The following is a 144,179-nucleotide window of genomic DNA, read 5'->3' as shown; positions in this document are numbered from 1 at the left end:
CCAACCGCGACTAAAGGCTTTTTTCGCCGGTTTTTCGTTCCCGCGCGGTATTTTTCGAATTACTTTTTGTTTTTCAAAATGTTAAAAATACAGAAAAACTCAGAAAAATAAAACTAATTCAATTCAAAATTTTAAAAATGCAAATAATATATCAAAAAATTCAGAAAAATAAAACTAATTCAATTCAAAATTTTAAAAATACAAATAATATATCAAAAAATTCATAAAAATAAAACTAATTCAATTCAAAATTTTAAAAATACAAATAATATATCAAAAAATTCATAAAAATAAAACTAATTCAATTCAAAATTTTAAAAATACAAATAATATATCAAAAAATTCATAAAAATAAAACTAATTCAATTCAAAATTTTAAAAATACAAATAATATATCAAAAAATTCAGAAAAATAAAACTAATTGAATTCAAAATTTTAAAAATACAAATAATATATCAAAAAATTCATAAAAATAAAACTAATTCAATTCAAAATTTTAAAAATACAAATAATACATCAAAAAATTCAGAAAAATAAAACTAATTCAATTCAAAATTTCTTCCCTCTTCCCGCCTCTGTCTTCTCGTTGGCCCCCTCTTCCCGCCTCTGTCTTTCCGCCGACCCCCTCTTCCCGCCTCGTCTTCTCGCCATTTCTTCCCTGTCTTCCCGTCTCTTTCTTCCCGCCAATTTCTTCCCGCCAATTTCTTCCCGCCTCTTTCTTCCCGCCACTTTCTTCCCGCCTCATGTCTTCCCGCTCCCATTTTTCCCGCCATTTGTCACTCCATATATGTAGCCCGGCTTGGCCAGCATTACCACATCTCTACAATCTCTCATCACTCTCTCATGGCTTCCACCGCACCCACTCTAACCTACCAGCAGGTGGAGGAGCTTTGCGCCTCGAACTACCCTTGCCCACCGGGCTACCGCGTCCCCGCCGGCTGGAGCCTAAGCGCCGGCGGCGAGCCGGTCCCTCCCGTCCCTCGAGTCTTTGCGCGGCCAGCGGCGGCCATCACGAACCACTACTACCTCGACCTCACGCCGGAGCAGCGGATGAATCCCGGCTGGCATCCCGATAACCAGCATACTTGGGACGCCTTCTTCATCAATCGGCGTGAGAGGCGCTCGCCGAGTATGAGGAGGACGGTCTGCCTCTGGGAACTTCCACGAGGCCGGCCGTCGGCTATGGTGGTACGGCCGGACTCTGCGCGAGTGTCATGGACTACATCACGGCCGGCGATATCCCCGCTGCGCTACCCTCGATTCGAGCCACGAGCGCCACCCGACAGCAGTGACGACAAGCAGCGGCAGCAGCGACGGCGGCAACTTAGAAGGCGACGACTACCGGTACAACGGCGGCTTCTATGAAGACTACGTGTATGCATATTATACGCCTAGGCAGTAGTATTACTTAATCACTCCAAATTTCATGTATCATCAGTGCTATCTCGAGTCAATTGAATCATTCGAAAATGGACACCAAACACATCACGGGTAATATAATTCACATGATCCATTCAACAAAGTTTGGTACAATAAATTATTACACATCATTTCTTTCCTTGTGTCCCTGCTTGCTTACGATTGTGCCGTATCCATGGAGCATCCTCATCATTTAACTTAATGCTTGGGTCGGTGTTCACTTTGAAGGGCGGAATTTCAGCAAACATATTATAATCTTCTGACATGTCTGTCTTGTCCTCCACTCCCACGATGTTTCTTTTCCCTGAAAGAACAATGTGGCGCGTTGGATCATCACATGATGTCCTGATCGTTTTCTTATCTTTCCGTTTCCTCGGTTTGCTACTCATGTCCTTCACATAGAAAACCTGAGCGACATCTTTCGCTAGGACGAATGGTTCGTCAAGGTAACCAAGATTGTTGAAATCCACCATTGTCATTCCGTATTGCTGGTCCACCTTTACCCCACCTCCTGTTAGCTTGAACCATTTGCACCGGAACAAAGGGACCCTAAAGGAGGGTCCATAGTCAAGTTCCCATATCTCCTCTATGTAACCATAATATGTGACCTTTTGCCCATTCTCGGTTCTTTGCATCAAAGCGGACACCACTGTTTTGGTTGGTGCTCTTTTTATCTTGGGCGATCGTGTAAAATGTATTCCCATTTATCTCGTACCCTTGGAAAGTCGTTATAGTCGAAGATGGTGTCTTGGCCAACATGTACAACTGATCTACAACATGATCGTCATTCATTAAATGTTTTCTCAACCAACTGCCGAAAGTCTCCATGTGGGCCTTCCTAATCCAGGATTCAGGCTTCCCAGGGTTGTCCGAGCGTAAAATATTCTTGTGTTTCTCAAAGTACGGAGCCACCAAGCTGGAATTGGTCAGAACTGTGTGGTGTGCTTCAATCAGAGAATGGCCGTCCATACATATCGTTGATTTCCTTCCGATCGTGCCTTTTCCACTTAGTCTCCCCTCGTGCCGCGATCGAGGAAGACCAATCGGCTTAAGGTCAGGAACAAAGTCAACACAAAACTCAATTACCTCCTCATTTCCATAGCCCTTGGCGATGCTTCCTTCTGGCCTAGCACGGTTACGAACATATTTCTTTAATATTCCCATGAACCTCTCGAAGGGGAACATATTGTGTAGAAATACAGGACCGAGAATGGAAATCTCATCGACTAGGTGAACCAGGAGGTGCGTCATAATATTGAAGAAGGATGGCGGGAACACCAACTCGAAACTGACAAGACATTGGATCACATCGTTCTGTAACCGTGGTAGAACTTACGGATTGATTACCTTCGAGAGATTGCATTGAGGAATGCACATAGCTTCACAATGGCTACTCGAACATTTTCCGGCAGAGCCCCTCAAAGCAATCGGAAGCAATTGCGTCATAATCACGTGACAGTCGTGAGACTTCAGGTTTTGGAACTTTTTCTCCACCATGTTTATTATTCCCTTTATATTGGACGAGAATCCAGACGGGACCTTCATACTGCTCAGGCATTCAAAAAAGATGACCTTCTCTTCTTTGGTCAGAGCGTAGCTGGCACGACCTTGAAACCGTTCCGGATGCCGGTCATCAGGGTCTTTCAAACGTTGCTGGTCCTGCCGTGCTTCCTTTGTATCATTTGTCTTCCCATACACGCCCAAGAAGCTTTGGAGGTTCACGCAAATATTCTTCGTAACGTGCATCACGTCGATTGCAGAGCGGACTTCTAGGACTTTCCAATATTCTAGCTACCAGAATATAGATTTCTTCTTCCACATGGCTGCGTGCCCGTCAGCTCCCTTCGGAACTGATTGTCCGCCAGGACCCTTTCCAAAGATGACTTTCAAATCCTTGACCATATCAAATACCTCAGCACCAGTGTGTTCCGTAGGCTTCGGCCGGTGATCTGCCTTGCCGTTGTAATGCTTGCCTTTCTTTCTTACTGGATGAATTTTCGGAAGAAATCGACGATGCCCAAGGTACACGTTCTTCTTACAATTTGGCAAATGTACACTTTCAGTCTCATGTAAGCAGTGCGTGCATGCATTGTATCCCTTATTTGACAGTCCCGAAAGGTTACTAAGAGCAGGCCAATCGTTGATGGTTACGAAAAGCAACGCTCGTAGGTCAAATTCCTCTTCTTTGTGCTCATCCCACACACGGACACCAGGTCTGCCCCACAGCTGTAAAAGTTCATCAACTAATGGCCTTAGGTACACATCGATGTCGTTGCCAGGTTGCTTCGGACCTTGGATGAGCATTGGCATCATAATGAACTTCCGCTTCATGCACAACCAAGGAGGAAGGTTGTAGATGCATAGAGTCACGGGCCAGGTGCTATGGCTGGAGCTCTGCTCGCCAAAAGGATTCATGCCATCCGTACTTAGACCAAATCTTATGTTCCTTGCGTCAGCTGCAAAATCTTTCAACTCTCTGTCGATCTTTCTCCATTGCGTTCCATCTGCGGGGTGTCTCAACTCCCCGTCCGACTTACGGTCCTCTTTGTGCCATCGCAACAACTTGGCATGCTCTTTGTTCCTGAACAGACGTTTCAACCGTGGTATTATAGGAGCATACCACATCACCTTGGCGGGAACCCTCTTCCTGGGTTTCTGGCCCTCAACATCGTCACCAGGGTCATCGCCTCTGATCTTATAACGCAATGCAGTGCATACCGGGCATTCATTCAAATTCTCGTATTCACCGCGGTAGAGGATGCAGTCGTTGATGCATGCATGTATCTTCAGAACCTCTAAACCTAGAGGGCAGACAACCTTCTTTGCTTCGTACGTCCTGGCGGGCAACTCGTTATTCTTTGGAAACATATTCTTCAACATTTTCAGCAAGTTTTCAAATGCCGAGTCAGCTACACCTGCCTGTGCCTTCCATTTCAGCAAATCCATTGTGCAGCCCAGCTTTTTCAGACCATCATCGCATCCGGGGTACAGCGCCTTTCTGTGATCCTCTAACATGCGATCCAAATTCTCCCTCTCCTTTTCAGTTTCGCAGCGTCTCCGTGCATCAGCAATGGTCCGACCAAGATCATCAACGGGATCATCACGTGCCTCTTCTTCACCTTCCCCTTCACCTTCCCCTTCACCTTCAGCATCCTCCATGAAAGTATCACCGAAATGAGCAAGATAGCTTTCATCGATGAAATCATCCCCTTCTTCGTCTTCTTCCATTATAACCCCTCTTTCTCCATGCTTGGTCCAACAATTATAGCTTGGCATGAAACCGTGCCGAAGCAGGTGCATGTGAACATCTCTTGAGGAAGAGTAACCCTTCTGATTCTTACAGTTAACACATGGACAGATAACAAAACCCCCCTGCTTGTTCGCATTAGCCACTACGAGGAAATCTTTCAAACCCGTAGTGAACTCGCCGGAGAGTCGGTTACCGTACATCCATTGCCGATTCATCTGCATTATTATAATATAAAATATATAATTAACCATCATGCATTTGTTAAACTAACTAGCTACAAACAATATAAATTAAACAATGAACTACACACATGCATATTTTATCAATGACACATCAAAGGTTCAAGTTGCTAACCGCGATCGAGGAGGAAAAAATAAATGAGAAAGCTCAAGTGTGGCTCCAACACTTCATATCATGTTTGTTTCATGCTCTTGGGGCATTTCATCAAACACCTTATGTGCATAAGAGGAACCAAAAGCAAACCTAACACCCACTTGTGAAGTTTGTGAAGAGAATGGCTCCAAATGGCTAAGTGTTGGCTGCTGGATGGGTATATATAGGGGAGGGGCTTTAGTCGCGGTTGGCCTGGCAAACCGTGACTAAAGGTGCCCGAAAGCCTTTAGTCGCGGTTGGCCGTTGGCCTGGCCAACCGCGACTAAAGCCCCCCACGTGCACCAGCTGGCCACCGAGCGCCCTGGGCTCAGGCCTTTGGTCGCGGTTCGCCTCCCGAACCGCGACTAAAGGTCCCATTAGTCGCGGTTCCTATAGCTTCGCGACTTATGGGGCTGGACGGAAGCCTGTTTTTCTACCAGTGACCCAACAGAAATAAAAGGAAGCCAAAAACAAGAACGAGATGAAAAAAGAGAGTAAACAAGACGATTAAATTTGATTAAACATTTACGAAAAATATCAACATCTACAATATAAAATCTATTTTATACAGTTTTTTAAAGAAAAAAGTGTTGATGTTTTTCGTAAAATGTTGATATTTTCCGTAAATATTAAATCAAAGTTTATACAGTTTGATTTTGACCGAACTCAAAACGTGAAGTAATTGTAAAGTGAGGGAGAATCTCGTACATGTTTGATATTTTTCATAAATATTTAATCAAATTTTATACAGTTTGATTTTGACCAAACTCAAAACGTGAAGTAATTGTAAAGTGAGGGAGAAGCTGGTACATGTTTCGACCTTCTCACCCACGCGTAAACTTATTTCATATGCTACCAGCCACCTAAGTTCATTAAATTGGTACAGAATTCTTAGACAAGTATACGCAGTATACCAATATTTAGTCCATTTCTAACAATAGTCAGATAAGTGCATTTATCGCTCGGGGATTCACCTACGCCACACAAATGGCTGTGTGATTACGAGAGCAACCCAGCTCGGGCGGACATAGTCCGCGTTCAAGGATCTGGTCGACTCTTCCATCTAAGAAAGAAGGAATCTGACGTATCCAAAATGGGCAGAGTAGAGATTGTTACAGTGAGCAAACCGAACGCGGACTATGTCCGCCCGAGCTGGATTGCTCTCGTAATCACACAGCCATTTGTGTGGCGTAGGTGAATCCCCGAGCGATAAATGCACTTATCTGACTATTGTTAGAAATGGACTAAATATTGGTATACTGCGTATACTTGTCTAAGAATTCTGTACCAATTTAATGAACTTAGGTGGCTGGTAGCATATGAAATAAGTTTACGCGTGGGTGAGAAGGTCGAAACATGTACCAGCTTCTCCCTCACTTTACAATTACTTCACGTTTTGAGTTTGGTCAAAATCAAACTGTATAAAATTTGATTAAATATTTATGAAAAATATCAAACATGTACGAGATTCTCCCTCACTTTACAATTACTTCACGTTTTGAGTTCGGTCAAAATCAAACTGTATAAACTTTGATTTAATATTTACGGAAAATATCAACATTTTACGAAAAACATCAACACTTTTTTCTTTAAAAAACTGTATAAAATAGATTTTATATTGTAGATGTTGATATTTTTCGTAAATGTTTAATCAAATTTAATCGTCTTGTTTACTCTCTTTTTTCATCTCGTTCTTGTTTTTGGCTTCCTTTTATTTCTGTTGGGTCACAGGTAGAAAAACAGGCTTCCGTCCAGCCCCATAAGTCGAAGCTATAGGAACGCGATTAATGGGATTTTAGTCGCGGTTCGGGAGGCGAACCGCGACTCAAAGGCCTGAGCCCAGGGCGCTCGGTAGCCAGCTGGTGCACGCAGTGAGTCGCGGTTGGCCAGGCCAACCGCGACTAAAGGCTGGCACCTTTAGTCACGGTTTGCTGTGCCAACCGCGACTAAAGCCCCTCCCCCTATATATACCCATCCAGCAGCCAACACTTAGCCATTTGGAGCCATTCTCTTCACAAACTTCACAAGTGGGTGTTAGGTTTGCTTTTGGTTCCTCTTATGCACATAAGGTGTTTGATGAAATGCCCCAAGAGCATGAAACAAACATGATATGAAGTGTTGGAGCCACACTTGAGCTTTCTCATTTATTTTTTCCTCCTCGATCGCGGTTAGCAACTTGAACCTTTGATGTGTCATTGATAAAATATGCATGTGCGTAGTTCATTGTTTAATTTATATTGTTTGTAGCTAGTTAGTTTAACAAATGCATGATGGTTAATTATATATTTTATATTATAATAATGCAGATGAATCGGCAATGGATGTACGGTAACCGACTCTCCGGCGAGTTCACTACGGGTTTGAAAGATTTCCTCGTAGTGGCTAATGCGAACAAGCAGGGGGTTTTGTTATCTCATTCCATGTGTTAACCGTAAGAATCGAAGGGTTACTCTTCCTCAAGACATGTTCACATGCACCTGCTTCGGCACGGTTTCATGCCAAGCTATAATTGTTGGACCAAGCATGGAGAAAGAGGGGTTATAATGGAAGAAGACGAAGAAGGGGATGATTTCATCGATGAAAGCTATCTTGCTCATTTCGGTGATACTTTCATGGAGGATGCTGAAGGTGAAGGGGAAGGTGAAGGAAGGTGAAGAAGAGGCACGTGATGATCCCGTTGATGATCTTGGTCGGACCATTGCTGATGCACGGAGACGCTATTACTGAAAAGGAGAGGGAGAATTTGGATCGCATGTTAGAGGATCACGTAAAGGCGCTGTACCGGATGCGATGATGGTCTGAAAAAGCTGGGCTGCACACTGGATTTGCTGAAATGGAAGGCACAGGCAGGTGTAGCTGACTCGGCATTTGAAAACTTGCTGAACATGTTGAAGAATATGTTTCCAAAGAATAACGAGTTGCCCGCCAATACGTACGAAGCAAAGAAGGTTGTCTGCCCTCTAGGTTTAGAGGTTCTGAAGATACATGCATGCATCAACGATCGCATCCTCTACCGCGGTGAATACGAGAATTTGAATGAATGCCCGGTATGCACCGCATTGCGTTATAAGATCGAGGCGATGACCCCCGGTGACGATGTTGAGGGCCGAAACCCAGGAAGAGGGTTCCCGCCAAGGTGATGTGGTATGCTCCTATAATACCACGGTTGAAACGTCTGCTCAGAACAAAGAGCATGCCAAGTTGTTGCGATGGCACAAAGAGGACCGTAAGTCGGACGGGAGTTGAGACACCCCGCAGATGGAACGCAATGGAGAAAGATCGACAGAGAGTTGAAAGATTTTGCAGCCGACGCAAGGAACATAAGATTTGGTCTAAGTACGGATGGCATGAATCCTTTGGCGAGCAGAGCTCCAGCCATAGCACCTGGCCCGTGACTCTATGCATCTACAACCTTCCTCCTTGGTTGTGCATGAAGCGGAAGTTCATTATGATGCCAATGCTCATCCAAGGTCCGAAGCAACCTGGCAACGACATCGATGTGTACCTAAGGCCATTAGTTGATGAAATTTTACAGCTGTGGGGCAGACCTGGTGTCCGTGTGTGGGATGAGCACAAAGAAGAGGAATTTGACCTACGAGCGTTGCTTTTCGTAACCATCAACGATTGGCCTGCTCTTAGTAACCTTTCGGGACTGTCAAATAAGGGATACAATGCATGCACGCACTGCTTACATGAGACTGAAAGTGTACATTTGCCAAATTGTAAGAAGAACGTGTACCTTGGGCATCGTCGATTTCTTCCGAAAATTCATCCAGTAAGAAAGAAAGGCAAGCATTACAACGGCAAGGCAGATCACCGGCCGAAGCCTGCGGAACACACTGGTGCTGAGGTATTTGATATGGTCAAGGATTTGAAAGTCATCTTTGGAAAGGGTCCTGGCGGACAATCAGTTCCGAAGGGAGCTGACGGGCACGCAGCCATGTGGAAGAAGAAATCTATATTCTGGTAGCTAGAATATTGGAAAGTCCTAGAAGTCCGCTCTGCAATCGACGTGATGCACGTTACGAAGAATATTTGCGTGAACCTCCAAAGCTTCTTGGGCGTGTATGGGAAGACAAATGATACAAAGGAAGCACGGCAGGACCAGCAACGTTTGAAAGACCCTGATGACCGGCATCCTGAACGGCTTTCAAGGTCGTGCCGCCTACGCTGACCAAAGAAGAGAAGGTCATCTTTTGAATGCCTGAGCAGTATGAAGGTCCCGTCTGGATTCTCGTCCAATATAAAGGGAATAATAAACATGGTGGAGAAAAAGTTCCAAAACCTGAAGTCTCACGACTGTCACGTGATTATGACGCAATTGCTTCCGATTGCTTTGAGGGGGCTCCTGCCGGAAAATGTTCGAGTAGCCATTGTGAAGCTATGTGCATTCCTCAATGCAATCTCTCAGAAGGTAATCAATCCAGAAGTTCTACCACGGTTGCGTAACGATGTGATCCAATGTCTTGTCAGCTTTAGTTGGTGTTCCCGCCATCCTTCTTCAATATTATGACGCACCTCCTGGTTCACCTAGTCGATGAGATTTCCATTCTCGGTCCTGTATTTCTACACAATATGTTCCCCTTCGAGAGGTTCATGGGAATATTAAAGAAATATGTTCGTAACCGTGCTAGGCCAGAAGGAAGCATCGCCAAGGGCTATGGAAATCAGGAGGTAATTGAGTTTTGTGTTGACTTTGTTCCTGACCTTAAGCCGATTGGTCTTCCTCGATCGCGGCACGAGGGGAGACTAAGTGGAAAAGGCACGATCGGAAGGAAATCAACGATATGTATGGACGGCCATTCTCTCGATCGAAGCACACCACACGCTTCCGACCAATTCCAGCTTGGTGGCTCCGTACTTTGAGAAACACAAGAATATTTTACGCTCGGACAACCCTGGGAAGCCTGAATCCTGGATTAGGAAGGCCCACATGGAGACTTTCGGCAGTTGGTTGAGAAAACATTTAATGAATGACGATCATGTTGTAGATCAGTTGTACATGTTGGCCAAGACACCATCTTCGACTATAACGACTTTCCAAGGGTACGAGATAAATGGGAATACATTTTACACGATCGCCCAAGATAAAAAGAGCACCAACCAAAACAGTGGTGTCCGCTTTGATGCAGGAAGCGAGAATGGGCAAAAGGTCACATATTTTGGTTACATAGAGGAGATATGGGAACTTGACTATGGACCCTCCTTTAGGGTCCCTTTGTTCCGGTGCACATGGTTCAAGCTAACAGGAGGTGGGGTTAAGGTGGACCAGCAATACGGAATGACAATGGTGGATTTCAACAATCTTGGTTACCTTGACGAACCATTCGTCCTAGCGAAAGATGTCGCTCAGGTTTTCTATGTGAAGGACATGAGTAGCAAACCGAGGAAACGGAAAGATAAGAAAACGATCAGTACATCATGTGATGATCCAAAGCGCCACATTGTTCTTTCAGGGAAAAGAAACATCGTGGGAGTGGAGGACAAGACAGACATGTCAGAAGATTATAATATGTTTGCTGAAATTCCGCCCTTCAAAGTGAACACTGACCCAAGCATTAAGTTAAATGATGAGGATGCTCCATGGATACGGCACAATCGTAAGCAAGCAGGGACACAAGGAAAGAAATGATTTGTAATAATTTATTGTACCAAACTTTGTTGAATGGATCATGTGAATTATATAAACCGAGATGAGTTTTTTGTAAATTTTCGAATGATTCAATAGACTCGAGATAGCACTGATGATACATGAAAATTGGAGAGATTCACCATACTCCTGCCTAGGCGTATAATATGCATACACGTAGTCTTCATAGCCGCCGCCGTTGTACTGGTAGTCGTCGCTTCTAAGTTGCCGCCGTCGTCGCCGTCGCTGCTGCCATCATCCGTCGTCGGGTGGCACTCGTGGCTCGAACTGAGGGTAGCGCAGGCGGGGATATCGCCGGCCGTGATGTAGTCCATGACACTCTGCAGAGTCCGGCCGTACCACCATAGCCGACGGCCGGCCTCGTGGAAGTTCCCAGGAGGCAGACCGTCCTCCTCATACCTGGCGAGCGCCCTCTCACGCCGATTGATGAAGAAGGCGTCCCAAGTATGCTGGTTATCGGGATGCCAGCGGGGATTCATCCGCTGCTCCGGCGTGAGGTCGAGGTAGTAGTGGTTCGTGATGGCCGCCCGGCCGCAGCACTCGAGGGACGGAGGGACTGCTCGCCGCCGGCGCTTAGGCTCCGGCCGGCGGGACGCGGTAGTCCCGATGGGCAAGGGTAGTTCGAGGCGCAAAGCTCCTCCACCTGCTGGTAGGTTAGAGTGGGTGCGGTGGAAGCCATGAGAGAGTGATGAGAGATTGTAGAGATGTGATAATGCTGGCCAAGCCGGGCTACATATATGGAGTGACAAATGGCGTGGAAAATGGGAGCGGAAGACATGAGGCGGGAAGAAAGTGGCGGGAAGAAAGAGGCGGGAAGAAATTGGCGGGAAGAAATTGGCGGGAAGAAAGAGACGGGAAGACAGGGAAGAAATGGCGAGAAGACAAGGCGGGAAGAGGGGGTCGGCGGAAAGACAGAGGCGGGAAGAGGGGGCCAACGAGAAGACAGAGGCGGGAAGAGGGAAGAAATTTTGAATTGAATTAGTTTTATTTTTCTGAATTTTTTGATGTATTATTTGTATTTTTAAAATTTTGAATTGAATTAGTTTTATTTTTATGAATTTTTTGATATATTATTTGTATTTTTAAAATTTTGAATTCAATTAGTTTTATTTTTCTGAATTTTTTGATATATTATTTGTATTTTTAAAATTTTGAATTGAATTAGTTTTATTTTTATGAATTTTTTGATATATTATTTGTATTTTTAAAATTTTGAATTGAATTAGTTTTATTTTTATGAATTTTTTGATATATTATTTGTATTTTTAAAATTTTGAATTGAATTAGTTTTATTTTTATGAATTTTTTGATATATTATTTGTATTTTTAAAATTTTGAATTGAATTAGTTTTATTTTTCTGAATTTTTTGATATATTATTTGCATTTTTAAAATTTTGAATTGAATTAGTTTTATTTTTCTGAGTTTTTCTGTATTTTTAACATTTTGAAAAACAAAAAGTAATTCGAAAAATACCGCGCGGGAACGAAAAACCGGCGAAAAAAGCCTTTAGTCGCGGTTGGGCTGGCCAACCGCGACTAAAGGTACCCTTTAGTCGCGCTCTCCTCCCCAACCGCGACTAAAGGGGGCTATAAATAGTTTTCCCGAACCGTCGCTCCCACACATCGTCTTCTTCGCCGCTCGCTCCGTCTCTCTGCCGATCGAGAGCTCGCCGCACCGCGCCTCGCCGTCGCCGAGCCTCGCCGTCGCCGCAGAAGCCATCGCCGCGCAGACGCCGTCGCCGCCGCCCTGTATGTCGCCGCCGCCCTCCGCCGCTCTACTGTAACGTCGCGTCGTCCCGCGCGCGCGCGTCGCCGGCCGCCCCTCGTCATCACCGGCGCAGAGAAAGAGAGAGGAGAGGCGCCTGCAGGGCCGCCGCCGCCGCCGCTCTGCTCGCCCCGGCGGCGCTCTGCTCGCCGGCGGCCGCCGCATGTGCGCGCATGAGAGAGAGAGGGAGCGCGCGCAGACGAGAGCCCCGGCCTGCCTTTTTTTTTTCTTTTTTTTTAGTTTTTTAGTTTTTTACTTTGTGTAACTATAAGTTTTTTTAATTAAAAACTAGTAAAAATGCAACTACAACTTTGACTTAATAAAAATTGAACTAAAATGGGTACTAAAAAAAGAACTAAAATTTTGACTTAATTAAAAACTTTGTCTTAATTAAAAACTTTGACTTAATTAAAAACTTTGTCTAAAAAAAGAACTAAAATTTTGACTTAATAAAAATGAACTAAAATTTTGACTTAATAAAAATTGACTTAATAAAAAATGAACTAAAATTTTGACTTAATAAAAAATGAACTAAAATTGTAACGCCGTACCGTCGCCAACGCCGTCAACGCGCCAACGCTACCTCTATTCATAAAAATGTAACGCCGTCAACGCTACCTCTATTCAACGCGCCAACGCCAACGCTACCTCTATTCAACGCGCCAACGCCAACGCCGTCAACGCGCCAATGCCAACGCGCTCGTCCTCGCCTCCCTCTTCCGCGACACCCTCTCCCACCCCTTCCTCGCCCCCTCCTTTTGCCACCGCTATTTCACCACCGCCACCGGTCTCTCGGTCACTTTTAAAATAACTTAACAAAAGTTTGTCACTTTTAAAATAACAAAAGTTTGTCTCTTTATATGTAGAAGAGATGTGATAATGCATATACACAATTAATTTGTTTTGACTACATGTTTTCAGGACTGACATATGGCGGACGATAGAGCTGACCCGATTATGGACAACTATGATCCGGACGTTGAAGACCATATTTTCGGCATCATAAAAGGAGATATTCTATATGTGCCGACTGGACAAGAAGAAGATGATATCTCTTCTTATCTGAACCTTGAGGGTGAAGATGAAGGGCGCCGTCAGCAAGATGATGCCGAAGAAACGTCGATAAACGACGATCTTCAATTGGAAGTAGCAACCACCTCCGGCGCCGAGGTATATATATACATTGAGCCTCTGGTGATACAAACTAACTGATTTGAATAAATATGTGTGTACTAACGCGCGCGACTCTCTTTCTTATTTTAGCCCTCGGCCGGATCGTCGAAACAATCGAGTACGTCGTCAAAGCGTGGCGCAACCAAGACGATGAAACCAGGAGAAACATGCACCATCGAGGTTGTCGAGGAAGCAACCGGCAGGCCGCTGGAGCCCCGCAAGAACGCCACCAAGTTTATCAGCCAATGCGGAGCCGTTGTTAGAGACAACATCTCGATCACCGTCTAGGAGTGGAATGAGCCAAAGAAGGCACGTCTTGGTTTCACTTTTGTCGATAAGAGAACAAAAAAAGATTGCTTCAACAAGCTTATGGAACATTTCGTTCTACCTCCGGAATACCACAAATACGATGAGGAGGGTAACAAGATTGAGGAAAACAAGGAGAGGTGCAAGCTAGTCAAACAGTTCGCTCTTTCTAAGATGTCCGACGCATTCCGGAAATACAAGCAAAATCTAGCCCATGACTTTGTCAAGCAGAACAAAACTCCGGATTTCAAAGGACAATATGAGAAACTGCAACATGATTGGCCAGAATTTGTGAAGCAAAAGAAATCAGAGCCGTTCCTTCAAATATCGAAAAAAAATAAGGAAAATGCGGCCAAGAAGGAGTACAATCATATTATGGGGCCAGGAGGGTATCGCCTTTGGATGCCTAGGTGGGAGAAGATGGAGAACGAGCTGAGGGCGCGAGGAATCCGTCCAGGTACGGAGGGATGGGACCCAAGGGCCAAAAGCTGGTGGTACGGGCATGGGGGATCGCTGAACCCGGAGACAGGGGAGTGTGTTTACCAGGGCAAAATAATTAAACCCACCCAAAAGCTTATTGAGGCAATGAGGGATGCTCAAGAGGGGAGGATCAAGTTCAACAGAAAGAACGACACCCTGACAAAAGCCCTCGGGAATCCTGAACACGGAGGACGTGTACGAGGCATGGGGCACATTCCGTGGAAAGTAGGGTTCCCCTAGAATGATGACCAGTACGGTTACAGAAGCCGTAAGATAAAGATGGATCGGGAAGCAGATGTTGTGGCGCGGTTGGCATCGGAAATGGATGTGATGAAGAAAACCGTGAGTGTACTAGTAGCCGAAAGAGATGCAGCTCGGGCGCAGCATGAAGATCATCCATTGGATCTCGGAAGCCAGCAGCGGAGAAGCAGCGTGGCTTCCACGGAGGCCCCACCGGCTGGTGCACCGACGATCGAAATTACTGCACCGGAGCCTCTGGTGGTCGAAATTACAGCACCGGAGCCTCCTCGCTACCCCGTGGACGATATAAAGGAGATGAAAACATGTCATCTGTATTATCCTATCGGGAACATGTCCATGAAGGTAGCCATCGGCAGTGCTTTACCACCTGGAGCACTCCACCACAACAACCCCATTCAAGATGGCTATGCTCGTGTCACGGTGGAGGACATAGTCCAAGGGTTTGAGGACCTGGACATTGACATTGCTACACCTGAAGGGGCGACAAGACTTGGAGATGTCAAGCGCCAGTTCATTCTATGGCAGAAGAAGTTTATCAAGTTTCCAGGCGAGGCGCCAACAAGTCCACCCCCCTACGGTGGTGGTGGTGGCGGCGGTGGCGGTGGTGGTGGTGGTGCTTCACCTACACCTCCTTCACGTCAGCCGACGGCCCCCCAATTCACCTCCGGCGGGTAAGCAGCCGCCGCCCCCTAGTCCGCCCCGGGCGGGTAAGCAGACGCCGCCCCCCAATCCACCTCCGGCGAAGAAGCAGAAGCAGCAGTCCTGGATTTTTAACCCGGACCCTTATGTACCTAAGAAAACAAAGGTACCGGATCCATCACTGAAGCCTCTCCCCACGAGGCCTTGGGAACGTAGTGCCGAGGAAGTCGAGGCGGCCGCGACTGCTGAATTAGAGAAATGGAAGGCGGGCTGCAAGAAGAAAAGAGAGCCCGAGCCCAAGCCAGTATTTTCTGATGAGCAAAAGAAGTGGGCTAAGTCATTTTTGAACACACCGTCCCAAGCCGCGAAGAATCTGCCTGACGACTATGCACGTGAACTAAAGAATCAGGCACGCATGTTCAAGAAGAAGAAAGAGGAGGCCGAGAAAGAGAAATTACAAAGTGCACAAAGCGGGAAACGAGTTGTTGCCCAGCTCGGGGAACAAAGTAAACAATCGATTGCCCCGCTTATAGTGACAGCCGCCGGTCCGGATGCCCCCGAAATCATAGAAGCTGCGGCAGCACAGGGATTGACTGTAACGAGTGCCAGAGAACAAGCGGCCAACTTAGGTATTACTCTTCGTGAACTGTTAGGCCTTGATGAGGCGCCAGTGAAGGAGGTAGTACTTTCATATGTGAAGAATGGGCCTCTCGTCGAGCCTGCGCAGGAAGAGGATCTACCTCCACAAATGAAAGGTCTGCTGAACTGGTACAAGGGTTACATAAAACATAAAAACGCCAAAGATTATATTTTTGCGGAAGTTGGATATGAGCATCACTTCAAACGTTACTCTGTACAAATTCATCTGAGTGAATTGTTCCAGCTTTTCAATCTGCGCGAGCTCGACAAATCTATCATCAGTTGCTACGTTCTGTAAGTGATTTATTTCTACACCATCTAGTTCATATTGCCTGCACTATATATATATGTCCTAACTATATTGTTGTGTCCGCTATTATACATGCAGATTGAAGATTAAGGAATGCAGAGTAAGGAACATCCATGATGTTGGGTTCATTGACCCACACATCGTTAATGGATATACGTTACAGCATCACCCCGCCGACGTGGAGGAAGACCTGTGGCGGTTTCTTGAAAAGCAGGAACTCAAAAGTGATATTCTATTTCCTTACCATTTTGGGTGAGTGTTTATGTCTTGAGCACATTCTCTTTTGTTTACTCCATGCATGGTATGTGGCCGGCTAATCGATGAGTTATGCATGACGTACTGTGCATGTATCGTGTCCGCAGGTTCCACTGGATTCTGCTAGTAATTAAAGTTGACAAATCAGAATGTCTCATCCACGACTCTCTGAATATGGATAAGGCGGAGTGGGCCGACATGAGACAAATGATTCAAAAGTAATTGTTTTCATTCATTTGCGCTCTATATCGATCGGCCTATTTCGTTCATTTTCCTAATTAAGCTTCAAGTAATTAACTAATAACTCTCTTGTTCATTTAATTTTCTTTGCCTCGTAGGGTTTGGAGACGGTTCTCAGATACAAAGGTCGGTCAATTAAAAAAAGAGCTAAATTTCATGCGGTCAAAGGCTAAGAATGGTAGCGATATTCAGCCACCGGGAACCAATCTGTGTGGATACTATGTCTGTGAGATGATCCGGAGATACACCTCTGAGCGCGTTCCGAGTGATCTCAATGCTCAGAGGAATAACCTCCGGATGATGCTTAATCCAGAAGCTCGCTTCCGACCACTTCAAGAGGAACTAGCTGGATGGTTCAGGAGGGAAGTCCTCGATCCTAAAGGAGAACACCATTACGAGGACGTAGAACTATACATGCATTAAATTATGTATGGAAACTTGTTCAAACTTGTATATGGTCATCCGATGATATTGAATATATATTGTATATTCCTCTTGAATTCTTTTTGGTTCTAATTTCAAATTTGTTTGAAATTGTACATTCATATGCATGTATGTAGTACCGTAGAATATGTGAAACTCCTTCAAAATTACAATAAAGCACAAAAGAAATAAAACAATACAAATTAAACAGAAAACAGGTTTAGGGGGGGCAGGTTTAGGGGGGGCCTAAAACCCTAAACCTGCGGCGGCCTTTAGTAGCGGTTGGCCGAAGAACCGCGACTAAAGGTCCTCCACCCGACGGTCGCTCGGCGCCCACGTGGACGGGCATTTAGTCGCGGTTGGTAAGCAACCGCGACTAAAGGGGGGGCCTTTAGTCGCGCTCATTTGGTCGCGGTTGCGCAACCGCGACTAATGGCAGTTGCGAACCGCGACCAAAGGCCCTTTTTCCACCGGTAGGTGTTCCATATCTAGTCTACCCAACTTGCTTGAAAAAAAAAGGCTTAGATGTTGTTATTGTTGTTGTTGTATTAGAGTTGTGGTAATGTGTACTTTGATATCATATGTATTTAATATTACGTATATCAACACTTTTTCTTGTAAATTTAGTCAAACTTTGCAAATTTTGATTTTAACTAAACCTGAAACGCCAAATAAATAAAATCAGAGTACCATAATACCATCGTTTGCACATCCTGTACCGGTTTGCACAGTACAATGTCGGATGAGCATAGGAATACTGTTTTACATTTTTTCAGTGGTATTCGTCGATTTAATTTACCACCCCTACTACATTCAGAAGTATTTGGATTTTAGCATCATTGATTTTTCTGCCCAGATATATCTATGTTCGTATTGCTGATGCCTCGTCCTCGGAAGAGCTAGTACTAAATGGTTTCCTAGGGTTCCAATCAGACATGGATGCCTGCTCCGTTGGAGCAATTATAACTCTAAGGTCACGTGAATGCTTCGGGTAGTTGGCTCGACTAGAGTCTGTATTTGGATCGCCGATTACACAGAATAATACAAGCTGAGATATGACGTGGGGGAAAGAAACGGATGGCTTGATGGGCTTGGGATAAGCGGAGCAACCCAGCTCGGGCATGCTTCGGAGTTTTCGCCAGATCCTTCCTTTAAATTAGTGAAACTACCACCGGCATATAGTACATGAGAGGAAACTAGCTCTCCTTTCTTTAGAGATATTTTTTGTACCGCTGATGATGATTGTTAATAGATCTGTGATTTTTCTTCGCAAAAAAAAAAAAAAAACACGCACACAGACAAATGAACTGCTGTAAATTTGGATCTGTATGTAAGTCCTACCTCCGTTTCAAAATAAGTGTTGCAACTTTCTCTAGATATGTATGTTTCTATGGAGTATATATATGTGCAAGAATTATCTCTAGTATGCCCCATTAATTTTAGGAATGGCCCAAGAGAAGTGGGTCTCATCAAGAAATCGAAGCTCCCTTGAGCCCCAACATAGCCCATTTCGATTTGCTTAATTCAACATAGCAACATGGTTTGCGGCAAGTAGGTCGCATGTAGAGATTTTGAAATGGGCCGCAGCTGGTGCAGCACATCAACGCATATACAACTGTGCAAAAAACAATCTAAAATTTCGATCATACTTACTCTTTGTGTTCCTGTTTAATTGACATTATATGGAACCATCACATGGCGTTGTAGCATGTATTCCCGCACCGATTAAAACCAAACAAAGGTAGTATGTTGCAAAAAGCAACAACATGTGCAACAAACCACCATTTGGTTGTCGATGCATGCGAAATGCATCTATGTTCTTTCTGTTTTATTATGCCATATTCATCATAATCAATTCATATAATTAGTAATAATCATATTTTAGAATATTGTTGGGATTTTCCTAAAAGATCCATTGTATTTGTATTATTACTCAGCGCGAAGGAAGACCCTTGTTTTGCGTATTTTTTTGCTTTCATGGACCTTTGAGAATTCAAACGGACATGTGTTTTTTTCTAGGGATGGAAAATTAAGACCTGGAGCACTTAGACCTCACCTTGGCTAGATACCTGTGCCGCACCATGGGGCTCTCCTCCTGATACCTTCGATCCGGTTTATAGATGTAGTTTAGACATGGGAAACATTTACTGTATAGAAATCTAAGGAACTTCTACAAGACTTGTTTACTCGTTTTGTTTTATGTTTACCAAACCTTTCTAGTTTATTTTAAATCGTTGTTTGTTGCAATGGATGGAAATAGGTCACGGTTGAAAATTCACCTGCAATTGCACGTACATATGTTATAAACATAATAATAAGTACATTCATGTGTGAAATGATCTAATATAGATAAGGTAGTGGGTGCACACTATCAGGGAAAACACTTTTATTGGTACTCCCTCCGTCCCAGTTTGCAAGGCAAAGTTTTTAAATATCTTGGCCCAAGGTGAATTCTCATTTGCTCTAAATTTCCACGTAAAAACATTAACATCGGCGCTGCAATTAATTGGGAAAATAAAAAGAACTTTATTTTCTACCCTTTAACTACACATGGTGCATGCAAAGTACTAATGAGCCTGGTTTTACACGGTGGGATACGGAAGGAGGAGTCTTTTGCATGCAATAATGAATCAGTTTTACTCCCACATTAAATGCAAATCTGCCTAGGAGGTGAGGCATTTTGGGACAAATATTTTTTGGAACTTTGCTTTGCAAACTGGGACGGAGGGAGTATTAAATTAGGGGCTCATCTTATTTAAAGCTCATGTTGTTTCAACTTGAACACTAGCGGCTAAATAAGATGCTACATACGGTATCTACATCAAATGCATTATGTGGCATGTTATGGGAGAATCATATAAGAATCTAGATCTTCATCGTGTGTTCTGGCATGGAGCCCACTTCGTGACGCCTCCGGTTGATTGACCATCATGGAGATAGGCTATCACTACAACTTACCAACAACTAGTAGAAAACTACTTTCCACCATGACCACAACATGTTACAAGCCCTCTTCTACTTTATTATTTGCAAATTTTATGTGGTTGTTAGGGCTTTCGCAAAAAGAACTGTTCTTACCTACGAACATGCAACCAGAACACCAATTAGATAATTGTCTCTACAACAACCATGCATGTTGGGGCCTTCCGTTGCAAATACCACACCTCTAAAGTAAGAGAGACGAACACCCCCTAGACGTGTACATGGTAGAAGCCATGTGTCAAGTGCAGAACCAGTTTCGCATAAGTGTATGCGTGAGGTCAGTGAGGGACGCTTCATCAAACAAAGACGCATGAATGAACAAGTACACATGAGAGGGTAACAATTATAGAATCAATGCCCGCATGCATCATCATACAAGCACACTACGCATAGATTAGCTATGATACCACTGTAGGGGTTCGTAATAGAAAACAAAAATTCTAACTATCGTACATCGATTTTCCAATATCTATCTAAGGATTAATGCAGTAAAGAAAATGATATCGGTGACGTACCCTCGTAGACAGATAGCAGTTAACGTTCCGCTAGAACATGGTTGATATAGACGTACTCGTTGCCGACCCTTGGGGTCGAGTAGAAGTCCTCTCGTACGACGTGGAGTGCCGCATGTGCAGGACCTCGTAGTTGTGCACACGCACGTGCTCAACGACCCTCCCAGCTCAGTTCCAGCGAAGTTGCGGAGTAGATATCCTGAACCCGGATCCCAACAGCGCTCCCGCGTACTTGCTGGAGTTGCCTCCCTCCCAATGCAGTTCTTCGGGGAACCGCACGGGGAAGAAAACTAGTGAGAGAGAGAGAGGTATTTCCCTAATTATTGTGTATTTAAATCCCTCCACCTGACCTCTTTGTATAGGGGTCAAGAGGGGACTTGGGCACCTAATCAGGCAAGGTGGGACAAAATAAGAGGAGGGACTTCGGCACCCCCACCCCGCGATTGATCGGCCGATGCCGGGGCCGACCTCTTCCCCCCATGGGCCCCTTTACCATATGGGGCCCAATTAAGGTAAGAATGCCTTTTTAATTTAAAAATATTTTTAAAATTAATGAAATATATTTTAGTATACTAATTCATAAATTAACATGTTAAACATATCTCTTAATTGCCAATGATCCGGGATACCTCCTGGACTTCTCGAAACACCTTTCGGATAACTCCGGAACTCTTTGCTGGATTACTCTCTCAGTTCCGATAAATACAAAACTATCTTTAGTTTTGTTGAACCCTTAAGTGTGTTACCCTACGATTTGGGAATAACGTAGACATAAACGAGACGACTCTCCAATCAATGATCACCAGGGGTCTAGAGAACCATAATGATCCCTATGTATTCCACGAAGATACAATCATCGTTAGAACCATTACGTTGAGTCCTATTCCATTTGTTCCTCGATACTGGCACTTGTCCGAGACATGATCATCGGCATCATTATACCTAGTTCAATCTCGTTACCAACAAGTTTCATTCAACTTGTTCCGTGTGATCTCACACTACAAGAAATTTGCTACCCTAAGACCACCTATATTGGTCACCGAATGGTCATGGGTTTTCATCCGTGACCTTTCTATGACCAAAACCAGTTGGTCGACAGCTGAGCGTCACTGACGGACTACGAAGACCTTTTTTCTAAATTGGTCATGGTTGTTATGACCAATAGATATGGTCGTGGATTCTACGACCAAAAATTTAGTCATGGGCAATCTGGTCTGTCCACGTAAGCCAATCCTACGTGGCAGAATTCCATGACAAAAACAATTGGTCGTAGACCGAATTCAGCCCAATCCAGTAAGTTACTCTACATGGGCCTAGCCCAAAACCTGGTCCATTTATGATTTGGGTCCTTTACTTTTATGCAGTCCATTTTTATTTTGGGCTTTAGCTTTTCATGGTTGTGCCTTGGCCTTTTTTTCGTTGGACCTTGGCCTTTTTACTCTTGGGCCTAGCTTTTTCACTGTCCATTTCTTTTTGGCCTTTGGAGCTTTTAAAACTCATTTTTTTCGAAATGTAAATGTTGTTTTTTTTGTGAATTTTTATTTGGGCCGTGGCTTTTTTACATCCCAGTTTCTTAATTAATCCAGTAACTTTTGGGCTTTGGCCTTTTGCAGTTCAGTAATGAAAATAACAGTAAATCAATAAATGACAATTTATCATCTCAAATGACAGTAAATTATCTCATTAGACAAATAAGAGAACAATTTATATCAAAAGTTCACATAATCTCAAATTGTTCACAGGTTAAACTGAAAGCCTCCACATGTACTGAGCCGACATCATCTCCACATGTTCCCAGCTTCACCGAAAACATTCACAAGTAACAACAAAGAGCAGAGCTCCACAATTATCAAAACGGAGCAAAATGACTCACAGCCATCCACGAGTTCCTAGATGCAAGAAAACATGGCCAAAAAAAGGATCTCACCCACTAGCACCCACCCCACTAGTTCCCAGGTGTAGTACTTCCTCCCATCATCATCGCCAAACGGGCGAACCTGAGCTCATACTCTCTGTCTCGCGCGGCCTGGGCAGCCTCAGCTTCTTCAGACTTTTTCTTGAGCGATGCCAACTCTTCACGAATTGCTTGGCCTTGCTGTTCTGACATCTCCAGCTTCTCCTTCAGGTCGGTCACTGACACGCGTACAGCACGCGACCGTTGGGAACCCCAAGTGAAAGGTGTGATGCGTACAGCAGTAAGTTTCCCTCAGTTAGAAACCAAGGTTTATCGAACCAGTAGGAGTCAAGAAGCACGTGAAGGTTGATGGCGGCGAGATGTAGTGCGGCGCAACACCAGGGATTCCGGCGCCAACGTGGAACCTGCACAACACAACCAAAGTACTTTTCCCCAACGTAACAGTGAGGTTGTCAATCTCACCGGCTTGCTGTAACAAAGGATTAGATGTATAGTGTGGATGATGATTGTTTGCAGAAAACCGTAGAACAAGTATTGCAGTAGATTGTATTCGATGTAAAAGAATGGACTGGGGTCCACAGTTCACTAGTGGTGTCTCTCCCATAAGATAAATAGCATGTTGGGTGAACAAATTACAGTTGGGCAATTGACAAATAGAGAGGGCATGACCATGCACATACATGATATGATGAGTATAGTGAAATTTAATTGGGCATTACGACAAAGTACATAGACCGCTATCCAGCATGCATCTATGCCTAAAAAGTCCACCTTCAGGTTATCATCCGAACCCCTTCCAGTATTAAGTTGCAAACAACAGACAATTGCATTAAGTATGGTGCGTAATGTAATCAATAACTACATCCTCGGACATAGCATTGATGTTTTATCCCTAGTGGCAACAGCACATCCACAACCTTAGAACTTTCTGTCACTGTCCCAGATTTAATGGAGGCATGAACCCACTATCGAGCATAAATACTCCCTCTTGGAGTTACTAGCAAAAACTTGGCCAGAGCCTCTACTAACAACAGAGAGCATGCAAGATCATAAACAACACATAGATATAAATTGATAATCAACATAACTTAGTATTCTCTATCCATCGGATCCCAACAAACACAACATATAGCATTACAGATAGATGATCTTGATCATGTTAGGCAGCTCACAAGACCCGACAATGAAGCATAATTAGGAGAAGACGACCATCTAGCTACTGCTATGGACCCATAGTCTAGGGGTGAACTACTCACTCATCACTCCGGAGGCGACCATGGCGGTGAAGAGTCCTCCGGGAGATTATTCCCCTCTCCGGCAGGGTGCCGGAGGCGATCTCCTGAATCCCCCGAGATGGGATTGGCGGCGGCGGCGTCTCTGGAAGGTTTTCCGTATCGTGGCTCTCGGTACTGGGGGTTTCGCGACGAAGGCTATAAGTAGGCGGAGGAGATAGGTCAGGGGGCCTGACAGGGGGCCCACACACTAGGCCGGCGTGGCCAGGGCTTGGGCCGCGCCGCCCTAGTGTCTGGCCACCTCATGGCCCCACTTCGTGACTCCTTCGGTCTTCTGGAAGCTTCGTGGCAAAATAGGACCCTGGCGTTGATTTCGTCCAATTCTGAGAATATTTCCTTACTAGGATTTCTGAAACCAAAAACAGCAGAAAACAGCAACTGGCTCTTCGGCATCTCGTTAATAGGTTAGTGCCGGAAAATGCATAAATATGACATAAAGTATGCATAAAACATGTAGGTATCATCAATAATGTGGCATGGAACATAAGAAATTATCGATACGTCGGAGACGTATCAGCATCCCCAAGCTTAGTTCCTGCTCGTCCCGAGTAGGTAAACGATAACAAAGATAATTTCTGGAGTGACATGCCATCATAACCTCGATCATACTATTGTAAGCATATGTAATGAATGCAGCGATCAAAGCAATGGTAAATGACATGAGTAAACAAATGAATCATATAGCAAAGACTTTTCATGAATAGTACTTTCAAGACAAGCATCAATAAGTCTTGCATAAGAGTTAACTCATAAAGCAATAAATCAAAGTAGAGGCATTGAAGCAACACAAAGGAAGATTAAGTTTCAGCAGTTGCTTTCAACTTATAACATGTGTATCTCATGGATAGTTGTCAATGCAAAGTAATATAACAAGTGCAATATGCAAGTATGTAGGAATCAATGCACAGTTCACACAAGTGTTTGCTTCTTGAGATGGAGAGAAATAGGTAAACTGACTCAACATAAAAGTAAAAGAAAGGCCCTTCGCAGAGGGAAGCATTGATTGCTATATTTGTGCTAGAGCTTTGGTTTTGAAAGCAAGAAACAATTTTGTCAACGGTAGTAATAAAGCATATGTATCATGTAAATTATATCTTACAAGTTGCAAGCCTCATGCATAGTATACTAATAGTGCCCGCACCTTGTCCTAATTAGCTCGGATTACCGGGATTATCATCGCAATACATATGTTTTAACCAAGTGTCACAAAGGGGTACCTCTATGCCGCATGTACAAAGGTCTAAGGAGAAAGCTCGCATTGGATTTCTCACTTTTGATTATTCTCAACTTAGACATCCATACCGGGACAACATAGACAACAGATAATGGACTCCTCTTTAATGCATAAGCATTTAGCAACAATTAATGTTCTCATATGAGATTGAGGATATTTGTCCAAAACTGAAACTTCCACCATGGTTCATGGCTTTAGTTAGCGGCCCAATGTTCTTCTCTAACATTATGCATGGTCTAACCATTAAATAAGTGGTAAATCTCCCTTACTTCAGACAAGACGGACATGCATAGCAACTCACATGATATTCAACAAAGAGTAGTTGATGGCGTCCCCAGGAACATGGTTATCGCACAACAAGCAACTTAATAAGAGATAAAATGCATAAGTACATATTCAATACCACAATAGTTTTAGGCTATTTGTCCCATGAGCTATATATTGTAAAGGTAGAGGATAGAAATTTAAAGGTAGCACTCAAGCAATTTACTTTGGAATGGTGGAGAAATACCATGTAGTAGGTAGGTATGGTGGACACAAATGGCATAGTGGTTGGCTCAAGGATTTTGGATGCATGAGAAGTATTCCCTCTCAATACAAGGTTTAGGCTAGCAAGGTTATTTGAAAAAAACACAAGGATGAACCGGTGCAGCAAAACTCACATAAAAGACATATTGTAAACATTATAAGACTCTACACCGTCTTCCTTGTTGTTCAATCCTTACTAGAAATTATCTAGACCTTAGAGAGACCAATTATGCAAACCAAATTTTAGCAAGCTCTATGTATTTCTTCATTAATGGGTGCAAAGTATATGATGCAAGAGCTTAAACATGAGCACAACAATTGCCAAGTATCAAATTATCCAAGACATTTTTAGAATTACTACATGTAGCATTTCCCGTTTCCAACCATATAACAATTTAACGAAGAAGATTCAACCTTCGCCATGAATACTATGAGTAAAGCCTACGGACATATTTGTCCATATGCAACAGCGGAGCGTGTCTCTCTCCCACACAATGAATGCTAGGATCCACTTTATTCAAACAAAACAAAAACAAAAACAAACCGACGCTCCAAGCAAAGTGCATAAGATGTGATGGAATAAAAATATAGTTTCACTAGAGGAACCTGATAATGTTGTCGATGAAGAAGGGGATGCCTTGGGCATCCCCAAGCTTAGACGCTTGAGTCTTCTTGAAATATGCAGGGGTGAACCACCGGGGCATCCCCAAGCTTAGAGCTTTCACTCTCCTTGATCATATTGTATCATCCTCCTCTCTTGATCCTTGAAAACTTCCTCCACACCAAACTTAAAACAACTCATTAGAGGGTTAGTGCACAATCAAAATTTACATGTTCAGAGCTGACATAATCATTCTTAACACTTCTGGACATTGCACAAAGCTACTGAAAGTTAATGGAATAGAAAAATCCATCAAGCATAGCAAAACAGGCAATGCGAAATAAAAGGCAGAATCTGTCAAAACAGAACAGTTCGTAAAGACGAATTTATAAGAGGCACCAGACTTGCTCTAATGAAAATGCTCAAATTGAATGAAAGTTGTGTAAATATCTGAGGATCACTCACGTAAATTGGCGTAATTTTCTGAGTTACCTACAGAGAATTAGGCCCAGATTCGTGACAGCAAAGAAATCTGTTTCTGCGCAGTAATCCAAATCTAGTATGAACCTTACTATCAACGACTTTACTTGGCACAACAATGCAACAAAATAAGATAAGGAGAGGTTGCTACAGTAGTAAAAACTTCCAAGACTCAAATATAAAATAAAAGTGCAGTAGAAAAATCATGGGTTGTCTCCCATAAGCACTTTTCTTTAACGCCTTTCAGCTAGGCGTAGAAAGTGTATATCAAGTATTGTCAAAAGATGGTGTATCAACATTACCTTGGGCTTTACCCTTACCTTTCTTGTTCTTTTTCTTACTCTTTGATTTAGGAAATACATGTCTTCCCCCCCGGTGTAGAGGTGAATTTTAGGGTGCCTTCTCCCACATCTATGACTGCTCTCAATAGTTTCAGCAGGGATCTTCCGAGTGTGATTTGTCATGTTCCTACACATTCAATAACAAGATAATCAATGGATATTGTTCTTCCAAGAATGGTTGTATGCACACCCGCAGCTATTCCCTTGGGAATTATAACAGAGTTATCAATAAGAGTTATTCCTTCTCCCCCTTCAACGAATCCCCAAAGTGTCAAAGATTCATGAATACTCTTAGGCATAAGGCAAAATTCAGACATAATATCACAATTGGCATGAAGAGTTTGATCACCGATAACAATTTTAATAGTAGGGTCCCATAATGAAGGTTCAGAGTTCACTAAAACTTGATCAAGACGGTTACGAACATAGCTATAATTTTCGTTCAAGCGAGGATGCACTTGTCTCAAGAGTGTTTAATCTATTATAAATGCTAATAAGGGCTGAATCAAAGTTATTAGCTGAATCATGTGATGCAACCAACTTCTTTATGGCATTAAAAGCTTGATCCCCATTGCAATGAAGGAAATCTCCTCCCACTACGGCATCCAAGGCATATCTATAGCGAATCATAAGACCAAAATAAAAGTTACTAAGGAGCAAACTTAGAGTCATTTGAGGTTCAGCTTTACGATAAGAAGTAAAAATTCTGGACCAAGCATCTTTAAAACTCTCCTCATCCCCTTGTTTAAAAGTGAAGACTAATTCCTCAGGTGAAGAAGTAACAGGTGCAGAACTAGACATGGTAACAAAAGTAAAATGCAAGTAACTAATTTTTTTGTGTTTTTGATATGGAGAATGCAAACAAGACAGTAAATAAAGTAAAGCTAGCAACTAATTTTTTTGTGTTTTGATATAATGCAGCAAACAAGAAAGTAAATAAAATAAAGCAAGATAAAAACAAAGTAAAGAGATTGGATGTGGAGACTCCCCTTGCAGCGTGTCTTGATCTCCCCGGCAACGGCACCAGAAATTTAGCTTGACACGCGTACAGCATGCGACCGTTGGGAACCCCAAGTGGAAGGTGTGATGCGTACAGCAGTAAGTTTCCCTCAGTTAGAAACCAAGGTTTATCGAACCAGTAGGAGTCAAGAAGCACGTGAAGGTTGATGGCAGCGAGATGTAGTGTGGCGCAACACCAGGGATTCCGGCGCCAACGTGGAACCTGCACAACACAACCAAAGTACTTTGCCCCAACGTAACAGTGAGGTTGTCAATCTCACCGGCTTGCTGTAACAAAGGATTAGATGTATAGTGTGGATGATGATTGTTTGCAGAAAACAGTAGAACAACTATTGCAGTAGATTGTATTCGATGTAAAAGAATGGACTGGGGTCCACAGTTCACTAGTGGTGTCTCTCCCATAAGATAAATAGCATGTTGGGTGAACAAATTACAGTTGGGCAATTGACAAATAGAGAGGGCATGACCATGCACATACATGATATGATGAGTATAGTGAGATTTAATTGGGCATTACAACAAAGTACATAGACCGGTATCCAACATGCATCTATGCCTAAAAAGTCCACCTTCAGGTTATCATCCGAACCCCTTCCAGTATTAAGTTGCAAACAACAGACAATTGCATTAAGTATGGTGCGTAATGTAATCAATAACTACATCCTCGGACATAGCATCGATGTTTTATCCCTAGTGGCAACAGCACATCCACAACCTTAGAACTTTCTGTCACTGTCCCAGATTTAATGGAGGCATGAACCCACTATCGAGCATAAATACTCCCTCTTGGAGTTACTAGCAAAAACTTGGCCAGAGCCTCTACTAACAACGGAGAGCATGCAAGATCATAAACAACACATAGATATAAATTGATAATCAACATAACATAGTATTCTCTATCCATCGGATCCCAACAAACACAACATATAGCATTACAGATAGATGATCTTGATCATGTTAGGCAGCTCACAAGACCCGACAATGAAGCATAATTAGGAGAAGACGACCATCTAGCTACTGCTATGGACCCATAGTCCAGGGGTGAACTACTCACTCATCACTCCGGAGGCGACCATGGCGGTGAAGAGTCCTCCGGGAGATGATTCCCCTCTCTGGCAGGGTGCCGGAGGCGATCTCCTGAATCCCCCGAGATGGGATTGGCGGCGGCGCCGTCTCTGGAAGGTTTTCCGTATCGTGTCTCTCGGTACTGGGGGTTTCGCGACAAAGGCTATAAGTAGGCGGAGGAGATAGGTCAGGGGGCCTGAAAGGGGGCCCACACACTAGGCCGGCGCGGCCAGGGCTTGGGCCACGCCGCCCTAGTGTCTGGCCACCTCGTGGCCCCACTTCGTGACTCCTTCGGTCTTCTGGAAGCTTCGTGGCAAAATAGGACCCTGGGCGTTGATTTCGTCCAATTCCGAGAATATTTCCTTACTAGGATTTCTGAAACCAAAAACAGCAGAAAACAGCAACTGGCTCTTCGGCATCTCGTTAATAGGTTAGTGCCGGAAAATGCATAAATATGACATAAAGTATGCATAAAACATGTAGGTATCATCAATAATGTGGCATAGAACATAAGAAATTATCGATACGTCGGAGACGTATCAGTCACTTGTGCGGATACAATAGAGTCTGATCTGAACTTGTTCCTAGCTGAGCTTGACTGCAGCCCAATATTCACGAGGAATGTGCTTGCAGGGTGTTGCTCTGTAAGTACCTCAGCAACAATTGCAGTAGCAGACTTTTGCTCCTGACCTTCTTGTAACGGTGCAACCATCCTCTTTTCCATTTCAGCCTAGCATAATAAACAACATAATAAATAGAAGCATGCATAATCACATAAAGTGAACTAAGAATTTGAGTAGTGCAACGACAACAATTAAGATTGTACAAAGTAAGTGAGCAACTGAAGTAGCATTTGACTAGTAGTACGTATTCAGATTTTAGGCTAACAATCAAGATCCTACAAGGGAGCATTTGGTCATCCTAGCAATAACAACAGCAGCCAAACAAATATATTGCCATTATGAGCTAGTCAACTTATTTAGACCAGACTTCATGAGGAATCCAGATAATAAACACACACATGCAAAAGGCCACACACACACATACACAAATGGTGGCTATAGCTACTACCCACATGCATTCTGCATACTTTGCAGCATGTAGCAGCTGAGAGCTCACCATATGCTCATGCCTACCTTGATTATGCATGCAAACCATGTTTTCTTGGGGCTTTTCCTGGCCCGAAACCTGATCATGCCACATGCACCTCACAGACCACTGATGTGTATGCGTGGTCCATGCAAAGATGATGCAAAAATACAACTGGCATGATACAAGGAACATTACATTCAGATTGTTCATGTGTATTTGTAGTGAAAATTATTTCATGGCTATCTTTACTAGCTATATAGCACAACAGTCACACAGGAAAGTTCTAGCCTTCACTATATATGTATAGCATAACACACGACAATATTATCCTCATAATTAAGTGATTGGTATTCTCCCTTAATTAATGGGAGTGTTCTTGCCAGTGGTATATGGATGCAACTACAGAATAGGCTATAAAGGTAACTTACTATGGCTTTTTGAACTTGCTCCACATATCCAGTCTTGCCATTGTGAGTGGCCTTGAAGTAGTCAATTGCGGAAAGTGGTTCACCCTTGTGTTCCTCATTCAGAAATGTTATTCAACGTGAATCAAAATGTTATCAACGAGAATCAAACCGTGAGCTTGGAATACAAAAGTTACTGCAACCTAAAGAAAAGCAAGATTGTTCTTACAAGAGCATAAATATGTGCAGTGTAGGACCTTGAACCAGTCTTCTGTTGAAACTGGACTTTTGCTCGATTAGCCTTGTTCGACTCGCAAGTTTTCTTGCAAATGGGCACATTTCAGTAGTGGTTAGTGTCATGCGCACAGAAATAAAAGAGCAGCTACATGTAAACAAGATAGACTAAACTAAACATGAAGATTGCTTTTGACACACATATATAGGCATACCTTGTGTCTTGGAGTGGTCCACAAAGTGGTCAGCCTCTGCCATTCATCATCTGGCATGCCTGGCACCGGAGACTTGAGGCTGGCCTGATTTTCTGGTACCTTGTCAAAATATTCCTTCTTGATCAAATGACGTCTGTTCTTTGATCTTTTCTGCAACATATCAGTGCAAGAGGCCTTCACAATCTCTGAATCAGTGTCCATCTCAAAGTTAGCCTACCAAGACAGCAAACAAGAAGGATGATATTAGTATCACATGGCAGGTTTAACAGAAATAAAAATACACATACAACTAGGAACAATGAGCTTACAACAACTTTTCCCATGTAGTTTTCCATTAGGGCTTTATTCTCTTTGTACTCCTTGAAATGAGGAAGAACCGGTGTATGGCTTCTTGCAATCACGCCACCCTCGGTTGCAAGCTTTGCAGCCTGCAAAGGATTCCTTGGGCACAGCGTCCCTTCATCAATCTCAATTCTCACCTTGGTACACAGAGACTTGGTCATCCTTTCGAGCCTTGTGCCCTTTCTGACTCTAGGCTTGACCACAGTAGGCATCCCTGAAAAAGAAACATACAAACATCAAGTGGGACAAGCTATGCCAGCCGCTTGTTGTTTCAGGACGTCTAAAATGGAAATTCAGAAGTGGCTCTACAAAGTTGCATAACTTGCATTTAACCAACATTATCCATTTAACCAACAATATCAGAAAATACAAAACAGAACGGTACTAGATGAACTTGCCTTCATCATCTCCATCAAGCTGCTGTTGATCATCTTGTTCAGGAAAACCATGAGACTCCAAAGCTTGATTGCTGGCTCGGGTAGGTGCAAAAGGGCTAGGGTCCATGCGCATGGTGCTTTTTTCATCCATGAGCAGACGACTTTCTTCATGGTTGGTTTCAAGCGTGGCCTTTGATCTCGTGACTCTAGTAGGAGCAGGTTGCTCTAGTTCTAGCAACCTCTTCGACCGCCCAGGAGATATGGCCATCACCCTTCCAGGAGCCATTGTTGAAGATGCTTCTGAGTATGAGCACTTCCTCTTCTTGGATGTCTTCTTGAATCCACTCTTCTTCCTCCTAGAAACCTTTTGGACCTCGTACAAACAGCAATGAAAACAACATTAGATCACAAGTAAGAAAAACTGTGTGGGAACAGAATGAAAGAAAACAAGTAATCACACAATATACAATTAATCCCACCACTCCAAACAAGATAAGAGTTTGCACCTTAACAGTCTTCTCCACTACACTCTCATTGACTTCCTCTTCATCAATAACATCATCTCTAGGATTGTAGTCCGAGCTTTCACCTCGTGGTATGGCACTTGTTGACCCATGTGAAGTAACTGCACTTTCTTCTTGAGCATCATTTGATTTCCTAATCATTGACACTAGTGTGCCGATGCCAAGTGACTGGAATATGCGGTGGTTCCTCATCATTGTATTAGCCCTAATCTTGTCGATTTCGGTGAGGGGCGCTTTGTTACATGAACAAGAAAATGTAACCATTAGATGAATGGGTTGAAATGCATGGACAAGCATGTCAACTCAAACAGCTAACATATGCTATCAGATTTTATTTTCATTTAATCCTAGTAGATTAACATCACAGGTAAATAAAACCCAATCTTTAGTGTTTTGCAGCACAACTCTCTAAAAAAGTTTCCCAATTCAGCAACCGCCTCATAGATTTCCGACTTCATCATTCCTCGGAGTCCCGCTGGTAAATCCTTTGGAGGAGGATATGACAATCATGTGTCTTCAATCCTTGCAGCTTGCATCCATCAGGCGAAATGCATTTTGCTAGATGAGCGGCGTATCCATCTGGAAATCTCACCATTCTTATGAATTCACAAAATACAATTTTTTCTTCTTTACTCATTGTGTACCATGCTTCTGGCATTTCAAACGACTCTCCATCTTCAATAGTGTAACATCCCAAAAATTCAAAACAAAACAAATGAATTTCCCTAGTTCCAAATTTTGGAACCAACAAAAACTTTTATTAAATAGAGTGGGATACATAGTGATCTTGCTTAATTATTGTGCTATTGCCATGATTGCTTGTTATAGTAGTTTGAAATAATCTTAAACCCTAGACCTCACCCCTCTTTTCACCATCCTAGTTAAAATAAAATAAAAGAAAATTAAATAAGAAAAAGGCATATGTGCCTATGGCTATATTTATAAAACCTTACCCTAATCTTTTCTACTTTGCTTAGAGGTTTGGAAAACCTTCATACACCTTACCTAGTACTTATCAAACCAAATCCAAAGTGAAACAAAAGAAAATAAAAAGAAACTAAAAATGCCATAGAGGCATATGAGAGTAAAATAGCAAATATGGAAAAATAAGAACTTGAACCTAAGACATGTTGTGAATGGTGGGATCACTCCTATATACCATTTCAACATTCAACAACACCATTTGGGTCAAGCCAAGTCAAAGTAAAACTCAAATGCAACATATGCATAGAGGCATATGTGACACATAGCCATAATACCCAATTCTTGCCCTATGACTCTAAACCTTGACCAAATGATGTGAAACCATCTCTAAACCTAATCTAACACTAAATTGACCCTAACCCATGCCCAAGTAAAGCAAGGGGAACAATTTACAAGATTAAGAAAAATTGACACATCACCTCTTATGTGTTATGGCCATTTTTGCAAATCTTTGAACAAGACCATTTGAAATGGTTTCAATGGTCTTAAAATGATTCTAAACTAATAAGAATCGCATTAGAGTCAAGAAAAGTCAAATCAAATGGAGAGAAATCAAATGGTGAGAAAATCCCATTTTCACTCACATACACACTTAGCCAAATTTGCAAATCTTCAACCAAGGGCACCATTGCTTGATCTATTGTTTGTAAAACTCTTATATATGGTAAACAAACACAATTGCATCAAAGAAACCAAAATCAAATCAAAGCAAAATTCAAAACTTACATACATGTGATAATGGTCATATGTCCCCTTTTTATTTTCTTCACCACTTTGCACCCATTTATCTTCTGATTCCTCAACCAACCTTGGTCAACCAAAGCCATGTCATCCAAGACCAAGTGATGGTGAACAACTTTCATGTTGACCATTAGTACTGATGTTGACCAGGTTGACCAGAATAGAGAAGACAAGTAGGGACTTTGAAACTATGTGAAGATGACCCACTTTTTGAATTGTTGCAAAACTTCACCAAAATGAACACCACCACCACCTTTCCATCACATTAAATATAAGAATGAGATTCACCAAAAAGATTTCCAAAATTCCACAAAAAGGTTCATGCGGCCATTACTACAAACACCTTGCAGGCACAATTCTAAAAATCCAATACCCTCTTTTATCCTCTGGATTCTTGCCTAAACCACTTTCTCCCTTTGATCATTGCTGCTCTAGTACCATCCCTGCATCATCCTATGCCCTGCATCCCTAAGAAAAGTGAAGCCATGATCAACTTTGGCCATACCAAGTCCCATGCCGGCCACCTTTGCACTTGATCGACCTGAGCCCCTCCTCTCCCCTACACCATGTCTACTGCTTTCCCTGCACCACCCTAAACACGCTCGTACCAGCCCTAAGCAAAGAGACGGCCGCTAGTGGCCAGAACGCACGCGCACAGTACCTCGCCACGGCGTGCTAGACACGCGGTGAGCGCGCCCAGACGACGCCCTGGACGCGCCAGTACGCCGCTCGCCTGGACGCCCTCGTCCTTCTCTCCCTCTCCCCCTTGGCACGCACGCTCATCACACCACCAGCTACACGCTAGACATGCTCGCTGGCACGCGGGAACACCCTAGCCATCGCCATGATCAAAAGCTTGCCGCCCCGTACTGTCCATGTCGCGGAAGCAAACCGAGCCATCCCGTCGTCCCCTGGACGCGCCAGCTATACCCAGAGATTCGCCTAGCCGTCGCCTACACGCCGCGCATCATAGCTTGCCCCTTCGCTCCCTGGAACGGCCTCGCCGTCGATTACCCCCACAGCACCCCGCGGTCACCCTGCGTTCCTATAAATAGAGCCATTTCCCCGCTCCCTTCTCCACAGCAAAGTCGCTCCCCTCCTTCTCCTTGAGCTCCTCGACCATCTCCCCTCCTCGATTAGCCACTAGCCCGCCGCAATTTGACGCTCAGAGCCGCCGGAGTCCGCAGATCATCGCCATCGATCCGCGCCTCCCCAAGCTCAGCCACTGTACCAGGGACTCCTTCACCCTCGCCAACGACGCCTCGCACCTCGCCCTCGATCGCCGGCGGCCCAGGCCGCTCCCCGACCCCCTACCTCCATCGCCAGCACGCCCTCCTCTCGCCGGAGAAGAAGAAGAACCACGGCCGTGCGATCCTCTCCTGATCCGACGGTCGACATCGCGTACCGATTCGGTAAGACAATTAGTCGCTGACATGTGGGACCCTGTGTCAGCAGGCCGAACCGTTACTGGGCCAGTTCCCTTGTTTAAAACATTTCGGCCCATCTGTTTCCCGCGCAGCCCAACAATTTAAAACCTAGTATTAATCCATTTCAGCTTTTATTTCAATCTGGTCTGTGCTATAAATTGAATAGTTCAAAATCCACAAACCCAAATCGAATAATTCAAATTGTTACAGAAAGCTTATGAGTTTACCTACAGTTTGCCACTGGTTTCAACCTCTTATGTTGTGTAGATTTTGAATAACAAAAATGACAAAACAGATACTTTTCAGTATTCAAATAAATCTTAAAAATCAACCATTGTGAATTTTGGAGTGAATCCAATTGCAATAATTCACAGTTAACAAACTCTAATTTACTATGTAAAAATATGATATATGTTCTGTATATGATCATGGGCTAGAAGCAAAATATTGGCTATGTAGTCAATACTAGCCCATTTAAACTATATCCAAATTTTAGATTTTTAAATCTATGAGGTGTAGCACCTCATTTAAATCATGTTCTCAAGTGTTATGAAGTAATGAGTTGACCTTTAATTGCTTAGACTCATACTTGCTCACTTGTAGGATTTAAATCTAAATAGTTTTTAATTTCCAAAGGTTAATTAAATCACATGAGATGATGAATCTCATTTAAATGACTTTTCTCAAATACTAAGTGTGAAGTGTTGACCTTGGTCAACATGGGATCATCCCTGGTTATTTGAGAATATTAAAGCACCTCAATAGTAGTTTTTAAATTAGTTACAACTATGCGTTAAATCATATGAGAGGTATTCCTCTCATTTAAATCTTGTTCTCAAGTAATTCAACATGAGGTAGTGACCATGGTCTATGTAATCTCATATTGAGTTATTTGGTGGCATTAAATCACTACCATGTTAGTATTAAATTGCATGAGGTATGGAACCTCATTTAAATCATTTTCTCAAATGATAAGTGTGAAGAGGTTGACTTTGGTCAACCTAGGTCATATATTATTCATAAGAGAAATTAAATCTTAAGAAGAATTCAATGAGAGGAAAATATTTCTCCAAACCAAAGATAAACCCTAATTCCAATTTTCAATGAGAGGAAATTATTTTCCTAAGATTAAATAAAGAAACCCTAGCATAATTTATGAATAAATATTAAGTAGTGATGCTAGATCAATTGTGTGAGCCATTAAGGCTAATTAAGAATACTTAAGTGTTGTTTGGTGATTGTATCCTCGTATTCGTTTATAGACGCTAGTACCGGAGACTATCAAGAAGAAGAGGTCTTCTACCAAGAGGAAGAGCAAGAAAACTTTGATCACATCACCAATCAAGGCAAGCTATTATCAATGCAAGCTAAACTAATGCAAACTATTTTGGTTGCAAGTTTATATTCTTGCCAAGTGCAAAGCTCTACAAGAGCAAGGCACCATTACATTTTACTTTATGAACCTATCCCAAGTTTTTACTTTACAAGCTTTACTTGATTTTATTTATCAAAGTTACTTTTGATTTATGATTCACTTGGTTTAGTTATAGAGTAGTACAAGATCATCACACTTAGCCTAGCAAGCTCCAAGATACTTAGCACCCCTCATAACTAGTGGCTAATGCTCAATATTAAAAGTGGCTACTCTAGTTGGGAACTTGTGAATTGAAATGACTTTGAAAACCTTGGAATGATGAGTCATTCTATTGAGAGATTTTGAAGGTGAATATGACTGGTGAATGACTTGGTGATTTTTACAAAAACTGATGGTTGGGTTCGGATGCGATACCATTCCAATTTTACAAGTACCCCCACAATACCTGAATCTGGGTAAGGCTTAGCTGGAAACTTATGTATTTTAGTATGGGTTCCCTCTGAACAAGCGTCATCGGGGTTATGCTGGAGGCTGCCTCTACAGAAGGAATGATGTGAAATGACGTGAAATGAGGTGAATGTCCGGCCCAAGCCCGTGCGGTTCCCAGCTGACCGCGTGTCTTCACCGGGAGGCCAAGCTCATGGGGAGAGGTGCCTATACTAGAGTATGTAAATGAAAGGTTAGGATTGGTAGTTCGCGTCGCGTACGATAAATCAGGGCCGATTACCTCGACGAACTATTGCAATTGTTGTGGCACAAGTGTACAACCTCTGCAGAGTTAAACCTATTCGAATAGCCGCGTCCTCGGTTATGGACAGTTGGAAAGGCCATACTGTTCCGTCATCAGAATTTTTCTAAAAATATGAATGGTGACTTGTGATTTGAATTGAAAGGTGACTTTGACTTTGAATCACAACCGAGTTGTGGGAATGACACTAATGTTCCCACTTGAGTTAGTTAAATGAAGAAGCTTTGATTATTAAAGTGCTTATGAAATAAAACTGGCTTTATGCAAATGAAACTAGAGCTTAGAACCCCCTTACTATAGTTGATAGTATTTACCTTAGTATTAGTTTGCGAGTACTTTAAAGTACTCATGGCTGTGTCCCTGGCTATTCAAATGGCCAGACTATGAAGACGAGTACCAGAACCCGGAAGAAGGACAGCAGGACGTCTACGACAACTAGGATCACTCCTGACGTCAACAGTTGCCTGTGGAATAGATGGACTACTACTACGCTACTTTCGCTTCCGTTATGTGTTATGTAATGAATAAATAGAACTTCTATTATTGTAATGAGACTGGATCGTGTGATCCTTTATTTGTAAGACGATTATGGTATGTAATGAATGATGTGTTGTGATATCAATCTATTATGTCTCGCAAAAACAATATTCCTGGGATTGCGATGAATGGCATAATAGGCATCTGGACTTAAAAATCCAGGTGTTGACAAATAGGTTGTAGGTGCAACTCTTCTCTTATTCCCATGTCTTCCAAATCGAGCCTAGAGTTAACCGTATCCTTTGATTTCCCATCGATGTTCATGAATGTGCCAGGAAGGTTATCACATATGTTTTTCTCGGTGTGCATCACATCGAGATTATGCCTCAACTTCAGATGAGCCCAATAAGGGAGGTCCCACAAAATAGACCTCCGGCTCCAGCATTGACCTTCCTCACGCTTTCTTTTCTTCTGAAGCTTCCCTGGCCTCACATCTTTCACCTTGTCAAGTTGCTCCTTCAGTTCAGTTTCAGTAAATTCCTTCGGCTTGCCACGGCTTTCAGCCTCACCATTAAAAAATTTGCTTTTTCGCCATTGATGGTTGTGAGGAAGCCAACGGCGGTGCCCAATGAAGCATATCTTGTTCCTTATTCTCTTCGAGCAAGGGTCTTTGTCACAGCGCACACATGCATTATAACCTGCCGTGACCCTCCCCGACAAAGTGTGCAACGCCGGGAAATCATGTATGCACCATATGATCGCAGCGCGCAGATCAAACTTGTCGGGAGTCAGTGCATCATATGTACGCACACCTTTCCACATCAGGAGGAGTTCTTCGACGAGGGGCTCCATAAAGACATCAAAATCTTTTCCTGTAGAATCTGGTCCCGGGATAAGCAAAGCCATCATAAGGTTGCATTGATCCATGCATGCCCATGGCGGTAGATTGTACGGCATGATGAACACTGGCCACATGCTATATGAGTTGCTCATGTTGCCAAATGGATTAAACCCATCCGTGGCAATGCCAAGCCTTATGTTCCTTGCATGAGCTACAAATTTTGGATATTTCTTGTCAAAATCTTTCCATGCTTCTCCGTCAGCTGGATGGCTAAGCTCATTCTCCACGGGTTGCCGCTTCAGCTTGTGCCACTGTACCTCCTCTGACTGTTCCTTCGAAATGAACATTCTCTGGAGCCTTGGTATCAAAGGGAAGTGCCTCAGTACCTTGATACGTCTCCGACGTATCGATAATTTCTTATGTTCCATGCCACATTATTGATGATATCTACATGTTTTATGCATACTTTATGTCATATTTATGCGTTTTCCGGAACTAACCTATTGACGAGATGCCGAAGGGCCGCTTGTCGTTTTCTGCTGTTTTTGGTTTCAGAAATCCTAGTAAGGAAATATTCTCGGAATCGGACGAAATCAACGCCCAGCATCTTAGGATTGCATGAAGCTTCCAGAACACCCGAGAGCCGCCAGAGAGGGGCCACAGGGGGCCCACACATGGGGCTGGCGCAGCCAGGGCCTGGGCCGCGCCCCCCTATTGTGTGGCGGCTCCGTACCCCCTCCGACGCCGCCTCTTCGCCTATTTAAGCCTCCTCGACCTAAATCTTCGAGACGGAAAAGCCACGGTACGAGAAACCTTCCAGAGCCGCCGCCATCGCGAAGCCAAGATCTGGGGGACAGGAGTCTTTGTTCCGGCACGCCGTCGGGACGGGGAAGTGCCCCCGGAAGGCTCCTCCATCGACACCACCGCCATCTTCATCAACGCTGATGTCTCCCATGAGGAGGGAGTAGTTCTCCATCGAGGCTCGGGGCTGTACCGGTAGCTATGTGGTTCATCTCTCTCCTATGTACTTCAATACAATAATCTCATGAGCTGCCTTACATGATTGAGATTCATATGATGATGCTTGTAATCTAGATGTCATTATGCTAGTCAAGTGGATTTTACTTATGTGATCTCCGGAGACTCCTTGTCCCACGTGTGTAAAGGTGACAGTGTGTGCACCGTGTGGGTCTCTTAGGCTATATTTCACAGAATACTTATTCACTGAATTATGATTTGAGTTGGATGTCTCTATGAAATTGTGGTGTGTTAGTACCTCCTGTGAATGCTCAAAGTGACAGCGTGGGGTGTTCATTAGTACTTGGGAATACATCTTTAAGGTTGTTGACTGCCAAAACCCACCGGCGGGCAGCGGCCTGTCAACACAGTGTAGAGCCGGGAAGAGCCTAGAGCTGCGGCTGGCTGAGACCCCTCCGAGCGACGGCCCGCAATGCTCTTCTGGTCACACGCGGCGATGCGAAGTGCAAGGGCGTGCCACCTGACCTATACCTGGTCAGGAAGGTGATGGGGATGCCTCGCTTAGTTCCTGCATGGCATACACGTAAACATTAAATAAGAGCCTCGATCGGCTCTCAGGTTATCCTGTGAATCGGCTCAAAGAGCCGATCCACCCATGATTCGTACGGGGTGCACGAATACTTGGTGATCCTGCTTGATCAAGATAAAGCTAATGAGATCTACGACGATTTAGGGTTTTCACCGCATAATCGGATCATCCTACTCCAGGTTGGGCCTCGCGGCCACGCACGGTGCTCGTAAGCCGATCCTAAACAAGGCCAAAAAACCAACATGGCGTTGATCCTCGGAACATCCTGTTTAGGACTTGCGAACGCCACCCTACGTGCCGCTGGATCCTCCCCCCCTTTGTAAGGCCTAACTATTGCAGATATTAAACTAACCCTTGCAGAGCAAGGAGCAATCGTAACGGATCAGATCTACTAAATAAAGAACAAGCAGGGTGCCGCCCCCACACCTGAGATAGGTGTGAGGGCGGCTAGACATGCAAGGGTTGCACTACGTAAGCATGTTATACGGAGAACTATGCTAACCCTAACACATCTATGATAACTACGTTGCCCGCCATCAAAGACGCTTCAGTACGGGCAACGCATGAACAACGTGGAGCTTGTGCTGCCTAGATCGCAAGATGCGATCTAGGCAGCATGTCGCTTACCTGATTGAAACCCTCGAGACGAAGGAGTTGGCGATGCGCCGAGATTGGTTTGTTTTGGGGTGAACGTTGTGTTGTTGTTTATTCCATAAACCCTAGATACATATTTATAGTCCAGCGGACTTTCTAATGTGGGCGTGCACCAAACCGTGCACGAGATAAACTCTAACTTCTACGTAGCCTACTATATTAAGATACACGGGCTAACTAGCCCAAACTCGCGCATAAAGGCCGATTCACCTATTTCTTCCAAATAGATTCTTCACGTCCATCTTGATCGCGGCCCACCTCTGGCTTGGTCAAATTCTGGTGATAACACATGCCCCCCTGGTTTTGGAAATGACATTTCCAAAATCATTACGCTTTCCTTTCGTCGGGTCATGTAGTGGCAGAGCAAAACCGTCGCAGCAGCTTTCATCATGATACCTTGCCTTCTCAACTTCTCTGCACGATTCGACAGTCCTGGCACCACCCCCTCGGAAATCACCACAGCATTAAATCTCCTTGCCCTTTTTATTTTTAACCGCGTCGAGCGGTTTGCTTCTTCATCCTCCAGCTCCGCAGTAGCCATCGGCAAACAAAAAATCCTCCTCAGCCGCCATGGATTCTTCCTCTTCCTCTTCTTCTTCATCGGATCTCTCCTACATGTCCTCTCCCATTCGAGAGTCGACTCCCTCGTGGGGCACGCAGGCGGCGTACGATATCCTCGCCCCAACGGCGTGGGACAAAGAAGACCATGACTCCTCCGTCCGGTCCGAGGATGACAAATCCTTGACCGACGGGGAGAGCGACCTCCGCTTCCTTGCTGACGGAGAATCGGAGGAGGAGAGCGATGAAGATCGTTTCTCCTGGGCAGACTTCACCACCTCCGAGGAGGCGGAGGAGGAGGAAGAGGAGGAGGACGACGACGATAGCCTCCCCGACGAGCCGCCGGCCAAGCGCCATTGCCCCTGGCCGGGGAATCTGAGTGACTCCGACAGCGACGACGACGACGAGGAGGATGAAGACCCGAAGGCCCCGCCGGCGGCCACTGGAGCGACGACGAGCCGGCAGGGAGCAGCGCCGACCGTGGTGATGACGATGACGATGAGGGCAGCAATGGCCCGTAGATAGGATCCTTAGACTAGGACCCGCAGTAGTAGATAGGGCACTGTATCTCCTAGCAACTCCTTTTGCGAGCAATTTTAGCTCTTCATGTAAGAATCTGGTTATCAATGAAGAATTCTCCTTAATTTGCCGATTCCTTGTATGTTAATTCAGCCGATTCCAACAAGACTGGCTCCTCAGAACGAAAGCCCTTTAGGTCGAGCTGCCCCCCGAGCCTCAGTCAAGGCGAGAACAGTAATGAACCAACCAGATGCGTTACCATTGGCTTCCACGTTAATACTGCAGACCCAGCCGATTGCCAGTCTGGTCAATGCTCAATAAGCCGATGGCATCACATCGGTCTCCCACGATAGATCTATCCGGACCCAAACTCCTGGTCAAACAAGACCAAGCCATGATCGCGCCAACTCTAGGCCTTTCAGACATTCTTCTGTCGCATCCTTCCCTTCCGGATCCTCTTTGCCTTTAGAAGAGTCCTAGGACTGTCGCTGGATCAATTCAAACGCCGAAGCTGCCCTTCTGCAGGACAGGCATCACTTCTGCAGTGACGTTTTATAATCCTGCTCTGTCCTCTTTCCGCAACCATTGCTCAAAATCAACTGAGATGCAGCGCCAACCGATTTTAACAAAATCGGCTTTCTTATAGCAAAGGACCTCTCGTGGCAAGTTGCCCCCCGAGCCTCAGCCGGGGTGGAATCAGTGATAGGACTCGTAATTCAGGCAAATTGTGACGTAGAGTTAGCCGATGCCAACGAAATCGGCTCCCCAGAGCAGAGAACCTTCAAGGTGAGCTGCCCCCCGAGCCTTAGTCGGGGCGCGAATAGCAGTGAGCCGACCATGTCGGTCACCCTGGGTTCCAACTCGTAATGCAGTATCAGCCGATTTAACAAAATCGGCTATTTAGAGTGCGGAGGTTTCAGGGCGAGCCCCAGTCCTTGCGCCTTAATGATCAGATCGGCTCATTATCTGCGACTCCCGGTGAAGATGTCCTTGCATTCCTGACGTCCTCTAAACCTGGGAGCGACAACCCCAGGAAGTGACAGTTTCTGAGTCAAAGCGTGACAGCCGATGGCCTCGCCATCGATGGTTCTCCTAGTCTTAGAAGAGATATGCTCCCTTTGTTAGGCTCATCCCTACCCTGACTTGTATGTTAGTCAGAGTTACGATACGTAATCCCGCAGTCCTGGTTCTAGAAGATGCCACGCTCCTCGCTGCTAACGCCCTTAAGTCGATGTCTGCACATCGACTATGCGTGAAAATTGCTGAATTTTCGGCCGATTTTTGTATCGGCCCCCATGCTCCAATACCCATCATCAAAGGATGAAACGCTTCCATTGCATATGCTCCTATCTCATCCACCCGAGTGCCCCCCCAGAGCCGATTCTGTCAAGAATTGATGGTATCGGCTCTGTGGGATAACATGTTGAACCCAAACAGAATGGATGGTGAGGATAATCTTGGCCGATTGCTGGGATCGGCCTCCATAATGTTTGGAGCGCTGACTGAAGGTTCTGTAATGTCCCTTCATAGACCTTTGGGGCCGATCACAAGGATCAGCCTCGCCAAGTTGCACATCGCTTCGCTTCAACTACATGGTCAGGCCAGTGGATAAAACCAGCTTAACCCTTCCCTTTGTCACATCGATGCGCTCACAGTCGTCCAAATTGATGCCTGAGAGGGGTTCTTGGCCTGCTGCTTCCCATGCGTTCATGCCAGCCGTTGAAATTTCGGCTGAGTCATCGGCCTGGACGACCTCTACCTCATCTCCATCCCACTGTATTATGCATTGGTGCATCGTGGAGGGAATACAACAGTTGGCGTGGATCCAATCTCTCCCTAGCAGAACAGCATAAGAGCTCGTGCTATCGACGATGAAGAACGTTGTAGGGATAGTTTTCCTTCCTACGGTCAGATCCACGTTCAGAACACCTTGTGCGTCAGATGCTTGGCCGTTGAAATCGCTCAATGTCACATTGGTCTTGATTAGATCTGAGCTAGAGCGTCCCAGCTGACGTAGCATAGAGTATGGCATGATGTTGACTGCCGCACCGGTGTCTACCAGCATCTTATTTACAGGCCTCCCATCGATGTAACCTCGCAAGTACAGGGCCTTCAGATGTCTGTAGCTTCTTTCTCGTGGCTTTTCAAAGATGACCGGCCGTGGGCCGCAGTCCAGTTGTGCCACAGGTGCTTCATATAACCTTGGAGCACTAAACTCCGTTGGAAGGATGAAGACCATGTTTGTGCCAGCCGATGTATCTTCATCGGCTTTCTTTTGCTTGGGGCGCCACTCTTTTCTTTGCGGCCGACCTTCTTCGTCCAGGGTTCGCTCAATCCTGGCGGCCAGATCAGGTCGTGCCTTCCTCAACGTGTGCAGGTACAATCTTTCAGCTTCTTCCAGCCCACGCAGACGCTGAACCCTTCGTTTTTGGGAACGGCTGAGCCCATCAGGGCACCACCTGGGCCGATGATACTTATCTTCTTCACCATCATCCTCTAGTTCCTCTAGATCTTCCATCCGAGTGGATTCGGCACGCTTGTCCCGAGGCGGGAGAGGCCCTAGACGCTTGAACACGGACACGTTAGCTGCATCCTTCTTCCTTTGTTTGCATTCTGGGCAGTTCTCGATTGTTGGCAATCGGCTCACTCCTGAGTCCCAGCAATGTTTGAAGAAAGGGCAGTCCCAGTGCCTATCCATGTCATCTTGCCCCTTTGACCTTCCTCCGGCGTGACGATTGTACCCGTCGTTGTTTCTATCATACTGACGGTACCTCCTGTCCTCTGCATCAGACCGACAATTTCTCTCATCATCTACGTCGTAGCGCCGACGTCGGTCGTACCGTTGCTCATATTTGTCGAGGAGATGCTCGGAAAGTGGATGTTGATACCGCACGCTTCTCACTTCCTCCTCTGTCAGGTACCGTCTGTCATCATCTCGGGGCCGGTCGCGCGGATCGGCCTCCTCTTTATCCTTGCCACGGGAGTGGCTGCTTTCTGCTTCATCTTCGCCATGGCGGCTTGCAAGCCCCGCCATGTTGACACCAAAGGGGGACTCTGGCTTGCATATGGAGTGGCTGAGATCCACCATGTTGTCGCCAGGCAACGGACGTGTGTTTTCATTGAGCTCGATACCGTGCGCACGGGTCTTCTCAAAGGAGCCGATGAGTTCGGCTTCGAGGGCTGCCTTGATCTCGTCATATCTCTTCTTGAGCTCATCAGGCAGCTCCTCGTAGGTGACTGGTGTGCCGTCCGCCGCCATCTTAGATGTAGATGGCGATGTGGTTGATGTAGACGATTGTCCCACCGGGCGTGCCAGAATGTGTTGACTGCCAAAACCCACCGGCGGGCAGCGGCCTGTCAACACAGTGTAGAGCCGGGAAGAGCCTAGAGCTGCGGCTGGCTGAGACCCCTCTGAGCGACGGCCCGCAATGCTCTTCTGGTCACACGCGGCGATGCGAAGTGCAAGGGCATGCCACCTGACCTATACCTGGTCAGGAAGGTGATGGGGATGCCTCGCTTAGTTCCTGCATGGCATACACGTAAACATTAAATAAGAGCCTCGATCGGCTCTCAGGTTATCCTGTGAATCGGCTCAAAGAGCCGATCCACCCATGATTCGTACGGGGTGCACGAATACTTGGTGATCCTGCTTGATCAAGATAAAGCTAATGAGATCTACGACGATTTAGGGTTTTCACCGCATAATCGGATCATCCTACTCCAGGTTGGGCCTCGCGGCCACGCACGGTGCTCGTAAGCCGATCCTAAACAAGGCCAAAAAACCAACATGGCGTTGATCCTCGGAACATCCTGTTTAGGACTTGCGAACGCCACCCTACGTGCCGCTGGATCCTCCCCCCCTTTGTAAGGCCTAACTATTGCAGATATTAAACTAACCCTTGCAGAGCAAGGAGCAATCGTAACGGATCAGATCTACTAAATAAAGAACAAGCAGGGTGCCGCCCCCACACCTGAGATAGATGTGAGGGCGGCTAGACATGCAAGGGTTGCACTACGTAAGCATGTTATACGGAGAACTATGCTAACCCTAACACATCTATGATAACTACGTTGCCCGCCATCAAAGACGCTTCAATACGGGCAACGCATGAACAACGTGGAGCTTGTGCTGCCTAGATCGCAAGATGCGATCTAGGCAGCATGTCGCTTACCTGATTGAAACCCTCGAGACGAAGGAGTTGGCGATGCGCCGAGATTGGTTTGTTTTGGGGTGAACGTTGTGTTGTTGTTTATTCCATAAACCCTAGATACATATTTATAGTCCAGCGGACTTTCTAATGTGGGCGTGCACCAAACCGTGCACGAGATAAACTCTAACTTCTACGTAGCCTACTATATTAAGATACACGGGCTAACTAGCCCAAACTCGCGCATAAAGGCCGATTCACCTATTTCTTCCAAATAGATTCTTCACGTCCATCTTGATCGCGGCCCACCTCTGGCTTGGTCAAATTCTGGTGATAACAAAGGTTTGCCTACATGATGAATTAGAGTTCGTTATCTTGCCAGAGAGTAATTCGGAATAGCATAGTGAGGTGCTTATTTATATTCCTTTATGATTACAATGTTGAGAGTGTCCACTAGTGAAAGTATGATCCCTAGGCCTTGTTCCTAAATACTGCTATCGCTGCTTGTTTACTGTTCTACTGCATTTGTACTGTCCGCAATATTACCACCATCAACCACACGCCAGTCCTGAGCAAAGCACTTTTCTGGTGCCGTTGCTACTGCTTATATTTATTCATACCACCTGTATTTCACTATCTCTTCGCCGAACTAGTGCACCTATTAGGTGTGTTGGGGACACAAGAGACTTCTTGCTTTGTGGTTGTAGGGTTGCATGAGAGGGATATCTTTGACCTCTTCCTCCCTGATTTCGATAAACCTTGGGTGATCCACTTAAGGGAAACTTGCTGCTGTTCTACAAACCTCTGCTCTTGGAGGCCCAACACTGTCTACAAGAATAGAAGCACCCGTAGACATCAAGCACTTTTCTAGCGCCGTTGCCGGGGAGGAAAGGTAAAAGGTACTCACACTCCGGATATCGGCTACTAAGCTATTTTCCGCCGTTGTAAGTACTCGAAGCTATTTCCTTTAGATCCTGCAATTGCATCTTTTTGTTTCTTGTTTACACTAGTTAGGCATAATGGATAACAATGAGCTTCTTATTCTTTTTCCTGAGTTAAGACATGGATGGTTTGATCCGAAAATTAAAAAACCCATGGAACATATTAGTATGAACACTTTGAACACCATTGTTGCTAATGATATGGAAAATTCTAAGCTTGGGGAAGCTGGTTTTGATGAGCATGATCTTTTTAGTCCCCCAAGTATTGAGGAGGAAATTTACTTTGATGATACTTTGCCTCCTATTTATGATGATTATAATGATAGTAGTCTTTTGGTGCCGCCTGTTATGGAGGATAAATTTGATTATGATTACAATATGCCTCCTATATTTGATGATGAGAATAATAATGATAGCCACTTTGTTGAATTTGCTCCCACTACAACTAATAAAATTGATTATGCTTATGTGGAGAGTAATAATTTTATGCATGAGACTCATGATAAGAATGTTTCATTTGATAGTTATACTGTTGAGTTTGCTCATGATGCTACTGAAAGTTATTATGAGAGAGGAAAATATGGTTGTAGAAATTTTCATGTTACTAAAATACCTCTCTATGTGCTGAAATTTTTGAAGCTACACTTGTTCTATCTTCCTATGCTTGTTACTTTACTCTTCATGAACTTATTTATTTACAAGATTCCTATGCATAGGAAGCATGTTAGACTTAAATGTGTTTTGAATTTGCCTCTTGATGCTCTCTTTTGCTTCAACTCTTATTTCTTGAGAGTGCATCATTAAAACTGCTGAGCCCATCTTAATGGCTATAAAGAAAGCACTTCTTGGGAGATAACCCATATTTTTATTTTACTACAGTATTTTGTTTTATATTTGTGTCTTGGAAGTTGTAACTACTGTAGCAACCTCTCCTTATCTTATTTTGTTGCATTGTTGTGCCAAGTAAAGTCTTTGATAGAAAGGTTGATACTAGATTTGGATTACTGCGCAGAAACAGATTTCTTGCTGTCACGAATCTGGGCCTAATTCTCTGTAGGTAACTCAGAAAATTATGCCAATTTACGTGAGTGATCCTCAGATATGTACGCAACTTTCATTCAATTTGAGCATTTTCATTTGAGCAAGTCTGATGCCTCAATAAAATTCGTCTTTACGGACTGTTCTGTTTTGACAGATTCTGCCTTTTATTTCGCATTGCTTCTTTTGCTATGTTGGATGGATTTCTTTGTTCCATTGACTTCCAGTAGCTTTGAGCAATGTCCAGAAGTGTTAAGAATGATTGTGTCACCTCTGAACATGTGAGTTTTTAATTATGCACTAACCCTCTAATGAGTTTGTTTCGAGTTTGGTGTGAAGGAAGTTTTCAAGGGTCAAGAGAGGAGGATGATACACTACGATCAAGAAGAGTGAAAAGTCTAAGCTTGGGGATGCCCCGGTGGTTCATCCCTGCATATTTCAAGAATACTCAAGCATCTAAGCTTGGGGATGCCCAAGGCATCCCCTTCTTCATCGACAAATTATCAGGTTCCTTCTCTTGAAACTATATTTTTATTCGGTCACATCTTATGTACTTTACTTGGAGCGTCTGTTTGTTTTTGTTTTTGTTTTTGTTTGAATAAATGTTTGTGTGGGAGAGAGACACGCTCCGCTGGTTCGTATGAACACATGTGTTCTTAGCTTTTAATGTTCATGGCGAAGGTTGAAACTGCTTCGTTAATTGTTGTATCGTTGGAAACGGGAAATGCTACATGTAGTAATTGGTATGATGTCTTGAATAATGTGATACTTGGCAATTGTTGTGCTCATGATTAAGCTCTTGCATCATATACTTTGCACCTATTAATGAAGAAGTACATAGAGCTTGCTAAAATTTGGTTTGCATAATTGGTCTCTCTAAAGTCTAGATAATTTCTAGTATTGGGTTGAACAACAAGGAAGACGGTGTAGAGTCTTATAATGTTTACAATATGTCTTTTATGTGAGTTTTGCTGCACCGGTTCATCCTTGTGTTTGCTTCAGACAACCTTGCTAGCCTAAGCCTTGTATCGAGAGGGAATACTTCTCATGCATCCAAAATCCTTGAGCCAACCACTATGCCATTTGTGTCCACCATACCTACCTACTACATGGTATTTCTCTGCCATTCCAAGTAAATACTTCATGTGCTACCTTTAAACCTTCAAAATGCTTCTCAATTTGTGTCAATGTTTTATAGCTCATGAGGAAGTATGTGGTGTTTATCTTTCAACCTTGTCATTTACTTTTGACAGACTTTCATAATGGACTAGTGGCACATCCGCTTATCCAATAATTTTGCAAAAAGAGCTGGCAATGGGATTCCTAGCCCCGATTAATCAAACTTCATTAATAATTCTCTTCACATGTTTTGCTCTGATTCATCAGTAAGCAACTTAATTTTGCAAATAGACCATCCTCCATGGTATGAGATTGATGGTAGGCACCCGAGGATTCGGTTAGCCATGGCTTGTGTAAGCAAAGGTTGGGGGAGTGTCACTCATAATAAAACTAAAGTACATGTGTAAACAAAAGAGAAGAGGGATGATCTACCTTGCTGGTAGAGATAACGTCCTTCATGGGAGCCGCTCTTGAAAGTCTGGTTGGTGAGGTAGTTAGAGTGCCCACTACCATTCGTTGACAACAACAAACACCTCTCAAAATGTTACTTTTATGCTCTCTTTATGTTTTCAAAATAAAAGCTCTAGCACATGATTTAATCAATGCTTCCCTCTGCGAAGGGCCATTCTTCTATCTTTTATGTTGAGTCAGTTTACCTACTTCCTTCCATCTTAGAAGCAAACACTTGTGTTAACTGTGCATTGATTCTTACATACTTGCTTATTGCACTTGTTATATTGCTTTGCATTGACAACTATCCATGAGATGTACATGTTACAAGTTGAAAGCAACCGCTAAAACTTAATCTTCCATCGTGTTGCTTCAATGCCTTTACTTTGAATTTATTGCTTTATGAGTTAACTCTTATGCAAGACTTATTGATGCTTGTCTTGAAAGTACTATTCATGAAAAGTCTTTGTTATATGATTCAATTGTTTAACCATTGTATTTACCATTGTCTTGAATCGCTGCATTCATCTCATATACTTTACAATAGTATGATCAAGGTTATGATGGCATGTCACTCCAGAAATTATCTTTGTTATCGTTTACCTGCTCGGGACGAGCAGAAACTAAGCTTGGGGATGCTGATACGTCTCCGACGTATAGATAATTTCTTATGTTCCATGCCACATTATTGATGATATCTACATGTTTTATGCATACTTTATGTCATATTTATGCGTTTTCCGGAACTAACCTATTGACGAGATGCCGAAGGGCCAGTTGCTGTTTTCTGCTGTTTTTGGTTTCAGAAATCCTAGTAAGGAAATATTCTCGGAATCGGACGAAATCAACGCCCAGCATCTTAGGATTGCATGAAGCTTCCAGAACACCCGAGAGCCGCCAGAGAGGGGCCACAGGGGGCCCACACATGGGGCTGGCGCGACCAGGGCCTGGGCCGCGCCCCCCTATTGTGTGGCGGCTCCGTACCCCCTCCGACGCCGCCTCTTCGCCTATTTAAGCCTCCACGACCGAAATCTTCGAGACGGAAAAGCCACGGTACGAGAAACCTTCCAGAGCCGCCGCCATCGCGAAGCCAAGATCTGGGGGACAGGAGTCTCTGTTACGGCATGCCGCCGGGACGGGGAAGTGCCCCCGGAAGGCTCCTCCATCGACACCACCGCCATCTTCATCAACGCTGCTGTCTCCAATGAGGAGGGAGTAGTTCTCCATCGAGGCTCGGGGCTGTACCGGTAGCTATGTGGTTCATCTCTCTCCTATGTACTTCAATATAATAATCTCATGAGCTGCCTTACATGATTGAGATTCATATGATGATGCTTGTAATCTAGATGTCATTATGCTAGTCAAGTGGATTTTACTTATGTGATCTCCGGAGACTCCTTGTCCCACGTGTGTAAAGGTGACAGTGTGTGCACCGTGTGGGTCTCTTAGGCTATATTTCACAGAATACTTATTCACTGAGTTATGATTTGAGTTGGATGTCTCTATGAAATTGTGGTGTGTTAGTACCTCCCGTGAATGCTCAAAGTGACAGCGTGGGGTGTTCATTAGTACTTGGGAATACATCTTTAAGATTTGCCTACATGATGAATTAGAGTTCGTTATCTTGCCAGAGAGTAATTCGGAATAGCATAGTGAGGTGCTTATTTATATTCCTTTATGATTACAATGTTGAGAGTGTCCACTAGTAAAAGTATGATCCCTAGGCCTTGTTCCTAAATACTGCTATCGCTGCTTGTTTACTGTTCTACTGCATTTGTACTGTCCGCAATATTACCACCATCAACCACACGCCAGTCCTGAGCAAAGCACTTTTCTGGTGCCGTTGCTACTGCTTATATTTATTCATACCACCAGTATTTCACTATCTCTTCGCCGAACTAGTGCACCTATTAGGTGTGTTGGGGACACAAGAGACTTCTTGCTTTGTGGTTGCAGGGTTGCATGAGAGGGATATCTTTGACCTCTTCCTCCCTGATTTCGATAAACCTTGGGTGATGCACTTAAGGGAAACTTGCTTCTGTTCTACAAACCTCTGCTCTTGGAGGCCCAACACTGTCTACAAGAATAGAAGCACCCGTAGACATCATACCTTCTCAGGTATCTGCCTCCTCCCATCTTTCCATCGAGAAGCGTTGCACTTCGGACAGTTGTCAAGCTTGGCGAATTGCTTCCAAAACAACACACAGTTATTGGGGCACACATGTATTGTATCATAGCCAAGCCCCAATCTTCCGATGATGCTCAAAGCTTCATCATAATTTCTGGGAATTGAACTTTTGGGGTATTGCTATGTTAAGATCCGGAGTATCGCGTTGAATGCGGCATTGCTTATCCGGTAGTAAGATTTGACATGGAGAAGCTTCACGGTGAAGGTAAATCTTGAAAATGTACCACCATCACTTGCTGCACGCTTCGCCTCATCTATCAACTCAGCAAAGATAGTCTTATCTCCATCACCACCTTGTGGTTCTGACTTGTACAAGTCCCTGAACAGGTCAGGAATTCTGCCATCCCCATTCCCATCTTCCTCCTCCAAACCATCATCCATATGTTGATCATCTTCTACAAAATCATCGCCTTCATGATCAACATGGTGTGCCTCTCCATCAAGTTGATCTTGTTCAGGTTGAGGTGCATGCAAAGGCTCTCCATGATGGATCCACCGATCGTAAGTGCTTGCCATCCCATACATTAGCAGATGAGCCTCTACGTTTGCTAGAGTTTGTTCTTCGCGGTTGAGACAGCTGCGGCACGGGCAAAGAACTTGAGCATCCTCGCCAAAACTTCTGTGAACAAACTGCATAAATTCTTCAACTCCCTTTGTATGTTCAGTAGAGAGTCTTCTAACCCCCTTTCTGATCCAGCTCCATCTGCATGCCAAAGACCAAAAAATGTTGAAACTTCATTAGCAATGCCAGTAAAATCATTGGACATGACAGTAGAATGTTTTCCACAAATAAAGAAATGCACAAACTGAAGCCCTGCAGTTTCTACCAAATAATCTTATTATAGTTTCTACCAAATAATATACAGACCATGATAACTTGTTCTTCTACCAACTGAGCAACAGAAGTCACACAAGCAACAAGTTAAATCAGAGCCAATAGGTGTTCTCTATCAGTTTCATTAGTAGTTTTTCACAGAACTGCTGAGGAGGCAATTTGGAGTATGCAGAGACTAACCTTCAGTATTAACCAATTCTAGATTTTACTTGCTATCTACAACATGTTTGCAACGAGAGATACAGTTTTAACCCAACATATTTATTGTGAATAACATGAGAAAAACCTTGCTGCAGGGATAACAAACTTCCTCCTAAGTCATACTCATTCTATTACTTCATATAACAAATTTACAGTCAATTATTCTTAGAAATTAATTGTCACTATTTATAGACTGATTTATGTTTGGAGAGAAATTGATTGACCCTATGTCAAATTACAGGAGATAATAGACCTCGGCCACTACATGACTTACAGGGAATGCTTACACGTAGCTTATACTAGAAATGTTGATTGCGTCGTAGCAGATTTTCCAAAATGAAAAGGCAAACAAGACAATCTTAAAATATCACTATCTTAGTCACAACCCACCAACTATTAAACTTTTTTTTGCAGGTACACCAACTAGTAAACTTGATGGAGAGCATAAGAGAAGTAGCCTGAACAAGAATAATGTATAAACCGGCAACAGAAGCTGAAAACCACACAGTGCAACACACTTGATTGTTCAAATTCCCCACAGGAGCGAAGGAATTTTCAGAAAATCGCTGTCTTTCTGAACTAGAAAAGCAAGTAGACACTAATCGACTTACTGCAGACCCAGAGACAGAAGCTAAGCTTCACTTCAGGCCAATTAGGATGATCACACAACTAGAAGAAAGCAGTCATACTAGAGAAGAAAAAACTAAGGACCAACATGGAACTGTCTGCCCGAAAGCGACATCATCTAACAGGTAACGACCACAGCTTCTCTATGTACTCAGCTAGTATGAAATCCATCATCAGATCATCAGTAATACATCGAGGCGGATGTGCTTACACGACGAACCACTGACCACACGGCGAAAATCGGGAGTTCACCGCGTCGGCGCGAGTTGGGCGACTGCTACGCTCGAATCTGCGCAATCCGGATACGGCAAGCAACTCTGGCTCGCGCGCCTACGAATTCTACAGCCTCGGCGGCGCCGTTCTACTATTGTACCGATCGATGGGATGGACGGAAACGGGGTAGGATGGTGTTTTATATTTTCAGGTGGCACAAATTTGCAGCCCAAAAAGGCCAACCTTTTTCCATGACAGAGAGGGGTAAGAGGAAACGGTGCAGACCTGGAGGTGTCCGCCGATGGGATCTCGTCATGGACGGGGGCTCGTCATCGAGCGGCTTGGTCCTGTCGTGGCTGAGGTGTTCCACCGCCCAGGAGGCCACCCCTGCTTGGCCGCGGTACCTTCTCCTCCGCGGGTCACCTCCAGTTACTACCGCATCCGTCCCCACCGGTCGCCTCCGCCGGTGGTAAGAACGATCGAGACGGTGGCGAGGCGCTCCAGCAGGTCTACCGCCCGGAAGACACCCCCTTGCTCGGCCACGCCACCGCCCCCTCCGCCGATCGCCGGCCACCGCCCCTCCACCGGTCGCCGGCCCCAGCCCCCTCCACCGGTCACCGGCACCAGTCGCCCCGTATCTGCTCCGGTCACTTGCAGAATTGTCTAGTCTTCTTTTTTTTTGAGAAAGGAATTGTCGAGAAGGTGCTCCCCTTAGAGAATTAGGTCCCGCACTAAGATGGGCTCGGCCCATGTTACGTTCGCCTTAGGTGCACAGGTTTTCGATCCTCTCCATCACTCGCTCAGGTACAATTTCTCTTTTTTTTTCTTTTTTTCTTCTTTTTCTTACTGTTTATATTTATATAAATGTTCGAATTTTAAAATGTTCCAATCTGAAAATTTCAAATTCGTAAATTGTTGAGATAAAAAATCATTCAAATAATATTTTTTAAAAAATATTTTTAATAATTTAAATCGTTGGTTGACCCGTTTCTGGATAATCGCTCCTCTAGTCCTCTTCCGCCAGATAATAACTACAACAACGCTTGAAGACCAAAAATTCGATGATTCATCATGTACTCCATTATTCCATCTGGAGCCATGCACGTGGTTGCTAGCTCCTTTTTATTCATGTATAGGGTTCCTTTTCTCACTGTTTTGATCCATGTCCATGGTTGTCGTGCAGGTCCCACTGCTGCATAGTCATGCCAACACATCACCAACTAAGACCTTATTGTATGGTCATGGACGTCATGACCATTTAAATTGGTCAAAATTAAGGTCGTGAACGATTGTTGTTAACCCTACGACCAATTCATGTAATGCGAATGTGACCTTTCTGACAAAATTTGGTCATACTGTTTCAGGGTCTAGACCCTCCCAAACGCCTGACGACCATTTGTCGCGACATGGTCATAGATCTATGACGAAAAGACCGATGGTCGTTATGAAAAGGTCACCAGTGAGCATATTTCTTGTAGTGTCATCACCATGACCTAGTCATTCACTGCACAACTTTATGGATGAAATATCACTGTGTGGGCCCTTTGTATCTCTCTATCCCGCGGATGAAAAAAAATCCTGATATTGATACATACATCTCAACCTATCCCACTGAAATACCTGATCAACACATTTATGACTACCATGTTACTGAGTAGCGATTGATGATGTCAAAGAAACGCCGGTGACAGTGATTCTAATATGATCTCATGGTCTAAGGATTAGGTCACTACGGTTTCATCAACAATGTACATTTGAACTTGATATGATTTTGATCACGTTACAATATTTATATATTGGGTATGTCCACCATATCATTCAATCAATGATATGACCTTATTGTCAATGACATTGGTGTCCATGACTGGGAAACCTTGATCAATGATTTACCACAATGAGCTAGTTCGTACATGAGTACTTGCCTTGGACCCTTGTTCGTTCACAATACCACATGTGTATCAGTGTTTCCGCTTAATATAGTTATATCATGGCAAGAAACTATTATGAACATTTGATATGTAAATAATAAATACCGGAAATGTGTTTTGGCTCCCGGGACCACCTGCTCCCGCTTCATGGACCAGTCACGCCCTGCCACCAGGAAACCAATCTGCATATAGCTTCAGGTATTGGTCTCAGTATATAGATTACTAGCAATGGATGGGCGCGGCGCCGCCGCGCCATCTGTGTTATACGAATTTAAAAACGCTCTCAAATTGATTGAAGCGGTGAATTTTTTTAATTTTTTTTTTGTTCTTCAAACAATAAGCTTTAAGATAGTTGGTAACAAAATCTCATAGTGCAGGTATAGGTGTTTTTTAAAAGAATACGGGGGCCCTATAGTGATCTTTTTTTAAATAATAAGAACCTAAATCTGTGTCCATAGGGATTTGAACATGGATAGTTGGGTCGTACATGCGCTTCTTTAACCAAGTGCATGCATAAGTGTGGTTTGTACAATTTATGTAAGGAAGAGGTGGGGTGTACATGCTTTTAATATGAGTGTGTATTATCAGTACAATGTCAAATAATCCACCGTGAACAAATATATTCCCTTATGTGAATTCTGATATGTGGTTGTAGGTAGAGTAGGAACAGCAGAAATTAATTTCGAGACCACGGTAATTGTTTATGTGGATTGATCGAACCATGTGAAGCATGGTTACTTGTTGGAGCTGCTGCTGTATCACTTCTGGTTCCGACAGATTATGCTTGAATCTCTGGAGTGCCTTACCATCATATCCTACATCATGCATCCACTCTTCATATGCTTTATTTACAAATATGTCAGCACGAACCTGCATTCAAGTTGAGCAAGGTCATTGTACTCGATAGAATATTAGTGTTCAGGTATGGTGATTTGCGTGAAAAAGGCAATGTATGCACAGAAAATAGTTAGCTAAGATATTTGGGCATATAGATTTCAGAATCAAGACTTTATAGTAGGAGTAGCACAGATAATCTGGAATATATAGAACCCAAACTATCAGTAGATAGTTTTCTTTAGTTATTGTTGACAACTCACACTGGGAACACAAAATTTCAAAACTAAAATAAGTATGTTGAAGGGTAAACTTCCATTTTTTTTGTTGAAAATGAGAATGGTAATAATTTGTTGAAACCATATTAGCAGCAGACTATCAAATGGTATCTGAACATGGATAATCTGCCAATGCGCTCAGTCTTTGTCTTTGCTGCTTCATTTCTTTTTGTCTCGGATTTTTCAGCTAAGCTGATCCGTTTTTGGCTGACTTTTGCTACTAAAAGGAAAAGGAGACTAAAATTACCATTTTCTTGGCAACGATGCTGCAGCTCTTTCAATTGTATTGAAGTCTGGTGTTTACCTGTCGCCGAAAGAGCTCTTTGTTAATCTGCTTTTGCTTGGTGTAGTAGCCAATGCTTTGGCCTTCCTTTTCTTTTTTCAGAGGTGGAGATGGCATCCTTAAGTAAGCAGAATTGCATATCATTAGACACGTTTTGTGCAGGAGTAGTATACCATTTAAGCTTTTCCTATGGAAAATCGAATCAATAAGTAGGCTGTGTTCTTTGTGTATCACTTAAGGTAATATCCACAGAAAAAGGCAGCGAAAGACATGCAGTGTAAGCACGTGCCTCTAAAATGCCAAAGGGCTTTTGCATTGTGTACAAAACAGGGGAATGTTTTGAGGCTCCGGGACAACTTCATTCACCTTGGTGCGCTGAGTAAATTTGAATCTATACTGCTGATCCGTTGTCCTGTATTTCTTACGTGCATCTGCAAAGATGAAGTTCTATATGGTATACACTGAACCTTCTTTTAGGAGGTCCTTGAACTGATCTATACGTTTGCCTGGTATGTGTCCTTCCATTGTGTTTCCCTATGATGAAAAAGAAAATTGTAATATTAGCTGTGTGAAAAAGGAATAAAAGGGCTTTCCTGAATATTCATATACCTTATTCACTATGATAAATATATTAGCTACTAAAAAGTGTTTGCAAATTGTAATCCAAGAGATCTTGTATATTCATGAATTGGCATGTGAAAATTATTCCTTAGTAGGATTGCTAGGCAAAATAAATCATATATTTTAGAAACATGAGCTTGAAGGTGGTGGCATAACAAATATTTTTCATACAATGGGAGAACTCCAGTTACTGGAGCGTCTATTAAGTTTTATCTACGAAAGGGAATACTCTAGAACATATTAAAATCATTTCTTAGTGGGATCATCCATTGCAAAGCCAATAAAAAGTGTATGCAGAGTATAACTCAAAGGGTTAGGCATACATATGGATTAGAAAGCATGAAAACTATTCCTTGGTAAGATTGCGAGGTAAAATAAGTTAAGATACAGGGGCGTCATAAATATGTTTGTTCGGATGGGAGAAGTTGAGATACAGAGGCATCCATTGCTCCTTAATGTGAAGTGTATGCAAAGTATAGTTCTAAAGGTGAGACGTCTCTACGAATCAGTACATATGAAACTCGAGTTCGAATGAACTGTGCAAAATAGAACACATGAGCATAGGTGTAGTGGCATGACAAATCGTGGACAAAAAAGGAAAGATATCATTGGAGGTATCCCTGTGCAATGCAAGACAATGTAATGTACTGATAATAGACAAATGAACAGATGGAAACTTATCATCTCAGATGGTGAAAGAGTACCTCATGGTCCACGAGAATAAAATGTAACTCGTCACATTGTGCTCATTTGCTGATCCTTAGAGTTTGTTGTAACTCACCACATTCGTACAGGAAGTCAGGGAGATATCAGTTTACTGCAAGCCATGGATTTACTCAAACCTAAAACAGAACAAATATTTACTAATAAAGCGTAGAAGTGGATAGTAGGACAGTATGGCAGGACAGCTCCTTAATACTTTTCTTACGACCTGATAATCTTTAGCCCCAGTAGTCGTCTTCATGGTCAGAAGAAAATATGGCCATGTCCTTCCCTTGATTGAGGGCCCCGGATCTGGAAGAACTATTGTTTCCTTCGTTGGATGCACAACATTGTCGTCAGCGGTGAAGACAACACCCATCGGCGCGGTGGCCTTGTCGGCCTTCACCAATCAAGCGACATCGAGGGCTCACGGGACAGCTATGGCCCAGGCTGGGATAGCAGCGACTATTCAATGGCGCGCTTGATATGATCCTCTTCTTTTTCCTTGGTCAATGGTCTGTACTCTTGTAGTTCAGAACTGGTGATTTTCTGGGCCTCCTCTTTGCCATCCTCTCCAGAAAATAACCCAAGTGTTGCAACAATTTCATTAGTTCGGTCAGGCTGCTAAATTTCTTCTCCTGCATTCAAAGTTAAATAATATTACTCATGACTGGAAAAATAAAAATTCGTAAGAAGAGCTTATTGAAATTCTGAGCAAGAAAAAAAAGCATGCTTAGTGATACAAATACTCCCTCTACAGGCATATATGGCTCATGCTTATGTAGTATCAATTCAGAAATGTCCTTCTCTTTTTTCAGATCAATGTAATTTAGGTAACTGAAAATAAGAATCCAACAGTGATAGGAGACCCCAACAATGCTAGGAGACCCTTAATTACTTTCCCTCCTCAAGTGTGAGCATTAAACTATATTAGTTGAATTTACAATCAAGAAGCTCAATTAACTCTTGTTCCTCTTTTGATGTTAAAAACTGCTGGTTGTACGTAGACCATGATTGCTCTAGTTAGGCAGATTCAGAGACCGATGGAAACTACCTGACACTCGAACAAATTATTTCAAACAGAGCGGGACTAAACTGGCATATTGCACAAGTACAATGCCAATACCGGATGTAAAATAAAGTGTGCCTTCCATTTTGGGACGGAGGGAGTAATACATACCCATAGCATCCCATTTTTCGAAAATCCTATTCAAATACAAACTTCCTTTTAGGTATCTAGAGAGTAACAGTCCAAGGGAATTCCACGGCTATGAGATAGGAAGTGCGCATTGTATTTTAAAGTGTGTTGGTGCTCAAGTTTAGTCAGTGTTGTTCCAATAACCCTTAGACAGAGGGCGAGGTAACACTTCACTCGTTTCTGAGCAAATTCAGAGGTCCAGACCTCTGAATTGGGGAGGCCGAAAATTACACTTGCGGGGCTGGACCTTGGAATTGGCCTCCGAATTCCACGGCCCAATTCCAAGCGCAACCAAACAGCGGAATTGACCTATATGGGCCTCAATTCCAATTCCGAGCCACAATTCTGTGCAACCAAACAGGGAATAAGGGCGAGACGTTCCTAGGATATTTTTGGCTTCTCTTTGGAACAAAAAGAACTGCAATACTTATAGCGACGGCGGTAAAAGGTTACCCAATGTAGTAATAAGATGCATCTGCTGAGAACTAATTTCCCTAAGAAAGCAACCAACTAATAATAACATGCACTCAACAAAAAAGATTAGATGATCAAAGTGAAAAAACATGACAGTTTTATCTACCAGGAGCCATACACTTTCATCATTTATGTGACACATCCGTATAGATGAATTTCCTGTAAGCATTGTACCCAAAAAGCAGCAGTTAAAACACGATTTATGCATGCTTCTCAGAGAACCCACATGAGAAAATAAAGTTGATGCCAACTTATTATCATTCAATGGTTGTCTTACCTGCAGATTCTGAACCGTACTTCTCCATTAGTACATCAAACTCATGAACCTTCTGAAACGATGCAATAATCAGATTATGGAAGGTATTAAGAGGAGAGGAAAAAACTTAAAACAGATCGAGCGCTCAGAAGGCAAATTAGGGAGATATGATGCTGTTCTAGTAGATGAGATGAGTTGGGGAGAAGTATTCTTTGTGGTTGTTTCGTCATCTTCCTCCACTGGTACAGCAAATTAGAGAAACGGGAGCCCAAAGGAAGAAAGAGGAGAAAAAAATGGAGAGCTACCACAGCAAGAGGTGCCCCATTTGTTTAGTATCGTCAGAAATCAGAAGCATATGCTGATGCAGCTTCTAGCCCTATTGTACTTAGAAATTTATTGAAAAGTTTCGTTTCAATTCACTAATTCTACAATACTACGATCTCTCAAGAGAATTAAGACAGCTGACCAATATTCTTATCTGCAAGCCGCCTTGAGAATGGAGACGCAGGACCACCGATGCGACTGTCTCCATTCTCAAAATCGCCATCGCGACCACCGATGCGACTGTCTCGCCGTCTTCTTAGTATTGTGCAGCGGAGGAGGTGGGCCGCGCGAGACATGGAGGAGTACTTCATCGGAGTGCATGGACTGCCGCACGTCCAGCTTGACCTCCCTGCTGGAGCGTCAGCCAAGGCAACGCGGGGGCAGCCGACCGGGTATGGCACAGACGATGAACCGGCGGCAACTCAAAAAGGGGTCCAGCGACCTAGGGAGGAAGAGGAGGCTTGTCACGCCAGTGGATGCATCGGGACTCGGGAGGAAGAAGATGGGAGAGATGGAAGAGGAGGGACAAATTGGCCCGTGGGTTCCGAGCCCGATGCAATGCGGTGGAGTTTTGGATGTTACAACCAGACACGTGAGATACCCAGAGCAACACACAATCAAAGCAGTGGGAAGAAAAATAAACACAACTGCACACGTATTGGCAGCAAATGAACTTTCTGTCTTCCAAAAAAATCCTATAGAGCACCAAAACGAACCTGGGAAACACCACCGGAAATCAAAGCAGTCAAAATACACACCGTGTTGCAACCATGCTAATTCTTAAAGAGCCCCAAAATTCTGAGAAAAAAGAAGTTTCTTACCCTTTAATATAGTAGTTATTATACAGTGTACTATGGCCTACCATCTGTACACTGTATAATAACTACTATATTAAAGGCTCCATATTAAGTACGATCCATTCCTATCAATATTGGCGGTACAGATGGTGGACCACGTCCTAGACCAGTGCCATCGTCCTGGACCGTCGGTCATGTCGGCCCAACGGCACTCTGACGGGTACGACATTAGTTTTTTTTTTTTGCGGGGGGGTACGACATTAGTTACTCCTATAAATGATGCTACGCTACTCGTCTCCAGGAGGCTCTGAAAGGGGCAAACAAATCTGGAGCACACGTTTTCACCAGAACAGTAAAATCTCCTCCCGCTTTCTACCACAGCCGTTGGATGTTGTAAATTTTTATTTACTGTCTGCTTCTGCTGCTACGTGCATGACAGCTGGGCCAGACCGCATGCGGGCCTCCAGACAGAGAGAGCGGAGGCAGCTCGGGGGCGTAGCAGGTTTCCTTGCGGTGAGAGATCTGCACACCAACCAATCCCCTCCCGTAAGCCAGCCCCAATCCCAGTCCTCCTCTCGTCCCCAATCCCCGCGTCCCCTCTTTCTCCCCCAATCTGGTGCCTCCTCCACAATCTGCCCCTACTGCCCAATCCACCGCCTCCTGCCCAATCCGCCGCCTCCTACCACAACCCCGTGCTTGCTCGTTGGTTAGGACGACCGGAGGAGGCACATGCACCAGATCCGTTGGGATTGAAGGTGGTTCTTCCAGGGAGGAGAAAATATGAAGATTTGAAGAGAAGGCGGCGCGGGGGAGACCGGCAGCGGTGGCCAGTGCCCGTCGACGAGCGCCTCCACGGGAGGTGGCGTGAGAGACCGGCTGTGTGACCACGGCCGACGAGCTTGACGAGATGGCGGGCTAGGGTTAGCCGTTGCGAGCGCGCCGGCGAGTCCGCCATGAGCGGATCCCTGCTTCCTCGCCGCTCTCCTCTGTTGGTGAGGTTTGTTTCTCCCTCCTCTCCGTCTCCTCCTCTCCAACTCTTCTCTCACTCGTTTCTTCTGGCCGTAGGGAATGGAGAAGGGGGTGCGAGTGGACCCGGAGAAGCCATGTGAAGCCGGTCTGGTTCGTCGGCGAGGAAGATCAACTGGGAAGAAAAGGTGAAACTGGTGAGGTTGGGTTTCTCATGTTCTGGGTGTATTCTCTTTTTCCTCTCTTGTTCTCAATCCACCTTTAATCAACCTTCCCGTTTGTTATTTGTATGCAGGAAAAGAAGCAGCACACCAGCAAAAGAATGGTTGTGCAACAAGTCAGTATTAGATGATCCTACACCCGGTTGGTCTTGATTTTTGGTGGATTAGTTCATGTGTAATAGCGCATAGGTGTAAGTTTGTTGATTGGTTTATATCTTTTTTCAGTTGTGATAATTTGCAGCTACCCCAGACAAGCGTGTGATTATCAAGATGCCAAAATCATTAATATGCCAATATGGACCGCTTCTCACTTCATGTTGACATCATGTATTGCAGTGCAAGGTATTCTTTGTTGTGTGTCCGTTGATTGCAATTGTATGGAGCTGGCTCTGGTGGCGGCGCTGCGTGGAGGAGGGGCTTGGGGCGGTGCTAGCCAAGAGGAGGATCTGCAGCCATGGGAGATTCATGGTTCGTGATCTTTTTTTCGGAAAGCTTTATCATGACATTAGTCTTGATTTCATTTTGTTGACATGCAGTGGTTGTATGGAGCATTGAGGACTTTTGGAGAGTGGCCAGTAGGATGAGCTGGACCTTTTTTTCAGAGAAAAGGTGAAGTGGTGAACGGGGCTACAGCGAGCAGGGCCGGAACGGATGGTCGTCTCTCCCTGGTGCTCAAATGTTTGGATACGGGATTGAAACAAAATCGACTGCCGGCGCAGGTTGAACGAGGCCATGCTCGTTGAGCAACAACGGCTGGTTTTAAGGTGAGTTTTTCCCAAATCCCAATCCCAATACAGTACCATTTAGTAATTGCAGACATTCATGGATAAATCTTGGTTCTCAACTTCTCATTGAGACATTGACTGATTTATAATGGTTATTCAGGGTGTTTGTGTAGGCTGAGCAGATCGAGTTGTATAATGCACATACCACAACTATTGTTGTTGTGGTGACTCAGACAGGTTCCTGAAGGTAAAGTGACTCATTTCCATTATGTCAGGTGTTTACAATTGCTTGAGTTAGTTTGATAATTCCAGTAGCATGTATCAGATTGGTTTATGTTCGTTCTAATGCAGTTTGGTTTTCAGATATTTTGCGTATTAGCTAAGAACTCCTAATAGTTTTTTTTTTCTCTTTGCAGCTACTATTTTAGTAAAATATTTGATGTGCTAAAACAATAATGTGGAGAGAAGCCGTTTCTCCAATGAAAAATAATATGTACAACTATTTTTTTGTTTTCAGGACCATTTCAGGCTTCAGTTAGCTGAAAGGGAATACATCGAGCAATGTTGGACCATGTAGTTGTGCTTATCATGGTCAATGAGGTGCCTGAGCAAAATTAGTAATACAGCATGTGGTTGAGCCAAATAAGTAATACAACAGCTAGATGAGTGGCGTATACTAGATTGTTGCAGTAGGTACATAATTGATATGTTTCCTTCCCTCATTTGCAAGTGGCCCTCATTTGAGATGATTTTTCACTAGAAACCTGATATCGTGTTGTGTATACCAGATTGTTCAGTAGGTATAATTGATATGTTTGCTTCCCACATTTGCTTGTGATGTAAATCAGCTGCCAATTGCTACATCTTTCAGTTTATGATGTATCTGTTCATGGAGTACTTACTAGAGAGGGGTGTATATAATTGAAATTTCATTTCAGTTGTATATTTTACTTTATAAGCCACTATTTTGTTTTTCTGAAACCTACCGTATGTTATGCAGCTCAAGAAGGTGATTTCAGATCTTCCTTGTGTTCTCATACGAGATGCAGTCCTATGCCCATACCTTTGTTTATGAGATTTGATTTTGTGACATGTTTGTCCTTTTTAGGTATTGACCGAGGTGCGTGGAATTTTATGGAATGAATTCTTAGGCATCAGCAAAAGGACTTGTGCAATGGTGTAAGTTCCTACTAGCTGTGAATCTTGAATGCTTACATTATGGCACTATCAAATCTCAGGTTTTTGTACCCAGTGAGTTGTTGTAGGTAACAAGTTTGGTGTTGAAAATGGCATTGATTTCTGTGATGTCTCATTCGTGAAGGATGCCAATGATGCACAATGAGGAGATGGTTGGGCCTTGTAGTGTGCTTACGGCAGCAGCTCTCTTGGCAGTGCGGTGTTCTCGGCTGGAGAAGGGCGACCTTGCCAGCAAACTCGCCATCTCTTTCCCTAGGTATACCAGCTCTCTCATCTCCTCTCTTCTTTGATTTTGCAACTATGCATGAGCTACTATTTACAATGCTTTTATTGACGAACAGGTTCAGCAATGTACGCCAAATGCATACCACTTGGCATGCCATCTTATTTGTTGCTTTTAGGATGTAACATGTGCTCTAGGTGAATTAGTACAGATACAAATAATATAGTATTTGTACTCGTGAACGAGAAGTACTCATTTTTTTTAGTTTGGCTGCAACCCTGTGCTTGCTTGTTTTGCGATTACCCACCAATTATAACCCATCGCCGTGTTTAGGTTCAAGCTCTCGATGAGGTTCTGCAGCGCTGATATCAACCTCACCATAGGCATTCACCGCCTCTCTTCCCCTGCAGTTTACTGCCGTTGCTTCACCCGTGGAACTTCGTCAGAAACGCCGGAGAAGAGAATAGCCGCTGCATCTTTGAGACCCTCACCCATAGTCGCGGTCCCATGTTTACCAGTAATTTACTTCGATTAGGATTCTTTCTCTTGTAGACTTTTCTCTTTTATGTGATTATAATTCTCATTGAACTGAGGTGTAAATAATAGTATTGATCTGCTTGCTTTGGCCATCTTTTTCCATGTATTCCTTGGTTTATCACCCAATCTACTCTTCCTCCTTTTAGTCACACCTCCTTAGTGCGTTCATCTGCTTTTTAATTTGTCACACTCCCAAGTGAACTCCCACCGGCTGGTTTCTTGCTTAGCCTCTGAAGAATCCGCTTATTATGTATTTTCTTAATTTTTCTTCAAAACTCACCATTGTTGATTTCCTTTACATATCTTTATTATTCCTATCTATCATTTGTGCATCCATCACATGTTGAGTTAAAGGATATTCTTCTCCTTTTATCCTGCCATGTTTTAGTCTGCCACAAGCAATTGAGTACAATCATATTTAGAGAGGATATTTAAACAAACTCTGGTTATTCCGAAGTCAGGTTATACAATTTCTGATGCAATGCTATTAATTTGTTTGTCTCTCTTATTTTATTTACTTCATGGTGCGGATAACTCAAAATTTAATTTGTTATTTCAATATCCAGGAGCTAATGATATACATTTCATTCCAAAAACTTAGAGGGCTGATTCAGTTCCAAACATGCAGTCAATAATTACTGCTTCAGATGGGGGTAAGGCCCTAAACATTGCATATACTATTAGTTCTCCTTCCCACATCTAAATTTCCTTAGTTTGCTTGTGTCATGAAAATTTCTTTCAAGAAATGGTTCTCAGTGGAGCTTCTTGAAATGTTTATAGGCAATGGTGGCTCATGAAGATCTGGGTGCTGAACTTCCGGTTGAGGAAGTACCTTCACTACAGGTGAGACTAAAAAACCAACATCTATAATTTTGGGGGGCAAGAAAATGCTCATCCCTTTGCTTTATAAAAAAAATACTTGTTTTGTACACACCCTATGCAGTATAAAATGATTGTTAGCTACCATTTTTCATTAATTGCAGTCTGTCTAGCAGTGGACTGTAAAGCAACAGCAAACCATATTGGCCTTAAGTAGGTTTATCTAAACTACAATGTATGATGGCTATTTCTTCTACTGTAGGTTTTGCGATGTTCGTGTATGGCATATTGGCCTTCTCAGGAGTTGCTTTCTGGATATGCTCGCTGCTCTATGGATCTATTATTTCAAGAAATGATGATATACGGTGACTTATCTCGCTCCATCTTTGGCCTTTTAACCGCTTGATTTGAATATTAAATGGAGTTCAATAATGTCCCTCCGTCTTAACATGCCACCCATTTAATCATGTGTGGTGTGTAATTTAAGAGGGTATGAGTGCATGACATGTGCATTCCTGATTACAGGGTGTTGTCAAGAATATCGTCCCAGCCATGCTGCTGCTTGTGCATTGGAAGCTTTGAAGCTCGTCTTTGGCTGCAGCAGAAGTGTGTCAAATTATATCATGTGAGTTTCGCTGGATCATGCCCTCTTAAATTACAGATGGTTATGTAGGTGTTCTAAGTAAACAATAATATTTTAATTTATGTTTCAATAACAAATTGGGTTTAATCTTTATTTATATACAACTCACCCTCTGTAGCTAATAGTAATGGGCAAGTGCAAGTTGAACTCACCCTCTGATTACATATGTATGGCAGCTTCATACAAGTATTTTCATATGCCGACTTCTCTTCCTTTTGTATGTCTTTATTCCTAATGGTCTACTCTTTTTTTTAGTGGTATAGTCGGCTTGTTTTAGCTACCGTTAATTGATTCTAATTATGCTGGCCATTTTAAATTTATGTTTCAATAACAAATTGGGTTTAATCTTTATTTATATACAACTCACCCTCTGTAGCTAATAATAATGGGCAAGTGCAAGTTGAACTCACCCTCTGATTACATATGTATGGCAGCTTCATACAAGTATTTTCATATGCCGACTTCTCTTCCTTTTGTATGTCTTTATTCCTAATGGTCTACTCTTTTTTTAGTGGTATAGTCGGCTTGTTTTAGCTATGGCCATTTTTGTGTGTACCAGTTGCCTCTGGGAGCCGCATACAGTCTGTTCGGGTGTATTTACCTGCAGTATGTATGGCAGTTGCAGCAGCTTGCTAATTAGTACCCACCAAAGGTAATTTACCTCTTCATCTTTGAAGTCCTACTGGTTGTCGCAAAAGCCAACATTGTGAAATCGTTGTTTTGTGCCAAGGTCCATCTTCCTGGTGAGATTTGTCAAGTATAATCATGCATAACATGTGTTTTGCGGGTACATTATCCATCGTTTTTCTTATTGTTTCTGTGCAAATATCCAAATTTTATTGATGTCCTTAGAGACCTGGATTATTGCCTAATGATGGTGCATTTGTCTGCAGCGATTCCTGCTGTTGAAGGTGAACGCGTGCAAGTACAACCAATTCAGAATTGCCACATGTATGTTCAGTTTTGTAATGATGAATTCCCCTCCCTCAACCTGAGGCCTATAACGCCTAAATGGGATTTAAGTTCCCACTCATTACGTACAGTAATCATGTCTTTGCACCCACCTTTACATCCACTATAGCTTGTTGACATATCAGGGGTTTTGTGAGGAAGAATTTAAGGTTGCAGAAAGTATATATTTAGCAGCATCCATGAAATACTTTAATTGTACATTGTAGGTTAATCCATGAATGGCAGGCATATATTTCTCGAACGAATTCCCTACGAAAGACATTTACATCTGTCAAGGGCATATACTCCAAGGTAAATTCTGTGAAGTTGTCATCTGCATACCTTCTCCATTCTTATTCACTGCACTACCGAGTGTCTACATTCAATATTTTGATTTGACTACATTGTGTAGGCTAAAGTTCAAGGGCAAAAGATCACCTGGCTAATTCCACATGCTCTTCAACAAGTTTTAACTGATCACGTTGACTTCAATGTGATGCTCACATTCTTGGAATTCTATGAGGTAAGCATGTGGATGCTCTTTTCCTCTTTACTGTTTATACTTTACTCAGCACGTGTATAATCATTTTTTTCTGAAATAAAAGCAACAGCACATCCATCTAGAGTAAATTATAGTCAGATGTTAGCATGCACCAGGAAGGTATAGTATTATCATGTATGCGTTGGAATGAGGGTACCATCCATCTGTCCCTTATACTCTGGCTGATTGTGGTGGCTTCAATAGCTTGAAGCACGCATGTTATAATTATTGTAACTGCCCAATTTTATCACCGAATTTCTATGTTTATTATTTTCATTTCGCCATTTCCATATTTTCCCTGAAAATGTCATATCATATATTTTCAAAGTTATCTTGCTTGTTTATTTTCAGCTATACATACTTTGTGTTATCTGTGTTGTCGTGCTTACTATGGAGCTTTTGAGAACCCTATGATGGCATTCAAATGCAGAGTTATGACCATGGCAAGTAATATTTTTGTCCCATCCTTATAACTTTTTGAAGATTCATATGCATAGATTGTTACATAAGCACATATTCTTTGTTGATTTAGAAACCTGCTATGCTATTTTTATCAAAGAATATATTTTAATTTGGCTCCCTTGGGTTCAGCTTCTCAAGCTCGGTCTAGAATCTTTATCAAAGAAGAGTTAGAAGAGGAGCGAGAGGAGGTGGCATGTGGGACCAGAACTTCACAGCTTCTATGCGATAAAGGTGCGCAAATTGATGTTGGTATTTAGATTGTGGTAATCTAGCTGCGATTCTACTGGGAGAATTGGGATACTATTTTTAGGCACATTATCATTAGTGATTTGGTTTTATCAGGAGTAGTACGTGTTGACCACACCACAACGCAACAATGACAAAGTTGATATGGAGCTGCATGCTAGCGGCGTTGTTCACTTTGTACTTACTATATAAGAGTTTTCTTTGAATTAATTTAGCTTATGTATTAACCTGTTGGCTAAATGAGTGGACATCAGTAGCTTGAATGCCTTTGCTTTTGAATTTTTAGTCACTTGCAAAACACTCAGCACCTTACAAACAGTTCAGATAGTTTTGGAGAAAAGAAACAGACCCAGCAATGGAACACTAACCCTTTCCCTGAATGGAATCACACCTTATGTTTTTTTTTGTAATATTTGAGAGTAGCACTTGGAGTCAATCAGAACATGTATAACCACAAGCCGTACATTAGTTATGCATACATGTGCCCAAAATATATTTTCAGCATGCGTTTATGTGTAGTGTGTGTGTCTCCACACCAAGATTATAGAATCTCGCATTGCTTTCGAGTTTCCACCCTGGAGATTTATCTCCTTTGATCCAACTGGTTTTGATCATAGCCAACTACTAAAAATAAATAATTCTTTATGTTGATGAAGCCATTGAAAATATTGGCGACACCTTTCAGTTAAACAACCTTTCAACTGAATATATCAAGGCAACATGAGCATTTGATAAGAGATTTTTATTGTGTTTCTTACAACTTTTTTCTATGACTATTTAATGGTACCTATTATATTGGGCAACCTCATTTGATGTGTTTCAGGCATGTTTTCCAAAATAAGAATACATGACATTTAATTTTGCTTTGTTCTGTTGGTACACGGAGCTTGAGCACAGGCATATGACTCCACTTGTGGACTGGTTGCTACAATTCAAATACTTAGGTTTGTGATTTCTTAAGTAGTTTTTTTTGTATTTGTTTTATAGGATTAATATCAGAGGAACCAGCGGTAATGATGTATAGTGATCTTGGTGCGCATTTGTTCTTTGGTTCTTAGTGATGATCCTGGTATATTCTTATTGAAGGAAATGACACTTATTACATACTTATTGTATGTGTTGATGGCACCCAAAAAAACATGATATTTATGCATATTTATTTCTCTTTGCTATGAACAAATGGTTGGATGCAACAAATGTTGCTCCTGTGTTGTACATGTGTTATATGTAGATATTTGCTTGAAAGTTTTCATTTTATTTTAAAAAGATTGCTTATGCAGGCTTACGGTCTCTCAAAGATATTGAATTGTTGAACAACTAAACATACATCAGCCGAGTAAAAAAGATTGCTATACAGGCATAAGGGCTTTCAAAGACCTACTAAATTCTTGGACAACTAAACATACATCAACATCATAAAACTTATGGTTATAGTACTATCTTGCATTTGCCTGTGCGCCGGGGCGCACCGGGTCATCTAGTTAACAGTAAAACTCACCTAGCTAGGAGTCATCACAGCGTTTTGCTGTTATTAGCCGTCCGATCCAGTTGTTTGACGGTTCAGATTGTCCCGACGTTACCGAAAGGTCGCTGAAACCAGGTCTCGCTATCGATTCGCGTCGAATGGGCCAACATACAAATTTTTTTTTTTTTGTGAAGAGGGCCAACATACAATTACACGGCTGCTACTCCGCAATCCGTATTCGGCGCCCTCTGGTTAATCAGGCTGATGAACGATGGGATCCGTTAGACTGGCCCAGGATGTGTGTATGAGCAGGCCCATCCTGAGAAGTCCATGCATCTGCTTCTTATCTCTCCAACATCCGTCTAGTGCCGAAGGCGAGGGGACAGGTTCAATCTCCTCGCAGAATCAGGCTCGGCACCCTTTTCCTGGATCGGTGCAGGAGGCGACCTCTGCCACCGCTCCTCTCTTCTGCCCCTCGCCGCCGCTGTGCCCATTCCAAATCCTACCCTGCCGCATGCTTCGTCCTAATTCTGAATCCGAGAGAAAGGGTCGGAAGTCGGAACCCTAGATTCTCTGCTGCCAACTTCATCTTTGGCAAAGAATCCCTCCTAACAATATAGATCAATGCCTGTTCGGATCTCCCCACATGTCCTGATCTACTGCCAGCCTTCGAGTTGTTTTGTGGGCAAGGCAACCGAGAAAGCGACGAGGCTCCGAGGGGGACTGGCAAGTAGCAAGGGGAGGAACAGAAGGGTGCAGTGTCATGGATAATCACTTTTGTTCGGATAATGTGCCTCCTGGTCATTTGGAGGTGTGGTACACTCTCCTTTTTATTTTCTGACCATTCAGATGTGACAAGTCGGTGTTAAAGCATTTGTTTGCATTGTAAATGATTCATAGTTGCTCAGGAGTCAAGAGCATGGTTCAGAGAAAAATACTACTATACTGCCTATCTAACAGTTGTGGTTCCTAAAAATGGTGATTTTACTTCATTATTAACCATGCTATGCTGTGAACTGTCTTCCTATTTTTCAGCAGCTCACCAAAGTTGATGCAAGAGTCTTTTAAGGTAGCGAAGAGGCCATGTAATATACTAAAGTAGCGATCAGGTGATTGTTTATTTATTTATTGTTCAATCACACACCCAAATAACTAAATCTTGTTTGGCATTTTGTAATACTAATTGCATCAATCTTCAAATGCCTGTTATTTATTGATTGACTTTCCTATTTTTTAGAGGGATCTTCCTAACTAAAATCATCTTTCAGAGAATTCCTAATACTAATTGCATTCTGTAGTACTTTTGTGAGTTTCTACTAGAAACTTTATAGACAACTGGATAGACTTACATGTGAATTCCTTTCGGGCAGGATGGCATCAACAATGGTGTTGTCTAGGTGAGAAATACCAACGATAGTATTTTGTTCTCCTGTAAGTTTGACCACCTAATGTTGGTCATTCGAATATTTTCTATGTTTTGGTTCCCATACATTAGCATTTCAATTAATAATTCAAATTCCAGTACCCATGATTATGCATATATCCTGGTAACAATTGATATTTTCTAACAGATCACTCAACACCACCTATCATCTCTGTTTATTTCATATTTTTACATTTGGTAGGCATGCCATTAGCATTGTTCAATTGATGACGGAAAGAGGAATGATTCATCCACAAACTGACAATCTAATGTTGATTCATCCCTTCGTATGCTATTAATTATATACAGCAGCATTTATTTCGGGTTGTGACGTGCCATTAGCATTGTGCAATGGATCAGAAAAACGGGAATAATAGGATCGCAAACTGACAATCTAATGTTGATTCGTTTTACTTGTTGATTCCTTTTGAAAATGTCAAGCCTTTTAGTTTTATCCTACAAGCACATTGTTTTGCCCAATGAAAGATCATACATGTGTTGCTTTTTGTTTTTTTTTGGTTCATTATCTGAATTTTCATAGTTTCATTTGCAGAATCAGGATTTATGCAAAATCAAGATATTTATTATTATTTCTTCCATGGAGCTTCCACCTTCATGTTATGAAATCACAAGAACAAGGACAGCGGAAGAAGGAAACAGCTCAGCGTCTTTGAAATTAGCTATTTTGGATGAAATTTTTGCTCCAACAGTCTCGACATACTTCACAAAAAAACACAGCAAACCATCGTCTCCGCTTGAAACTTCTGCAGACCTGGGACAGACTTGGCGTCAGGCAAAGAACGTGACGTCACCTACCTCTCACACCACACCTGGAGATATCCAGTCACACAACACGAATTTTTTTGCATTTATGTTATTATAAGGCAGCGTCAGCTTGCCCGGAACTGATGTGATGCAAACTGAATCCTCTCGCTTCCTCTGTCAAGGAAAGGTATCCTGATTTCTCTTATGCTTGTGATGCATATATATCCTTCTTGAGCTGCCTGATACTTGTTTGGTTATTCTATAACCATATACTTTCTTGTGTAGAATGTTTATTTCGTGGGAAAATGAAGGTAATTTAGGGGAGTAAACCTACAAAATTGAGTTGGATTATTTACAAGATATGCCTCGCCAATGATTATGGCTTTTGCTATATCCCTTGCAATTTGTTCTTTGCTATGTATCATTACCATGGAAAATTAGCTAACTGAAGTGGTTCTGACTTCAGTTGGAGCACACTTACTTGATAAGTACGGCAAATATATAACCTCATAATAATTATTTCTACAGATTATCCACCGTACTTTCCAGTTTGCACTTTTGGGCTTGTTTCGACCATGGTGAATATTTCATTAGTGATCCAGGAGTAATTCTAGGATAATTTTCTAGATTAAAGCTTTGCAGAACTCAGTCAACAGTTCAACGATTTATCTTTTCATCTAAATGAATACATAATTGTGTTGTCTTACGCAGATGTATGTTTCTATGGTACAATACTTCCTTCGACTATTGTATGGCAAGTTCTACTTAGATAGGGGTTGGTCTGTGCGTATGAAGAAGTCAGTTGAGTCCTATTTATTCATAAAGGCATGTACCAGTTATTCTAATTTCATAGCCTCCCTCAAGACCTAAGAATCTGCTATGTTCTCAATTGCACCTGGATATTGTATCTGGATACTTTTTTTAGAACTGATATATTTTGAACTATGCTCCTGTCATTGAGAAATGAAACGAGACCAGAATATGCATATTCTTTGCTTTTTTTTACCTTTTTTGACCTAAGTTTTTTTTCTCGTGTTGTCATCACACTATGTCCCACTACTTGTTTGACAAATTGTAATTTAATTTAATAAGGTGCAAATTTTAGTGGACATATATATATAATTATTTCTTTAATATGGATGGGCGCGGCAACGCCCGCTTTCATGGTCTAGTGTAATCAAAGACCTGTCAATCTCTATTTCACCAAAGTTTCACCTAGCTGAGTCTTCATCTCCAATCCTGTCAGCTGGATCCAGTTGGGGCGCTCATGAACGAACCAAGCCTTGCATATTAGTCACGCCAAAACGAATAGTTATTCGATGTTCCAAACCACGCATTAAGAACAGTCCAAACTCCCATAGTCCATGGATCCACCGCCGATTGCTCTACGCACATAGTCTACTCGTCGAGCGATCCCCGGTGGCCGTCCCAAGCAACCACATCTTATCCGTCTTCTCGTCGGACAAGCCAGCCGTGGCCGTCGTTCTCGTTGGACTAAGCAGCCGCGTTCCATTCCGTCACTGACGCCTCCCAAACTGGTGAGGTCCCGCTCGCACGCCAGTCTGTTTCCATGTTCGATGTCATGCACAACACCCATGAGTTATGCTCATGCTGGAATTTTTGGGCATTTTTTTTGACCCGTGGCCCATTATCAAATTCTGAAACTCACATGATCCATTCCAAAAATCAGTGGCAGCATGTTCGATGTCATACACAACACCCATGAGTTATGCTCATGCTGGAATTTTTGGGCATCTTTTATCTCTAAATAGCAACCCCCCACTACCCCATTTTGCTAGCTCCTTGTGCAGCCACGTCACCCTTTATTCACAAGCCGTGTTCGCGTTTCACTCGCTAGAGCCTACAGACATCCTCTTTCGCACGTGGGCTGTTTACATGGGCAGTTCAGGGAAGTTCCTGTTTTTCAACGTGGGCTGCCTCGTCTTTACACATGAGCATATATAGCCCATGAATAAGCAAGCTAGCCCAGGTTCAACCTGTTAGAAATAAATTAGCGTCATATCTAGGCTAATAAGGCAGTTAGCATTTTCATTAGAATAACTGCCTAGCAGTTAGAATTGTAGCGTTGTCCAAACGCTGTGTACATTGAACAGTTGCTACGCCTTTTAGAAGCGACGCAAATCTTGTAACTGACACCTGTTGGGGACCTATAAATACCCACAGTCACAATCAATACAATCATTCATTTCCCTTCAATCTCTGTGCTTTTCTTCACGTTATCAGCACTGGCTCTGCCCCTAGCGAGTAGGCCTAAAGGAGAAAACAGAGAAAAGGTGAGAGGATGGATTCCCTGCCATCCTTCGTTTTCGCTTTCGCTCGTTTTGTGGCACGAGAGAACCGCCCCTTTCATCGCCGCCGGACCATCGGAATTTTTCCTCGTCGCCGGACCTTCGGTCTTGCTGCTCGTCGCCGGAACTTCGGCCGGATCTTCAACCGCCGCCAACACCGTCGCCGGAGCATGAACGGTGGCCTCCGCCACCGCAGGGCAGTGCTTGGTGCCCCTCGCCGTCGCTACGGGCCTGGTGGTGGCCTCCGCCGCCGCCACAACCATCGGCAGCACTACCACCATGTTCATCGCCGTGTGCAGAACCGCAACTTCACTGGAACATCAGGACCTAGTACCAGGGCAGAAGTGCCTCGGGAAGAAATCCAGGCCATACCAGAGAGAGCGGTTGTGCCGGATGTTGTTGCGGAAGGTGCTGCGGAAGTTGATGCCGTGCATGAAGATGAGGCATCCGCCTCTAGCATCACTGCGGACGCGGACGAACTGCTGCCCCCTCCGCCCACCTTCAATGTCCCGCCCATGGAGTGGCTGCTGGGCGGGCCGAGCGCAGGGTGGCTGGTGGACGATCCCGAGCGCGACTTCAGCGACGAGGAACTCACGGCACCGTCCCCGCCGATGTACTACTACCTGCGCCATGGATATGGGCCGTGCCTGCCGTCTCCGACGCCATCAGGCGAGGAGCAGGGGCACTTCGCTCCGCCAGGCTATGCCCCCATGACGGAGTTCTTCAACCCACCGGTGGTGGCTCCTGTGGACGCGCTCCCACCGGGCCTCGACCTCAACCTCCCAGCGGCAGAAGAAACGGAGGAGGAGAACGAGGACGCGCCGTCGGCGCCGTCCCTTGCCCTCCCCACGCCCTCGCCGGAGGCCAGGGTGCTGCTCCGTCTCTTCGCGTCGGCCATGGCGGCCCGCCCCGCCGGCATCCGCAGAGGGACCTGGTCGCCCGACGATCTCGGCCTCACCGGCCGCTTCGCGGAGCTCCGCCTCAACGAGGCCGCCCACCACTTCTCCTCCTCAGGGGAGGGATCGAGCCGCCGCTGAAGCTTCAACAGGCGCTGGCCATAAGAAGTGTCGAGAGGATAAGGCTGGTGCCAACGCACCGCCCCGCTCCCGCCCCGCCACGTCAGCTTTTGGCCCACTCTCACCCCACTCTCACCCCACTCTCACCACACGGTGCCAATGCATGGGCTATAGTCCCCACTCTCACTTCTCTCTCCTCCACATCACCATTTCTTTTCCACATTAAGTTATTTCACTCGATTTTGTTTAGACATTCAAAATAATGCAAGAAATTATTCAACTAAAAATGTTACCGATTACATAATAATTAATAAAAATACAAATTATGTTTCTTGTTTTTCTAAATAGCCTATATGACAAGTGTGTACTTGTGTTTGTATTTTGAACTGAAAGAGTAAAAAAAGGAAAGAAAATAAAAGAAGGAAAGAAAATAAAATAAAAACTGACATTTAAAGAATAAAAGAAGGAAAGAAAAAAAGAAAAAAAGAAAAAAAACCGACCAGGTCTCTTCTTCTACCTCCCGCCCCGCCTCCCGCCCCTCTCCCGCCCGCGTCGCCATCGCGCCGCCCCGCCTCCCGCCCCTCTCCCGCCTCCCTCCCGCCGCCAACGCGGGCGCCAGCCGGGCGGGAGCGGGCGCTACCGCCGGGCGCCCCCGCCGGCGCCCCTCCCTCCCGTCCCGCCCGCCTCCAGCCCCTCTCCCGCCCCGCCCCGGGCGGTAGCGCCCCGGCTGCCGCCCGCGTTGGCACCAGCCTAAGGTGAGGAGGACGACGGGATATTTTCCCCAAGTCGCTCCTCCCAGTTCCCTTTCTATACTGATCCAAGCCTACACCTGTTGGACCAAAAGGACAGCGCACTTTCCTCTGCCATGTGCCATGAATATAAAAGGCAGAAATTTAGTATTTACGTGATTTCAGTCTGGTCATTATTATAATCTGCATATTTACATCTGTAGCTGTATCAGTCCATCAGATGTTATGTAAAAATCTGTTTAGGACCCTACGTTGTTCTTCATTCAGAATAGCAGTATATTGTGATGTAAATACATTCATTGTTAGATCTTATATCTATTATATGTTACGAGTATATGATATGACATGTTATTAATATATTTGCTTATAGCATTTTATAACATGGTATTTTGGTAGAATAAGATTATTTCACACTTGAAATTAAATTTTCTTCCAAAATTTCTCGTTAACAAAATATGAGATAAGAAAAAGGCAAAACAAAATATGTGACTATCTCGAAGATCTACACACATATGGCTTATAAGCATCTGCTTTCAAATTGTTCCTCAAGAACAAATTTGTTGTTTACCAAAATAAATTTTACTATCAAGTAAAATTAATTAAATGCATGATCATACATGCAGGAAAAATGGGTGACATCAGTAAAAAAGAATTCCAAGAACTACAACTTGATGGAAGTAACTATCTATCATGGGCCATGGATATGAAAATAAATTTAAATGGTCGTGGCCTTGGTCCCGTGATTATCACACCCCCCGAAAATGCTCCAGAAATACCCTATGTGGCAAAGTATGCGGCATTACATTTCATAAGGCACCACCTCCATCCCGATTTAAAAAATGAATATTTGATGGAGGAGGATCCACTAGCTTTATGGAACTCCCTCAAGGAGAGATATGACCAACAAAGAGCGGTTATGTTGCCGGAAGCAGAGAGAGAATGGTCTCTCATAAGGTTCCAGGACTTTAAGTCCGTTGCGGCATATAATTCTGCCGTGCATAAAGTTAACTCCAAACTGAGATTTTGCAACAAGCAAGTTTCAGATGAAGATTTAATCGAGAAAACCTTATGCACTTTCCATCCCTCGATGAGGATATTGCAACAGCAATATCGTCAACACAAATACACGAAGTATTCTGAGCTTATATACACATTACTTCAGGCCGAGAAGCATGATGAACTTCTCATGAAAAATCACAATGCTCGCCCAACGGGTGCCATGCCGATCCCTGAAGCACATGCTAATGCTCATTTTACTAATAAATTTGGAAACCGTAAAAGGAACTTCCGAAAATTCAAGGGAAAGTGGAAAAACAATGGTCAAAAGACCAATGGTCAATTTAAGGGGAAAGGTCATTTCAAGAGAAATGATCAAAATGACAACTCTCAAACTTGTCAAAGGTGTGGATGTGCGAATCATCGTACAAACAAATGTCGTATTCCCAAGCACCTAGTGGATCTATACATGAAGTATGGAGGAAAAGGGAAGCAAGTTCATGGAAATAAGGCTGAAGCTCACTTCAATGCCATTGAAGACAACCCTCAAGCTAGTCCTTCTCAAAGTGCTATTGAAGAATTCAAGCCAAAGGACAACATCATCCTCGATGAAGACATGCTTGTGGACTACACCCAAGATGTTTTTGGAGACCTCAATTGATCTCCTAAACAATTGATGTCACTTAGCTACTCAAATACTACGATGTGTCATATATTGTGTAACAATAAGTAGAATAAAATATTTGAGACTGCATGTATTGTATTATGTGAATCAGACATAATATTGTAATGTATTTATATTTCGAATATGTAATATAAATACTATGTATGTAATTTGATGAATATATGAATAAAATAAATTTATTCTAAAATATTCTCTTTCTATTTTTAGAAATTTTACGGGAAAAAATCCGATGGAAGAAGAATTAAGTTTAGTGGATAGTGCTACCACTAACACAATTTTAAGGGAAACAAAATACTTCCAAACTCTTACTAAGAGAAAGGAAGATGTTATGACTATAACTGGGAGTAACAAAGCAATAATTGGTTCAGGAAGAGCCACATTCACACTCCCTATGGGTACTACTATTGTAATTCAGAATGCGCTCTTGTATCCTGAATCAACACGTACCCTTATAAGTTTCAAAGATATCCGATCAAATGATTTCCATCTTAAAACTGTTAAGATGGATAAGAAAGAATATTTGCTTTTAACAAAAAGCGACGGATATGAGGAACAAACTCTTGAAAAATTCCCTTCATTTTCTTCCGGATTATACTTTACATACATTAAACCCGTACCTTATGTTGCGTACAAAATAATTTTTCAAAATCTTGATAAATTCAAGACTTGGCATGATCGCCTTGGTCATCCTGGAATAGGTATGATGAGAAAAATTATAAGCAATTCTATTGGTCATAATTTACCAATTAAAAGATTTCCCAAGTCATCAGATTTTGTATGCACCGCATGTGCTACCGGGAAATTAATTATTAGGCCATCCTACCTCAAAGTTAAAAATGAGTCACTTAATTTTCTTGAAAGAATTCAAGGAGATATATGTGGTCCAATACAACCTTTATCTGGACCATTTAGGTACTTTATGGTGCTAATTGATGCATCTACTAGATGGTCACATGTGTGTTTATTATCAACACGTAACCATGCCTTTGCCAAATTAATATCTCAAATTATCAAATTAAGAGCAAATCATCCTGAACACAGGATTAAAACAATAAGAATGGATAATGCGGCTGAATTCAGTTCACGCGCATTCAATGATTATTGTATGGCCTTAGGCATTCATCTAGAACATTCTGTACCTTATGTTCATACTCAAAATGGATTGGCTGAATCTTTAATCAAAAGAGTAAAATTAATTGCTAGACCATTGTTGCAGAATTGCAATTTACCAACCTCTTGTTGGGGACATGCGGTTTTACACGCCGCAGATCTGATACAAGTCAGACCAACTGCATATCATGAAACTTCCCCATTTCAAATAGTACGAGGCAATCAGCCAAGTATTTCCCACCTGCGAAAATTCGGTTGCGCTGTATACGTACCGATATCACCACCACAAACAGACCTCCATGGGACCCCATAGAAAAATTGGAATCTATGTGGGATATAAATCTCCGTCAATTATAAAATATTTAGAACCCCTAACAGGGGACCTGTTTACAGCCCGGTACGCTGATTCAATTTTTGATGAGGATCATTTCCCGGCATTAGGGGGAGAAACAAACCACAAAGAATGTCAGGAAATAGATTGGAATGTAACAGGCATCCAATCCTTAGATCCACGTACTAAAGAATCTGAATCTGAAGTTCAGAGAATAATAGATTTGCAACACTTTGCAAATAACTTGCCAGACGCATTTACTGATCACAAAGGTGTCACTAAATCATATATCCCTGCAGTCAATGCACCAGAACGAGTAGAGGTACCAAATAAAACTACTCAACTCCCAATTGCAAATAAAAGGGGGAGAAATCTGGTCTCAAGGGAAAAGGCTTCTCCAAAGCCACCGCGGAAACAAAGAAAATCTATGACGGTAAATGCAAATCAACCTGAAGTTGATAGACACCAAGATGATGTTCAACATCAAGAACCTAGCATAAATGTGCACACAAATTCTATTGCTGGGACATCGAAACAACCAGACTCCGTTGTTATGGGAAATCACACGGTGCCTGAAGAAACTAATGAAATTTCCATAAACTATATCGATTCGGGAGAATCATATAATAGAAAGACTACAATTGTCGACACATATTTCTCCTCTAAAATTGCTAAAGCCCTTCAACTGGATCCAGAGCCAAAATCTATGAAAGAGTGCCTGAAGCGCTCGGATTGGCCTAAATGGAAGGAGGCAATTGAGGCAGAATTGCGCTCGCTTAATAAAAGAGAGGTATTCTCTAAAGTAATACCTACTCCTCAAAAAGTCTTCCCTGTGGGAGCTAAATGGGTTTTCGTTCGAAAAAGGAACGAAAATAATGAGGTGGTGAGATATAAAGCGAGACTAGTAGCACAAGGGTTTACGCAGAGACCCGGTATCGACTACGACGATACATATTCTCCTGTAATGAGTGGAATTACGTTTCGATACTTAATATCATTGGCAGTACAAATGAATTTATCAATGCAGTTAATGGATGTAGTGACCGCATATCTATATGGGTCACTCGATGCGGATATTTATATGAAAGTCCCTGATGGACTTAAAATCCCTAATCCAAATATAAATCGCAACATGTATTGTGTAAAATTACAAAAGTCACTCTATGGCTTAAAGCAGTCGGGTAAAATGTGGTATAACCGGCTTAGTGAGTTCCTTCTTCAAAAAGGATACTCAAATAATGATGATTGCCCATGCGTTTTCATTAAGAAATCCTCAAAAGGATTTTGCATCATCTCAGTTTATGTTGATGACCTCAACATCATTGGTAACGCGACAGATATATCTGTAGCACGCAATCATTTAATGACGGAGTTTGAGATGAAGGATTTGGGAAAAACCAAATTCTGCTTAGGTTTACAACTTGAGCATCTTCCCTCAGGAATACTCGTTTATCAGCCCGCATATATTCAGAAAGTTTTGGAAAAATTCAATATGGATAAATCATATCCATCCAAAACACCCATGGTCGTTAGATCCCTTGATATGGAAAAGGATCCTTTTAGACCTAGGGATGATAACGAAGAAGTATTGGGACCTGAGTTTCCATACCTTAGTGCGATAGGAGCACTAATGTACCTAGCTAATTGTACTAGGCCAGATATTGCCTTCGCAGTAAATTTACTGGCTAGACACAGTGCAGCTCCAACAAAACGCCATTGGGCTGGAGTGAAAAATATCTTCAGGTATTTACAAGGTACTAAAGATCTTGGTTTGTTCTATCAGAAAAATCAAGACATGACTTTGACTGGCTATACTGATGCTGGCTATCTTTCTGATCCCCATAATGCTAGATCACAAACTGGATTTGTATTTTTATATGGTGGAACCGCTATCTCATGGAAGTCAACTAAACAGACTTTAGTAGCAACCACCACTAACCACTCTGAAATAATTGCATTATATGAAGCTTCACGTGAGTGTGTATGGCTTCGCAGAGTGATTAATCATATCCAGACCTCATGCGGCATAGGTTCATTAGAATCACCAACTATTATCTATGAAGATAATGCTGCATGTGTTGCTCAAATGCATATGGGATATATTAAAAGTAATATCACAAAACATATTGCTCCAAAACTGTTCTTTCCTCATGAATTACAGAAAAATGGAGAAATTGATATTTTGCAAACAAAATCATGTGACAATCTTGCAGATTTGTTCACTAAGTCTTTACCAGCAGCTGCATTTCAAAAATGCATTCATGGCATTGGTATGAGACGACTTAGAAATTTGCAAGATTCAGGGGGAGAAATCTCCCAGGACTAACTTACTATTTATCATCCGATAATAATATATTGTACTCTTTCCTTATGAGTTCTCCAACGGATTTCTCATATAGGTTTTAAATGATACAATTATTATACCAATGATATATCGGATTCCTATATTATCCTTATATTTTTTCCCCAGGATTTTGGAGGACATATACTGTACAAGATCAAGTTTTCAAGATCAAGATCCATCAAGATCAAGTTTTCAAGAGATCCTATGGAGATTTTCGGACATAGAAGATTCAATGACATCGTTTGTCCAAGGGGGAGTGTTAGAAATAAATTAGCGTCATATCTAGGCTAATAAGGCAGTTAGCATTTTCATTAGAATAACTGCCTAGCAGTTAGAATTGTAGCGTTGTCCAAACGCTGTGTACATTGAACAGTTGCTACGCCTTTTAGAAGCGACGCAAATCTTGTAACTGACACCTGTTGGGGACCTATAAATACCCACAGTCACAATCAATACAATCATTCATTTCCCTTCAATCTCTGTGCTTTTCTTCACAACCTAAATCAAGAAGATAAAATGCAGCCGAGAAGATCGCTAGGTTCCTGCCTGCATGGTATCGCTTCCACTCACTCACCGTTCATCTTCCCGCTGATTATGACTCCATCAATTGACGCTAGCACTATCTCCTCCGCTGCCGCAACCCACCATCTCCTGGCCACAATTATACATAAAACGTACTCATGTATTCATTGGCATCCATTATCCTGCATGTGCGGAAGAAACTGCTCCATTTAATTGAATCACAGATGCATTGGCGTTTAAATACCTAATTGTGCCGTCATCTAGCATACCGGCCTGCTCGCCTCTTCAGAAGGTAGCTGAATGTTCTCAATTCCTAGCCTCCCCTAACGTTATTTCATATCATCGGGCTTATGTTTTTGAGTTCTTCAGATTGCGCGCCGTCTCCAAACACTGGGCGTTTTACAAGCAAGGGCAGTTACTACTTCGTTTCTATGAAGTTGTGCTCGCTTCATCGATATGAGGATTGAGAAGAAAACACACGTATATGGGCATCTTCTAGGCTGCATCGTGCGCGGACGACGTCCGTCTTGGCCGAGCCGCCGGTCACCGCCGGTGTGACCGGAACACAATGTTGGCGTGCTGCACGTATCGATCCTACAACAGCCTACATGAACTCCTACCACCAGTAGCCGATGTCCATGGCGAGCGATAGAAATCGGCAGTGCCTATGGGGCCTGCGAGGTTTGCACCCTCCCTGTCTCGGTCTGTTCACGAATTGTGGGTTGATATGTTAGTCACCCCCAATTTCCATAACAGATGTATCCATGTGGTGCACCAACGTCCTACTCCTGACTCAGTTTTGCAGACAGGCCGGTCGATTTTCTCCCCCTTTCACATAAAGCCGTTTTAGTCTGGTTGATTCTTCTTTGCCCATATTGGATTAGATGCAAGCAGATTCGTGTTTACAGTTTGCACAATGTAAGGTTTTCTCCAGACTTTGTAACCAGGAAATTATATATCTGCAAATCGATAGATTTATTTTATTGATTGTGTTTCAGGACACATACTACAGCCTAATAAGACTAACATGAGGAGGTGGAAAGGCGCTCATTTATGTGAGCTTTCTTTTTTTCTTTATGTAATTATTATAACTTGGAAAAGAAGCTTCTTATGGTTTGTTCAACAACAAAATGCAATCAACAAAAGATTTTGGATGATGATACACATAAATTCGCTTGAATTATCTTCTTTCATAGAACTAATGTGTTGCAAGATTTGAGCCAGGATCAAGCTTAACATTTTCTTTATGAGTCTTAGTTACTTCAGATCAACACACCGTTTATTCACATTGCAACTTCTTACTCATATACAACGAATGAGGGTGCAAAAACTAAATTGGGAACATGTGACTACTAATGTTTAAACAAACAAATCAGACTAAGGAACTATATTTTCTTGGTGATTATACTATTATTTGTTTGCCCTCTTTTTTGCAAACTTTTGGAATTCTGAAATATGTAATCTTTTCAGTGTCGAATAAGTAATTTCATAATTTACTTATTGATGGTTCAGCTATGAAATCTTAATGTTCATATCAGTACATTACCGCTTTGATTAACAATTTTATAGAGGTAACACGAAATTCATTTTATTATTATGTAGGAAAGACGGAATATACAGCATTTTGTTTATTTGACTCAAGAGACGATATGGTTTGTGCTCACACTATTATGTATGGAAGAATACTTTACCGAGTTATTGTACTCACATCTTTTGTTCTCTTGGATATTTGGGAATTGTACAGAAGAGGATTTATGGCCCATTTTGGAATTTCTCTTGGATATTTTCACACATGGTTCTCTGCTCATTGCCCTCGCACTCGATATTACTCTATTATTTCAATATTCTTATTCATTTCAAATTTTAATATATGTCATACATATAATTTTTCCTAATTTCCGCAGCAACGCGCGGGGTATCATCTAGTTTTTTTTGGCCCGTGGCCCATTATCAAATTCTGAAACTCACATGATCCATTCCAAAAATCAGTGGCAGCACTAGTGGGGCTGAAGTTTAGTCCCACGTTGCTAGTTGGAAAAAAGATGGAGTGGTATATAAGATGGACTGTTCTAGTCCTAGTAAGTGAGTGAGAAGAGAGAGAGTCCTCGCGGACTCCTCCTCCTCCGCCACCCGCCTCGCCACGGGTTGCGGGAATCTCGCCGAGCCGAGCTTGCCGTTTTGCCTTCCGGTGATCGTGGCTGCGCCGACTCGGACGTGGGCTGCGCCCCATGACCTTCCCGAACCGCACTACATAAGACCCTGCGCAACCCTAGCCGTCACTACTAGACGCATACGCGACTACCTGTTTCCAGTTCATTGCGCCGCCGCCTTCGTCTTCCTCATCCCGTCCGTCGGCGTGCACCAACTGCCGGGACAGTAGGCCTCCGGAACTCTGCCTCCCGTGAACTTGTACGGGTGAGGGGCAATCAGGTTTTTGGGGAGCGCTCCGGCGCGACTACTGGCATCACGACATCGTCATCGGACGACGAGTTCCTCCACACCGACAACTTCTTCCCGGACCTCAGCGACTTCTCGACAACCTCAGCATGAGCGCAATGACGCTGCTGTGAAGTATGTGATCTTGTCGTTTCTCATTCAGCTTTTGTTAGAGTTTCTTCTTCTAGTTTCTGTGATAGAAGCGACACCGTGTTCATCAATCTTATGTTCTCAACTATTGTGATGATGATTTATTTGCCTTGTTTAAAAACTTTGAGGTAATTTCTTTTTTCACAACTTGTGTATACAACACATGGAAGTTGCAACAGATATCTCAAAGTAAAAACACAGAAATCACCTGGTGGGGTTGAGGAGAATGGTCTGGCAAGGCATCTTCCTGAGTCAGCTCTCCAAGAGGCTCCGCAGGATCAAATTGTGAATCATAACATTGTTCTTTATCTTTGGGGAGGGGAAAGGGTTCTTCTCCGATTTTGTTCGGGTTTGCACTAGAGGCAATAACCTTACACATGTTTGTGCCCATACGGCTTGCAAATCTGCTACATATCGTTCGTCTTCGTACATCATTTAATTCATTTTGTAGTGCAATAATATCTAGCATGCATTACAAAAAAAAATGCTAATGAGATGGCGGTGCAAGTAAGCAAAAAAAAATAATTTCGAAATCACATGCATAACGAAAGTGGCCATACAAAAGTGTTTATCAACCTTCTTGGGAGTGGGCGCGTGTACGCTTTGGTTTCCTGCCGTGGACCATGGAGGCGCTTTGTGTACCCATCTCTCCGGTCCGGTGGACGGAGCGAGTCGGGGATTAAGATACGAGAACCTGGCGATGGTGACTGTCGCTGACAAGGCGGCGGTGGAAGTCGGCTACGGAGGAGCTCGTATGGTACAGTGGTTGTCGGTGGGGGGGAGGTGGAAGCTCACGAAGACGCAAATCTTGGCGCGGAGGAGGGAACCTGCACGCGCTGCCATGGCTGCCGCGATGACTGCCGGAGGTGGTGATGCTACGGCGAGCGGCGGCGGCCATGTCGATGCGCCAACAAGCGCCGGTGAAGCGTGATCACTTCCCTCTTCATGATGTGATGTTCGATCTTTTTTTGGTGTTGTGTTTCTTGTGTGATTGAGTATTTTGAACAATCTATTTTGCATGATTATGTTGCTGCATTTGAGATAATCGAATAATTCGGATAAACCATGTGTTTGTGATTTTTGGTTGCGGGCCGAAAAACGGATGCGCAGTCTAAACGCGTCAAACGAATATGCTGTTATGCTAGCTGCGTTTGGCGCCGCGTCTAAACTGCACTACCGTTTTGTGACTTCTAAAACGCGTTTAAGATGATCTAGATAGATGGATATGGAATTTACGGTTTTGAGGATCTACTAGAGATGCTCTCAAAATTGAGAACAAGCAAGTGCGTGTGCACTTGCCCTATCTGAGAGCTCTCCACGATAGTTCCATTGCGCTCGCTGGTCGGGCAAGAGAAAGCCTATGCGGGCGAAAATGCACGGGAGAGAGAGAAAAGAAAAAGGATGTAGCCTCGCCCAGTTAGCACCGTCCCCGCATACGACCTCCACCCTCTACGTTCCCCACCGCACGCCGCATCCTCTTCCTCATTCTCACCTGGATGGATGGGAGCAAGAATAGTGCCTGGAAAAAGGGCCAACGGTGATGGATGGGAGCAAAGCATCAACGGGCGATGGAGTCTGGGGCAGCGGATCCTGCACAGGCGGCGTCTTCTCCCCTCCTTTGCTGTCGCCGCCTCCTGCCCCGGCAACTTCATCCGGCCGCACGGCCGCAATGCGCCGCATCTCCTTCAGCGTCTCCAGGGTGAGAGGTCTTGGTGCCTAATCTGTGTGGGATGTGTTGTTTGATGGGGGTTCGATTAGTTGCGGATGGGACAGAGGGGGACATCCAAGGGGAAAATATCGGATCTTGCTTCCAGGGGTTGTATTGGTCTGGATAGAGCGTTTATTGGTTGAGGATGACGTCTCATTAATCGATATTTAGAGAGATTTGGACTTGTGGAGCGCTTACCCAGGATCCTGTACATATATTATACTTATCTCTTTGCTACTACATCTTCTGATGCTGCAGAATTCGAGACCTCTGGTGGGGAGGAAGAACGCTAGGCCGATGGAGCCGCTTGACAATGACGCTGCATCCATCATGATGCCGATGAGGCATGGCATTGTATGTTCTACTGTGCGCCGGCCGCACAACATGAAGGTACATAACCCAGACAATCATATATAGTCTCTTCTCTATTTGTGTTGCTAGATATACTCACGATATCATGTTAATTAGTACTTGGATCTGTTGAGCAATCCTTGTTTGGGTTTACCCTTAACTCTGATTTGAGCTGAATGGTAACTACTGAAACATGTTGCAATTAATGTGTTGATGGTCGATGCGCTAGGCTGGCCATCGGAGGCGAGCGACCATACTTCCTGTTGTGGCGGCAGGGAATGATGAACACTGTCGACAGGAACAGGGCGCTCACCTTTTTTTCCCTAAGCTGCTGGCTTCCCCACTCCCCTCTCCATGTCTCTGCAAGAGCACAAAAAGAGTATGCATATCTTCTTGCGTGGGAGTTAACCTGCCTTTTTCTATTGCCTTACACGAACATACCTGAGGTACAAAAAATAACCCACGAGCCTTTCTGGTTAAGTGACCTGAATATTCTTATCTGAACCTGCTTGTTGCATCCTTATCACTTTGAATATCCACTGCATGGTTTCTTTATTAAGATTCAGCTGCCTTTATTATTTTGCTGTTATAATGCACCAAGGAAAAAGGGCAACAATGATCTGTTCAGAGAGCTCACATGCTATTAAACCTTGAGATTTTTTATATTCGCTAGGTCTGCACGCTATACAAGTTATATTGCTGCGAGCGCTTGCAGGTTGCCCTATTATAATGTACAATATTCCTTTTAATTGGGTCTATTATCATTTTGATGCTGAGCGAGTGTAGTAGAATTAGTACACATGGGAGAAATCTGGGAATTGTGTTTGTGTTATCTCTATTATTTTAAATAGCATTTACCGCAGAAAAGTTAAATTATTTTCATTTTGTTAAGACTACTGATAGTCTGGAACTACTGATAGATAGGGGATGTGGATATGGTGTTACTGATTGGTAATGCGCGCCTTCCTCTAAAGAGTTCGCCATAGTTTCAAGGTTTTCTTACCAATCATTTAGGTATGCATATCTGCATGGCCAACAAGATGGATCCTCAGTCAAGACTCAAGATGATACGTGTTGATTTCCACCTCAATGTTTCTTGGGTACTGAAAGTTAAGCACTTGATTCGTTAGTGCAATGCAGTCTGCCATTTTTCGTTGAGATCTGTCTTTTCAGTTATAGCCTGCAAAAATTATCCATACGACATACACCTCGAGCTAAATAATATTTCTTATAGTAAACTTCCAAGTTGTTAGAATTTATTTTTGACGCGTCTGTAAAGGTCAAATACCCCGTGCTTTCATCTGCAAGAAACTTAAGCTAAATTGCTTTGGTATGCTTTTAGTTTTTATTTGGGTGTCATTGTAGATCTTGATATGTTTATGACCTTCAATGACAGGGAAGAGAATGTGAGGATGCCTTTCATGGACAAGTGGGGCTATAATTGTTGTACTGCTTTGCTCACAATAATCTTTAAAACGAGTCAAAGTGAGTACTTGATTTTCGTTTCTTCGATCAAAATATCCATATCGAGGGGAAGCTGTAGCTTATGTGATATTATAGATCTTCAATCTCACTCAACAGCTCCAATCTTCCCTATGTAAGTGGAAGGAGTAAATGTATTTGAAAGTGCCAGATCTTGTGCAAAACTTACATATAAGGTTTGAACACAAGCTCAACCTCATCTTTGTAAATTATTTATAGTTCACCACAAGATATCAATACTTGTATATCCTGTATAATATGATATAAAACCACCATGGTTTTGTGGCCGAAAATAGTGATAGAATATCATCTTTTGTTCTGTACTGAAAGAGTAGAGCTCCATTTTACCAATAGTAGGTTTAGAAATAGGACAGAGTAATCTTTGGGAATAGGCAACATGATATCAGCGTCTTCTTCACGGTTTACTATTTCTTAGACAAACACCATTTTCTACGGTTGGAAAGGGCAGAGGCATATATGAGTATGATGTTTTCAGTTATAGTTATTAATTTTGTTTTGATCATTATAGTTTCTCTGATCATTCAAAATATGAGGAGTGTTTGTTTATCCAAATAAATGACAGATTGAGAGTAGTAGAGAGGACGCTGCTGTCCTGAGCATCTATGCAGAAATTACGCACCTAAACATGTTAGTATCCAAAGATTCAGGGGGCATTACATCGAGGATGTTCTTTCTCCATCACGATGCTACACCACTTTATTGATCAGAAGCGTTTGTTGATTCTTTTGTGAGGGGTATTTTCTCATTATAATTTGGCATCCATGCCTTTCACAGAGCACCTTTATGGAGCACCGTCTGTCACCATTATGCTTCTTAACTAATGTGTTTGCACTCATTGGAGGTAATTTGCCCTATGGATATTTATTTGATAAACTAGCTACCCATCTCTACTAAATGGTAACGTTATGCTCATATGCTACTTATGCCAGTTGAACATTTGATATCTAGACTTATGTCTTTCCTTTGCATTGAACATGGGAGCGATCGATTTCCCGTTTGAGGCGGAAAACAATCCCATGTTCATATGTTAATTGGACTGCTCAAGCTTCAGCTGAACAATTTATATCTAGAACTATGTCTACTCATGTAGGATCACTTTCCATTTGCTGCAGAAATAATCTTTATAAGCTATGCCTGATAGGGAAATAATAATTATTGCCATTATATGTTTTGATGAATGGGTTCCTGACAATCTCTCTCTCACACACACACTCACTCACTCACTCACTCAGGTGTGGTGTGTGTATGTGTGTGGTTACCTCTTCATTTTGCCATTCTATGTTTCATGGACTTCACACAGTAATGAATTTACATTTCTGGTATGCTCTTGTAAAATCTACATGATTTTGAGTCTTTATTTGGTCTCATAAATGACTTGTTTTTTTTTATAATTCTGTAGTTATATTGCTATTCCCCTTTCAAACAATATATTTGTGTAGTTGTATCTCCATCCATCAGACTTTCTGGAAGATGTTGCAGCGCATGGTATAAAGGTTACTTTGAATTGTGACCCATAAGGAACATGGATCCTTGTGGCTAAAGAACCGCACTATTCTTGCTGCATATTCTTACATTGCTGGTTCTTTTGCGTTGTTGCGGCTTGTATTATTGGCCCAGTCTCCTTACAAATATCCACAATTCAATGGTGATAACATTATGGTGAACATGTACTTGCTACTTTGATTGCTAAGTTTGAAATGTTTATCCATGTTTTACCTAGATGGAGAAACATGCAGACCTATCGATAAGGAGGAGGTGGAGACAAACATTCGAGAGGAGGGGAACTCCGCTGGTGAGGGCACGGTTGACAGAAACTGAACCTAATACTCAAAGTATGTAGCTGTACTGTGTTTCGTTCTTTCTCTGTTTGGTGTTTATTCATTTCAGTTATGTTTCTGAATAAGAAATTTCGTGTGTTGTATGTATATCCTATGCAAACTGTCAACTTTTCCACCCGAATTTATTGCCAAATACTGATGTTCACTTGTTTGGGATTTCTGAATACCTCATTGTGGATAAAATGGAATGGTGTGAGTGGAAATGATTATGCGTTTTGTTTTACTGCATGTGAATGTGGTCCATCGCCTTCTAATTGTACTGGGTGAACCTCAAACGGGCCACTTTTGCATTGGAAGCTACCTAAATTGGTATTGATTTGGACGCAGAGGACCAGCGAGGAGGCGCCCCAAGGGGCGCCCCAACCACTAGTCATCATCAAAGCCGTGTTGGAGCTCGTCGGGTAAAGTCCAGATTGTCATTAGTAAGAATCAAGATCGGTATGGACGTCGACACGTCGTACATCTCGTCTGTCATCGTGACCGCCGTGTACGTACGTCATGCTGGTGGCACACAATGGTCATTGCCTAGCCTCGTAGGCCATCTACGATTCTACACCAACACAGGCCGGCGCTCTAGCTACACGGAAGAATCGAAGCGTACATTCATGCTTTGACATGCACGGATGGCTCTTTTTTTTGAAAGGCTCTAATCTATTAATTAATAAAATAATACTAAATTTATTAACGGAAAACCTGGTAAAACCGATACAATATCACATGGGGACTAAAACCCGAAGTCCACAAATTCTTGATCACCAAACTAGATCAACAAACTCTTTCAACCTATTATGGCCACAAACTCTTAAAACGAAGCTCACTACACATAGCGGAAACCCGCTGAAAGACGGGATCATCCATCAAGCAGCTGCAGATGCTCTTCTTGTGGTGCTACTCTTCTTGCTTTTTCTCTTGAGATACTCTTTCACCTTCTTGGTTTTGTCACCATAATCCTTTTCTGACAGGAGGTGCACAATCTCTTCGCTAGATCTTGGGATAGCCATCTCCGAACTGCTAAGAAGGTCGCAAAGCTCTTTTGCAAAGAGAACCTCGAAGTCAACGAAAGCAAGCGACTGATTGAGTTTTGGAGATTGTGGCATGGAAACCACCACCGAGGGCTCAAGCGAGTCCATGTCCAAATGCACCAACGATGAGGGAGAAGCCGACTCCCCACAAAATTCCCGCAGCTTCAGCTCGGGCATCATCAGCGTCACAGGAGCTATGACCTCACTCTTAGAAGCATCTGACACATGGGGTTGCTGCAACGGGCAGGGAATGGCACGAGGGGAGAAAGCGCCATATAGGCCCTCATCCCCAACTTCAGCTGAACCGACACCAAGCTCGATAGAAGGACAAGCTTCATGTGCACCAGGGGATGCGCCAAGAGCAGCCCCTGCTCTCACCAAGAAACAGTCGACCTTCGCGAGGCAATCCTGAAGCTCGGAGCGGAGCAACATGGCCTGCTCAGCAAGGGAAGGCCGCACATCTGCCGAGGCCAAGAGCTCTGGCCGCAGTTGTGGTCGGGGAGGAGGTCGCTGCAAGGGGTCATGGACAAACTTGGAACAGAGGTGGGCGAGGAGCAGTTCTCCTAGTGCAGCACTTCGCTTTGTGCCTGTTGTGCGTGGTTGACGTATGTCTTTCCGTTCAACACGCGTCCGTTGGGAACCCCAAGAGGAAGGTGTGATGCGTACAACAGTAAGTTTTCCCTCAGTAAGAAACCAAGGTTTATCGAACCAGTAGGAGCCAAGAAGCACGTTGAAGGTTGATGGTGGCGGAGTGTAGTGCGGCGCAACACCAGGGATTCCGGCGCCAACGTGGAACCTGCACAACACAACCAAATTACTTTGCCCCAACGTGACAGTGAGGTTGTCAATCTCACCGGCTTGCTGTAACAAAGGATTAGATGTATAGTGTGGATGATGATTGTTTGCAAAGAACAGTAGAACGAGTATTGCAGTAGATTGTATTCGATGTAAAAGAATGGACCGGGGTCCACAGTTCACTAGTGGTGTCTCTCCCATAAGATAAATAACATGTTGGGTGAATAAATTACAGTTGGGCAATTGATAAATAAAGAGGGCATGACCATGCACATACATGTTATGATGAGTATTGTGAAATTCAATTGGGCATTACGACAAAGTACATAGACCGCTATCCAGCATGCATCTATGCCTAAAAAGTCCACCTTCAGGTTATCATCCGAACCCCCTCCAGTATTAAGTTGCAAACAACAGACAATTGCATTAAGTATGGTGCGTAATGTAATCAACAAATACATCCTTAGACATAGCATTGATGTTTTATCCCTAGTGGCAACAGCACATCCACAACCTTAGGGGTTGTTGTCACTCCCCCAGATTTAATGGAGACATGAACCCACTATCGAGCATAAATACTCCCTTTTGGAGTTACAAGTATCAACTTGGCCAGAGCCTCTACTAGTAACGGAGAGCATGCAAGATCATAAACAACACATAGATAGATTGATAATCAACATAGCATAGTATTCCATATTCATCGGATCCCAACAAACGCAACATGTAGCATTACAAATAGATGATCTTGATCATGTTAGGCAGCTCACAAGATCTAACAATGATAGCACAATTAGGAGAAGACAACCATCTAGCTACTGCTATGGACCCATAGTCCAGGGGTGAACTACTCACACATCACTCCGGAGGCGACCATGGCGGTGAAGAGTCCTCCGGGAGATGATTCCCCTCTCCGGCAGGGTGCCGGAGGCGATCTCCTGAATCCCCCGCGATGGGATTGGCGGCGGCGGCGTCTCTGGAAGGTTTTCCGTATCGTGGCTCTCGGTCCTGGAGTTATTCTCGACGAAGGCTTAAGTAGGCGGAAGGGTAGGTCAGGGGGCGCCACGAGGGGCCCACACAACAGGCCGGCGCGGCCAGGGCTTGGGCCGCGCCGCCCTAGTGTGGCGTCGCCTCGTCGCCCCACTTCGTATCTCTGATGCGTGTAGTTGACACGTCCGTTGGGAACCCCAAGAGGAAGGTGTGATGCGCACAGCGGCAAGTTTCCCTCAGTAAGAAACCAAGGTTTAATCGAACCAGTAGGAGTCAAGAAGCACGTTGAAGGTTGATGGCGGCGGGATGTAGTGCGGCGCAACACCAGAGATTCCGGCGCCAACGTGGAACCTGCACAACACAACCAAAGTACTTTGCCCCAACGAAACAGTGAGGTTGTCAATCTCACCGGCTTGCTGTAACAAAGGATTAACCGTATTGTGTGGAAGATGATTGTTTGTAGAAAACAGTAGAACAGTATTGCAGTAGATTGTATTTCAGTAAGGAGAATTGGACCGGGGTCCACAGTTCACTAGAGGTGTCTCTCCCATAAGATAAACAGCATGTTGGGTGAACAAATTACAGTTGGGCAATTGACAAATAGAGAGGGCATGACCATGCACATACATATTATGATGAGTACTGTGAGATTTAATTGGGCATTACGACAAAGTACATAGACCGCTATCCAGCATGCATCTATGCCTAAAAAGTCCACCTTCAAAGTTATCATTCGAACCCCTCCGTATTAAGTTGCTAACAACAGACAATTGCATTAAGTATTGCGCGTAATGTAATCAGTAACTACATCCTCGAACATAGCACCAATATTTTATCCCTAGTGGCAACAGCACATCCATAATCTTAGAGGTTTCTGTCACTCCCCCAGATGCACGGAGACATGAACCCACTATCGAGCATAAATACTCCCTCTTGGAGTTACAAGCATCTACTTGGCCAGAGCATCTACTAGTAACGGAGAGCATGCAAGATCATAAACAACACATAGACATAACTTTGATAATCAACATAACAAGTATTCTCTATTCATCGGATCCCAACAAACGCAACATATAGAATTACAGATAGATGATCTTGATCATGTTCGGCAGCTCACAAGACCCGACAATTAAGCACAATGGGGAGAAGACAACCATCTAGCTACTGCTATGGACCCATAGTCCAGGGGTAGACTACTCACACATCACTCCGGAGGCGACCATGGCGGCGTAGAGTCCTCCGGGAGATGAATCCCCTCTCCGGCAGGGTGCCGGAGGCGATCTCCTGAATCCCCCGAGATGGGATTGGCGGCGGCGGCGTCTCTGTAAGGTTTTCCGTATCGTGGCTCTCGGTACTGGGGGTTTCGCGACGAAGGCTATTTGTAGGCGGAAGGGAAGGTCAGGGGGCCACACGAGGGGCCCACACTATAGGTCGGCATGGCCAAGGCCTGGGCCGCGCCGCCCTATGGTTTGGCCACCTCGTGGCCCCACTTCGTCTCCTCTTCGGTCTTCTAGAAGCTTCGTGGCAAAATAGGACCCTGGGCGTTGATTTCGTCCAATTCCGAGAATATTTCGTTACTAGGATTTCTGAAACCAAAAACAAGCAGAAACAAGAATCGGCTCTTCGGCATCTTGTTAATAGGTTAGTTCCAGAAAATGCACGAATATGACATAAAGTGTGCATAAAACATGTAGATATCATCAATAATGTGGCATGGAACACAAGAAATTATCGATACGTCGGAGACGTATCAGCATCCTCAAGCTTAGTTCTGCTCGTCCCGGCGAGTAAAACGATCACAAAGATAATTTCATGAGTGACATGCCATCATAACCTTGATCATACTATTTGTAAAGCATATGTAGTGAATGCAGCGATCAAAACAATGTATATGACATGAGTAAACAAGTGAATCATATAGCAAAGACTTTTCATGAATAGTACTTCAAGACAAGCATCAATAAGTCTTGCATAAGAGTTAACTCATAAAGCAATAAATCAAAGTAAAGGTATTGAAGCAACACAAAGGAAGATTAAGTTTCAGCGGTTGCTTTCAACTTATAACATGTATATCTCATGGATAATTGTCAACATAGAGTAATATAATAAGTGCAATATGCAAGTATGTAGGAATCAATGCACAGTTCACACAAGTGTTTGCTTCTTGAGGTGGAGAGAAATAGGTGAACTGACTCAACATAAAAGTAAAAAGAATGGTCCTTCAAAGAGGAAAGCATCGATTGCTATATTTGTGCTAGAGCTTTGATTTTGAAAACATGAAACAATTTTGTCAACGGTAGTAATAAAGCATATGAGTTATGTCAATTATATCTTACAAGTTGCAAGCCTCATGCATAGTATACTAATAGTGCCCGCACCTTGTCCTAATTAGCTTGGACTACCGGATCATCGCAATACACATGTTTTAACCAAGTGTCACAATGGGTACCTCCATGCCGCCTTTGTACAAAGGTCTAAGGAGAAAGCTCGCATTTTGGATTTCTCGCTTTTGATTATTCTCAACTTAGACATCCATACGGGACAACATGGACAACAGATAATGGACTCCTCTTTAATGCATAAGCATGTGGCAACAATTATTATTCTCATATGAGATTGAGGATATATGTCCAAAACTGAAACTTCCACCATGAATCATGGCTTTAGTTAGCGGCCCAATGTTCTTCTCTAACAATATGCATGCTTAACCATAAGGTGGTAGATCTCTCTTACTTCAGACAAGACGGACATGCATAGCAACTCACATGATATTCAACAAAGAATAGTTGATGGCGTCCCTAGAAACATGGTTATCGCACAACAAGCAACTTAATAAGAGATAAAGTGCATAAGTACATATTCAATACCACAATAGTTTTTAAGCTATTTGTCCCATGAGCTATATATTGCAAAGGTGAATGATGGAATTTAAAGGTAGCACTCAAGCAATTTACTTTGGAATGGCGGAGAAATACCATGTAGTAGGTAGGTATGGTGGACACAAATGGCATAGTGGTTGGCTCAAGGATTTTGGATGCATGAGAGGTATTCCCTCTCGATACAAGGCTTAGGCTAGCAAGGCTTATTTGAAACAAACACAAGGATGAACGGTGCAGCAAAACTCACATAAAAGACATATTGTAAACATTATAAGACTCTACACCGTCTTCCTTGTTGTTCAAACTCAATACTAGAAATTATCTAGACTTTAGAGAGACCAAATATGCAAACCAAATTTTAGCATGCTCTATGTATTTCTTCATTAATGGGTGCAAAGCATATGATGCAAGAGCTTAAACATGAGCACAACAATTGCCAAGTATCACATTACCCAAAACATTATAGCAATTACTACATGTATCATTTTCCAATTCCAACCATATAACAATTTAACGAAGAAGAAACTTCGCCATGAATATTATGAGTAGAACCTAAGGACATACTTGTCCATATGCTACAGCAGAGCGTGTCTCTCTCCCACAAAGTGAATGCTAGGATCCATTTTATTCAAACAAAACAAAAACAAAAACAAACCGACGCTCCAAGAAAAGCACATAAGATGTGATGGAATAAAAATATAGTTTCAGGGGAGGAACCTGATAATGTTGTCGATGAAGAAGGGGATGCCTTGGGCATCCCCAAGCTTAGACGCTTGAGTCTTCTTAGAATATGCAGGGGTGAACCACCGGGGCATCCCCAAGCTTAGAGCTTTCACTCTCCTTGATCATGTTGTATCATCTCCCTCTCTTGATCCTTGAAAACTTCCTCCACACCAAACTTAGAACAACTCATTAGAGGGTTAGTGCACAATCAAAATATACATGTTCAGAGGTGACATAATCATTCTTAACACTTCTGGACATTGCACAAAGCTACTGAAAGTCAATGGAATCGAAATATCCATCGAACATAACAAAACTGGCAATGCGAAATAAAAGGCAGAATCTGTCAAAAACAGAACAGTTCGTATTGACGAATTTTATCGAGGCACCATACTTGCTCAAATGAAAATGCTCAAATTTAATGAAAGTTGCGTACATATCTCAGGATCACTCACGTAAATTGGCATAATTTTCTGAGTTACCTACAGAGAATTTTGCCCGGATTCGTGACAGCAAAGAAATCTGTTTCTGCGCAGTAATCCAAATCTAGTATGAACTTTACTATCAACGACTTTACTTGGCACAACAAAACACTAAACTAAGATAAGGAGAGGTTGCTACAGTAGTAAACAACTTCCAAGACACAAAATAAAAACAAAGTACTGTAGTAAAAATCATGGGTTGTCTCCCATAAGCGCTTTTCTTTAACGCCTTTCAGCTAGGCGCAGAAAGTGTGTATCAAGTATTATCAAGAGACGAAGTGTCAACATCATAATTTGTTCTAATAATAGAATCAAAAGGTAACTTCATTCTCTTTCTAGGGAAGTGTTCCATACCTTTCTTGAGAGGAAATTGATATTTAATATTACCTTCCTTCATATCAATGATAGCACCAACAGTTCGAAGAAAAGGTCTTCCCAATATAATGGGACAAGATGCATTGCATTCAATATCCAAGACAACAAAATCAACGGGGACAAGGTTATTGTTAACCATAATATGAACATTATCAACTCTCCCCAAAGGTTTCTTTTTAGCATTATCAGCGAGATTAACATCCAAATAACAATTTTTCAATGGTGGCAAGTCAAGCATATCATAGACTTTCTTAGGCATAACAGAAATACTTGCACCAAGATCACATAAAGCATTACAATCAAAATCATTGACCCTCATTTTAATGATGGGTTCCCAACCATCCTCTAGCTTTCTAGGAATAGAAGTTTCAAGTTTTAGTTTCTCTTCTCGAGCTTTTATGAGAGCATTCGTAATATGTTTTGTGAAAGCCAAGTTTACAGCGCTAGCATTGGGACTCTTAGCAAGTTTTTGTAAGAACTTTATAACTTCAGAGATGTGGCAATCATCAAAATCTAAATCATTATGAGCTACAGCAATGGGATCATCATCCCCAAGGTTGGAAAAAATTTCAGCAGTTTTATCACAGGCAGTTTCAGCAGTTTTAGCAATTTCAGGCAATTTTGTACGCTTTGCACTAGGAGTAGAAACATTGCCAACACCAATTATTTTACCATTAATAGTAGGAGGTGCAGCAACATGTGAAGAATCAACATTACTTGTGGTGGTAATAGTCCAAACTTTAGCTACATTTTTCTCTTTAGCTAGTTTTTCATTTTCTTCTCTATCCCACCTAGCACGCAATTCAGCCATTAATCTTATATTCTCATTAATTCTAACTTGGATGGCATTTGCTGTAGTAACAATTTTATTTTCAATATCCTCAGGTTTAGCAGCCATTTTATTAATTAAAGAAGATTGTGACGCAGACATGTATGAGATTCGGTTTTCAGCATTTGCAAGTTTAGTTTGCAACCTTAAATCTCCATATTCAGATTTTCAAGTTGATTTCCTATATTCTTCAACAAGGTAGATTGTTCATTCATAGTTTTAGTAAACAATTTATTTTGCTCATATTGTGATTGCATAAAGCTCTTGGTGGATCTTTCAATTTCTAACATCTTTTCCTCATTAGGTGAAACATATCTACCATAAGAGTTACCATTAGCAGGATACGGCCTAGAATTTTGAGCAACCAATGAGGCTAACGGAACATTATTAGGATCAACATTAGTCCTACCATTCACAAGCATAGACATAATAGCATCAATCTTATCACTCAAGGAAGAGGTTTCTTCGACAGAATTTACCTTCTTACCTTGTGGAGCTCTTTCCGTGTGCCATTCAGAGTAATTGATCACCATATTATCAAGAAGCTTTGTTGCTTCACCAAGAGTGATGGACATAAAGGTACCTCCAGCAGCTGAATCCAATAGGTTCCGCGAAGAAAAATTCAGTCCTGCATAAAAGGTTTGGATGATCATCCAAGTAGTCAGTCCATGGGTTGGGCAATTTTTAACCAGAGATTTCATTCTTTCCCATGCTTGTGCAACATGTTCAGTATCTAATTGTTTAAAATTCATTATGCTACTCCTCAAAGATATAATTTTAGCAGGGGGATAATATCTACCAATAAAAGCATCCTTGCATTTAGTACATGAATCAATACTATTCTTAGGCAGAGATAGCAACCAATCTTTAGCTCTTCCTCTTAATGAGAAAGGGAACAATTTTAATTTTATAATGTCACCATCTACATCTTTATATTTTTGCATTTCACATAGTTCAACAAAATTATTGAGATGGGCAGCAGCATCATCAGAACTAACACCAGAAAATTGCTCTCGCATAACAAGATTAAGTAAAGCAGGTTTAATTTCAAAGAATTCTGCTGTAGTAGCAGGTGGAGCAATAGGTGTGCATAGGAAATCATTATTATTTGTGGTTGTGAAGTCGCACAACTTAGTGTTTTCAGGAGTATTCATTTTAGCAATAGTAAATAAAGCAAACTAGATAAAGTAAATGCGAGTAACTAATTTTTTTTTTGTGTTTTTGATATAGTAAACAAGATAGCAAATAAAGTAAAACTAGCAACTAATTTTTTTGTGTTTTGATATAATGCAGCAAACAAAGTAGTAAATAAAACTAAGCAAGACAAAAACAAAGTAAAGAGATTGGGATGTGGAGACTCCCCTTGCAGCGTGTCTTGATCTCCCCGGCAACGGCGCCAGAAATTTGCTTGATGCGTGTAGTTGACACGTCCGTTGGGAACCCCAAGAGGAAGGTGTGATGCGCACAGCGGCAAGTTTCCCTCAGTAAGAAACCAAGGTTTAATCGAACCAGTAGGAGTCAAGAAGCACGTTGAAGGTTGATGGCGGCGGGATGTAGTGCGGCGCAACACCAGAGATTCCGGCGCCAACGTGGAACCTGCACAACACAACCAAAGTACTTTGCCCCAACGAAACAGTGAGGTTGTCAATCTCACCGGCTTGCTGTAACAAAGGATTAACCATATTGTGTGGAAGATGATTGTTTGCAGAAAACAGTAGAACAGTATTGCAGTAGATTGTATTTCAGTAAGGAGAATTGGACCGGGGTCCACAGTTCACTAGAGGTGTCTCTCCCATAAGATAAACAGCATGTTGGGTGAACAAATTACAGTTGGGCAATTGACAAATAGAGAGGGCATGACCATGCACATACATATTATGATGAGTACTGTGAGATTTAATTGGGCATTACGACAAAGTACATAGACCGCTATCCAGCATGCATCTATGCCTAAAAAGTCCACCTTCAGGTTATCATCCGAACCCCCTCCAGTATTAAGTTGCTAACAACAGACAATTGCATTAAGTATTGCGCGTAATGTAATCAATAACTACATCCTCGAACATAGCACCAATGTTTTATCCCTAGTGGCAACAGCACATCCATAATCTTAGAGGTTTCTCACTGTCACTCCCAGTTCACGGAGACATGAACCCACTATCGAGCATAAATACTCCCTCTTGGAGTTACAAGCATCTACTTGGCCAGAGCATCTACTAGTAACGGAGAGCATGCAAGATCATAAACAACACATAGACATAACTTTGATAATCAACATAACAAGTATTCTCTATTCATCGGATCCCAACAAACGCAACATATAGAATTACAGATAGATGATCTTGATCATGTTCGGCAGCTCACAAGACCCGACAATTAAGCACAATGGGGAGAAGACAACCATCTAGCTACTGCTATGGACCCATAGTCCAGGGGTAGACTACTCACACATCACTCCGGAGGCGACCATGGCGGCGTAGAGTCCTCCGGGAGATGAATCCCCTCTCCGGCAGGGTGCCGGAGGCGATCTCCTGAATCCCCCGAGATGGGATTGGCGGCGGCGGCGTCTCTGTAAGGTTTTCCGTATCGTGGCTCTCGGTACTGGGTGTTTCGCGACGAAGGCTATTTGTAGGCGGAAGGGCAGGTCAGGGGGCCACACGAGGGGCCCACACTATAGGTCGGCGCGGCCAAGGCCTGGGCCGCGCCGCCCTATGGTTTGGCCACCTCGTGGCCCCACTTTGTCTCCTCTTCGGTCTTCTGGTAGCTTCGTGGCAAAATAGGACCCTAGGCGTTGATTTCGTCCAATTCCGAGAATATTTCGTTACTAGGATTTCTGAAACCAAAAACAGCAGAAAACAGCAACTGGCTCTTCGGCATCTTGTTAATAGGTTAGTTCCAGAAAATGCACGAATATGACATAAAGTGTGCATAAAACATGTAGATATCATCAATAATGTGGCATGGAACACAAGAAATTATCGATACGTCGGAGACGTATCAATCTCCTCCGGACTTCTGGAAGCTTCGTGGAAAAATAAGATCATGGGCGTTGATTTCGTCCAATTCCGAGAATATTTCCTTACTAGGATTTCTGAAACCAAAAACAATGAGAAAAGCAACTGCTCTTCGGCATCTCGTTAATAGGTTAGTGCCGGAAAATGCATAAAAATGACATAAAGTATGTATAAAACATGTGTGTATCATCATAAAACAAGCATGGAACATAAGAAATTATCGTTACGTTGGAGACGTATCAGCATCCCCAAGCTTAGTTCCTACTCGTCCTGAGTAGGTAAACGACAACAAAGATAATTTCTGAAGTGACATGCCATCATAATCTTGATCAATACTATTGTAAGCACATGTAATGAATGCAGCGATTCGAAGCAATGGTAAAGACAATGAGTAAACAATTGAATCATATAGCAAAGACTTTTCATGAATAGTACTTTCAAGACAAGCATCAATAAGTCTTGCATAAGAGTTAACTCATAAAGCAATAAATTCATAGTAAAGGCATTGAAGCAACACAAAGGAAGATTAAGTTTTAGCGGTTGCTTTCAACTTGTAACATGTATATCTCATGGATATTGTCAACATAAAGTAATATAATAAGTGCAATATGCAAGTATGTAAGAATCAATGCACAGTTAACACAAGTGTTTGCTTCTTGAGATAGAAAGAAATGGGTGAACTGACTCAACATAAAAGTAGAAGAAAGGCCCTTCGCAGAGGGAAGCATTGATTGCTATGTTTGTGCTAGAGCTTTTATTTTGAAAACAAGAAACAATTTTGTCAACGGTAGTAATAAAGCATATGTATTATGTAAATTATATCCTACAAGTTGCAAGCCTCATGCATAGTATACCAATAGTGCCCGCACCTTGTCCTAATTAGCTCGGATTACCTGGATTATCATCGCAAGACATATGTTTTAACCAAGTGTCACAAAGGGGTACCTCTATGCCGCCTGTACGAAGGTCTAAGGAGAAAGCTCGCATTGGATTTCTCGCTTTTGATTATTCTCAACTTAGACATCCATACCGGGACAACATAGACAACAGATAATGGAATCCTCTTTAATGCATAAGCATTTAGCAACAAATAATATTCTCATATGAGGTTGAGGATATTTGTCCAAAACTGAAACTTCCACCATGGATCATGGCTTTAGTTAGCGGCCCAATGCTCTTCTCTAACAATATGCATACTCAAACCATTCAACTCATGGTAAATCGCCCTTACTTCAGACAAGACGAATATGCATAGCAACTCACATGATATTCAACAAAGTGTTGATGGCGTCCCCAGGAACATGGTTATCGCTCAACAAGCAACTTAATAAGAAATAAGATGCATAAGTACATATTCAATACCACAATAGTTTTTAGGCTATTTGTCCCATGAGCTATATACTGCAAAGATAAAGAATGGAAATTTAAAGATAGCACTCAAGCAATTTACTTTGGAATGGCGGAGAAATACCATGTAGTAGGTAGGTATGGTGGACACAAGTGGCATAGTGTTTGGCTCGAGGATTTTGGATGCATGAGAAGTATTCCCTCTCGATACAAGGTTTAGGCTAGCAAGGTTGTTTAAAGCAAACACAAGTATGAACCGGTACAGCAAAACTCACATAAAAGACATATTGTAAGCATTATAAGACTCTACACTGTCTTCCTTGTTGTTCGACCCCTTACTAGAAATTATCTAGACCTTAGAGAGACCAATCATGCAAACCAAATTTTAGCAAGCTCTATGTATTTCTTCATTAATAGGTGCAAAGTATATGATGCAAAAGCTTAAACATGAGCACACCAATTGCCAAGTATCACATTATTCAAGTTATTATACCAATTACCACATGTAGCATTTCCCGTTTCCAACCATATAACAATTTAACGAAGCAGTTCAACCTTCGCCATGAATATTATGAGTAAAGCCTAAGGACATATTTGTCCATATGCAACAGCGGAGCGTGTCTCTCTCCCACACAGTGAATGCTAGGATCCAACTTTATTCAAACAAAACAAAAATAAAAAAAACATACAGACGCTCCAAGTAAAGCACATAAGATGTGATGGAATAAAAATATAGTTTCACTAGAGGAACCTGATAATGTTGTCGATGAAGAAGGGGATGCCTTGGGAATCCCCAAGCTTAGATGCTTGAGTCTTCTTGAAATATGCAGGGATGAACCACCGGGGCATCCCCAAGCTTAGAGCTTTCACTCTCCTTGATCATATTGTATCATCCTCCTCTCTTGATCCTTGAAAACTTCCTCCACACCAAACTCAAAACAACTCATTAGAGGGTTAGTGCATAATGAAAATTCACTTGTTCAGAGGTGACATAATCATTCTTAACACTTCTGGACATTGCACAAAGCTACTGAAAGTTAATGGAATAGAAAAATCCATCAAGCATAGCAAAACAGGCAATGCGAAATAAAAGGCAGAATCTGTCAAAACAGAACAGTCCGTAAAGACGAATTGTATAGGTGCACTAGAATCGCTCAGATGAAAATGCTCAAATTTAATGAAAGTTGCGTACATATCTTAGGATCACTCACTTAAATTGGCAGAATTTTCTGAGTTACCTACAGAAACTATTGCTCAAATTTGTGATAGCAAGAAATCTGTTTCTGCGCAGCAATCCAAATCTAGTATGAACCTTACTATCAAAGACTTTACTTGGCACAACAATGCAACAAAATTAAGATAATGAGAGGTTGCTACAGTAGTAACAACTTCCAAGACTCAAATATAAAACAAAAGTGCTGTAGTAAAATCATGGGTTGTCTCCCATAAGCGCTTTTCTTTAACGCATTTCAGCTAGGCGCAGAAAGTGTGTATCAAGTATTATCAAGAGATGAAGCATTAGATGCTCCATTATCTATAGTGGTATTAAGAGCTTTGTCAATTTTAGGCCTATATTTTGGTTTAGGTACCTTAGAGACATACATGAACTTTTGCTCGTTACCCACATAAGCTTTCTACTTAAACTTAAGAGAAGAAAAAGTTGAACCTAAGGTTCCCATAGCTTCTTCAAGTTCACTAATCCTTTGGGTTTGATTATCATGAATAGCACAAGTTTCTAAGATGGAAATTCTCTCATTAATTCCACCTAGAGATTTATCAAGTTTATCAGTGCTATTAAGTAATACTCCCAAATTAGTCTCAATACTTGGAAGATTTTGCTCTATGGTCTCCAACTTTTTCATGACATCTTCAAGAGAGATTTCAATTTTAACTTTATTAATAGGTGGTATTCCAAATATACTCTCAATTATGCAACTAGCTTCTAAAACGGGAGTGCCTAGGAAATTACCTCCCGCAAGACAATCAAGAACATACCTATTCCAGCTAGAGATACCAACATAAAAATTCCTGAGTAGGATAGTGGTGGAGTGTTTCTTAGTGCACCTATTATGAGCATCACTAATTCTATACCAAGCATCTTTTAAACATTCTCCCCCTTGTTGCTTAAACGAACGAACTTCAACTTCAGGTTTACTCATTTTAGCAATAGTAAATAAAGTAAACTAGATAAAGTAAATGCAAGTAACTAATTTTTTTGTGTTTTTAATATGGCAAACAAGATAGTAAATAAAGTAAAACTAGCAACTAATCTTTTGTGTTTTGTTTTAGTGCAGCAAACAAAGTAGTAAATAAAATTAAAGCAAGACAAAAACAAAGTAAAGAGATTGGAAGTGGAGACTCCCCTTGCAGCGTGTCTTGATCTCCCTGGCAACGGCGCCAGAAAATCTTCTTGCTGCGCGTGGTTGACGTATGTCTTTCCGTTCAACACGCGTCCGTTGGGAACCCCAAGAGGGAGGTGTAATGTGTACAGCAGTAAGTTTTCCCTCAGTAAGAAACCAAGGTTTATCGAACCAGTAGGAGCCAAGAAGCACGTTGAAGGTTGATGGCGGCGGAGTGTAGTGCGGCGCAACACCAGGGATTCCGGCGCCAACGTGGAACCTGCACAACACAACCAAATTACTTTGCCCCAACGTGACAGTGAGGTTGTCAATCTCACCGGCTTGATGTAACAAAGGATTAGATGTATAGTGTGGATGATGATTGTTTGCAGAGAACAGTAGAACGAGTATTGCAGTAGATTATATTCGATGTAAAAGAATGGACTGGGGTCCACAGTTCACAAGTGGTGTCTCTCCCATACGATAAATAGCATATTGGGTGAACAAATTACAGTTGGGCAATTGACAAATAAAGAGGGCATGACCATGCACATACATGTTATGATGAGTATTGTGAAATTCAATTGGGCATTAAGACAAAGTACATAGACCGCTATCCAGCATGCATCTATGCCTAAAAAGTCCACCTTCAGGTTATCATCCGAACCCCCTCCAGTATTAAGTTGCAAACAACAGACAATTGTATTAAGTATGGTGCGTAATGTAATCAACAAATACATCCTTAGACATAGCATTGATGTTTTATCCCTAGTGGCAACAGCACATCCACAACCTTAGGGGTTGCTGTCACTCCCCCAGATTTAATGGAGACATGAACCCACTATCGAGCATAAATACTTCCTCTTGGAGTTACAAGTATCAACTTGGCCAGAGCCTCTACTAGTAACGGAGAACATGCAAGATCATAAACAACACATAGATAGATTGATAATCAACATAGCATAGTATTCCATATTCATCGGATCCCAACAAACGCAACATGTAGCATTACAAATAGATGATCTTGATCATGTTAGGCAGCTCACAAGATCTAACAATGATAGCACAATTAGGAGAAGACAACCATCTAGCTACTGCTATGGACCCATAGTCTAGGGGTGAACTACTCACACATCACTCTGGAGACGACCATGGTGGTGAAGAGTCCTCCGGGAGATGATTCCCCTCTCCGGCAGGGTGCCGGAGGCGATCTCCTGAATCCCCCGAGATGGGATTGGCGGCGGCGGCGTCTCTGGAAGGTTTTCCGTATCGTGTCTCTCGGTCCTGGAGTTATTCTCGGCGAAGGCTTAAGTAGGCGGAAGGGTAGGTCAGGGGGCGCCACGAGGGGCCCACACAACAGGCCGGCGCGGCCAGGGCTTGGGCCGCGCCGCCCTAGTGTGGCGTCGCCTCGTCGCCCCACTTCGTATCTCCTCCGGACTTCTGGAAGTTTCGTGGAAAAATAAGATCCTGGGCGTTGATTTCGTCCAATTCCGAGAATATTTCCTTACTAGGATTTCTGAAACCAAAAACAGCAAAAAACAACAACTGGCTCTTCGGCATCTCGTTAATAGGTTAGTGCCGGAAAATGCATAAAAATGAACTAAAGTATGTATAAAACATGTGTGTATCATCATAAAACAAGCATGGAACATAAAAAATTATCGATACGTTCGAGACGTATCAGTGCCCAACTTGTCGACACAATTGTTGCACCTGAGCGGCTCACACCAGATCGAAGCCCAGTGCCCGGCTTCATGGCAATGGTGGCATCTCCCGTTGAGCCAAGCAGGAGGCGGAGAACACGTCTGCAAAGCCGAACGGGCAAAGGCCATTCGGCGCAGGGAGCGCCTAGGCTGGACAAGCACCCAAGGCGCCTCCTCTAGACCAGCATCGCCCGTCCCGGTATCGACCACGACAGGATTGGCATCAGCGGTGGCGGTTGGTGCTTCTAGCACAACCGCACATACACCTGACGCCAACCCAGACAAGCACGGCTCTGGGACGGACAACTTGACGATGTTGTCGACTTTGCCACCGGCACAGACTCGGGGACCGGCAGCAAAGTGACTGAACCACTTGATACGTCTCCAACGTATCCATAATTTCTGATGTTCCATGCTTGTTTTATGACAATACTTACATGTTTTGCTTGCACTTTATGATGATTTCGTGCATTTTCCGGAACTAACCTATTAACAAGATGCCACAGTGCCAGTTCCTGTTTTCTGCTGTTTTTGGTTCCAGAAAAGCTGTTCGGGCAATATTCTCGGAATTGGACGAAATCAACGCCAAACATCCTATTTTTCCCGGAAGCATCCAGAACACCGAAGGAGAGTCGGAGGAGAGCCAGGGGGCCACCACACAAGTGGGCCGCGCGGGCCACACCCTGGGCGCGCCGGCCTGGTGTGGGGCCACCCTGTTGCCCCTCCTGCGCCGCCTCTTCGCCTATATAAGCCCTTTCGACCTAAAAACGCGATACCAATAGACGAAACTCCAAAAAGACTCCAGGGGCGCCGCCGCCATCGCGAAACTCCAATTCGGGGGACAGAACTCTCTGTTCCGGCACCCTGCCGGGACGGGGAAGTGCCCCCGGAAGCCATCTCCATCGACGCCACCGCCTCCATCATGCTCCGTGAGTAGTTCCCCCATGGACTACGGGTTCTAGCAGTAGCTAGTTGGTACTCTCTATCCTATGTACTTCAATACAATGATCTCATGAGCTGCCTTACATGATTGAGATCCATCTGATGTAATCGGTGTTGTGTTTGTTGGGATCCGATGGATGATACATTATGATTAGTCTATCTATAAAGTTTGTGAAGTTATTGTTGCTGCAATCTTGTTATTCTTAATGCTTGTCACTAGGGCCCGAGTGGCATGATCTTAGATTTAAGCTCTATACTTATTGCTTAGATTGTATCTACAAGTTGTATGCACATGTCGCTGTCCGGAACCAAAGGCCCCGAAGTGACAAGAATCGGGGCAACCGGAGGGGATGGCGGTGATGTGAGGGACACATGTTTTCACCAAGTGTTAATGCTTTGCTCCGGTGCTCTATTAAAAGGAGTGCCTTAATATCCAGTAGATTCCCTTGAGGCCCGGCTGCCACCGGCTGGTAGGACAAAAGATGTTGTGCAAGTTGTGCAAGTTTCTCATTGCGAGCACGTACGACTATATATGGAAAACATGCCTACATAATTAATAATCTGGATGTTCTGTCTTAATGCTTTGATTCCTATCAATTGCCCAACTGTAATTTGTTCACCCAACACTTGTCACTTATTGGAGAGTTACCACTAGTGTAGATCGCTGGGAACCCCGGTCCATCTCTCGTCATCATATACTCGTTCTATATGTCATTGGAAGTAGTATCAACTATTTTCTGGTGCCATTGCTCCTGTGTTACTATTACTGCTGCTGTGTTACTTTTACTACTGCTCTCATATTACTGCTACTTTCACATCACCCCTGTTACTAGTGCTTTTCCAGGTGCAGCTGAATTGACAACTCAGTTGTTAAGGCTTATAAGTATTCTTTACCTCCCCTTGTGTCGAATCAATAAATTTGGGTTTTACTTCCCTCGAAGACTGCTGCGATCCCCTATACTTGTGGGTTATCAAGACTGTTTTCTGGCGCCGTTGCCGGGGAGGCATAGCTCTACTCATAAGTTCACCTGGGGAGTACACTCTACCTCTCTCTCTATTTTTATTTTATTTTATTTTGTTTTGCTTAGTTTACTTTTGTTTAGTTTATTTGTTCTTAGTTTATTTCTGTCTAGTATTACTTTGCTTAGTTTCTTTTTGTCTTGTTTTACTTTTCTCATATACCCAAAAATCCATAAAAATTTGAAAAACCTAAAAATTAAAAACTGCTGTTATGGGAGAACCTACAACCTACTTGGAGCTTATAGAATATTATAATAATTATAGAGAATCAAGAACTGGTAAAGTAATGAGTGCTATGATAGAAAAATTGAATACAATTGCTAAAATTTTGCTTAAACGCCATGATATAAATTGTTGCTCTAAAGAGGATACTAAACATCTGAAATTTCAATGTGGCTTTAGTGAGGAATTTTTAATTAAGAACTATAATCGGAATAGCTATATTCATTTTGGGTTCGAAGAGGTAGAACAATTTGTTTTATTTATGGGACCCTCTGAGATAGAATCCTTCATGGTTAAGAATTATGAAACTTGTGCTGTTTGTAAGGACCTTAAAGATTATGTCTCTTCTATCCTTAATTGTTGCATAGAATGCTACAGTGATAATCCTTATATCATTGATTATAAAGAGAGACTCATTAATGCACAAGAATGCACTCACAATTTGCAGGAACCTGTGGAAGAAGAAGTTGATGAACCTGAAAGCTCATTGGATGAAAAAGAGGAGGAAATTGATGAACTTAAAAGCTCATTGGATGAAAAAGAAGAGGAGAGTGATGAACAAAAGGAGGAAGAATGGATTAGCTACCCATGCCAACCTTCTAATGAGAGTAACTCTTTATCTCTTACATTATTTGATTGTCCTCCATGCTTACCGAAAGAGGTTGAATGTTATGTTCCTGTGGATTCTCTTGAAATAGTACCTATGAGTAATACTTGTGAGAATAATTATGCTACTGTTATTTATGATAATCCATGCTACTTTGATAAATCTTATGATAATGCTTTGTTTGTGCCTGATGTCGAAATGCATGGTACTAAAGAATTTTGCTTGGCAAATGTTTATGATAAATCTTTAGATGATGGTCCTATGTTACTTGATAATATTAATTGTACTACTAATGAAAATGGGATTGGAGAGTTCTTGACTTTATCTATGAGTCCCATATCTTTTGAGATTGATCAATCATCTTGTTATATTATTGATAAAAGTGGATTTGAAAGTTTTGATCCCACTATGTTTGAGCTTGATAAAAATTATGTGTTTGGAAATCATGAAAAGTATGCTTCTTGTGATAGTTATATTGTTGAGTTTGTTCATGAAGCTACTGAAAATTATTATGAGAGAGGAAAATATGGTTGTAGAAATTTGCATGGTACTAAAACACATCTCTATATGTTTAAAATCTTGAAGCTGCACTTGTTTTATCTTTCTATGCTTGTTGCATTATGCTTCTTGAATTTGTTTATTTACAAGGTTCCTATGCATAGGAAGCATGTTAGGCTTAAATGTGTTTTGAATTTGCTTTTTGATGCTCTCTTTTGCTTCAACTCTTATTTCTTGCGAGTGCATCATTAAAACTGCTGAGCCCATCTTAATGGCTATAAAGAAAGAACTTCTTGGGAGATAACCCATGTGTTTATTTTGCTACTGTTTTGTTGTGTTTTGGAAGTTGTTACTACTGTAGCAACCTCTCCTTATCTTTATTTTATTGTAATGTTGTGCCACGTGAAGCCTCTAATCGAAGGTTGATACTAGATTTGGATTTCTGCGCAGAAACAGATTTCTATCTGTCACGAATCTGGGATGTTTTCTCTGTAGGTAACTCAGAAAAATCTGCCAATTTGCGTGCGTGTTCCTCAGATATGTACGCAACTTTCATTAGTTTTGAGTTTTCTGATTTGAGCAACGGAAGTATTTCTTTAAAATTCGTCTTTACTGGCTGTTCTGTTTTTGCAGATTCTGTCTCTGTTTTTTGCATTGTCTCTTGTGGACTTTAAGCAAGGCTTTCTAGACGTAGAGGGCTGTAGCTAATGTTTTATTGAGTTCTTGCAATGTGTCACTACAGGACTAAAAGTGGATTCAAGTTTTTTGAGTACTAACCCCTCTAATGAAGTTTATGAGAAGTTTGGTGTGAAGGAAGTTTTCAAGGGTCAAGAGAGGAGGATGATATATGATCAAGAAGAGTGAAAAGTCAAAGCTTGGGGATGCCCCCGTGGTTCATCCCTGCATATTTCAAGAAGACTCAAGCGTCTAAGCTTGGGGATGCCCAAGGCATCCCCTTCTTCATCAACTTATCAGGTTTCTTCTATTGAAACTATATTTTTATTCGGTCACATCATATGTGCTTTACTTGGAGCGTCTTTATGCTTTTATTTTTATTTTTGTTTGTATAAATTCGGATCCTAGAAATCCTTGTGTGGGAGAGAGACACGCTCCGCTTTTTCATATGAACACTTGTTCTTCGTTTTACTTTTAATGTTCAATGATAAAAGTTGGAAGCTACAACACTTATGGTTATTTGGTTGGAAACAGAAAATGCCTCATAATGTCTTGGATAATTTGATACTTGGCAATTGTTTTGAGCTCTCAAGTAGATCATGATTAAGTTTTTTTCATGTAGTTTAAACCTATTAGTGGAGAACTACCGTAGAGCTTGTTGAAATTGGTTTGCATGATTGGTCTCTCTTAAGGTCTAGATATTTTCTGGTAAAAGTGTTTGAGCAACAAGGAAGACAGTGTAGCGTATTATAATGCTTGCAATATGTTCTTATGTAAGTTTTGATGTACCGGTTCATACTTGTGTTTGCTTCAAACAACCTTGCTAGCCCAAAGCCTTGTACTGAGAGGGAATGCTTCTCGTGCATCCAAAACCTTGAGCCAAAATCTATGCCATGTGTGTCCACCATACCTACCTACTATGTGGTATTTCCTGCCATTCCAAGTAAATAATTCGTGTGCTACCTTTAAACCTTCAAAATGCTTCTCAATTTGTGCCAATGTTTTATAGCTCATGAGGAAGTATGTGGTGTTTATCTTTCAACCTTGTCATTTACTCTTGACAGACTTTCATAATGGACTAGTGGCTACATCCGCTTATCCAATAATTTTGCAAAAAGAGCTGGCGCGGGGTTCCCAGCCCCGGTTAATCAAACTTCATTAATAATTCTCTTCACACGTTTTGCTCTGATTCATCAGTAAGCAACTTAATTTTGCAAATAGACACTCCTCCATGGTATGAGATTGTTGGAAGGCACCCGAGGATTCGGTTAGCCATGGCTTGTGAAAGAAAAGGTTGGGAGGAGTGTCACCCATAAATAAATAAAAACTAAAGTACATGTGTAAACAAAAGAGAAGAGGGATGATCTACATTGCTGGTAGAAATAACATCCTTCATGGGAGCCGCTCTTGAAAGTCTGGTTGGCGAGGTAGTTGGAGTACCCATTACCATTCGTTGACAACAACAAACACCTCTCAAAACTTTACTTTTATGCTCTCTATATGATTTCAAAACTTAAAAAGCTCTAGCACATGATTTAATCCCTGCTTCCCTCTGCGAATGGCCTTTCTTTTACTTTATGTTGAGTCAGTTTACCTACTTCCTTCCACCTTAGAAGCAAACACTTGTGTCAACTGTGCATTGATTCTTACATACTTGCTTATTTGCATTCATCATATTACTTTATGTTGACAATTATCCATGAGATATGCATGTGAAAGTTGAAAGCAACTGCTGAAACTTATATCTTCCTTTGTGTTGCTTCGATGCCTTTACTTTGAATCTATTGCTTTACGAGTTAACTCTTGTGCAAGACTTTTGATGCTTGTCTTGAAAGTATTCTTCATGAAAAGTTTTGCTATATGTTATCTATTTGTTAGCAACTATAGATCATTGCCTTGAGTCACTTCATTCATTTCATATGCTTTGTAATAGTATGATCAAGGTTTTGTAAGTAGCATGTCACTACAGAAATTATTCTTTTTATCGTTTACCTACTCGAGGACGAGTAGGAACTAAGCTTGGGGATGCTGATACGTCTCCAACGTATCCATAATTTCTGATGTTCCATGCTTGTTTTATGACAATACTTACATGTTTTGCTTGCACTTTATGATGATTTCATGCATTTTCCGGAACTAACCTATTAACAAGATTCCACAGTGCCAGTTCCTGTTTTCTGCTGTTTTTGGTTCCAGAAAGGCTGTTCGGGCAATATTCTCGGAATTGGACGAAATCAACGCCAAACATCCTATTTTTCCCGGAAGCATCCAGAATACCGAAGGAGAGTCGGAGGAGAGCCAGGGGGCCACCACACAAGTGGGCCGCGCGGGCCACACCCTGGCCGCGCCGGCCTGGTGTGGGGCCACCCTGTTGCCCCTCCTGCGCCGCCTCTTCGTCTATATAAGCCCTTTCGACCTAAAAACGCGATACCAATAGACGAAACTCCAGAAAGACTCCAGGGGTGCCGCCGCCATCGCGAAACTCCAATTCGGGGGACATAACTCTCTGTTCCGGCACCCTGCCGGGACGGGGAAGTGCCCCCGGAAGCCATCTCCATCGACGCCACCGCCTCCATCATGCTCCGTGAGTAGTTCCCCCATGGACTACGGGTTCTAGCAGTAGCTAGTTGGTACTCTCTATCCTATGTACTTCAATACAATGATCTCATGAGCTGCCTTACATGATTGAGATCCATCTGATGTAATCGGTGTTGTGTTTGTTGGGATCCGATGGATGATACATTATGATTAGTCTATCTATAAAGTTTGTGAAGTTATTGTTGCTGCAATCTTGTTATTCTTAATGCTTGTCACTAGGGCCCGAGTGGCATGATCTTAGATTTAAGCTCTATACTTATTGCTTAGATTGTATCTACAAGTTGTATGCACATGTCGCTGTCCGGAACCAAAGGCCCCGAAGTGACAAGAATCGGGACAACCGGAGGGGATGGCGGTGATGTGAGGGACACATGTTTTCACCAAGTGTTAATGCTTTGCTCCGGTGCTCTATTAAAAGGAGTGTCTTAATATCCAGTAGATTCCCTTGAGGCCCGGCTGCCACCGGCTGGTAGGACAAAAGATGTTGTGCAAGTTTCTCATTGCGAGCACGTACGACTATATATGGAAAACATGCCTACATAATTAATAATCTGAATGTTCTGTCTTAATGTTTTGATTCCTATCAATTGCCCAACTGTACTTTGTTCATCCAACACTTGTCACTTATTGGAGAGTTACCACTAGTGTAGATCGCTCGGAACCCCGGTCCATCTCTCGTCATCATATACTCGTTCTATATGTCATTGGAAGTAGTATCAACTATTTTCTAGTGCCATTGCTCCTGTGTTACTATTACTGTTGCTGTGTTACTTTTACTACTGCTCTCATATTACTGCTACTTTCACATCACCCCTGTTACTAGTGCTTTTCCAGGTGCAGCTGAATTGACAACTCAGTTGTTAAGGCTTATAAGTATTCTTTACCTCCCCTTGTGTCGAATCAATAAATTTGGGTTTTACTTCCCTCGAAAACTGCTGCGATCCCCTATACTTGTGGGTTATCACCACCTTCCATGGGAGTAGCAGGGACGATGCATGGGCAAGGCGAAGGTGCAGCCGCCATCGCGGGGTTATGGGGGCGTCGAGGTGGAGCCAAACGGCCCCCAATAGCAGGGTTGGCCTTGCGAGAGGCTAGGACGGCTGCGGCCAGCGCGGCGGCGGAGGCGGCCGGCTGAGCTGAAGTGATCGGCACTGTGGGAGCAGGGGAGGCCTCCAGAACCTTACCGAGGTGGAACGGAGGCTTCATGGCGCGCCCGGCGGCAGGAGCAGCTGCGGTGGGCGGCGAGACATGGGTGGTCGCCGGCGCGGCCATGGTCAGGACGTGGCAGCCACCGCGCACCAACGTGCGAAGCAAGGTCGTATATTGGTGAGGACGGAAAGAGGAGGCATGGGGAAGACCGGATCTGGTGTCAGCGGTGGGAGAGGACGCCGGCAGAGAGAGATCGGGCTGGCGGCGGCGCTAGCTCGCCCCGCCCCATGGCCGCGAGAGCATCGAGCCGTTGGGCTTGTTTTTGTCTCATTAGCACTTATCTTTCGTTTGACTCACGTGCATATTTACGTGAAGAACTGGGACGACGTACTGGTCGCGTTCATCCCGGCCACCATCGAGACGCTAGGTCAAATACCATCACATTTCAGTGAATGGTCCGGCATGTATGGTACTAGGGCTGAGTTCTTTTGAGGCTTTTGAGCAGCTTAGAGAGTTAGATGTGAAAATAAGCCAAAGCCTAAAAGATCTCGACTTTGAGCTGTTTTTCCGGACAGCCGGCTTAAGGGATTTCTTCACGATTTGGAAAAGCCACCAGACCCTAGCTTCCCGCAGCTTCCCAAACTCCCACCGAAACGGTATATTGTGATACCCCTGTTGCTGGCTCTAATTACAAGAGAATGCCACCGAAGAGAGCAGCCTGGAAGGTTGGAACGAAACGTTTTTCCCCATCAACGACCAGTCAACCAATTCCCCACAACGAGTCTTTTCTCGTCTCGATAGGGTTCCGTCCCAGAGCGCCTCCCTGCCCCGCCCCGCCTCACCACTTGTCGCACCGCCGAATCCTTCCCCACGCCGCCCTTGTTCCGCACCATGGCGGCAGGATAAGCTCCGGCCACCCTTCTCGTCGCCCTGGATCTAGCCGAATCGAGCTCGCTGACCAGGGCTTGTCCGCTGCGCAGTCGACCAGCGTTTGGCCACCGAATCGAGCTCGCTGACCAGGGCTTTATATGATGCTTGAAAATTTAACTTACGATCATATATGCAAAAAGATAGTGCAAAAAAACTTATAAATAGCACATCAGAGCACAAATTCGTTTGGAGGGCGTTACAGACTTTTCAACAGATGACTCGGACAATAAGCTATGACAGGAGAAGCCGGAAAGAACTGGACTGCAGCTTCTCAGGAGCTTATTCTCAGTGTTGTTTCTCTGGACAGCTCTAGCCAGGGTGGCTTATGCATAAGCCTAAGCTCAAAAGAACTCAGCCTAGATAAACCCGCTCGCCGCAGCGGCTACTCTCCGCTCTGCCAACGATGACCCGCTGTGGCGCTGTGGGCATGTAGTCGATTCCCGCCACTGGACTTGCTGATCGAACACTCCGAACCGCTCTCCTCTTCGTCCTCCCTCTCCGCCCCCACCCTCTTCTGCCCGTTGACCCGCCGAGACCGGGCCGAACCCAACCCTTCTCCGGCGGCGCTGCCGGCCGGAGATGGGGAGGGGGAAGCGCCGGTGATGTAGATAGGTCTAGGTTTAGAATTGTCGGCAGGTTGCCGAGGTCTTGGAGTCAGGTTTCAGATCTTCGAGGCAAGATCTGGAGCGGATGGTGGTGGTGGCGGCGCGGCAAGGAGCTCCGGCGGCCGGAGACGGCGGTGCTCGACCATCCCCCATGGATCTCCGTCAATAAGCCCAGGGTTATCTCTCTATCCTTGATCTCCATCCTTTCTCTGTTTGTCTTCCTTCCACCGGCTGGCCATGGTGGTGAGGGGTGGGGGAGACGAATTGAGGTTGGGGGAGTGTTGGAGAAGAGCAGGGGATCTCTTTCCCTGGTGTCTAGGTGCGGCACCGGGGACCGGCCGAGGATATGTGATGTCAAGCCCCTAAGGTTGGGGATGGAATCATATGCTCCTCTTGCCAAGCCCCTCAGCAATAAGCACTGGTGGCTGTAAAGCTGCGCCCTCAACAACCTCGACATCGACCTGGCCGGCCGTGGCGGCGAGGAGGAAGATGAAGATGGCGACGATGGTGTTGTCTTTGGTGGCCATACTGCGATGAGTTCTTGCTGCTCCAATCATCTCTGCCTGCCTTCTCCCACCCGTGGTAGGAGTGTCGTGATTGAGGGTGGGCTAGTCTACATCGAAGGAGCTGGCGAGAGTTCATCTGGCTGGGCCTTCCGAAGTTTGGAAGCAATTTCGGCGAGCTTCATCTCGACGGTTGCGTGCCGTTTGTGAACGCCGGTGAGCTCCGACATTCTATCAACCTCCATCGGAGGCCTTCTTCAAGGTCAGCGGCCGCGTACAACGTCGACACTACAGCAAGTGGTTTCTTCCCCGCGGAGGTGCTTGACGGCGGTGCAGCTGACCTCCGGCTCGGCAGAGGAGATAGGGAAGGACCCGATTGCTTTTTACATCTTTCAGCGAGGTCTTCTACACATATATTGGGGACTCATGTTTTACTCTATATTTCTTTTGGGGTCCTCTGTAATAATGTACACCTCCACTATTTGTATATTAATATAAGCTTCCAGGCCCTTCGGGGCTCCCCTTATTAAAAAAAAAGACTTGTTGATGGCCGAAGCTATTTTGTACCGTCGACCATGCATAACAAGCAAAAAGCAATGCATTCACACATGCATGCATCCCACATGTGACAAGGGGTTGAATTAATGCAGTCCTCAATAAATTTCATGTAGCATGCTGCATCTGTCAAATCTTTTCCTGGACCCCCGGTCCACCAAACTGATGTGCCGCGTGCCGTCACCTGCTCCACTAGACGGCTGGATTTTTAATTTCAGGGCCCACCATACACAGACAGCCTACAATGGGTCATCAATACGTTACTTTCTGCGATTCGTATCCAAATGAAAAATAGGCCAGGCACCAATCTGAACGACATGAGCGATGGTCCAGATATCAAGACTACATGCACCCGGGTGCCAAAACTCCACTCCCTAATAAATACTCCTTATTATTTATCTCTAGGACACTATATCCAACAAACTTAGCATATCCTTTGTTCTAATTTAAACATGGGTGCCATTTCTTTTCTCGGAAGACCGAACTTATGAATACAAGATCTATGAATCTATGATCATTACTCAACTTCAGGTCAAAAATGCATTACCTGCTCTATATTTGTATTTCTTTCCTTTTTATCAACATTCAGTCTTTTTTTTTTTGCATCCGGTTGTTGATAGCTATGACAATCTTTGAATTCTAGTAGAAATGAAATATTTAATATGTCTACTTATGAGTGGGCATATTTCATTTTTTTTATTAATGTGTTACTTATGAGCTACTAAGCATGTTGCTAAATTGTCAAATGTGCCTCTGTTGTAAGGCTGAGGAGGACATATCATGTCAAAAACTCAAAATTATAAATGTGAAATAATCAGTGGTGCTTTTGTTTTAATTTCTCCCGGATTAGCTTTTGAAAGCATGATTCATTTAATCGAAAGTTTAGTCAAATGTGCCTCTGTTGTAACTTGTAAGGCTGAGGAATTCAATCATGTGAAAACTCAAAATTGTAGCTGTGAAATAATCACATGTGTTTCTGTTGTAATTTCTAATGGTTTAGCTTTTAAAAGCGTGATCCTTTTAATTGACAATTTAGTAATTATGCCATCTGGAAGAATTTTCACAAGGTTGGTATACAAATTTGTATAGGGCCGGGATAGTGTGAATGTCATATCCACTCCCCAAAATGGTTCAGCAGTTGTGTGTGTTGCTGCTGTGACGAAAGAAAGAGGCTACACCTATCACTGATCGGCACGGCCAAACTCCTGGGAAAGCAGTGGTCTCACAATATTGGAAGTTGAAGAAAAATCAAAAAAATAAATCCAGGCATGCTGCATAAAGATATGCTAGCTTTGACATTGCCTTCTTGCTCTATCTCTTATTTAATAGATCTACCCTTTCGAGACTGACTTTTCAGAACCTGGATGCATGTGAACCCACTTTTTCAAAAGTGTGTTTATTATGTAAAAACATGTTTTAAAAATCGAAACACAAAATGATTGCAAAGGTGATCTCAAACATGTGCCCTGGATATGAGTTTCGTGACGAAAAAATCTTTTATTTTGCCTCGGCAAAAAGTGAAATTTTGCAGCGCTATATAGCGGTATATATGTGACATATTTTGTCTTTTTTAATTCTGAAATAAAAAAGTGGTTTCTCCGCGAAAACTTTCTACGCACACATGGAACATGCATACGTACCCCATTATTTTTATTTCAGAATTTTTTAACATTTGGAAAATGCATTTCCCACCTGGGTTCGCGTGCACCCAGGTTTAACTGGAACTTTTCCGACCCTTTCTCTCTTCTGAAATCTGGACTGATAGATCTTACGACAAGCAAGACACATGAGGCATCTATAGTTGTTTCCTTGCCGGAAATAAAACTTTTCGAGCAAACTGCTCCTTCAACACATATTGTGTCAAATCTCCTTGCAGAAAAGATCCAACTGATTCTGAAGCTGTATTGTGAGCAGCACATGAAAAAATTAGGCATGCAGCTAGAGTGGCACCGTTAATGCTACATTGCTACTACTGGTTGGGACGTAGTGTTGACTTTGTCTTGGTAATTTGAAGTGTTACGAGTGTTCGTGACGCAGCTTCACGACGGCGGCGTGATCGTTGGTGGTGATTTTTTTTAGATAGAAGGCACTGCGTGCCCAACTTTAAATTAATAAAGCTCTCAGGTTCGATAACAACTGGTTATTACACGCTGCGGCATACAGCTTCGCCAAATAGAAACATGCTGCGGCATACAATTGGTGGTGATCGCCGGCATCATCTTCCACGACCGTTGTCTCGATCATCATCCTAGGCTGATAGCCTCCTTGCTTTTCTCTACATAAAGTCCACGAGGAAAACTACTCACACTACAAATATCCCCTTTTTACATCACAAACTTCTATTTATTCATTCATAATCAACTTTACATCTTTTACTAGAAGAGGTACAATAAAATCCGGTGCTTCATCTAGCCACACCTGCTGATCATTACTCCTGGTATACCTTGCAATTTCATGTGCCACCGAATTTGGTTCACCATAATTGTGCTCGAAATGGATTTTTGAGAATTCTGTAGCAAGGTGATAGAAATCATCAAGAATTGTTGCTGCTCTATTTGAATAACCTCCATCTTGCATTGCTTGGATCCCGTCCAGACTGTCCGAGCAGCAGAGAATCCTATTGCACCCGACATTTTGAGCTACCTCCAAGCCATGTTTCAGTGCCATTATTTCCATTGACAGAGCATCAAAAATGAAGTCGAGCTTACTGCTATACTCGATGCTATGAAGGAACCATGGAAATCCCGTAACACTGGCCCTGTAGTTCCTCATAATTCATCCGCATCAAAAGAAGCATCCACATTGAGTTTCACAAACTCTTGAAGGGGTTTAGTCCAACCCCCTTTCTCATTTTCAGTTTTGTAGAGCGAGCGGCTACAAAATTTGTGTATAGAGCGCCAATGGCTATTGTAGTTTGTGTCGGCTCCTTCACATGCTCCCCATTACCCCATGAGCAGCTTCCCTCCTTTCCCACCATAGATACCAACATGTAATACCCACCAGCTCCGGCAGTTTTGATTTTCCCAGGATAGGTGTTATCGAATATTGATTACATAGGAGATATTCATGGACAGCTTGACCTGTCTGATCCACTTTCGACGCCCTGGCTATCGATTCCTCCAGACCCAGTCTTTTCCAAACTGCCTTGGCCTTGGAGCATTGGAAAAGCATGTGCTTTGTATCCTCCACACCGATACCACATAGAGGGCATTGCGCACTCACTGGAATATGTATGTTCGCCAAAACTGCATTACATGGGATAGTTTCTTCCATAAGACGCCATAGATATATTTAGACTATGGCCGGGCATTTCAACTTCCAGATTGTATTCCACATAGGGTGTGGGTTCATTGCTTTAGCCGCTGTTCCTCGGCGAAATTTAGGACCAGACTGACACTCCCATTCAGGTATGTAAGCAGAGCGTACTGAGAAAGTGGCCGTCTTCGTTAAGTTCCACCCCACAAAATCCTCCATATTATGTGTGGGTAGAGGGATTGCTAGGACTTTAGATCTATCAACTTCCCAAAGAGTTTGGTCAATTAGATCCTCATCCTATGAATTAGTAACCGGATTAGGTCTGGTGTAATAATCTTCCTTGAGTGGTAATTTGGAATCCATTCATCTTCCCAGATATTGATATTACTCCCATTGCCAACAAGCCATATATGGCCTTTTTAAATGTTTGAATTCCAGACCATATGCTCTGCCAAGTAAAAAAGCTTCCTTTCTTCATCTGTGCATTTAGAAGATCACCATTCGAAAAGTACTTAGCTCTGATGACTCTTGCCTCCAATATTCTCCAGACCTGTTTAGCCAACAATGCAAGATTGAAATAGTGTATATCTTTAAATCCCATACCGCCTTGATCTTTTGGGACACAGAGTTTCCACCATCCTCGCCAGTGCATCATCTTGCAATTAGCACCATCACCCCACCAGAAATTTGACATCGCCGATATAATTCCTTTAGAAATATCTCTTTCTTTGTACTATATCTGTTCTTTTCATTGGTCAACTCAGATATGTGTACAAGTGCGATTCATAAGGGCATGTGCAATGGTTGATAAGACTGTCTTATCTTAGTCCTTCCACGTAAGCTAGATATAACAATAAAACATGATCTACAATGGGTTGTTTTTTAGTCTTATCTTTTGTAACGAGACATCCTAAATTTATGATGAGAGAGATTGTGCTAAGAGATGATCTCTTAGCTAAAAGAAGGCAAGTCCTTTTTTATCTTTCTCTTTTCTCCACCTCAGTGTTTATCCTACGTGGCACTGCTAAGATATATCACCATTATACATGCCCTAAACCTTCACAATGTGCATTATCATTAATTCCGCATGTGTCAGCTTATCTATTTAACACATTTTTTTGCTTCCTTAATTTAAATATTTTCATAATATTTATTTTTATATATGTTTGTGTGCGGCAAGCTGCGTTTTTCTACCTAATTTTTTACAGAAGAGTACCATGAGTTCACGACAACAGCGGCCGGTTCGTTTTGGTTTCAAGATTTCGGCCTAGCAGCGTAGTTTAAACTGATCCACAGAAGAAACCCTAAACTAAACACGTACGTGTGCAGATCTGGTCCACGTACGTACGTCGTTTCCTTGAGGGCGCCTGCACCTCGATCGGCGATGACCGGCGGCGACCGCATCTCCGATCTCCCCGACGATCTGCTGCAGCATATCCTCTACTTCGCGCCTGCCAAGGAGGGCGCGTCGACCAGCGCGCTCGCGCGGCGGTGGCGAACGCAGTGGCTCTCCTCGGGCGCCGTCAACCTCGACACGCGCTCCTACCCCGGCGATAGGACGCAGCTGTACAGCAATCGACCTGCCTTCGTGCGCGACTCCGGCGTGGCTCTCGCTGCGCACGGCCGCCGTTGGCCCCTCAGGAAGTTCACCGTCCGCGTGGAAGGCCACCAATGCCAGAGCGTGGAGGTATTCCTGTGCCGCGGCGACGACATCGACGACATTCTCGACCCTATGCTCAAGCACCAGGCCCTCCGCCCCGTGGAGGAGCTATGCATCGATGGCCACGCGTATCGCCACCAATTCCAAGATCGCCAGGAGAGTGGATATTACGAGCTTAGCGTCGCGTCCCTACCTTCCAAGAATCTCCGCGTCCTGCGTATCTCCAGCTGCAAATGCCTCAAGGTGCCTCCGGCCAGCGCCCCTGTCGCGTTCCCTCGTCTGCAGGAGCTGCGGCTGCACTTCTGCTCCGACGTGCCGCTCGAGGGTCTCCAGCGCGTCATCGACTTCGCGCCGCAGCTCGCCGTCCTGGACTTCCACTCCGCGCGCCTCTCGTCAGAGTACGAGGCTCCGACTCAAGATATAATCTATAGCACATCAGAGTACGTCGCTCCGACTGAAGATATAGACTATAATAACACATCAGAGTACGACGCTCCGACTGAATATAGAGACTATAGCACACCGCCGCCCCCGCCGCCGGTAACACTCCGCTGCCCGTCCGTCACCGCCCTAGTGCTGTCGGATTGCACCTGGCTGGACCGCCATCATAGTCGGGCTGGCGTAGATCTGGACGCGCCCGTGCTGCGATGCTTCAGATACAAGGGGGATTTTGAGAGGCCGGTGACGTTGAAATCACAAGCCACTGGCCTCACACGATTGGACATAGGCTTCTACCCTAATTCGTTTTCCACACATGACCAAACATGCGCCTCCTTCTCGCAATGTGTCGAGAGCTTCAACAACGCAAAGGTCTTCAAGCTGAAATCGAACAACATCGAGTTCATAACTGCGGTGAGCGGCGGCGAGACGAGGACGGCACTCTTCCGCAGCCTCCAGCTCCTCGAGCTGGAGGTGCAGTACAATCCTGGACAGAGCAAGGCCACCGGACAGGCGATTGCATACCTCCTCCATTGCTGCCCTGTGATTCGCGAACTCCGGCTTACGCTGAGCACCACGGCATCAGAGACACGTAGCTACGGAGGCTATGAGAATGAAACAGACCCCTTTGGAGTAAAAGACGAGCTGGATTTCGGTAAATCGGTCGATCAATTCTTCTCGCGTCGCGGACGGAAGAACCCAATGATCACCCACGAGGTCTCTGATCATATCCATGGCTTGAGTGGGGAATCCTTCACCTGCCTTCAGAGCAGCCTAAGGTCCGTGAGCTTGCGGTTTCGGAGAGACAAGTCCGAATGTTTTGGTGTGCGACTGGCCAAATTCTTCGCTGAGAACGCCCTGCTTCTTGAAGAACTGTATATCGACGGCGGGAACCAGAAATTGCACGACCACATCAATCACACGGTCGGCAGATGTGTTGCAGGTTCAGGCTTTGCAGTTTTACCCCTTGAAAGATCAAAGTGACGGTCTATGTAATCACTGACAGTAACTCTTTGGGTGATGTCTTGTTCTCCATGCAACTCCTGAAGTTATTGGAAACATAACTGATCCAGATCGAGTCGAGGCTACGTGATCCAGATAACCAAAACATTGTTGCAGACTTCGCTACTTTGCCTGGATGTTCATCATTCCGTTGTTGGCTACAATCTTCTGAGTCTTTTAGATAAGAGTAACCAAGTCGGAAATTAGTTGCTTGATTGCCCGTACTTCAAGAGCTGTTCTTTTTAAGGAAATGTGAGTATTATTAATTAGCTAAGTTTAAAATAGGGCACTATGCTAAGAATTTTTTTTTTGTGAATTCTTAGAGCTTTATAGATTAACTGACAGGAATACAATCACTCCGAAGAGTATCAGCAAGTAAAAAGCTATAACTAACACACATCTAGATACATGAAACCTAGATAAAATTAAATTAATTAATTTGGAACAGAGTGAGTAGAGGAGAATCTGGAAAATACATAACAAAACATGGGCTCCGCTTTAATATACTATCCAAATTGCATCGAATGGGAATGGTAGATGAAAGACATTTTATATGTGGAAATTTGCACATCCACGATGCAAAAGGGCGCGTTGCGGCATAGCTAAGTTTCTGTTTTTTTTTGTCAGATTGCATCGAATGGGAATGGTAGATGGAAGGCACGATGTGCAAATTTTGTACATGTACAACGCAAAAGGGCGCGTCGTGGCATTGCTAAGATGTTGTTATTTTGTTCAGCTTTAAAATATAGAAGATCTATTTCATTTGAGAAATTTGAAGATTTCTACATGTAAGTTACTGTTAAAGAATTACTTGTGGAAGTTATTTAAAAATCACTATCAAGAATTGTAAGAGAAAATTACTATTAAGAAATATTTTTAAAAAGTGGGCCAAGACACTATTCAACAGATAAATAGTGCACGCGCATGTACAAAGTTTAGTCAATTAATTTGATATATAAGGAGTAACTAAACCGCGTCTAGATATATCAAAACCTAGACAAAATTTAGTCAAGTAATCTGAAACATATGAAGTAACTAAAACCCGTCTAGATACATGAAAACCTGAACGAAATTGAATTACTCCCTCCGGCCCGATTTACATGACTCGGCCCATGTACAGTTGTCATTTTGCGAAAACCCCCTCGCGATTTCAATTCTTCTTAGTTGTGGTCCTCAAAATCAAAATCAATCGTGATCCCGACGTCGCAGTCCCGCACCGGAGCTCCGTCTCCGTCCGGCGCCGCGCCGGAGCTGGGCTCGCGCGCTCGACGTCGAAGGCGAGCCGCACCCCGCCGGCCGTCCGCGACCGCTCCAGTACCAGAGGAGGTGGGGCCTCCAGGAGCAGAGGAAGCCGACATTCCCCTCCCACGCCGGAGCTCCGTCCCCGTCCCGCGCCGGAGCTGTGCTCGCGCGCTCGACATCGACGGTGAGCCTGCACCCCCTCCGGCCGCCCGCGACCGCTGCAGGATAGAAGAGGCGGGGCCTTCGACGCAGGACCTCCGACGCAGGGCCTCCACGACGTGATCCGGGCATCGTGCTGGACATCGGCAGCGTGCAGACGTACGTAGCCAACACTGTGGCTCCAGGGAGCACAGCCGCTCGCCACATGCCCCGCTGGTTCCTTGGAAGGTTTGCTCGATGCTTCCATCTACATGCCCTGCTAGTTCATGCGACATGATAATTATTAGGACTGCACATACTTTGCAAGATAGATGTTGCAGCTCAATAATGAAACGTGAAATCCACACAATCTACCAAATGACAATTTGCAAGATAGATTCCCACAATTTGAGTTTGTTCAGTGACAGCACAAGCAAAAAAATTGTGTTCACTGACAGCACAAGCAAAGATTTGTGTTCAGTTAACTGCATTTTCTACAGTGAACACAAGCATCTCCCTGCAAATCCTAGAGTGTGCTCCTAGGCGCAGACGGCGTCCACGTGCTACTCCAGGCACAGTCCCTGATTCGGAAGAGAAATGCTAGAGAAACTATAAAGAGTCATGCACCATGGATGATGATTTGTGAAATTTAGCATTGAGTAGAGACACAAACAATAGTTTCCTACATTTTCTATTTCTGCAGTGATTGAACTGGTTGAGAAACTGTTAACTCCCTGATTTGGCTCCCATGTCACACATATCAGAGGAAAGTTGATGCATAGGGTGGCCAGTAACTTTGCCAGGACCATTGATGCATAGGGTTCATACCAGGATGACAGTTTCAGTGAGAGTTAAGTCTGAGAATGGTGATCTTGGAATATTATTACTCATCATGATTTCATCAAACCTCTTCCGGGGCAAAATGCAAAAAGGAAGACATATACCTTGCTCTACCTTGTTGTTCAGCATGCTTTCTGTATATCTGGTCATATACAAAGTTATAGATGGAACCAGAGCACTAGTAGCAGCTGTCACCGCCAATTGCAGATTTGCCATTACTTGCATCTTCCCCTCCAGCTCCCACTGTGAAGCTGAAAATATGCATTGCTCCTTTGTCAGTATAGAAATCAATGAACACACACTTGCACATTCATATGAAGCATTAAGAGACAATATATATATGCAGCTTAAACCTACTGTCTCAACATTCTACGGATGCCATATAATAGGAAGAGCTGTGAAGCTGAAAATATGCATTGTTCCTTTTGATGTAGGTACGATAAGAGGAGATGGACCTCGATCTCAACTTGCCTCCACAAGTGGTGATGTATTTGGACCTTAACTTTAGTCCGCATGAGGAAGAGGAAGAAGATGTAGAAATGCCTAAAGCTGAAGATGTGGAAATGCCTGAAGCTGAAGATGTACAAATACTCGAAGCCAAAGATGTGGAAATGCCTGAAGCTGAAGATGTAGAAATGCATGAAGCCGAAGATGTAGAAATGCCTGAAGCTGAAGATGTAGAAATACCTGCTGCACATGCACAACGTAGAGAGCTACCTGATAGTCACAGATTCGCAGCATACATCGCATTGAAAGCTCTTGGCAATGACAGGCAAATTGCGAAGGCAGATAAAGAACTTGTAGCTACTCTTCTAAAAACAAGTCTAAGCACAATTGAAAGAATTTGGAGAAAGGGGAGAGAACAAGAGATAAAGCAGCTAGAGGTTGATGTCTCAAATCAAAAGAAGGGGCGTTGTGGCCGAAAGAGAGCAGATCTTGGTTTGTCAAGGATGCCTTCCATTCCTCTAAACAAAAGGTCTACACTCTACACTAAGGGCACTTGCAAGGGAATTGGGTGTCGCCTATGCCACCTTGCAGAGAAGGTTTCAATGGGGTAAAATAAGACGGCATACAAGTACCCTCAAGCCAGCTTTGAAACCAGAAAACAAGATTGCTAGACTCAAATTTTGCACTTCAATGATTGATCAAACAACAATAGCCGAGGCAGAACCATCTTTCCTTAGTATGGAGAACATAGTTCATATAGACGAAAAATGGTTCGACATGACAAAGAGGAGCAGAAAATACTATCTACTGCCGGAAGAACAAGACCCTGTGCGAACTATTCACAACAAAAACAGTATAGGAAAGGTTATGTTCTTAACTGCAGTGGCCAAACCCCGGTACAATGAGCAAAAAAAAGTCATGTTTGATGGAAAAATCGGAATCTGGGCATTGGTTGAAGAAACCGCAGCCAAGAACAACTCCAAAAATAGGTTGAAAGGAACGATGGAACTAAAGACCATCATAATTACTAGAAACGTAATGAGGGAATTCCTTTGTGAAAAGGTAATTCCAGCAATTGCATATCTATGGCCTGATAATGATGGAACCATCTTTATACAGCAAGGCAATGCACGAACGCATGTTCTTCCAAATGATCCAGTTTTCCTAGCTGCTGTCAAAGAATCTGGACGGGACATTAAGTTGCTGCAGCAGCCTCCAAACTCACCTGACTTGAATGCCCTGGATCTTGGCTTTTTCAGCTCCATACAATCTCTGACAGTTCAGTATGCACCTACCACACTAAAGGAACTAATTGAGTCGGTTGAACAAGCCTTTGATGGTTATGATGTGGATACACTAGTTAGAGTGTTCATAACCCTTCAGACTGTCATGATCGAGGTGATGAGAGTTGATTTCAGGCTGTAGTAAACATTCCCTAAACGCTGAAGAGAAGGGTGGTGTTTTTGACCTAGATGATCTGGCGAAGCGCGGAGCACTCGATGCAGGTCTCGATCTCATGGAAGGACTGCACGATGCACCCCACCACGATGATAGGCGCCTTGAGCTGAAACATTGAAGAGCAGAAATCATTACCACCACGGGCAACCTGAAGAATCATGAGCAGCCCAGGCCTGCATCAGCCTTGAAGCGCAAGAAGGTTAATCACCAGGATGCGCCTGAGCTCCGGTAGCCAGTAGGTGCTGAGCCTCTCGAGCGTGGAGAGCCTGTCGCAGGCATAGGTGAGCACGACGGTGTCCGCGGCCTGGCACTCGGCGATCAGCTTCAGCTTCTGCTCCGGGATGCGGCGCGGACAAGAACGGGGTCAATCACCGGCCCAAATCGAGCAATCAAATCAATCAATCCGCAATCGAAATCCAAGACATGGGTGGAATCTTGAGAGGATGGAGGAGGGGGGAGCGGGCTTGACCTGGAGGAGGTGTCGATGATGGTGATGGGGACGCGGTCGGGGAAGTAGTCGGCGGGAGGCGGGTGTGGGGCATGACCTTGGGTACGTTCTCGGGGAACTGCTCGGTGGCGATGGCGACGACGAGGCTGGACTTGCCGGTGCCGGGGTCGCCGATGACGATGCCGCCGGGCCGGGCCGCGAGGTTCGCCGCTGCGGCAGCCTCCATGGTCTCAGGCGCACTGACCGGGCGCCTAGGCTCAGGCGCAGGGCCGGAGCACGACGGTTTGGATGCCATGGCCTTGATTTGGGAGCACGAGGCGCAGGGCCGGAGCAAGAGGGGCCGCTCGAGGGGGCACGAGATGCAGATCTAGCAGAGACGGCACGACGGCGATGTCTTGGACGGGAAAATTTCAACCTTTCCCGGCGGCAGTTTCTTCGCGAGCGGCATCAACGCTGGAGAAGGCGGCGGGGGAGCAAGATGGTTGAAGCGCGGTAGGGGTAGGCAAGAAGGTGGCTTGGGGCGGAGATGGGGCGGCGGGGGTGGCTTGGGGCGGAGGGGGAGGTGAGGGGCGCCGGGGGCGAGCGGCGTGAGAGCAGCCAGCGGAGCGGGAGGGACGACCGTGACCGAGGAAGAAGACCAAACAACGAGATAAGCGGTGGGAGGACTTCCAATTTTGTCGGAAATTCACCAAGGGGGTTTTTGCAAAACGACCGTCAAATCAAGTAAATCGGGCCGGAGGGAGTACTTAATTTGAAACTTAGTGAGTAGAGAGAATCCCGAAGATACAAAACTAAACATAGGCTCTACTTTAATATACTATCCAAATTGCATCGAATGGGAATGGTAGATAAAAGACATTGTATATGTGCAAATTTGTACATCTACCATGTTGTTGGGTAATAAGGCAAAATTTTCATGATTAATTCTAGAATATTAAATATGACGACAACAACTACTAACATGTGAAACTCGAACATACTAGAAGCATTAATCAACATGAACAGTAGCATGGCAAACGGTACAAAATCCATCGCTAAACTGATCGAGATATGTAGCATGTACCGCTCTGGTGGAGGTGGTGGTGGCGGTGTAGCACAGTAGCAGTCATCATTGCAGCAACAACGTTGTTAACAACGAATTGAAGTAGACGGCGTTGAAGGCGACGGTAAGCAGCACCGCCTGACTTGGACGAAAGACGACCCGTGATGAAGAGCTTGAGTAGTCGCGCAGAGCGCTTCCCAAAAACCTAATTCGCCTTCTTCCGTATAGGGTCGCAAAGGCGAGGGGTTCCGGAGACCTGCTCTCCCGTTCGTCGGTGCACGCCGGCGGGCGGGATGGAGTAGACTACGATTGGTGACGCAAGCAGAGAGAGGTGGCAAAATCCTAACTTGTGTATTTGATGTGTTTCTGCAGTAGCCGGGCAAAAGATTATATAGGATCAGGAAACCCTAGGCAACGTGGGCCACACCCACATCGTACGCACATTTCGAGTCGGTTACATATTGCCCACGGTCCGGGAGCGACCCGAACGGACTAACTGTGACACGTCCATCCAGGTTTCTATTGGTTTTTCGGAAATGCAAAAAGAAAGCAAAGTCGAGGCTCGAGGTTCAATCCACTCACCACGATCGCATCGCGTCGCATCGAGATGAGCGACGAGGAGGAGGAGCGCGCGTGTACCACTTCTATTCTCACTCACTTACAAGTGGTGGAACAATCCACCTTGTAAGGTGGTCTAACTTCCTCCCAACTTTCCATGTGGACTAAACTTCTCACCTCTTGCCACTCCTAGTGAGCTACCACCAACTTGGGCTCAACATTTATAGGCTGCCACTATGTGGGCTTTGAGATTTATAGGGCAATCTAAAATCTAATGTGGGTCACTATATGTGGGCCTAATATTTCAAGAATCCCCCACCAGATCTCAAATACTTATTTAGAGATTTACCAAAACTCGGTGCTTGTTTATATACTAGTGTTTCAGCAGAGACTAGAGACCGTTAAGTTAAACTTCTGCCTAGAACTTTAAGCTACATCCATTCACACTTGAACAATGGACTAAGTCTTGAATTGTAAGTTTTGAGCGAACAGGTTGCACTCAAAGTCATAACCAGTACATGGCTGCCAGTAGCCTACCCCGCGGGTGAAGCATATGTGTCATACTTCGTGGTTGCTTCATGAGTTCACTAGAGATCACTCAAATCTCAAATATTACGATGTTTAACAATCAGACTCATATAGGTGTGTTCTTTCAATAATGCTCTGCACGACAGCACTTTGCTAAAATAGCCAACATAAATACATAAAGACTTGTTTCCAACCTGCCTTACATCAATTGAGAGTTGTGCATCTTCACATAGAGAGGGTTGCATAATACTCTTCTTAATTAAACCGCTAGTTTGTTCTTCCCAGGTCCTAATTCACAGAATCTCCGATGACAAAGGTTGGGTTACTACTATGGTGTAACATCAACGGGTCTCAAACACATCTCCCTCGATGCACTTTCTATAACATTACGTGATAGTCTCTTTGTTAAGGGATTAGATTTTTGTCTGTTTGAATATACGTAACAGTTATTACTTTGGAGTTTCGCAATTTCCTTATAGACTTCAAACGTCTCTTTACGTGTCTTGATGACTTCGCGTTATCCTTAGAATTATTCACTTCGACAATTACAGTTTGATTTTCACAATTGAAAAGAATTGTCAGAAGAGGTTTTTCAACCACAGGCAAGTCCAGCAAGAGCTCACGCAGCCATTCTGATTCAACAATGGTTGTGTCTAAAGCAGCAAGTTCTGCTTCCATAGTTGACCTCTTCAATATGGTTTGTTTGCAAGATCTCCATGACATTACGTCACCTCCAAAGGTAAATACATACCCACTAGTGGCGTAGAGATCAACTACATTAGAGATTCAATTTGAATCACTATATCCTTCAAGCACAGCTGGGTGCCTGAATAGTGGATCTCATAACTCATTGTACCACATAGGTAGCGCATGACCCTATCAAGTGCATGCAAATGATTAGTACCCGGGTTTGACATGAACCTACTCAACTTTCTAACAACAAAAGTGATGTCAGGTCTACTCACGCTCGCTAAGTACATGAGTGAGTCAATGATCTGACAATGTCTCAATTGATCTATGGCAATCCTCCGGTTCTTCCGTCTTGTCACACTGGGATCATAAAGTGTATGAAAAGACTTGCTATCAATATAGCTGAACGGGCTTAAGATCTTCTCAACATAAGGGGATTGCATTAGAGTTATCCCACTCTTGTTCTTAATCAGCTTGATGTTTAGAACCACATTAGCTTCTCCCAGATCTTTCACATCAAAACTATTTAACAAGAAAGACTTGACTTCATTTATTACTTTCATGTTTGTACCAAAGATCAGAATATCATCCACATACAAACATACTATAACCCCTTCGCCCCCACCATGGCGATAGTACACGCACTTGTCAGCCTCATTAACAGCAAAGCCTACATAAGTTAAAGTTCTATCATACTTCTCATGTCATTGCTTAGGTGCTTGTTTCGGGCCATATAAAGATTTCAACAACTTGCACACCTTTCTTTCTTCACCTTTTACTACAAATCCATCATGTTGATCCATATAGATTTCCTCTTCCAACTCTCCATTAAGGAAAGTTGTCTTTACGTCCATTTGATGAACGGTAATACCATAGGAGGCAACCATGGATAGTAATACTCGAATGGTGGTAAGTCTAGCGACAAGTGAATAGGTGATACGCGTGAAGCACACGTCCGTTGGGAACCCCAAGAGGAAGGTGTGATGCGTACAGCAACAAGTTTTCCCTCAGTAAGAAACCAAGGTTATCGAACCAGTAGGAGTCAAGGAACACGTGAAGGTTGTTGGTGACGGAGTGTAGTGCGGCGCAACACCAGGGATTCGGGCGCCAACGTGGAACCTGCACAACACAATCAAAGTACTTTGCCCCAACTTAACAGTGAGGTTGTAAATCTCACCGGCTTGCTGTAAACAAAGGATTAAATGTATAGTATGGAAGATGATGTTTGTTTGCAAAGAACAGTAAATAACAATGTTTGCAGTAGATTGTATTCAGATGTAAAAGAATGGACCGGGGTCCACAGTTCACTAGTGGTGTCTCTCCAATAAGATAAATAGCATGTTGGGTGAACAAATTACAATTGTGCAATTGACAAATAGAGAGGGCATAACAATGCACATACATATCACGATGACTACTATGAGATTTAATCAGGGCATTACGACAAAGTACATAGACCGCTATCTAGCATGCATCTATGCCTAAAAAGTCCACATTCGGGTTAGCATCCGCACCCCTTCCAGTATTAAGTTGCAAACAACAGACAATTGCATTAAGTATGGTGCGTAATGTAATCAACACAAATATCCTTAGACAAAGCATCGATGTTTTATCCCTAGTGGCAACAGCACATCCACAACCTTAGAACTTTCTCACATCGTCCCAGATTCAATGGAGGCATGAACCCACTATCGAGCATAAATACTCCCTCTTGGAGTTACAAGTATCAACTTGGCCAGAGCCTCTACTAGCAACGGAGAGCATGCAAGAACATAAACAACACATATATGATAGATTGATAATCAACTTGACATAGTATTCCATATTCATCGGATCCCAACAAACACAACATGTAGCATTACAAATAGATGATCTTAATCATGATAGGCAGCTCACAAGATCTAACATGATAGCACAATAAGGAGAATACAACCATCAAGCTACTGCTATGGAACCATAGTCCAAGGATGAACTACTCACACATCAATCCGGAGGCGATCATGGTGATGAAGAGTCCTCCGGGAGATGATTCCCCTCTCCGGCAGGGTGCCAGAGGCGATCTCCTGAATCCCCCGAGATGGGATTGGCGGCGGCGGTGTCTCAGTAAGGTTTTCCGTATCGTGGCTCTCGGTACAGGGGTTTTCGCGACGGAGGCTTTAAGTAGGCGGAAGGGTAGGGTTGGAGGCATCACGAGGGGCCCACACACTAGGGCGGCGCGGGCCCCTCCTTGGCCGCGCCGCCTTGGTGTGTCGCCACCTCGTGGCCCCAGTTCGTATCCCCTTCGGTCTTCTGGAAGCTCCGTGGAAAAATAAGACCCAGGGCATTGATTTCGTCTAATTCCGAAAATATTTCCTTTGTAGGATTTCTGAAACCAAAAACAGCAGAAAACAACAACTGGCTCTTCGGCATCTCGTCTATAGGTTAGTGCCGGAAAATGCATATAAATTATGTAAAGTATGTATAAAACATGTGAGTATCATCATAAAAGTAGCATGGAACATAATAAATTATAGATACGTTTGAGACGTATCAAGCATCCCCAAGCTTAGTTCCTACTCGCCCTCGAGTAGGTAAACGATAACAAAGATAATTTCTGAAGTGACATGCTATCATAATCTTGATCAATACTATTGTAAAGCATATGAGATGAATGCAGCGATTCGAAGCAATGGTAAAGACAATGATTTAAACAACTGAATCGTATAACAAAGACTTTTCATGAATAATACTTTCAACACAAGCATCAATAAGACTTGCATAAGAGTTAACTCATAAAGCAATAAATTCATAGTAGAAAGCTTTGAAGCAACATAAAGGAAGATATAAGTTTCAGCGGTTGTTTTCAACTTCAACATGTATATCTCATGGATAATTGTCAACACAAAGTAATATGATGAATGCAAATTAGCAAGTATGTAGGAATCAATGCAAACAGTTGACACAAGTGTTTGATTCTAAGATAGAAAGAAATAGGTAAATTGACTCAACATAAAGTAGAAGAATGGCCCTTCGCAGAGGGAAGCATGGATTACTATTTTTGTGCTAGAGCTTTTATTTTGAAAACATAGAAACAATTTTGTCAACGGTAGTAATAAAGCATATGTGTTATGCATAAGACATCCTATAAGTTGCAAGCCTCATGCATAGATTACCAATAGTGCTCGCACCTTGTCCTAATTAGCTTGGATTTACATGGATTATCATTGCATAACATATGTTTCAACCAAGTGTCACAAAGGGGTACCTCTATGCCGCATGTACAAAGGTCTAAGGAGAAAGTTCGCATTGGATTTCTCGCTTTTGATTATTCTCAACTTAGACATCCATACCGGGACAACATAGAAAACAGATAATGGACTCCTCTTTAATGCATAATCATTCAACAACAGATAATATTCTCATAAGAGATTGAGGATTAGTGTCCAAACTGAAACTTTCACCATGGTTCATGGCTTTAGTTAGCGGACCAATGTTCTTCTCTAACAATATGCATACTCAAACCATTGGATCATGATAAATCACCCTTACTTCAGATAAGACGAACATGCATAGCAACTCACATGATATTCAATAAAGGTGTAATAGTTGATGGTGTCCCCAGAAACATGGTTACTGCTCAACAAGCAACTTATAAGAAATAAGATACATAAGCTACATATTCAATACCACAATAGTTTTTAAGGCTATTTTCCCATGAGCTATATATTGCAAAGACAAGGAATGAAAGTTTAAAGGTAGCACTCAAGTAATTTACTTTGGAATGGCAGAGAAATACCATGTAGTAGGTAGGTATGGTGGACACAAATGGCATAGTTTTTGCCTCAAGGATTTGGATGCACGAGAAGTATTCCCTCTCAATACAAGGCTTAGGCTAGCAAGGTTGTTTGAAGCAAACACAAGTATGAACCGGTACAGCAAAACTTACATAAGAACATATTGCAAGCATTATAAGACTCTACATTGTCTTCCTTGTTGTTCAAACACCTCACCAGAAAATATCTAGACTCTAGAGAGACCAATCATGCAAACCAAATTTTAACAAGATCTATGTAGTTCTTCATTAATAGGTGCAAAGTACATGATGCAAGAGCTTAAACATGATCTATATGAGCACAACAATTGCCAAGTATCAAATTATTCAAGACATTATACCATTTACCACATGAAGCATTTTCCGTTTCCAACCATAATGATGAACGAAGCAGTTTCATCCTTCGCCATGAACATTAAAAGTAAAGCTAAGAACACATGTGTTCATATGCAACAGCGGAGCGTGTCTCTCTCCCACACAAAGAATGCTAGGATCCGATTTTATTCAAACAAAAACAAAAATAAAAATAAACAGACGCTCCAAGTAAAGCATATAAGATGTGACGGAATAAAAATATAGTTTCACTAGAGGTGACCTGATAAGTTGTCGATGAAGAAAGGATGCCTTGGGCATCCCCAAGCTTAGATGCTTGAGTCTTCTTAATATATGCAGGGATGAACCACGGGGGCATCCCCAAGCTTAGACTTTTCACTCTTCTTGATCATATTGTATCATCCTCCTCTTTGGACCCTTGAAAACTTCCTCCACACCAAACTCAAAACAAACTCATTAGAGGGTTAGTGCATAATCAAAAATTCACGTATTCAGAGGTGACATAATCATTCTTAACACTTCTGGACATTGCACAAAGCTACTGAAAGTTAATGGAACAAAGAAATCCATCAAACATAGCAAAACAGGCAATGCGAAATAAAAAGCAGAATCTGTCAATACAGAACAGTACGTAAAGACGAATTTGTCTGGGGCACTTAACTTGCTCAGACGAAAAAGCTCAAATTGAATAAAAGTTGCGTACATATCTGAGGATCACACACGTAAATTTGCATATTTTTCTAAATTACCTACAGAAGGGGCTGCTCAATTACGTGACAGTAAGAAATCTATTTCTGCGCAGTAATCCAAATCTAGTATCAACCCTACTATCAAAGACTTTACTTGGCACAACAATGCAATAAAATAAAGATAAGTAGAGGTTGCTACAGTAGTAACAACTTCGAAGACTCAAATATAAAATAAAAGTGCAGAAGTAAAATAATGGGTTGTCTCCCATAAGCGCTTTTCTTTAACGCCTTTCAGTTAGGCGCAGAAAGTGTGAATCAAGTAACATCAAGAGATGAAGCATCAACATCATAATTTGTTCTAATAATAGAATCATAAGGTAACTTCATTCTCTTTCTAGGGAAGTGTTCCATACCTTTTTGAGAGGAAATTGATACTTAATATTACCTTCCTTCATATCAATAATAGCACCAACAGTTCGAAGAAAAGGTCTTCCCAAAATAATGGGACAAGATGCATTGCATTCAATATCCAAGACAACAAAATCAACGGGGACAAGGTTATTGTTAGCCATAATGCGAACATTATCAATCCTCCCCAAAGGTTTCTTTGTAGAATTATCAGCGATATTAACATCCAAATAACAATTTTTCAATGGTGGCAAGTCAAGCATATCATAGATTTTCTTAGGCATAACGGAAATACTTGCACCAAGATCACATGAAGCATTATAATTAAAATCATTGACCTTCATCTTAATGATGGGCTCCCAACCATCTTCTAACTTCCTAGGAATAGAAGTTTCAAGTTTTAGTTTATCTTCTCTAGCTTTTATGAGAGCATTTGTAATATGTTTTGTAAAGGACAAATTTATAGCACTAGCATTGGAACTTCTAGCAAGTTTTTGTAAGAACTTTATAACTTCAGAGATGTGACAATCATCAAAATCTAAACCATTATGATCTACAGCAATGGGATCATTGTCCCCAATATTTTGAAAAAAATTAGCAGTTTTATCACAAGCATTTTCAGCAGTTTTAGCAGTTTCAGGCAGTTTTGCACGCTTTGCATTAGGAGTAGAAATATTGCTAACACCAATTATTTTACCATTGATAGTAGGAGGTTTAGCAACATGTGGAGCATCAACATTACTAGTGGTGGTAATAGTCTAAACTTTAGTTACATTATTCTCTTTAGCAAATTTTTCTTCTTTTTCCCACCTAGCATGCAATTCAGCCATCAATCTAATATTCTCATTAATTCGAACTTGGATAGCGTTTGCTGTAGCAAATGACTTAATATCTTTATTTTCATTAGGCATAACTTTCAATTTTAAAAGATCAACATCAGCAGCAAGAATATCAACTTTAGAAGCAAGAATATCAATTTTACCAAGCTTTTCTTCAACAGATTTGTTAAAAGCAGTTTGTGTATTAATAAATTCTTTAAGCATGGCTTCAAGACCAGGGGGTACACTCATATTATTGTTGTAAGAATTACCATAACCATTACTATTATTAGAAGGATATGGCCTATAGTTGTTACCAGAATTATTCCTATAAGCATTGTTGTTGAAATTATTATTTTTAATGAAGTTCACATCAACATGCTCTTCTTGAGCAACCAATGAAGCTAAAGGAACATTATTAGGATCAACATTAGATCTACCATTCACAAGCATAGACATAATAGCATCAATCTTATCACTCAAGGAGGAGGTTTCTTCAACAGAATTTACCTTCTTACCTTGTGGAGCTCTTTCCGTGTGCCATTCAGAGTAATTGGTCATCATATTATCAAGAAGGTTTGTTGCGGCGCCTAAGGTGATGGACATAAAAGTACCTCCAGCAGCTGAATCCAATAGGTTCCGCGAAGAAAAATTCAATCCTGCATAGAAGGTTTGGATGATCATCCAAGTAGTCAGTCCATGGGTAGGGCAATTCTTGACCAAAGATTTCATTCTTCCCCATGCTTGGGCAACATGCTCATTATCCAATTGCTTAAAATTCATTATGCTACTTCTCAAAGATATAATTTTAGCAGGAGGATAATATCTACCAATGAAAGCATCTTTACATTTAGTCCATGAATCAATACTATTTTTAGGCAAAGATAGCAACCAATCTTTAGCTCTTCCTCTTAAAAAGAAAGGAAACAATTTTAATTTTATAATGTCACCATCTAAATCCTTATACTTTTGCATTTCACATAGTTCAACAAAATTATTAAGATGGGCAGCAGCATCATCAGAACTAACACCAGAAAATTGCTCTCTCATAACAATATTTAGTAAAGCAGGTTTAATTTCAAAAAATTCTGTTGTAGTAGCAGGTGGAGCTATAGGTGTGCATAGGAAATCATTATTATTTGTGGTAGTGAAGTCACACAACTTAGTATTCTCAGGAGTACCCATTTTAGCAGTAGTAAATAAAGCAAACTAAATAAAGTAAATGCAAGTAACTAATTTTTTTGTGTTTTTACTATGGAGAACGCAAACAAGATAGTAAATAAAGTAAAGCAAGTAACTAACTTTTTTGTATTTTTGATATAGAGAACAAACAAAGCAGTAAATAAAATAAAGTAAAACAAGAAAAAAACAAAGTAAAGAGATTGAAAGTGGAAGACTCCCCTTGCATCTTGTCTTGATCTCCCCTGTCTTGATCTCCCCGGCAATGGCGCTAGAAAACAGTCTTGATACACGTGAAGCACACGTCCCTTGGGAACCCCAAGAGGAAGGTGTGATGCGTACAGCAGCAAGTTTTCCCTCAGTAAGAAACCAAGGTTATCGAACCAGTAGGAGTCAAGGAACACGTGAAGGTTGTTGGTGACGGAGTGTAGTGCGGCGCAACACCAGGGATTCCGGCGCCAACGTGGAACCTGCACAACACAATCAAAGTACTTTGCCCCAACTTAATAGTGAGGTTGTCAATCTCACCGGCTTGCTGTAAAAAAAGAATTAAATGTATAGTGTGAAAGATGATGTTTGTTTGCGAAGAACAGTAAAGAACAATGTTTGCAGTAGATTGTATTCAGATGTAAAAGAATGAACCGGGGTCCACAGTTCACTAGTGGTGTCTCTCCAATAAGATAAATAGCATGTTGGGTAAACAAATTACAGTTGGGCAATTGACAAATAGAGAGGGCATAACAATGCACATACATATCACGATAACTACTATGAGATTTAATCAGGGCATTACGACAAAGTACATAGACCGCTATCCAACATGCATCTATGCCTAAAAAGTCCACATTCGGGTTAGCATCCGCACCCCTTCCAGTATTAAGTTGCAAACAACAGACAATTGCATTAAGTATGGTGCGTAATGTAATCAACACAAATATCCTTAGACAAAGCATCGATGTTTTATCCCTAGTGGCAACAGCACATCCACAACCTTAGAACTTTCTCACATCGTCCTGCATTCAATGGAGGCATGAACCCACTATCGAGCATAAATACTCCCTCTTGGAGTTACAAGTATCAACTTGGCCAGAGCCTCTACTAGCAACGGAGAGCATGCAAGAACATAAACAACACATATATGATAGATTGATAATCAACTTGACATAGTATTCCATATTCATCAGATCCCAACAAACACAACATGTAGCATTACAAATAGATGATCTTGATCATGATAGGCAGCTCACAAGATCTAACATGATAGCACAATGAGGAGAAGACAACCATCTAGCAACTGCTATGGACCCATAGTCTAAGGATGAACTACTCACACATCAATCCAGAGGAGATCATGGTGATGAAGAGTCCTCCGGGAGATGATTCCCCTCTCCGGCAGGGTGCCGGAGGCGATCTCCTGAATCCCCCGAGATGGGATTGGCGGCGGCGGCGTCTCAGTAAGGTTTTCCGTATCGTGGCTCTCGGTACAGGGGTTTTCGCGACGGAGGCTTTAAGTAAGCGGAAGGGTAGGGTTGGAGGCGTCACGAGGGGCCCACACACTAGGGCGGCGCGGGCCCCTCCTTGGCCACGCTGCCATGGTGTGTCGCCACCTCGTGGCCCCACTTCGTATCCCCTTCGGTCTTCTGGAAGCTCCGTGGAAAAATAAGACCCTGGGCGTTGATTTCGTCCAATTCCGAGAATTTTTCCTTTGTAGGATTTCTGAAACCAAAAACAACAGAAAACAACAACTGGCTCTTCGGCATCTCGTCAATAGGTTAGTGCCGGAAAATGCATATAAATGATGTAAAGTATGTATAAAACATGTGAGTATCATCATAAAATTAGCATGAAACATAAGAAATTATAGATACGTTTGAGACGTATCAATAGGTGCCGTAGTAACCTTTGTTTCTCTCTGTGTGTAGACTTTTGCTACAAGTTGCGTCTTGTACTTCTCTATAGTACCATCAGACCTTAGCTTTTTCTTAAACACCCACTTTCAACCCACGGGCTTCCATCCATAGGGTCGCGCTGATAGCTCCCAAGTTCCAATAGAAAGAATCGTGTCCATCTTATTATGGACAGCTTCTTTCCAGTTATCTGCATCTGGAGATGCATATGTCCCTCCAATGGACGTGGGAGTATCATCCACAAGGTACACAATGAAATCATCACCAAAGGATTTTGCAATCCTCTGTCTCTTGCTCCGTAGAGGAGCTTCATTGTCATCCTTCTCTATAACATTCTCATGTGATTGTTAAAAATACTCATTATATGTACTAGATTCGGAAATTATCTCAGTAGAAATTCTAGCGATAATATGCATATCTTTCATAGAAAACATATTCTTAAAAAATATTGCATCACGAGATTCCATGATAGTATCAACATACATATTAGGTACCTTAGATTGAACTACTAAAAATCTATAGCTTACGTTCCGCGGAGGAAAACATAGAAATATACAATCCACTGTCTTTGATCTAAGTTTGCGCTTCTTAGTAATTGGAATATTGACTTTCCCAAACATTCCCATGTGCGCAAATATGAAAGTGATGGTTTTCTCCCAACCCACTCCTCGTAAGGTGTTTTCTCTTTATTCTTGTTAGGAAATCTATTCAGTACATGACATGAATCAACAAACACTACTAGGCAAACCCTCATCTGTGGCACACGTTTTTTTTTTGTTTCTGTGGCGCATATTCCGTGTGCCACAGAAGTCACGCCAGTAATGTTTTTTCTGTAGCGCATATCTACATGGGCCACAAAATTTTCAAACTTCTGTGGCGCACTAGGTAGGCATGCGCCACAGAAAGCGCACCCAGCGGTGGTGCGCCACCGATTTTTTTTTTTTGAATTTTAAAAAAAAATGGCGGCCAGATCTAGATCTAGGGCCATCGGAATTTCGCTGGATTTTTTTGAAATTTGCCGGAGGCCGTCAGGGTGGGTGGGTGGGATGGGTGGAGGTGGAGGAGGAGAAGGAGGAGGAGGAGGAGGAGGCCGGCCGAAGGGGTCGCTGGAGGAAGGGAGGAGGAGGAGGCTGATCGGAGGGGGTCGCCGGAGGAGGAGGAGGAGGAGGAGGAGGTGGTGGTGGTCCCGAAAGGAGGGGAAGGAGGTGGTCGCCGGAGGAGGAGAAGGAGGAGGTCTGGTGAAGGGAGAAGAAGGAAGGAGAAGAAGTAGAGGTGGAGGAGAGGAGGAGGGATGTGGGACTAAACTTCCCACCTCTTGCCATTCCTAGTGAGCTACCACCATCTTGGACTCAAACTCGCATAGGCTGTCACTATGTGAGCTTTAATATTTATAGAAAAATTTAAAATCTAATATGGGCCTATGTGGACTCAATATTACAACGGATGCAAAAGGGCGCGTGGTGGCATAGCTAAGTTGTGTTATTTTTCTGATTTCATCGAATGGGAATGATAGATGGAAGGCACCGATGTGCAAATTTGTACATCTACAATGCAAAAGGGAGTGTGGTGGCATAGCTATGATGTTGTTCAGCTGTAAAATATAGAAGTATTAAGTATATATGTACCTATTTGAGTATTTGGTACAGGTCATGGTTGGTCGGGCTTTTTCATGTGCCATGGACTGAGAAAATAATTTTAAACATGTGCGACGTGGAGAAAAAATTGAACTCGTGTCAACACACTCTGCTAGTACAAGATGGACCTGGCGAGTCTTGCCACGCCGTTTTTCCTATTGTCGTTTATATTGTCAAATTTCAAGAATTTATGTGTTTTATACCATCGTTTAACTACTGCCAAATTTCAAGACATGTAAATTTGGCTGATATATACAACAACGTGTGTTATGCAGCGATCAGGCCGCAAAGGATCCTTAACATTTCATGACTACGAGGAGGCCGAAACGGCCCTCCAGCCCCCACCGTCGCAACCACCACCACGACAGCAGCTGCCAAGGCAGAGGCAGGCGTCTCCTGTGCGGCCCCCGTGAAGGTGGAGGAGGACGCGTCGCGGCAGTACGACTTCCCCATGCCGCGCGCAGGGGCCTAGAGAAACTACGTCGAGCCCCTCCCATGGGCGCTGGCTTTCCCTGGTGCGGTATGTACTAGGCAGCGGTCAAGATCCCGCCAGAAGACAACTCCGACCACGACTACCATGCGATGGAAGAGGATGTCGACGACCTGACGGAGGAGAGGCCATCGTGTGCGCGGAGACTTCTCCTTGGCGGAGGAGCGGTCTAGGAAGCCGCCGCGGCGCCACCACCTCCCCAGGAGAACCTGCCGCCGCCTCCACCGGCGGCTAATGTGTGGCCGCCGCCACATGTCTTCATCGACCTCGGCGACGAGGACTAGGAGGCAGCTACTGGCCGGCAAGCACCCCGAAAGCGGGGATGTATCTACTTTTTTAATGGAAAACTGGGGACTTTCGGGCCCCAAATATATGTAAATTAGATTCATGCATGTTAGTTTTTGAGGGATTTGGTCGCGTTGGGGTTTCCTCCGACCGCGGCCTTATTCGTGTCCGCATGCCACCGCATCTGGACCTAAACAGACCGAAAAGTGGCCCAAGATGCGGGAGCTGTTGGATACGGCCTTATTTTTCTTGGAAGATGCCGCTGCTAGGTATCCAAAAGGAATTTTGTTTTCAAATTCACTAGGCTTTCCCAATTTAATCATCGATCATCCTATTTCCTTTATTCTAAAATAAAAAAGAAGATACAGGTTGACACAGGCGTCCATATATATACCCACATAAGCGGTGGCGCGAGAAAAGGCTTGGCAAACACCGCAACCATGCGGCAGCCCGATAACTTGTTTTGATCCATTATAAGGCACCTATTTCCGCGAAGTCCAAACAATAAGAAAAATTCTGATGTACTCCCTTTATTAGACTGACATGCAATTTAAGGAGAAATTAACCATGAATTTGGGCAACGAAATATAAATTATGTGCCAAAAAATAAACCATTAAAATGTCTTTTGAATGTCAACCTAATGGTATAATTTTTGTAAGTATGGTCAAGCTTTTTTAAAACTAGGTGTAAGGATAATAAACCAGCCTAGTAGGAGAAACATGAATTCACGACAACACAGTTTGTTTTCTTTTCTATGTTGGTGAGGGCTAGCCTACAGCCAGGTGTAAAGTTCGGATCCATCAGCTTCCTCCTCCAACCGTCCGATCCACCTAAGTGAACGATTCTCGCGCGTTTCGGTCATGATACAAAAACAGTGTATCAATTTTCTTAAAGTATGTAACATTTGTCTCCTATATTTTTTCTATAATCTATCAAATCCAAAAATTATGGTGCAAAAAAATTCGCCAAATGATACAAAATAATCTCGAATGTAATATTTTACTCAGCGTATGTACCATTTTTGAAAAAATGTTAAATCACTTTGCATTATTTCTATGCAGTATATCCAATAAGTTTGCCTAACTCATCTAACTCAGAAACACACGTGTAACATTGATGCAATTTGTCGGTATCATATAGACAAAAATTATTGTACGGC

General features: G+C 43.1%; 3 protein-coding genes and 4 long non-coding RNA genes across 38 annotated transcripts; 5 read left to right on the top strand and 2 right to left on the bottom strand.

Moving 5' to 3' along the window:
* Window positions 1–56,487: 56,487 nt before the first annotated feature.
* Window positions 56,488–59,981, bottom strand: LOC127295402 (uncharacterized). The gene is made up of 3 exons (XR_011743142.1): window positions 58,642–59,981; window positions 57,281–57,850; window positions 56,488–56,791 (listed from the first exon to the last, which is right to left on the bottom strand). It is a non-coding gene; the product is annotated as an uncharacterized lncRNA (long non-coding RNA).
* Window positions 59,982–62,216: 2,235 nt separating this feature from the next.
* On the top strand, window positions 62,217–70,327 carry LOC127295404 (pescadillo homolog). 16 transcript variants are annotated; one of them, XM_071818976.1, is made up of 21 exons: window positions 62,217–62,685; window positions 62,754–62,856; window positions 62,950–63,066; window positions 63,212–63,343; window positions 63,412–63,639; window positions 63,761–63,837; window positions 64,118–64,293; window positions 64,709–64,779; window positions 64,922–65,053; window positions 66,124–66,210; window positions 66,338–66,400; window positions 66,639–66,741; window positions 66,902–67,001; window positions 67,579–67,671; window positions 67,750–67,806; window positions 67,913–67,970; window positions 68,198–68,282; window positions 68,383–68,493; window positions 68,863–68,958; window positions 69,103–69,204; window positions 70,207–70,327. In XM_071818976.1, the coding sequence occupies exons 10-15, from the start codon at window positions 66,205–66,207 to the stop codon at window positions 67,790–67,792; spliced, it is 408 nt and encodes a 135-aa protein (XP_071675077.1). In that variant the 5' UTR covers window positions 62,217–62,685; window positions 62,754–62,856; window positions 62,950–63,066; window positions 63,212–63,343; window positions 63,412–63,639; window positions 63,761–63,837; window positions 64,118–64,293; window positions 64,709–64,779; window positions 64,922–65,053; window positions 66,124–66,204; the 3' UTR covers window positions 67,793–67,806; window positions 67,913–67,970; window positions 68,198–68,282; window positions 68,383–68,493; window positions 68,863–68,958; window positions 69,103–69,204; window positions 70,207–70,327. The 16 variants fall into 15 exon arrangements, with proteins under 16 accessions (XP_071675077.1, XP_071675075.1, XP_071675072.1 ...); XM_071818983.1 differs by having other exon boundaries at window positions 67,532–67,671; window positions 69,103–70,327; XM_071818974.1 differs by having other exon boundaries at window positions 62,217–62,680; window positions 62,754–62,851; window positions 69,103–70,327.
* Window positions 70,328–70,708: 381 nt separating this feature from the next.
* On the top strand, window positions 70,709–73,077 carry LOC139830573 (uncharacterized). Its single transcript, XR_011743141.1, has 4 exons — window positions 70,709–71,495; window positions 71,720–71,793; window positions 72,055–72,115; window positions 72,661–73,077. It is a non-coding gene; the product is annotated as an uncharacterized lncRNA (long non-coding RNA).
* Window positions 73,078–74,892: 1,815 nt separating this feature from the next.
* On the top strand, window positions 74,893–78,749 carry LOC127295403 (uncharacterized). Its single transcript, XM_051325338.2, has 2 exons — window positions 74,893–76,261; window positions 76,953–78,749. Exon 1 carries the CDS (start codon window positions 75,175–75,177, stop codon window positions 76,216–76,218), a length of 1,044 nt encoding a protein of 347 aa, XP_051181298.1. The 5' UTR covers window positions 74,893–75,174; the 3' UTR covers window positions 76,219–76,261; window positions 76,953–78,749.
* A 4,142-nt stretch (window positions 78,750–82,891) lies between these two features.
* Window positions 82,892–84,825, top strand: LOC127295405 (uncharacterized). 2 transcript variants are annotated; one of them, XR_007847790.2, is made up of 4 exons: window positions 82,892–83,226; window positions 83,304–83,852; window positions 83,933–83,989; window positions 84,537–84,825. It is a non-coding gene; the product is annotated as an uncharacterized lncRNA (long non-coding RNA). The 2 variants fall into 2 exon arrangements; XR_007847791.1 differs by lacking the exons at window positions 83,933–83,989; window positions 84,537–84,825 and having other exon boundaries at window positions 83,304–83,917.
* A 2,039-nt stretch (window positions 84,826–86,864) lies between these two features.
* On the top strand, window positions 86,865–91,084 carry LOC127295406 (uncharacterized). 16 transcript variants are annotated; one of them, XR_011743139.1, is made up of 6 exons: window positions 86,891–87,219; window positions 87,487–87,618; window positions 87,809–87,958; window positions 88,976–89,064; window positions 89,161–89,237; window positions 90,803–91,084. XR_011743139.1 is itself a non-coding variant. In XM_051325344.2 (5 exons), exons 1-4 carry the CDS (start codon window positions 87,061–87,063, stop codon window positions 89,018–89,020), a joined length of 486 nt encoding a protein of 161 aa, XP_051181304.1. In that variant the 5' UTR covers window positions 86,891–87,060; the 3' UTR covers window positions 89,021–89,064; window positions 90,803–91,084. The 16 variants fall into 16 exon arrangements, 6 of the variants coding, with proteins under 6 accessions (XP_051181300.1, XP_051181304.1, XP_071675070.1 ...); XR_007847800.2 differs by having other exon boundaries at window positions 86,865–87,219; window positions 87,809–89,064; window positions 89,857–91,084; XR_007847798.2 differs by adding an exon at window positions 89,857–89,923 and having other exon boundaries at window positions 86,867–87,219; window positions 87,809–89,237.
* A 37,102-nt stretch (window positions 91,085–128,186) lies between these two features.
* On the bottom strand, window positions 128,187–129,393 carry LOC127295409 (uncharacterized). Its single transcript, XR_011756640.1, has 3 exons — window positions 128,669–129,393; window positions 128,408–128,530; window positions 128,187–128,305 (listed from the first exon to the last, which is right to left on the bottom strand). It is a non-coding gene; the product is annotated as an uncharacterized lncRNA (long non-coding RNA).
* Between the last annotated feature and the right edge of the window lie 14,786 nt (window positions 129,394–144,179).

This window comes from Lolium perenne, chromosome 4, assembly GCF_019359855.2.
Source record: "Lolium perenne isolate Kyuss_39 chromosome 4, Kyuss_2.0, whole genome shotgun sequence".
NCBI lineage: Eukaryota > Viridiplantae > Streptophyta > Magnoliopsida > Poales > Poaceae > Lolium > Lolium perenne.
Note: the sequence above shows the minus strand (reverse complement) of the source record. Positions and strands in the feature narration are given on the sequence as shown.

What these genes read in the sequence shown, in the direction of transcription:
- LOC127295403 (XM_051325338.2), top strand. Translation starts at nt 75,175, where the DNA reads ATGGATTCCCTGCCATCCTTCGTTTTCGCTTTCGCTCGTTTTGTGGCA.
- LOC127295406 (XM_051325340.2), top strand. Translation starts at nt 87,061, where the DNA reads ATGGATGGGAGCAAAGCATCAACGGGCGATGGAGTCTGGGGCAGCGGA. An exon ending in GCCGGCCGCACAACATGAAG is followed by an intron (nt 87,619 to 87,808) that starts GTACATAACCCA and finishes TCGATGCGCTAG; the next exon opens with GCTGGCCATCGGAGGCGAGC. An exon ending in TCTGCAAGAGCACAAAAAGA is followed by an intron (nt 87,959 to 90,802) that starts GTATGCATATCT and finishes TGTTTTACCTAG; the next exon opens with ATGGAGAAACATGCAGACCT.
- LOC127295404 (XM_071818974.1), top strand. An exon ending in TCAAGAAATGATGATATACG is followed by an intron (nt 66,742 to 66,901) that starts GTGACTTATCTC and finishes TCCTGATTACAG; the next exon opens with GGTGTTGTCAAGAATATCGT. An exon ending in AGTGTGTCAAATTATATCAT is followed by an intron (nt 67,002 to 67,578) that starts GTGAGTTTCGCT and finishes TGTGTGTACCAG; the next exon opens with TTGCCTCTGGGAGCCGCATA.